Source organism: Bos taurus, chromosome 12 (genome assembly GCF_002263795.3).
Source record: "Bos taurus isolate L1 Dominette 01449 registration number 42190680 breed Hereford chromosome 12, ARS-UCD2.0, whole genome shotgun sequence".
NCBI lineage: Eukaryota > Metazoa > Chordata > Mammalia > Artiodactyla > Bovidae > Bos > Bos taurus.
Window position 1 is genome coordinate 48,172,477 of NC_037339.1, and position 144,179 is coordinate 48,316,655.

A 144,179-nucleotide genomic window follows, 5' to 3' on the forward strand; every position below is an offset into this window, starting at 1 on the left:
CCTTGGACAGCAAGGAGATCACACCAGTCAATCCTAAAGGAAATCAACCCTGAATATTCACTGGAAGGACTGATGCTGAAGCTGAAGCTCCAGAACTTTGGCTACCTGATGCCAAGAGCTGACTCTTTGGAAAAGACCCTGATGTTGGGAAAGACTGAGAGCAGAAGAAGTGGGTGACAGGGGATGAGATGGTTGGATGGCATCACTGACTCAATGGATATGAGTTTGGGGAAACTCTGGGAGACAGTGAAGGGCAGGGAAGCCTTGCATGCTGCAGTCCATGGGATCGCAGAGTCAGACATGACTTAGTAACTGAACAACTGAACAACGTTAAAAGCCAAGCATGAGGAGGAAGAACTTAAGTGTGGAGAGATGAGACTAGAGAGAAAAAAGCAAGAGTCAAATGGAAAAGTGCATTTTGTACCAACCTTGAATGTTTTAACTTTATTCTCAGGAAACTTCAGGAAGATCAGGAGAAATCATGGGAGGCTTCTAAGCCGGGAAATGAGATTTTCAGATATATATTTTAAGAAGGTCTCTTCTCTTGGAGTTATGTGGAGGTCTGATTTCCAGTGTGAAGCCTGGAGCCAATAGCAAACTCCACCCCCTCCCCCAAAAACCTGATTTAAAAATTCACAGAAGACCTAAATAGATACTTTTCCAAAGAAGACATACAAAATGGCCAACTGGGACATGAAAATATGCTCAACATTAATAATCTTTTAAATGCAAATCAAAGCCGCAATGAGATATCACCACACACCTGTTAGAATGGGTATTATCAAAAATACGAGAGATAAATGTTGGTGAGGATTATGAGAAAAGGGAACCCTTGTGCACTGTTGGTGGGAATGTAAATTGGTATAACTACTATGGAAAAGAATAGTAAGTTTCCTTAACAAATTAAAAATAGAACTATCATATGACCTAGTAGATGGGTATATATCTGAAGAAAATAAAATCATTATCTTCAAGAAATATTTGTAACCCCATGGGCCATGCAAATACTGTATAGCGTCACTTATTATGTGGAATCTAGAAAGAAACAAAAGTCTATGTCATAGAAACAGAAATTAGAATAGTTGTTGCAAATGACTGAGGCATAGGGAAAACAGGGTACAAGGGTACAATCTTTCAGATGTCAGATGAGCAAGTTCTGAGGGTCTAATTCCAGCATGGAGACTACAGTTAATAACACTATGTTGTACATATGAAATTTGCTGAGAAACTAGATCTTCAGCATTCTTTCTATTCAATAAAAGGTAACTATGTGAGGTGATGGATGTGTTGATTAACTTGATTTTACAACATGTATCTGTGTCAAATCACCATGCTGTGTACTTTAAATAAATACAAAATATCACTAAAGTTGGAAAAAAATGAAATATTTTCATGTAATTTTTATCAGGGGTGTTCACTTGGGTTGTGTGGATTCTCTAGGTCCTGGACAGAGGTGCTTTTCCATTCACCTATTGCTTTCTCATCAATCAAAATTGCTTTTGAGGAGAATTTTCTCACTGAAATACTAAATTTTATTAAAATCAACAAAAGGAAAATTAAGAGTATAAAAATATTATATATTTATTTTACTTCATCTGCTTGATTCTATGAATGTCTACTGTGATTTCTTTTAGCCATGGCAAGTTTTTAATATTTAAGATAAGCAATAGAGCTCATCTTATTGGGAAATAAAGGAGGGGATTTCAGTTGAAAGATTCAATAGCAGTAATACATTTAAAAAATCATAAAACGTATAGGATATTAAAATGGATCTAGTATGCTTGGTGTGGAATGACATATTACTTGGATGTTTTAAAACTCATATCATTTTTAGGACATACTTACCATTCCTAATTTACAATTTCTGGAGTGGAGCCAGTAAATCAAAAATGCAGTAGCCATGTCATCTATGAAGATCCTGGGGGAACTAGAAAAATGTTGGTCAAACCTCCCACAAAAGGTTCAGTTGTGGGAGATGAATAAGTTCTGAGATCTAATGTGCAGCATGGTGGCTACAGTTAATAATACTGTGCTGTAGATTCAAAATTTGCCAAGAGAGTTGATCATAAGTGTTCTCACCACACATACAGAAAAAGTACCCATTTGAGGTGTTGAATATGTTAATTAGCTCAAGTATGGTGATCATTTCACAATTTGCATCACATACTGCTGAAGCCTGGCTTGGAGAATTTTGAGCAGTACTTTACTAGGGTGTGAGATGAGTGAAATTGTGCAGTAGTTTGAGCATTCTTTGGCATTGCCATTCTTTGGGATTGGAATGAAAACTGACTTTTTCCAGTCCTGTGGCCACTGCTGAGTTTTCCAAATTTGCTGGCATATTGAGTGCAGCACTTTCACAGCATCATCTTTGAGGATTTGAAATAGCTCAACTGGAATTCCAGTTGAGCTATTTCACTAGCTTTGTTCATAGTGATGCTTCCTAAGGCCCACTTGACTTCACATTCCAGGATGTCTGGCTCTAGGTCAGTGATCACACCATCATGAACCGTGATCTTCCTGATGTTCAAGCTGGTTTTAGAAAAGGCAGAGGAACCAGAGATCAAATTGCCAACATCCACTGGATCATAGAAAAAGCAAGAGAGTTCCAGAAAAGCATCTATTTCTGCTTTATTGACTATGCCAAAGCCTTTGACTGTGTGGATCGCAATGAACTGTGGAAAATTCTGAAAGAGATGGGAATACCAGACCACCTGATCTGCCTCTTGAGAAATTTATATTCAGGTCAGGAAGCAACAGTTAGAACTGGACATGAAACAACAGACTGGTTCCAAATAGGAAAAGGAGTACGTCAAGGCTGTATATTGTCACCCTGTTTATTTAACTTATATGCAGAGTACATCATGAGAAATGCTGGACTGGAAGAAGCACAAGCTGGAATCAAGATTGCTGGGAGAAATATCAGTCACCTCAGATATGCAGATGACACCAACCTTATGGCAGAAAGTGAAGAGGAACTAAAAAACCTCCTGATGAAAGTGAAAGTGGAGAGTGAAAAAGTTGGCTTAAAACTCAACATTCAGAAAACAAAGGTCATGGCATCCAGTCCCATCACTTCATGGGAAATAGATGGGGAAACAGTGGAAACAGTGTCAGACTTTATTTTTCTGGGCTCCAAAATCACTGCAGATGGTGACTGCAGCCATGAAATTAAAAGACGCTTACTCCTTGGAAGGAAAGTTATGACCAACCTAGATAGTATATTCAAAAGCAGAGACATTACTTTGCCAACAAAGGTTCGTCTAGTCAAGGCTATGGTTTTTCCTGTGGTCATGTATGGATGTGAGAGCCGGACTGTGAAGAAAGCTGAGCACCGAAGAATTGATACTTTTGAACTGTGGTGTTGGAGAAGACTCTTGAGAGTCCCTTGGACTGCAAGGAAATCCAACCAGTCCATTCTGAAGGAGATCAGCCCTGGGATTTCTTTGGAAGGAATGATGCTAAAGCTGAAACTCCAGTACTTTGGCCACTTCATGTGAAGAGTTGACTCATTGGAAAAGACTCTGATGCTTGGAGGGATTGGGGGCAAGAGGACAAGGGGACGACAGAGGATGAGATGGCTGGATGGCATCACTGACTCAATGGACGTGAGTCTGAGTGAACTCAGGGAGGCCTGGCGTGCTGCGATTCATGGGGTCGCAAAGAGTTGGACACGACTGAGCGACTGAACTGAACTGAACTGAACTGAGGCATCATATTGTACACATTAAATATGAAAAGTGAAAGTGTTAGTCCCTCAGTCGTGTCTGACTCTTTGAGACCCCATGGACTTCAGTCCATCAAGCTCCTCTGTCCATGGGATTTCCTAGGCAAGAATACTAAAGTTGCCATTTCCTATTCCAGGGGATCTTCCTGACCTATGGATAGAACCCACATCTGCAACACAAGCAGGTTCTTTATCCACTGAGCCACTGAGGAAGCCCTCAGTGTTGTTCAGTAAATGGCAAATTAAGGAATGTGAATTATGTGTGTCCGTAGGTCACCAGGAATTTTATTTTCATTTTATTTGTTTTTAATTAGACTATAATTACTTCACAATATTATGACAGTTTCTGCCATACATCAACATAAATAGGCCATAGGTGTACATATATCTCCTCCCTCTTGAACATACCTTCCACCTCCCTCCCCATCCCACCTCTCTGGGTTGTCACAGAACAATGGCTTTGGGTTCCCTGCATCATACAGCAAATTCCCATTGGCTTGTCTATTTTACATGCATGTATGCTAAGTTGCTTCAGTTGTCTCCAACTCTTTGTGACCCTATGGTCTGCCATGTTCCTCTGTCCATGAGATTCTTGAGGCAAGAATACTGGAATGGGTTGCCATGCTCTCCTCCTGGGGATCTTCCCGACCCAGGAATCAAACCTGCATCTCTTATGTCTCCTGCATTGGCAGGTGGGTTCTTTACCACTAGTGCTGCCTGGGAAATCCTCTATCTTACATATGGTAATATACACGTTTCAATGCTATTCTCTCAAGTCATCCCACCCTCTCCTTCCCTCACTGTGTCCAAAAGTCTGTTCTGTATGTCTGTGTCATCTTTGTTGCCCTGCAAGTAGGGTCAGCGGTGCTATCTTTCTAGATTCCATATATATGTGTTAATATGCTATATTTGTTTTATATGGACAGTGACATAATGAAAAACTTCCATAAGAAAGTATGATTGGATAATAGAGTACAGATGGACTCGGGGGACTTCCCTGGTGGTTCACTGATTAAGAATCCACCTTCCAGTGCAAGGAGTGCCAGTTTGATCCCTAGTGAGGGAACTAAGATCCCACATGCTTCAAGGCCAAAAAACCAAAATATAAAGCAGAAGCAATATTGTAACAAATTCAATAAAGACTTTAAAACTGATCTATATCAACAAAATCTTTAAAAAAAAATGAACTGGGGAGAGATATGGAGTTACAGCAAGGACAATGCTTTAAAAACTATTGCATTAAATCTAACATGAGCAATTGAATGCCCAAATTATAATGACGATATTAGGGATAAAAAACAGTAACAATAGGGGGCTAGATTTAAGAGATTTTGTGGAGAAGTAAAGTCAGACTTCGTGACTGATTGAACACGGGTAAGGGAGTAAAGGTAAGAGGAAACCTACATGGGTAATTCTGAAATTTTTTTTTTATATTGTATTGGTTTTGCCATACATCAACATGAATCCACCACAGGCATACATGTGTTCCCCATCCTGAACCCTCCTCCCACCTCCCTCCTCATACCCTCCCTCTGGGTCGTCCCAGTGCACCAGCCCCAAGCATCCTGTATCCTGCACTGAACCTGGACTGGCGATTCATTTCATACATGATATTATACATGTTTCAATGCCATTCTCCCAAATCATCCCACCCTCTCCCTCTCCCACAGAGTCCAAAAGACTGTTTTATACATCTGTATCTCTTTTGCTGTCTCGCACACAGGGTTATCATTACTATCTTTCTAAATTCCATATATATACATTAGTATACTGTACTGGTGTTTTTCTTTCTGGCTTACTTCACTCTGTATAATAGGCTCCAGTTTCATCCACCTCATTAGAACTGATTCAAATGTATTCTTTTTAATGGCTGAGTAATACTCCATTGTGTATACGTACCACAGCTTTCTTATCCATTCATCTGCTGATGGACATCTAGGTTGCTTCCATGTCCTGGCTATTATAAACAGTGCTGTGATGAACATTGGGGTACACGTGTCTCTTTCCCTTCTGGTTTCCTCAGTGTGTATGCCCAGCAGTTGGATTGCTGGATCATAAGGCAGTTCTATTTCCAGCTTTTTAAGGAATCTCCACACTGTTCTCCATAGTGGCTGTACTAGTTTGCATTCCCACCAACAGTGTAAGAGGGTTCCCTTTTCTCCACATCCTCTCCAGCCTTTATTGCTTATAGACTTTTGGATAGCAGCCATTCTGACTGGCGTGAAATGGTACCTCATTGTGGTTTTGATTTGCATTTCTGAAATTTTAAGATCCCCTGACTTAGGGAATGGTGATCTTATTAAAAGAACCGTATGGGACTTCCCTGGAAGTCCAGTGGTTAGTTTTCCACATTTCTAATTCAGGATGTGTGGGTTTCATCCGTCATCAGGGAATTAAACATCCTATGCTACATTGTGTGGCCAAAGAATAAAAAAACAAAGCACACAAAATAAAATTAGATTGTTATATTTAAAAAAAAAATCTTCTTAAAAAAAAAAAAGAGAAGTGTGAAGGGGCAGCTAGTTTTCAGAGGGGTAGGGTGAGTTTTCAGAGGGGTAGGCTGTAGTCCATGGGGTCACTAGGAGTCGGACACGACTGAGCGACTTCACTTTCACTTTTCACTTTCATGCATTGGAGAAGGAAATGGCAACCCACTCCAGTGTTCTTGCCTGGAGAATCCCAGGGACGGGGGAGCCTGGTGGGCTGCCGTCTCTGGGGTCACACAGAGTCCGACACGACTGAAGTGACTTAGCAGCAGCAGCAGCAGGGTGAGTTTTAGTTGTAGATATATTGTTTTCTCATTATGATGTGACATGAAAATGCCAAGCTACAGTTAGAGAGACACAATGGGTAGAGGTGACATCTGGGAAAGTCTCATACTTAAATGATTGGGAAAGGATTGAGGAGGCTACAAAGAAGGCAGGTAAAGAACTGCAGGGGGTGAAGGAGAAACCAAAGGATAAAGTGAAAATAGACTATAGACAGGTGAGCTTCCAACCTGGGGGGTAGGGTCTAATCTATAGACAGATACTAAAAAGGTCCCTAAGACATATGCCAAGGACACTGGATTTATCAATAAGGAGGTCATAGTTAATCCTGAAAGAGAATTTCAGAAATGTGATGGTTGGAGAGAGACCAGAGTAAGAAGAGATGGAAGCAGAATGGGGAGAAGGCAGCAGGTAAGAAGTTTGACAACCAGAAGAAATGACATATAGGCAGCAGGAAGGTGGTTTTTAAGATGCCTTCTGCAAGGGAGTAGAGAAAGAACAATTTAATAGGGGCATTGAATGTGCTGGAGGGGCAGGGATTAAAAGAAATAAGTTCTTAGAGCAGGAAGATCATAGAATGGCAAGACGGCCGGAAACTGAGATGTCTCTGCTTACTAGATCAGAAGGAAGGGGAAAAAATGATGCTATAAACACAGGTATTTTAAACTGGGATTGTATTGGCTTTGGAAAAATGAAGTTTTGAAAGTAAAATTAGAAATTGCAAATGACAATGAGGAAAGTTATTCTAAGAAAAAAACTGTGGTATAATATTTTTTCCATCTTTAGGATAGTAAAAGAATGATAAATGTCATGACCAATTTTGTGGGGTGAGCAAAGCCTGGCCAACTAAAGCCTAATGCATCATAATTCATAAAGACATTGGCATCTCATCCTAGAATTTCTGAATAAATGAGGGAAGGGTGAATTCAAGGTAAAGTGGTGCTAAGGAATAAGGTTGTTGTGAGGGATGAACTGTCCTATGCTGTGAAGGCAGGAAATCTGGCACTGCCTGACCAGGTGGAACAATAAGAAATTAAGAAGAAGCAAAACCCAGCAGGATACAACAGCTTACAATGTTTTGACGTCAGTCAATAACCAATGGGATTGCCCAGAAAGAACATTGAAACAAACAGTGGAAAGGATCCAGAGAATAATAAACTTCTATTTTCAGGCCACTCAATTAGAAAGTGACATGACAGAACATAAACAGGCAATATGTCAGCATTCTATCAACAGACATCCTCAGTTGACAACCTGACCAGCTGTACAAAATGTTGCAGAGCAGGACAGGCCATTGTGAAGGGGAAACAGCTCTCAAGCCAAAATAAATACTTTTCAGAATGGTGAGGTTTCAAAAGAATAGCAGATGAAATAGCCCATACTAGTAATGAATGAGAAGAGAGAAATACCCCAGGAGGATAAAGGAAGAAAAATAAAGGAGAAGCAGAATTCAGATCAATAAAGGTTTAAAAGCGTGGACCACATGTTAAGAAATCTGTCCTCTCATGGACCTTTGTGCCTGAAGGTCCAAATTCGTAACTGGTTGTAGAATATATTTCCACTGCCTTAAATGGCAGTGGGGTCCTAGGCAACAGTTTCCCCATCACAAAGGGATAGAGCTAAAATGATGAAGGCACTGCCAGTTTTCCAGTTCTGTGATTCTGTGATACTTGATGCTTAGGTACATATGTTCATGCAAGAATTCAGACACTGTTGGCTATCAGAAAGAACCTTGCTTTAAGGAATCAGGAGAATTTAAAAAGCTTGGATTGTAGCCCTGGCTCTGTGTGACTTATGACAAGTCATTTAACTCCTCTGTTACCAAATTTCTTATGTATAATGACAAAGAAAGGCTAAGTGCCCACTAAGGTCTTTATTCTGTTTGAAAGATTGATGTTTCATTGATGTGAGCAGAAAGATGGCGGAGTAGAAGTATCCTAAGCTTACCTCCTCTCATGAGCACGCCAAAATCACAACTGTCGTTAGAACAATCACTTTTGAAAAAAGACTAGAAACTACCAGAAAGGATCTTCTACTGTTCAAGACATAAAGAAGGAACCACAGCAAGATCGATACATTGGAAGTCCTTCAGGGACTCAGAGGAAGATTCAGCCACAGATGGAGACCTGAGTCTTGGATCCTTGGCCCATATGGGACTGTGGTAATGAGTGAGATATAGACTTTTGCACTAAGGCACTGAGATGTAGAGGTTCATCTGTTATAACGATTAGGGTCATTCTTCATATCAAATAAAGCAACGACAAGGAAAAAAAGCAATGTTTCTACAAGAGTGGTGCACCACATTATTGACTACCTAAACATTCAGGCTGCTTTTTGTCAAATAACTTTAGATACAGAAATGACAACTAGGTCGTGGTTGACAGAGTCCTTCTGCAAAATGAGGGGAGGGGGGGATAACCCTATACCCAACACCATAAAACATAGATGATATTAAAGCCATAGAACTGGATAAGGCAAGTTAGGGAGGGAGGGTAGTTAGAGGCGAGGCCCCAAAATGAGATGGACTTCTCGACCTCCAAGACAGTGAGGACCCAACGAAGGAGATAGAGAATAGCCTATGAGATTGTAGGAGAACCAAGAGGAAGTGGGGTCTGGGAGGCCAAGGAAAGAAAACATAAGGAGGAGGCAATGATCAATGCTGTCAAACACTATTGATCAAAGGAAGGTGGGGCTGAGAATTGGCCATTGGATTTGGCGGTGCCAGGTCATTGGGTGCATGCTAAGTTGATTCAGTCATGTACAGCTCTTTGCAACCCCATGGACTGTAGCCTGCCAGGCTTCTCTTTTCATGGATTCTCAGGCAAGAATACTGGAGGGGGTTGCCATGCCAAACTTAAACTTAATCCAGTTGAGCCTTCATCTCCTGACTCCTTGAAACAGGTCGATGAGGGCCTAACTGGAGTAAGTTTAAGTTTGATGGAAGAGCAGAAAATACAGAAGAAAGTTCAGAACTCTTTTCAGTGAGTTTTGCAGACAGTAAAGGGAAGCAACAACTGAAGACAGATGCAGACTCAAGAAGCTTTATTTCATTGCTGGATGGGGATGAGAATAAGGCAATAGAGCAAAAGCATCTGATGATGCAGGAGCCAATGATCAACAAAGCAATAGCAAGATGATAGTAAATGCCATGAACATATCACATAGGATGTGGAATCCATAGAAACATTGGGATATTACTTTAAAGTGGCTCAAGAAGGCTTCCCTGGTGGCTCAGTGGTAAAGAATCCACCTATCACTGCAGGAGACATGGGTTCAAACCCCGATCTGGTAAGATCCCACATGCTGCACAGCAACTAAACCCATGTGCCACAACAAGAGACTGTGTTCTAGAGCCTGGGAACCACAGCTGATGAAGCCCTTGTGCCCTAGAGTCTGTGCTCTGCAACCAGAGAAGCCACCACAATGAGAAGCCCACATACTGCAATTAGAGAGTAGCCCCTGCTCGCCACAACTAGGGAAAAGCCCACAAAGCAATGAAGACCCAGCACAGCCAAAAATAAATATAGTGGCTACAGAAAGTCTTTCTGAGATTCTTGAGATATGGATTTTTTTGGTAGAGGGCAGGGAGAAGGAGCGATGAGCAAAGGAAATAGGAAGTTCAGTTGACATGGTTCGGCTTGGAAGATTTGGGGTGTAGGAAATGAGGCCAGTATGTCTGGAAAAAGTGAGTAACAGAGATAAATGAAAATCGAAGAGTAAGCAGGTCCCCAGTGCTGTCGTCGTCTGAGGTCACAACAAGTTGAGATTTTTACGGTAGGTGCCGAAAGAAGTCCCTAGGGTTTTAAGCAGGTGAATGTTTTTATATGATCATTAATGACATGTTAATATCAATTTTTATCATCTTGACTTTTTAAAGTGATTTATGGTTTCTAAGCACGGAATCTCACAAATGAAGGCTCACAGAGTTCAAATCCTTTGCTGAAGTTCTTAGCACAGACCCAGGCACCCAGCTCAATGCAGCTTATGGACTCAAACCCAGTTCTACCATCTGCAAAGGCAGTGACTTTTTCCACCATTCTCACCCCCTTGTTCATACTCCTCACACTTGACATTGTCTCAATCCCTGATGCTCCTCAACAGAATTCCTATGATCCTGAGCATGTCAGGGTTAGCCCCAAGCATTTCTCACGTGGCTTCTCCTCAGTATCCACCCAGAAGGTCAAATAACCTTCTTTCTGCTCCCAGGCTCTCCAATTCTTCTCATATGAAATTCCTATAGCTATTGTCTGTTGCCTTTCACGTTACATGATTATGACTTGTTTGAAGCCAAGGGCCTCATCTCCTACTTCAGATTGATCTTATTATGCACAGAACAGGGAATAAAATACTCTTTAGATAAATGAAACAAAGTGTCTCAAAGGCAAAAAGTTGTTTTCCTTTGGAGCTCTAGAATTTCTCCCTTATGTATTCTGACAAGTGTCAGTGAAGCAATCACAGTGGACAAGATTTCAGAATTTCTGGTCACAGTCAGTCTGGAATCACTGGAAAATATTGTATGTGTTAAAAGCAACATTGTATAAGACACTGGGAATGTTTACTTTTACCAAAAAGATAGGCTTTTAAAATTTGATAACATTCGTTTTTTGAGAAACTAGAAACTTGCTTTCTAACTACAATGGAAGAGACTTGTTTTTAATAACAAGCTTTTATTCGAAATGAAAAAATTCAATATACCAAGCAGAATAAATTAAGAATTAAGTATGTAGGATTGGATTACTAGAGACTGATACATTTGATTAAAATCACTAAGACTTGTGATTGAAACATATGAATTATATTTTATTTTATTTATTTTTTGGCTGTACCACATAGCATGCAGGATCTTAGTTCCCTGACCAGGGATTGAACCTATGCCCCCTGTATTGAAAGTGAGGAGTCTTAACCACTGGACTGCCAGGGAAGTCCCTAAATTATATTTTAAAAGCTATTAAATTTTCAGATTATTTTGCCATACATTTGGAATTAGTTTTGGGCATAATTCAATGAGCAAAATAACCCTTTTAAATCTTTGGGACAGAGTTTCAAATTAAAGACTTATTTTAATCAATTCATAGTTAATTTTTTTAGATTCTGCTTTTGAATTAATTACTTATAATTGTTTTGAAATATAAAAAGCATTTACTATAAAATGTAAAGATAAATATCAGTTTTAGACGTAGGGTTGATACTTGTGAAATTGCAATCTAAGTGGCTCAAGAACAAAATAGGATTGGCCTGTAAGGCCGAAGGCAAGAGAGTCAGTGACTGAAAATGTTCCATTGGCTCAAATGGCCCCAAGCCACTAAGATGCCCCGAAATAGGAGAGCTGAGAAAGTCTAGTTCGCTACCACCTCCACCAGAGAAATGGGCCAAAGTAAATGAAACTTCCCTAATATTTCATTTCTCTTCATCAGCTGCTGCCACCTAGAAATGACATTATTATGATGACTTTATTCGTTGTTGAAGATTTAGTGCGAAATATGACCATCTGTACCAAATCATTCAATTTATATGCAGACTACTGAAAATTTATTTTAGTATGGGCCATAAACTAAGTGCAGCACAGGATTCATTTGTAGTGTAATTTTTATCAGCTTCTGTAGGAATAAAATTGTTCCTTTTGTGTTTAAAGACTTGACATCAAAAGGCAAAACCTCACCCTGAAATTGCCTTACTTAAGATGGGAGAATAGTGCAGTTACAACCCTTAATATACACAGATTATAAACTAAAGAACTACTTTTACAGTAAGTCAAATTGTTAGATCATATTTTTATACCACTAAATCCTAGCAATATAAAAAAATAATCAGTCAGGAAATCTACAAATGATTCAACAGCAAGTTGGGGCTTGGAAACAAAAAGAGTTGCATTGTACCCACCTGTATCAGCTTAGTTATAATTATGCAGATAAAATTATGTGTATATTTTTCATTCAGGAACTGTTTATTCAATTCAATAGATAACAATGGATGCCCTGATGCATACAAAGCACTGTGTTAGGCAGAGTTATGCCGAGGCACAGATACATAAGAGATGGCCCCTGTTTTCAAAGAGCTCACAGTCTGATGAGGTAGACGGAAGGGTACACAGTTAAGTCTAAGACAGGTCTGGCTGTGAAAAGGGCTATAGGAAACAGTAGTGTAAAAGAAAGAGCTATTCATTTTGTCAGGAGGATTCAGGAAGGCTTCATGGAGGTGAATGGCGAGTAGAACTATAAGCAGAGGAGGATTTTCCAAGTAGAAGAGTAATGTGATGGAGAGGATTTAGATTTGGCTGGAAGATAGAGTCTTGATAGAGAGTGGTTAGAGAGGACTCCACGTGGGGATGGGTTGCATTCGGTACATGGCAGTACTGAGAAGCCTACTCTGAAGGCCAGAGACGCCCTGATGGAGACTCGACCAAGAGCATTGACAGTGTGACTTGTGATTCTGCCTTGATCATGTTCTTTCTTTTGTGTGTACCTGAAATTGCGTCCTGGGGACTTTCCTTCAAAACTCAGCACCAATAAACATGTCCAGGTGAAGCCTTCCTCCACCATCTCCGATGGCATATGTGCATCCATGCCTGGACCACTTTAACATTTGGATCAAGCCGTGTTTGTCGTTCTGAAAGGCTGTGTCCATGTGAGCAGCCAGCCGGGAGGAGGACTTTACTTCAGATGCCGTGTTGGCAAGGGTAGTTGTAGGTGGAGGTGGGCAGCAGACAGCTGGAACCCCTATCTGTGGTTGAGGAAGAACATAGGGTTTAAGGTAAAAATTTGGTAGGAATTTGCATAGAAGTGGCCATAGAATCAGATAAGATTTATGGAAAAAAATAATAAACTCCTTTGGTACATGTTAAGTTTCATAAGTCTATAACATGCTCATAGTTTTTTTTTTTTTTAATTCAGTACTAGCTGTAGGTTTTTATAAACTTACAATCTAGATATGTATGAGCAAAAATAAAATATGTCACTTAGTTGAAGGCTCATGGTTTTTACAGTGGAAAATTTAAACCTGAGAGTAAGTATTATTACTATAAGATAAAGAAACACGTTTCTAAAAAATTCTAGGTATAAACATTTTAATAAGACAGTTGAATGCCTGATCGGGGTATATACTACTTAGGGAGCTATAGGTCACAATTACTAGCAGAAGAATGCTGCTGATGTGAAAATCAACATTAACTTTCAAACGTAAGCCAATTCATGACTGAATAAATCCTGTTTCAAGAATAAACTTATGTGTGTATTGAAGGTAGTCATGGTTCTTACACTCAATGCCAAATCACTCAATCAGGTCAGCAAAAGGGTAGACAGATCTGTAAAATGATGCTCTGCAAGACATAACTGGTGAGTTTATGAGAAAAAAACTTGAAGCCTCAGAATTTGCTTAAAGGTATAATTTCAAGAAAAAATATAGAATTAATTTTGCTGCCAGCTACACTGGGGAAACTGTTAGCATTTTCTAAAGGATAAAAAGGAGTTATGTTGTTGCTTTATCATTTGCTATTCCAAGTGTTGATAGTTTTGGAGTTAGGATGTCTTTTTCCATACTGAATTCAACTTAAGAGGACAGAGGAAGAAAATTTGGAGGGTAAAAGGATATGCAAAGCTGATCCTACAAGTGAGGAAAGGAAGATGAGAGCATGTGAAATAAGTGACTTGGGATGAAAAATTCTTGACAAAGTTAAAGAAGGTGGGAACAGGATAAGGAACGGGGTGGGTGGTGTGGGGTATGCAGAAAGGAAGATTGTGAAGGGATGAGCATAGAGGCAGAATTTAGGAAGGAAAACTGACCACAAGCTGATGCTAGGGTGAAAGCAGACAACAATGTCAAAAGTAGATATTAGCTAGTGCCAATTCATATGTGTGGAATGCATTCCTCTTGGGATGATACTGAAGACGGCAAAAAAGAAAAAAGAAGGCACAAAGAGAGAATTGATTTTGAGATAGTTAGAGACCTCTACATAGTTTCAAAAATGATAGAACAGAAAGAAGTTTGGGGATTTTAAAGGAAAAGAAGGAATCAGCATGATCAAGAGAAGAAAGGGGTTAACCTGAAACAGAGTGATGGGGCTGACCGGTGGGTGTGTGCAGTCCTCTCTTGTTCTAGCATGGAGGCGATCAGAGACTGTCTGAAAGCCACCAGGCAGCCTCAGAGGAATCAAAGACAACTCAAAACAAAAGACCAGAAAAAGTGCTTTAAATAGGAGCACAGAATCTAAAATATAGAGCAAATTCAGTAAAAATAGACTAGCACAGCACAGCCTCAGCAGTGGCTCTCAAAAATTTTCCACTGTTGTAGGCATGATTGAGAACGTTTGTGTGTTCCACGCTCTCGTGGGAGTATATAATTTCTGGCAAATTAACTGTAATTTCACCTAATTCTCACCCAGTCAAGAAAGCCTACCAAGGTGCTGGATTGAAAGAGACATTGAATCCCCACCCATTTATTCAAATCCCTCACATGCAAGAGCCAGAAAACAAGAGAAAGGGCGGGTCCAGGGCTGAGGATTAAGAAGCTAATGTGCCATCAGAGAAATGGTCAGGGGGGCTTTTTTGTCTCAGTCATTTCACGTTAAGAGAAAAGGAGGGGCCCTGCGGACTTCCGGCTCATGAGAACCTCTGATGAAGTTGTTCGAATAATAACGAGTTTTGAGAGTACAAAATTCATTAAAGAGGAAAACTGTGGGTGAGGGGCGAAACCTGAGGAGGGCTGAGAAGGAGAGGAGATGAATGCTATGGCGGCAGAAGAGAGTCTGGGAAGGGTCCTCGGAGCGGAGATGGCACAGCTGTCCGGGTCTTGTCCGGGTTTCACAGTTGGGCAGAGCCCAAGCATCGCCGCGAGGTCTAGAGTCCACGCTGCGTGATGAGGCCACGTTGCAGGGCTGTCCTTTTGTCCTTCTGGTGATAAGGGGCTGGTATGTCTGATATATTAGTTCTTTTCCTCTCTGCCCCCATTCTTCCATTTATGAAATCCTCCCGGGCAACGTGTATTTTTCAATCTTTAAGTACCACTCAATCATAGGGGATTTTCCACAAGGACTTACAAAAATGCAGATTACACAGTAAACATGCTCTTCAGTCAATAAAAGGCCTGTTTCACTGAGCAAATTTCTTTCTGATGTTTAACTTTGGTTCGGGTCCTGATTCCGAGAAGTGAAATTTGGTGGCGTGAGAAGGAAAAAAAACGCCGTGGAAAAGAAGAAAACCCCAAGATAGCCATTTCAAACCCCACAATCAGACCTTGTTTATGTGATATGGACTCAGAGCTTTCTCCTAAAAAATGCACGCGATTAAGAAAATACTTTGAGAACCTAATAATAGGTCCCTGAAACCCGAGATCCACCTCTCATCTTTCTAACTCTTGGGAACGCAGTTAATAAGAACTTATGTTTTTAATACACGGATTCTTAGCAACAAAGTAGTTCTTTAATTAGTACAAAACTTGAATAATGCATCGTCTATTATCTCGCACGGCACATAGCATTCAGAAACTTGTACTGGCAGATTCGTTTACATATGTCACAGCAGTACCTGTAATTTAGTTTAATGCCAGGTCAGTGTGCCAAGTGTGTGTCTGTGTTTTAAAGCTTTCCCAACAGTTGTTTCATGGGGCTTCACAGTAGTAACTAAACCATGTCTATATTAGGAAATTTAGTGACTGTCCCTTGTAGGTAGCTGTAATATTCTTCCCTCTCACTAATATTCTTCCCTCATACTAGGGCATTGAATGGCTAACTTTTTAGGAAATGTTTAATACCATTGTAAAAAAAATGGAAAATACTGACTAAAGATGTAGGTAATTTGTTGTTTGTAATTTTGCCAAGAGAAGTGCCGCCTTTTAAGTGAGTTAAATCAAAATAAAAACAAAGGACTAGAAATAAACATATGAGACCCAGTCAGATGATTCAGTCACAGGAAACATCAGATGCGAACGATCTGACAAATCTTTGGATTTAATTTCTAGTTTCCCACATCATGATATGCAGTTTTCTGATCCAGGGAATCATTTCTTGGCCGAGAAACTGAGCATTGCCCACGTGACCAACTTACCCAAAAGGAGGAGGTCTAAGAAAATAATGTGTGCCAGATCCCTTTTCCATCAATCTCCATCAGAGTCATCTTGTCTCTACAGGTGCTGCAGCTAGATGCTTGGAATGAAAAAGGACTCCAAAAAAAATGAGGCAACCTCAACTCACAATTGTTTAAAATGACTCCCCTCTCTCCTGAGAAACTGTTAGGAAGGAGGGTTTAGTTCATTCCCTCACTCCACACTAGGTTTAAATGGGCAGATAGTAGCAGAGTTTTAAGTGCTTTATCCTGACTTAAGTCCCTGAGATTTGGAGCATTTTGTTGGTCCGAATGTCTAACCAGTACAAACCTTAGCCATCAATATCCAAATGGAGAATTCCTCCCTTTGGTATTCACAAGCATAACATACATAATCCTTTATCTCTGGCGAAGCCATTAGCTTTTTGGCCTTTGGCTGGTTGATGTATACAGCATCTCTCGTTATTGCATGTGAGTGTTCTCAACTGACTTGCAAACCCTTTGATCAAACCAGCTAGACCTGATTTTCCAGATGATTCGAGAGACAAGGCACACATCTATCAGCTTTACAGGTCCTGGCAAGCCATCAAGACCCTGTGTTCCCCCACTCCCTTTGTTGGAATCAAAGGTAAACAGGGAGCCAGTTCTCATTTAAATAAGTAGCATCAAGATCTTGCTCGACATTCACCATTGTAGCAGCAGAAGAAAAACAACGGTTGAAGTAAGAAAAAGGTTTCCTTGGCAAGGATGCCAAACTAAATAATGACACCCAAAGCAAAAACATGCTGCACTGAAACTCAACTTTAGTCAATTCAGCCTACTTGAAACAAAGCTTTTTTTTTTTTTTTTTGTGATTTCAAAAGTGAACATTGTACTTTGCTCTGGCAGCCATTTCTATGTTTTTTGAATGATCCTATTATGCATAAATTCTCTGCCTACAGGCCTTTCAGCTCCTCCATCCCATGAGTGATTTGAAAACAGGACTGAAAATTTCTATACACACAGTATCTGCCCTCTGCTTCCTCTTAACTTTTAAAGCATACACTTTGAGTGACATTGTTTTGACATACATTGTCAATGTGTATTTTCTCTCCGTCTCTTATATGATTTTGGAAATATTTGTAGAAGATCCAGATCTCTACATCCTGTCCCCTAGAATAGGGGTCCCCAACCTCTGGGATCTAATGTCTGATGATTTGAGGGGGAGCTGATGTAAAAATAATAAAGTGCACAGCAAGTGTAATGCTCTTGAATCATCCTGAAATCTTCCCTCACCACCCTGTCCATGGAAAAACTGTCTTCCATGAAACCAGTCCCTAGTACCGAAAAAGTTGGGGACCACTGGGAAGCTCAGAATTCATCGCCTTGTCATCCATTTTTTTGCTTCATTGATGCTGCCATCCTATTGACTGGACTTTGGCAGAATTCTTTAAAGTTGCCGTGTGTGTGTGTTGACCTTCAAAATTTGTACAATTTCTAGTAAAGGGGCAACAAACAGAAATTTGCACTTCAAAAATTTGTTTGTATTTGAATAACTGAAGCAGTGATGCCAGGTCTTCAGGTGAACAGTGGCATGTATGTGTGGTTGGTGAAAAGCTGGCTAGGCTAGTGGAGTATGAATGGTCCCCGTTGGGGAACAACATATGGTGGCCTAAAAGGGGTTAAGGAAGCACAGGAACACTTTCTCAGGCTCCATTTTTCTTTTGGGGGAATTCAGAGCTTGAGTTGCTGGCTAGGTCCTTAAAGAAAGCTCCCTTTTAGAGGCAACAGTTCTTGGTACCTCCTAAACTAGGTCCTAGAACAAATCTTGGTTGACTATTTTTTCTTCTAAAGTTATAGAGATAGCCCTATCATTTTTACTAAATTCCTAAATGTGCCATCACATTCTGTGTCTCAGGATACTTTTCTTACCTCTCTCTATAGCAGCATTGGCAGCTCTTTGTTAACTTTTTAATTAAATTATCTATTTGTTTGGTGGCACTAGGTCTCAGTTGGGCATGTGGGATCTAATTCTCCCACCAGGGGTTGACTCCCTGCCCCCTATATTGGGCACATGGAGTCTTGACCACTGGACCACCAGGGTTTTTTTGTTTAGCTCTTTGTCACTGCAGAACAAGGTGACTGAGGGTTGCCTCTCACACTGGGACCAGGCAGGGATGAGCAACACATAAGGTGAATCCAGAAATGAAACTTTCTACCAGGGCTGGGGCTCCTAAGGGGTGGCAAAAATGGATTGTTGTCCACCAGGCTCCTCTGCCCATGGGGTTTTGCAGGCAAGATTACTGGAGTGGGATGCCAGTTTCTGCTCCAGGGGATCTTCCCCACCCAGGAATCGAATCCGCATCTCTTTAGTTTCCTGTATTGGCAGGTAGATTCTTTACCACAAGTGACACCTGGGAAGCCCGTGTGTGTGTGTGTGTGTGCGCACGTGCATGTGTGTGTATAAGTGTGTGTGTGGGCATGTGTGTGTATAAGTGTGTGTGTGCATGTGTGTGTATAAGTGTGTGTGTGTGTGTATAAAATTGCATTTTCCTTTTTTTTTTTTTGTACCACTCTGACAAATTCTGTCTTCTATGCTTCCCCTCCCCCCATTCTAGATCTGCTAGCTAGATAATGTTATCTATGAGTGGAGTTTCAATTGCCTACTATATAGTGAGGATTCTCAAATCTAAATCTTAAGACAACACTACTCATTAAGGTTTCAGAGTCACATATCCAACTAATTACTAGATAGCTGCTTTTGAATGTCCCACATATACCTCAAGTGAACCTGTCCCAAACAGTTATCAGATATAGACTCCCTTTCATCCTGTGACTTGTGACTTTCATGCCAGAAAACAGCATCATCTTTAACAACACTTATTCAAGACATAAACCTGAGAGCCCTTTCCTTATTTCACCCATCTAATCAAACTAGGTGGTTCAGATGGTAAAGAAACTGCCTGCAGTGCAGGAGACATGGGTTCAGTCCCGGGTCAGGAAGATTCCCTGGAGAAAGGAATGACAGTCCACTCCAGTATTCTTGCCTGGAGAATCCCATGGGCAGAGGAGCCTGGCAGGCTACAGTTCGTGGGGTCCCAAAGAGTCAGACACGACTGAGCGACTAACACAACAGTCAAACCAGTTACCTTTGATTGCACCTCCCCAAATCTCTTGATCTACCATCTTGCTCCATCTTTGGGGGCATTTACAGCATACACTGTGCACCATCTCCCGCCTGGATTATTGGCTGGGTCCCTTGCCTTCAGCCTTGGAGACTGACCTTTCTAAACTATAACTCAGACCTGCCATGCTCCTGCCATGAAGACATCATTTGTCCCCCAAACCTAAACTGTTTAACGTCGCTTCCCAAGTCTGCATTTTTGGATTCTTTATCTCTTTACCCTTTACCTCTCGACTGGGATCCTTCAGATATTCTCTTTTACCTCTGGACCTTCCCTTGTGCTGTTTGTTGCCTTTTGCCTGGCTATGTTTGCCCTTCCCTGTACGTGGATGATACCCTCGACCTTCAGATTTCAATTAGACGTAGCTGAGTTTCAGAATCCTATTCTGGTACTTCACCTGTGGTTTACAGCATCCTCTGTTGCCTCCCTGAGCACCTGCACATCATAACAATCCCTGTGTACATGTAGGATTGTCTCTTCAGGTGTTTCTTTTTCGTTCTCCCTCCACTGTGAGGGTAGTGACTTGTCAAATGTTTTTAATAGGCTTTCCTGGTGGCTCAGATGGTAAAGAATCTGCTTGCAATGCAGGAGACCTGGATTTGATTCCTGAGTTGGGCAGATACCCTGGAAAAGGGAATGGCAAGCCACTCCAGTCTCCTTGCCTGCAGAATCCCATGGATAGAGGAGACTAGTGGGCTATAGTCCATGGAGTCTCAAAGAGTCAGACATGACTGAGGGACTAACACTTTTACTTTTTTTCTTTTCCACCGTGAGAGCAGTGAGTTGTCAAATGGCTAATACATAGTGGGTAAATTAATAAATATTTTGGGGGAAGAAAATGACAAATGAATGTATCAGAATAGGGCACATAATACTAGCAGAGTCTGACCTACAAATAATATGTTTCCTTCCTTTCTGAATTTAGTCCTGGTAGAATCATATGCAATTGAACACAGGGATAAGGTTAAGGAAATGTCAGGACTTGCAAGATTCTTAAAGATGGTCTTTCTTTTATAGATTAAATAATAAAAACCCAGAGAAAGTAAATTACTTCATTATCATCCCATAGGATGACTCCTATAAACTCCTGCTCCAGCATCCTCTTTTCTCAGGCTTTTTCATTTTTGCTGCCTTGATATATATGAAATAGTAGCCCACATTTTGGCTTTGTTCATTTGTTTTAGTGTGCATGTCCCTGTCTGGAGAAGACAATGGCACCCCACTCCAGTACTCTTGCCTGGAGAATCCCATGGGTGGAGGAGCCTGGTAGGCTGCAGTCCATGGGGTCATTAAGAGTCGGACATGACTGAGAGACTTTACTTTCACTTTTCACTTTCATGCATTGGAGAAGGCAATGGCAACCCACTCCAGTGTTCTTGCCTGGAGAATCCCAGGGACGGGGGAGCCTGGTGGGCTGCCGTCTATGGGGTCGCACAGAGTTGGACACTACTGAAGTGACTTAGCAGCAGCAGCATGTCCCTGTCTACTACTGATTTGAACATATTTTTAATATTTACTGACCAATTTGGGTTTCTCTTTATTCAGTTGCCTATTTATATCCTTCCTTCATTTTTTTTTAAATTGGGTTGTTTCTTTCTTGCACATTTTCAGGAATTTCTTATATATTCTGCATATTAATCTTAGTCATTTATATGATTTGCAAATACCTAGTAAAATCTATTATACATAATCTGATGTTATCTGTGACCTAGTAATCTTTAGGCTTGTACCCTTGAAAGAAACTCATACAGGGCCAAAAAAAATTCAAGAGCATTGTTGTTATGGTGTTATTTGTAAAGGCAGAGAATTGAAAATAGAAAATATACATTCATTAAGAGAAGGAATCATTTAATGAGGGTATATTCACATAAGGGCTTCCCAGTGGCTCAGTGGTAAAGAATCCTCCTGCCAATATAGGAGATACAAGCTGCTGCTGCTGCTAAGTCACTTCAGTAGACATGTGTTCAATCCCTAAATTGGGAAGATCCCCTGGAGAAAGAAATGGCAACCCACTCCAGTATGCTTGCCTAAGAAATCCTATGGTCAGAGGAGTCTGGCAGACTACAGTCCAAGGGGTCGCAAAATAGTCAGACACGACGGAGTGACTAAGAAACAAGAACATTTATAAAGTAAAAGTAAGACATAATGCAGAAGAGTGGTTTGTTTTTTTTTCTAGGAAAGAAACTAGGATAAGGGTATTCAACTGAGTCTCCAACTCTTTACTTCTTAAAAAAGATTTGTGGAAAATACAGCAAAATTAATACGTGTTGATTCTAGTTGTGGCTAAATGGATTCTGTTACATTGTTCTCTGTATTTCTTATGCATGCCTTAAATATTTCCCAATTAAAGGAAAAATGACAACAAGGTATGTTAAAATCTTCTAGGCAGAAGTGATGGAATATACACATTTTTGAAGCCTGGAGAAACAAGATTCATTTGAAGAACTTATAGAAGAAGTGAAGGCTTCTAGTGATGGGGAAAGATGTGGTGAAGGAGGTGGTGGGAGAAAGGCAGATCAGGAAATCCTTTGCTAGCTGATCCAGAGTTACAAGAGCTGTAGGCCTATGAGCACTGTGATTCCTAGAAGGACAAACACATCCTGAGAATAATAATATTTAATTAAACCATTAGAATCCATTTATACAAATATACTTTAGAAGCTGAAAAGGAACTCAAGGATCATCTTAACTCATTTGGACAGAGTGACTCATGCTGTCTCCTTAACAGACTCCTTCAACTCCTTCCTTTTCATTTTTTCCCATAACTCTGAATCAATATTCATTTTACTGTATTTTCCACAAATCTTAAGAAGCAAAGATTTGCAGACCCAGTTGAATACCTTTATCCTGTTTTATTCCCAGAAAAATGAGGTTCAGAAGAGTTAAAGTGTAAAGAAAAGAGAGGGCATATTGTATAAGAATATTGGGACACATCTAATTCAATAATTCAGTCTATACTGGCTGACTTTTTTTAAATCTAAAAAAGCTTTTATTTCACTTTTATTTCTTTTTTTGGTTAGGACTTTAAATTTACTCAATAATTATATATATGTATATGTATATCTACCTATATATTCTTTTTTGGAGGATATTTGTTTTGCAGTACTGAGTTGGTTTCTGCCTATTTGCAGGGCAGCATTGGCTGACTTCTTAATTGATGTGATAACTAATTGTACTGCAGAAATAGATTTTTTAAGAGAGTGGAACAGAGGTTACATTAGTTTTGATTGGGAGGTATGGATAATGTTTTGACAAATGGAACATAACAAGATAGACTTTTGAGCATCAGCCGAAACCAAATGGCCAGGTCCCTGTGATTTAGGTTTTATAGAATGAAGAGACATAGAACCTTGTAGAGAGAGGCACATTAGAGTTAAATGACCTCACAATTGTGTCTGGGTGCATCCTATTTGCTGACTAATCATTATTAAGCTGGATATATCTATTAATAGGCTTTTATGGCTCCAGTAAAGACTATCTCATTAGGTAGCCCAACGCCAAGAGATAATTGTGAAGGAGGCCTTCTGTGAAGACAGCCTACAAAAGGTGACTGAGGGGTCATCACCACTGAGATCAGTTACTGGAATTTTTCTTAGGAAATTTCTTCGGATATGAGCAGGTTGTAGCCTTCGGAAGCACCAGTGATATCCATCTCTGACCAGTGAGCCATCTACCTGAGGCTCACTGTCAGGTCCAACCCCAGAGGAAGATAAAGGAGACAGCATGAGTCACTCTGTCCAAATGAGTTCATTCATCAGCTCTCCTATCATAATTGGACTCACATTCTCCTAGCTAGAGATGCTGGTATGTGAACACCTAAGGGGCTTAATGTCTCCTTTGGAATGAACACATGGGGCTAATCAGAGAAGACGTTCTTCTGAAGATACCTCCAGGAGCTTTTCCACAGTATATCAATACTATGACCAACACTACAATGAATCACGTTAGTTAATGCATTTTAAAAGGACTAGGGAGCTTTGTCTTAAAGGGATGAGATGCAAGACTGGCAGGTTTGAACATGTTGATGACAGGCTAGACCAAATAAAATACATCACAACTTTAAAATTCTCTTGACCAAATCTTACTCAGACATCTTCAAGTTAGCTCCCTCTGTTTTATACATTCTTGGAACTCTGTATTTTCCTTCATTTAGTTCAGTTCAGTTCAGTCACTCGGTCATGTCCAACCCTTTGCGACCCCATGGACTGCAGCACACCAGGCTTCCCTGTCCATCACCAACTTCCGGAGTTTACTCAGACTCATGTCCATTGAGTTGATGATGCCATCCAACTGTCTCATCCTCTGTCATCCCCTTCTCCTGCCTTCAATCTTTCCCAGCATCAGGATCTTTTCAAATGAGTCAGTTCTTCTCATCAGGTGGCCAAACTATTGGAGTTCAGCTTCAGCATCAGTCCTTCCAATGAATATTCAGGACTGCTTTCCTTTAGGATGGACTGGTTGGATCTCCTTGCAGTCCAAGGGACTCTCAAGAGTCTTCTCCAACACCACAGTTCAAAAGCATCAATTCTTTGGCACTCAGCTTTCTTCACAGTCCAGCTCTCACATTCATACATGACCACTGGAAAAACCATAGCCTTGACTAGACGAACCTTTGTTGGCAAAGTAATGTCTCTGCTTTTGAACATTTCGATGATCCAACAGATGTTGGCAATTTGATCTCTATTCCTCTGCCTTGTCTAAATCCAGTTTGAACATCTGGAAGCTCACAGTTCACGTACTGTTGAAGTCTGGCTTGGAGTTTTTTGAGCATTACTTTACTAGTGTGTGAGATGAGTGCACTTGTGCAGTAGTTTGAGCATTCTTTGGCACTGCCTTTCTTTGGGATTAGAATGGAAACTGACCTTTTCCAGTTCTATGGCCACTGCTGAGTTTTCCAAATTTGCTGGCATATTGAGTGCAGCACTTTCACAGCATCATCTTTTAGGATTTGAATTAACTCAACTGGAATTCCATCACCTCCACTAGCTTTGTTCTTAGTGATGCTTCCTAAGGCCCTCTTGACTTCACATTCCAGGATGTCTGACTTTAGGTGAGTGATTATCTGGGTTGTGAAGATCTTTTTTGTATATTTCTGTGTATTCTTGCCACCTCTTCTTAATATCTTCTGCTTCTGTTAGGACATACCATTTATGTCCTTTATTGTGCCCATCTTTGCAGGAAATGTTCCCTTGGTATCTCTAATTTTCTTGAAGAGGTAGATCTCTAGTCTTTCTCATTCTATTGTTTTCCTCTATTTCTTTGCATTGATCACTGAGGAAGGCTTTCTTATCTCTCCTTGCTATTCTTTGAAACTGCATTCAAATGGGTATATCTTTCCTTTTCTCCTTTACTTTTTGCTTCTCTTTTCACAGCTCTTTGTAAGGCCTCTTCAGACAACCATTTGGCCTTTTTGCATTTCTTTTCCTTTGTAGCACACATAAATATTTTAATTGAATACTTATTTGAGCAATATGTGTTCACTACAGACTCCATGAGTACAAGGACCACATCTCTCTTCTTGTTTGCAAAATCCTAGAGCATTAGCCTGGTGTGTGGTTTACAGTAGGCTCTCAACTAATACTTGTTGAATGTATAAGTGATTAAATGAATGAATGAGTAAATGAGTGTAAGAATAAAAAAAGAGTGAATGAATGAAGGTGAGTTAATCAGTGGATGGTGCTGATGGAGCACCAGGAATACTGAGATGTGGCTCTATATTTTATCAATCAACTTGAGGTGGGGCAAGGAGCAGCAAATGTTTTAAGGGCAGGAAGGGAAAAATCTCTGGGTCATGGCAGTACTAAGAATCTCTTTCTGAGAATAAAGGAAATTACTTTTCTCTGGAAGTACTGCAAAGTCAAATTTGACCTATTTGTTTTATATTTTACTCTTTTCAACTTTTATTTATTTATTTGTTTATGGCTCTGTTGGGTCTTCACTGCTGCATACAGCCTTTCTCTAGCTGTGGTGATCGGGGCTGCTCTCTAGTTGCCGTGTGTGGGCTTCTCACTACAGCGGCTTCCCTTGTTGTGGAACATGGGCTCTTGGACGTGAGGTCAGTAGTTGAGGCACAAGGATGCTCAGAGGTGTGTGAAAGCTTCTCAGACCAGGGATCAAACCTATGTCTCCTGCATTGGAAGCAGATTTTTAACCACTGGACCACCAAGGAAGTTCAAATTTGACCTGGTTCTTAATTTTTCTTGGGTTAAACACAATTGAGTTGCTCTGAGGGGTTACTGAAATGCTGCCCCACAACCTCAAAAGACAATGAAATCTCCAGGAGGACCATGAAATTGTCTCTTTAAATATAGCTTTAGTCATTATGAAATTTGTACATTTGGGGCCTCAGTAATCCTCAAAAAATCTTTACACAATACTTCATTGTAACTGGCATTGTCTTTCATGACTTAACTGAACTACTTGTTCATAAGATGACTCAGGACAAGAAGACATTGCATAAATATGAAATATTATTACTATACCATAACCATTTGATTTCAGATGACTTACCCTAAAGAATAGTGTATTCATGTCACACTTTCCCATGACATTTAAATCTTGGTTTATGAGTTTCCCAGAATAGGAAATACAGAAAAATGCAGAACGACATAGAATGGAATTGCCTATGTGAGTTAGTTATCCCTCTATTTACCTTATAATTATATTGGTCAAAAATATTAAAGTCTTATATGTTGTATAATATTTTATTTTCGGTTCTGGGTTGAGGAGCAGAGGTACAGATTTCATAGTGATCATCACTATCTTTACTTTGAAAAATGATACATCAATTCATTTTCTGGTTCAGATTAAACTCAGAATGTCACGTTAATATTGCTTCTTTTGAATATGTCATGTGCACTTACAGGCTAAAGAAGTAGTTATAATCAGGTCTGATTTTGATGTATGGCTTCTGTAATAAGGGCACACCATTAATATTTTCAAAATACCACCTCCTTGGCCTCTTTTTATTGAAATTAAATGTGTATATAGCAACTTGAAAGCTTTCCCTTCTTTTTTGGAATAGACAATGATTTATTTTTTTTTAATAAGGAATAGACTTTACTTTTAAAAGAATTTTAAGTTTCCAGAAAAATTGAGCAAAAATTACAGAGAGTTTCCATTACCTCCTCTCTCTTCCACCCCCCCAGTTTCCCTATTATGAACATCTTGCATTAGTGTGGTCCACTTTTACAATTCATGAACCAGTATTGGTATATGGTTACTAACTCAAGTCCATAGTTTACATTAGGTTTCACTTTTTGTGTTGTCGTGTTCTATGGATTTTGACAAACGCATAATGTCAGTATCCAACAATCACAGTAACATAGGGAACCATTTTACTACCGTCAAACTTTTGTGCTCTACCGATTCACCCATCCTTCCTTCCCTTAAACCCCTCAATGATTTCATTTTATAAAAAGTAGCATCATACTCTTCTAATTCCAATATAAAATGATGCCAGAAACATGACCAAACCAAAGGAACACGTATAATACTTTATACTTGTTCTAGTTTGATATTATTTTTTTCATCTTCTTACTACTCCAAACTCTGCTTTTGAGCAGTCCGTTGACAAGTATAAATTTAATGAATTTCCCAGGCTTTTCAATTAATTCTTTTCATCTATTTTTCTGTCTAGCACTGGACATCTCCCAACACCCTCCAAAAAGGAAAATGTCTGAAATAAGAACAGAAATGTTCTTCCTTCCCTCCCTCTTTCACTAAAGGTGAGAGACATTGAATTATCAACTGTGGTTCATTTGTGAGTACAATTACCTCTCACTCCCAGGTTGCCTAAATTATCACATATCCCCAGCAGTAACGCCATCCTTAGCACCACCAAAACATTCTGAAGAATTTTTACTAAGCACCTACGTGGACATGATCCTGCCAGGCTTGACCTGTCATAAGGTCATTCTCTGGATCCCTGAGACTTTCCCAGTCCTCCAGACAGGGTGCTGGAATAATGGAAACCTTTCATTTGGCATTACCAATCAGACTTAGATCCCTGGAATGAATATTCTTTCTTCTGACGTTGCTGGCTTATGTTATAGAATCAAAGCACATAAAAAGATGGCAAAGGCAGCATCACTCTATTCTTGACCAAAGGAACAGGAATTTTCCAGCTCTGTAGCTCTTGAACTCCTTAAAGAATAGCTTGCCTAGTTTATACGAATATTATCTTCTTTAGCATTCATAGAATCCAACCCATCCTCTACAGCATGGTCCTTAATTGCTTTTCCTATTAGTTCGAAAATAAAACATGTTGAATACACGGCCATGGCTGCTCTTCTAATTAGTAAAAAGACTATGTTGAGTTTTAAAACAACAAACTCTTTTCATGTCCAAGTTACTTTTAGTAACCATTATAAATTATTACTTTCCTCCACATCAGAGGTGCCTTGTGACTAAAGAGCAAGACAGCACTTCCCCTGCACCCCCATACTCTTTAACAATGGCTCTTATGTTTCTTTAGTAAACTCATAATGTTAATTACACTGTGCATCAGACGAAGCACCATCCATCAAGGACCTCAATGCACCTTACAAATGCTATGAGTCATCAAAGTCCTTCTATGATGGAGGTAAGTATTCAAGGCCACAGCTTTACAGTTAGAGAAGCGCAGACAAGGTAAGTGTTTTTGTTTTCTAAAGTGGGATATGTTTTAGTCAAGAGATTTAGTCATCATTTACGAAGGCAGAGAAACTCAATAAATATTTATGGAATGAAACTCAATGAATAAAAATGAATGAAATGATCCTAGCTTTGGTGATCCTGGCCATGAACACCTGCACCATATTAATTATTTTGATAAGCTATAGATAAATAGATCAGAAATTATCTACTGTTAATCAATCTTCTCAATGCTAAGTGTAGAAAATAGCCATTTAACTATCATAATGATATAGCAAATCTAGAAAATGGAAATGGCCATTTTGTAACAAGATACAGAAACATTGAAATTTAGAGCAGGAACATGGTTCATATTTCACAGGAGAAAACTGAGATCCAGAAAGGTTAATAAATGGCTTGCATGAAATTAGTCAGCTTTTTAAAACCTAACTTTAATTTCTTTATACTTCCTCCTGTTTCAGGAAGGGTTTAATTTGGCTCAGTCTCTCAGCTGGTTAATGCCATTACTAATGACAAACCAGACTCTTGACCTTAATCAATCCATCTTCTCACTAATTCTATTTTAAAATAGAAAGTTTCATGGGTGTTTTTTCACACCCTGATTATCACAAAACCATAGGTTGTGAAAGTTCTAAGGAGGCCACTTTTGTTTATCTTCCTATTTTGATTTGTAAGAAATCTGATAGTTCAGGCAGTTTAGGGGAATCATTCAAAGTCCCATGACTAGTTACTGGCAGACAGAGGTTGAGAATCCTCATTGTCCCTCCTTCGATTCCTGGGTTGGGAAGATCTCCTGGAGAAGGGATAGTCTCCACTAATCATGGACTTCCCTGGTGGTTCAGACAGTAAAAAATCTGCCTGCAATGCGGGAGACCTGGGTTCGATCCCTGGGTTGGGAAGATCCTTGGAGGAGGGCATGGCAACTCACTCCAGTATTCTTGCCTATACGTATAAGTATGAAAGTTGTTCAGTTGTGTCTAACTCTACAACACCATGGACAGGCCAGAATACTGAAGTGAGTACACAAAAATATCACTGATTTGGAGTTTTAATCTATTAATCAGGATGCCCTTAACCAAAAACACCAATATAATTTTGTGTTGATTTTTCTCAAAAAAAGGGAAAAATAAGCATGCTAATGGTAAAGGATTTCAAAATGAAAATTAAAAAACATGCGGGGCACATCATTAGGTCAGTAGTATTATTAAGATTCCACTCATTCAATATACACACTCAGGTTTCTGTAAAAAAAAAAATCACATCCATTCATTTAATATCTTCTAAAGAGAATCCCATGGACAGAGGAGCCTGGTGGGCTATAGTCCATGGGGTAGCAAAGAATCAGACACAACTGAGTGACTAACACTCTCACTTTCTTTCAAAGAGTTATTCGGGGCTTCCCTGATGGCCCAGTGGTAAAGAATCCCCCTGCAATTCAGGAGACATAACAGACATGGGTTAATGGATGTGAATTCGAGCAAACTCTGGGAGACAGTGGGGGACAGAGGAACCTGGTGTGCTGCAGGCCATGAGGTCACAGAACCAGGCATGACTTAGCGACTGAACAACAACAACAACAGCAAAAAGAGCTATTTAATCATCATCGTGATATAACAAACGTAGAAAATGGAAATGGCCGTGTAAATCCAGACAATTTGATAAATTACAAATACAATTTACATGAGGACTCTGAGACATTGAAGATGTTAAAGTGCTGAATTTTCAGAAATTGAACTATTTTTATAAAGGTTTCACCTTTGTGTATTTTATTTAAAATTGTATATTTGTATTTAAATTGACAACCACACATAAAAATGTCTGATAACCCTCAGTGAACATCTAACTAAAAGAACATATTGATTCCTAACCATCACTAACTAAGATTTTCTAGTATTTTCAAGGGTTTTAAGTTTGTATCCTCTCCTTCCACAACCACAATTCTTTAATTAAACAGGGATTATCAAATAAAACAAGAATGCTTGAGTGACTTTGGAGGATTTTTTTCCCCTCTTATTTTATAGCCTTCTTTCCTGTAGAAATTGGCACAAAACTATACACTCTGGATCATCTAGTATATATTTTTTTAAAAAGAAGAGTCTAAAATGAAAGCTTCCATAGTAAATCAATCTTGCAATATAATAACACTTTCTACTTGCAGGGGGTTTTTAACTGAAGCTGGTAATGAACATGGGCAACTCTGAGATCATTGTGAACTGGTGAAATAGATCGCTCCTGTTATTGAGAGGGAAAGGTGAGGATTAGGGTGTGGGGGAAGGATGGTAAGGGAAGCCATTAAAGACTTTCCTTTTGTCTTACAATAATCAAGTGTTCCTGCTGTGTTCAGTTCAGTTCAGTTCAGTCGCTCAGTCATGTCTGACTCTTTGTGACCCCATGAACCGCAGCACGCCAAGCCTCCCTGTCGATCACCAACTACTGGAGTCCACCCAAACCCATGTCCAATGAGTCGGTGATGCCATCCAACCATCTTATCCTCTGTCATCCCCTTCTCTTCCTGCCCCCAATCCCTCCCAGAATCAGGGTCTTTTCAAATGAGTCAGCTCTTCACATCAAGTGGCCAAACTATTGGAGTTTCAGCTTCAATATCAGTCCTTCCAATGAACACCCAGGACTGATCTCGTCTAGGATGGCTCTCCTTGCAGTCCAAGGGACTCTCAAGAGTCTTCTCCAACACCACAGTTCAAAAGCATCAATTCTTTGGCACTCAGCTTTCTTCACAGTCCAGCTCTCACATTCATACATGACCACTGGAAAAACCATAGCCTTGACTAGACGGACTTTTGTTGGCAAAGTAACGTCTCTGCTTTTCAATATGCTATCTAGGTTGGTCATAACTTTCCTTCAAAGAAGTAAGCATTTTTTAATTTCATGGCTGCAATCACCATCCGCAGTGATTTTGGAGCCCAGAAAAATAAAGTCTGACACTGTTTCCACTGTTTCCCCATCTATTTCCCATGAAGTGATAGGACCAGATGCCATGATCTTCGTTTTCTGAATGTTGAGCTTTAAGCCAACTTTTTCACTCTCCTCTTTCACTTTCATCAAGAGGCTCTTTAGTTCTTCTTCACTTTCTGCCATAAGGGTGGTGTCATCTGCATATCTGAGGTTATTGATATTTCTCCCGGCAATCTTGATTCCAGCTTGTGTTTCTTCCAGTCCAGCGTTTCTCATGATGTACTCTGCATAGAAGTTAAATAAGCAGGATGACAATATAAAGCCTTGATATACTCCTTTTCCTATTTGGAACCAGTCTGGTATTCCATGTCCAGTTCTAACTGTTGCTTCTTGACCTGCATACCAGTTTCTCAAGAGGCAGGTCAGGTGGTCTGATATTCCCATCTCTTTCAGAATTTTCCACAGTTTGATGTGATCCACACAGTCAAAGGCTTTGGCATAGTCAATAAAGCAGAAATAGATGTTTTTCTGGAACTCTCTTGCTTTTTCCATGATCCAGCAGATGTTGGCAATTTGATCTCTGGTTCCTCTGCCTTTTCTAAAACCAGCTTGAACATCTGGAAGTTCATGGTTCATGTATTGCTGAAGCCTGGCTTGGAGAATTTTAAGCATCACTTTATTAGTGTGTGAGATGAGTGCAATTGTGCGGTAGTTTGAGCATTCTTTGCCATTGCCTTTCTTTGGGATTGGAATGAAAACTGACCTTTTCCAGTCCTGTGGCCACTGCTGAGTTTTCCAAATTTGCTGGCATATTTAGTGCAGCACTTTCAAAGCATCATTGTTTAGGATTTGAAATAGCTCAACTGGAATTCCATCACCTCCACTAGCTTTGTTCATAGTGATGCTTCCTAAAGCCCACTTGACTTCACATTCCAGTATATCTGGCTCCAAGTGAGTGATCACACCAGCGTGATTATCTGGGTCATGAAGATCTTTTTTGTACAGTTCTTCTTTGTATTCTTGCCACCTCTTCTTAATATCTTCTGCTTCTGTTAGGTCCCTACCATTTCTGTCCTTTATTGAGCCCATCTTTGTGTGAAATGTTCCCTTGGTATCTCTAATTTTCTTGAAGAACAGTATGAAAAGGCTCCTGCTGTGTACTCGACTTTAATGGTAGATATTGCAGACCTAGGGAGGCTGTACTGGGCTTGGACCCTCATTCCGAAAATACTTCTAGATTTACTTGCTGTAACTGATATTTATCAGCTTCCTCAGTGGCTCAGTGGTAAAGAATCCACAGGAGACGTGGGTTTCATCCCTGGGTCGGGAAGATCCCCTGGAGAAGGAACAGCAACCCACTCCAGTATTCTCATCTGGAGAATCCCATGAACAGAGGAGCCTGGCGGGCTACATTCCATAGGGTGACAAAGAGTCAGACATGGCTGAAGCCGTTGAGCACGCATGTACTGATATTTACTCTGCTGCATTTACATCTTGTTTCCTTGACAAATGTAAGTTCATGTATGAAAATGACTCCCTGCTATTATTTGTATAGGAAATTAACCACAGAGCTCTCCATTACTCTGTTTATCTCTCTGTGGTACTAGAGTCTTAGAAAGATTGTGAGTGGAATTTGTACTATGAGTTGAATATTAACAAGATAAGGAGAAGAAACAAATTTCTTCTTTCCTTTAGAGCCCCAGACTGGCCCTAATAAGAAGGAACGTCAACTCAAGCTGGATAGGCTTATACTTCCCACCCCTACCCCCAGTTCCCTATTAATACCACACAACAATTTAAAGGGATCACTTCAAGACAGTTTAGGTTTTCCAAGTAAAATCAGCATCCTCTGCTTTGTAAAATGCTCTGTTCTACTAGGAAAATCCTGAAATTTTAACATGCTGCTTGTCTTTTTGAAGTACAGTCCCCCCTAGGTATCCTAGAGAGAGACTGGTTTTAGGACCACCATGGATACCAAAATCCACAGATGCTCAAGACCCTTGTATTATATAAAATGGCCTAATAAAGTCAACCCTCCATATCCACCTATTCTGCACCTGTGGTTATCGAGGTAGACTGTACAGGAGAGTTAGCAATGACATTTAGCACATGTAGCAAAGCATTTCAAACTCCTTAAAGGAATATATTAATATTCTATTTTATTCCTGTACTGTCTAGGAACAAATGCCTATTTCTATAGATTTTTCCCTCTAGCAGGGTCTTACCTTCCTTTCCTTGTCTAGTCTCTTAACCTCAATGTGAAATGCGTGAGGAATCTATACAAAATATTCTAGGTTTGTATGTAAATGGGGATTAGAAAGAGAACACTGACATAGGAAAGTTGAGACTGTGAAAAATTTTCTTAATTCTTCCCTAGAACTAATTGATAAGGAAACCCAGAGGTAGAGTTTTAATCAGTGGTTATCATACTTATGCTTTCCAGGTGGCACAGTGGTAAGGAATCCTCCTGCCAATGCTGGACACACAGGAGGTGAGGGTTTGATCCCTGGATCAGGAAGATACTCTGGAGTAAGAAATGGCAAACCAACTCCAGTATTCTTTGCCTGAAAAATTCCGTGGTCAGAGGAACCTGGTGGGCCACCATCCATGGGGCCACAAAGAGTCAGTCACGACTGAGCACGTATGCACATCATACTTTGTGGTCTTAAATCTTCCACCATCTGTTAATACAAAACTGTTTAACAGCAGCTGAAATGGAATCCTCATAACATCTCTTCCAGTTAAATAGATGATTTGAATTATTAGATTCATTTGTCAGAGAAAGAAATAGGAATGTTATTGTGTATTATCTGAATCCCCAAAACATTGATAGTGAACAACAGGGAAGTCTGACATGCTGCAGTCCATGGGGTCTCGAAGAGTCAGGCATGAATGAGAAACTGAACAACACAAAGCATTGGTAACCTAAGTGGTTACTAAAAGTATAACTTCAAGTTCTTGCCCTAAGAACTTAAATTCACGGTAGTTTAACAAGGTACGTGTGTGAGTGCTAAGTCACTTCAGTCATGTCTGACTCTCTGCGACACTATGGACTGTAGCCTGCCAGGCTCCTCTGTCCTTGGGATTCTCCAGGCAAGAGTACTGGAGTGGGTTCCCATGTCTTCCTTCAGGGCATCTTCCTGACATAGGGATCAAATCCGTGTCTTTTGTGTCTCCTTCAGGCAGGCAGTTTCTTCACCACTAGCACCACTGGGAAGCCCAACAAAGGAAGGAGCTCTCAATTATGTTTCATGCACTAAGCTGGTTAAAAATTGTAGTATACTTGAGAGAAGAGAATAAAAGTTAAATAAGTTAGCTTTCAGGCCATCACTTTTGGCTTTTAAAATTGTGACTGTTTAGTATTACATACTGTTTAATGTACTATGTTCTGTAGTTGGAAAAGAAAAGTGTAGAGACCAATGTGATACCTAATAAATACTCAGATATAGGAATGGAGTGAAGAACCAGTTATTTCAAACTAGGATAAATTTTAAATATATTTTTATATATAAAATAGAAATATAAAAACGTATTTGCCAAAGCTCCTAAAAATTACTAAAATTTCTGAGCCATTCTATCAATGATAATAACTAAATTTTTATTGTATGCAAAATATGGTTCCAGGTGCTGAAAGGATAAGAAATAAGAACTCAAGGGGCTTGTTCTGAGTAGTATTCAAGACTAGATGTATGGAGTATTACTCAGCCATTAAAAAGAATACATTCGAATCAGTTCTAATGAGGTGGATGAAACTGGAGCCTATTATACAGAGTGAAGTAAGCCAGAAGGAAAAACATAAATACAGTATTCTAATGCATATATATGGAATTTAGAAAGATGGTAACAATAACCCGGTGTACGAGACAGCAAAAGAGACACTGATGTATAGAACAGTCTTATGAACTCTGTGGGAGAGGGAGAGGGTGGGAAGATTTGGGAGAATGGCAATGAAACATGTAAAATATCATGTAGGAAACGAGTTGCCAGTCCAGGTTCGATGCATGATGCTGGATGCTTGGGGCTGGTGCACTGGGACGGCCCAGAGGGATGGTATGGGGAGGGAGGAGGGAGGAGGGTTCGGGATGGGGAACACATGTATACCTGTGGCGGATTCATTTTGATATTTGGCAAAACTAATACAATTATGTAAAGTTTAAAAATAAAATAAAATTGGAAGAATAAAAAAAAAAAAAAAAAAAAAGACTAGATGTACTTCCACAGAGTCATGATCTCTGCTTTACCAATAACAAAAGTCTTACATCATTTTTCTGCATTATCCCCTCAATAACTTTGGTTTATATAGACTCCCACTTTGAGTAGAATATATAGAGCTTTCCCATGGACTATCTTCATTGTATCTTTTTAGCTTCCTGTGATTAAAGCAACATGATTTTTACTAAGCAAATTATTATAATGTTCTTTCTGCAGACAACAAACTGAAGTTGTTAAGAAGTTAAGTGAATTATTCAAGGTTATGGGAACTCTCCTAACTGACCCATTCATTTTCTTTCCACTAACCTTCCTCTCCTGAAGGACAATTTGAGTTTTCTAGCAAAAAGTTCAAGGCACTTGATCATTTTTTTCAGTGGAACTTTCTCTAATTAAAATATTGTAGTCTCTAATTAAAATATTTTCTTTACAATAATACCATTACGAAGAAAAGAAGGGGGAAAAAATCTCATCCCATTCACCCAGCTTCTCTTTCTAGGTAATTTTTATGTTTGTATAAAGTTTTAAAAATGAGATTGTATCACACAAAGTGCTTTGTGTTCAATAAATATTGAATGACTGTTGTACTAACTGCTTGAATGAACTTCTGCCTAAAAGAATTTTGGCTGTCATGGCATGTATTCTCTGCCCTCCATCATCTACTTGTTTTCTTGTTTTCTTATTTTCTGAATTAAGTTTTGCTGTCTGGGGTTGAAATCCATGTCTGATTCTCCTTTGTTTTTATTATCCATGGCGCTAAACACTATGCACTGAACATTGTATGTGCTCGATAAACCTTGGTTGAATGAAGGGATGGCTACTTGCACTGGGGAAGATAAAACACATCAGTTACAGTGGATTTCTCCTTTCTGAGCTCCCCGGTGGCTGTGCTGGATTTCTTCTATGGCTAGCAGCAACTACTAGCAACTGAATGCCTTCCTAACAATTCAGGCTCTCACATTTCTGGTGTCTTCCTCAGTAGCTCCCTGGTTCCACACAGGTAATCCATAAGTGTTTGTCAGATGAAGACAGAAAGTAAAGGAGGAAGGGGAGAGAAAGTAGCTTATATGGATACTTAATGAATGTTGCTGCTGCTGCTGCTGCTGAGTCACTTCAGTCGTGTCTGACTCTGTGCGACCCCATAGACGGCAGCCCACCAGGCTCCCCCGTCCCTGGGATTCTCCAGGCAAGAACACTGGAGTGGGTTGCCATTTCCTTCTCCAATGCATGGAAATGAAAAGTGATATTGAAGTCGCTCAGTCATATTCAACTCCCAGCGACCCCATGGACTGCAGTCCACCAGGCTCACCCGTCCATGGGATTCTCCAGGCAAGAGCGCTGGAGTGGGGTGCTATCTGCGTGCTCTCTAAGGGCCGAGAACTGCTTTAAATGCTTTTCCTGGATCATGTTATTTACTGCCCTGAACAATTCAATAAGGTGGATCCAAGCAGCGTCTGCATTTAATAAACCCAAAGCACAGAGAGAGTAAGCGATTTGTCCAAACTCACATAGCTGGTGAGTGGTAGAAACTGGACTCAAATCTAGTGTTCTTTATCACTGAGTGATATTGTCTCTTATCTTAGCTACACAAAGCTTCAATATAGCACGAGAGGAAAGAGGGAAAGAAGGGCAGGATGGTTTCTAGTAAAACATCAGTGACAGTCAACACATCACAGTGGAGAAAGTGCTAGAGAAATGTCCCCAAATCCTATGTCCCAAAAATAACTTTTCCTGATTCATTTAACTTCATCTTATGTCTCTGGACTCATTATTCTAATCTGCTAAATAGGTCTAATTATTCTAAAATCGCCTTACTCGGAGTTGTTGTAAATCTTTATGAACACAGTTTGAACTGAATGAAGTATAAAGTATTAAGACTATGTAAGCTGAATATTTTGATAGCTCTTATATTCACAGCACATATTTTATCTGTATTCTCAAAAAATCTTCTTCACTTACTCTTTCTGCTCCCTTCTGATGTCTGTGTCAAAAGCTTTCTCTATCTCTTTTATACTTTAATAAAACTTTATTACACAAAAGCTCTGAGCAATCAAGCCTTGTCACTGGCCCCGGATTGAATTCTCCAGAAGCCAAGAATCCTGGCATCTTTTGTGGTTCAGCAGCAACCTTTTATCTTGGGGGCTCATTCAGGATCCTTCAGGACAAGGTGGGGATTCTTGGAGCTCTAGTTCTTTGTTCTTTTAGTGAACATGTTTTCTGCTGTACTTTACTAACTCTACAGTGTGCTTGTGTGAATGAATGACATGCCCTGTGCGAAGCAAGTGAGGCTCCCTGCTCTGTGGTTCTGCAGTGACCTCATATGGCATATGGCAGAAACCCTGTCAGGGGTTTATACCGACCTGCCAATGGACTTCCCTGGTGGCTCAGATGGTAAAGCGTCTGCCTACAATGCAGGAGACCTGGGTTCAATCCCTGGGTTGGGAAGATCTCCTGGAGAAGGAAATGGCAACCCTTTCCAGTATTCTCACCTGGAAAATCCCATGGACGGAGGAGTCTGGTAGTCTTCAGTCAATGGGGTCACAAAGACTCAGACACAACTGAGCAATTTCACTTTCACTTTAATAAGTTAACTTTATTCTACTGAGTAGAGGCACGAAAATGAACATTAATAGACTGTATAGATTCTTTGCAAATGCAGGTTGATAAAATACAGAAACGTTTAATATTATAGATTTTGAGGAAAATTTTTATGATGAAGCATAGATGAAGACTCAGTTTAATATCTGACACATCAGGTCTTACAACATAATGGTGGGGAAAGTGATTGGGGAGGGGGTAAAATTATAGTCAGAGGAAAGAGCTCCACCTACTGATCTGAGAAGCCACTTCCCATCACACCCTTGGAAGTCAAGCTAATACACAACTTTCAGTGCACAATTATCACTACCACCACTCTGCACACACCCACACACACAAACCTTATCATTTATTGCATACTTATTATTTGCCAGGCAACTGAAAGTCATTTTCATTAATTTGTTGACAACCCTAGCAGTAGTAGTTAACTGCAGACCTGCATCCAGGTCACCTGGGCTCGGAGCCTGAATCTGCCATTTTCCAGATGTGTGACTTTGGGCAACTTCCTTAATCTCCCCGGGTCTGCATTTCCCCATCTGCAAAACAGGGTTTGGAATACCTTCTGCCTCATTGGGTGGTTATGGGGATTAAACAAATCAATGTTTGTACAGAATTTACAGATGCTTCGTATTGAATAGATATTTGTGAGATAGATCTTATAAAGGAAAAAGACGAGGAAGCTGAAGTTGACACGCGTTTGTAGCAGACTTGCACAGTCAGGCATCTGACTCCTGATACACATGCTCTGGAGCAGTAAGCTGTAGAACTCCTCAATATGGGACTATATGATGGAAAGACAGCCTCAAAGACTAAGGACATGTATTTGGGTTCTTCCATACTGATGATGATTTGTTGTTTGAATTAAATTAAATTAAATTAAACAGCTTAGCCTCTTCCATCATATCTTTTCCATCTTTATCTTAGATTCTTAATCATTCTTCAGTTTCTTAGCCTCTAGCTTTTGCCATAAGAATTTTCATGAAAAACAGCAATAATTACCCCAAATGATGATCATCATAGAGCATTTTTCTTTTTTCTCCCTTGTAATCTTGAGGGCCATTCTTAAGTATCTCCTTGATGTTGCTTACAAATTTCTCATTTCAAGGTTCTATATGAAGCTGATTGGGTTTTTTAGTTTTTATGTTTAAAATTTATTTATTTTTATCAAAGTATACTTGATTTACAATGTTGTGTTTGTTTCAGGTGAACAGCAAAATGATTCAGTTATATATATATATATATATATACATATTCATGTTTCAGATTCTTTTCCATTATATATTATTATAAGATATTGAATACAGTTCCCTGTGCTATACAGTAGGCCGCTGTTTCTTTTCTTATTTTATATACAGTAGTGTGTGTGTGTCAGAGAAGGTGATGGCACCCCACTCCAGTACTCTTGCCTGGAAAATCTCATGGACCGAGGAGCCTGGTGGGCTGCAGTCCATGGGGTCGCACAGAGTCAGACACGACTGAGCGACTTCACTTTCACTTTTCACTTTTCACTTTCATGCATTGGAGAAGGAAACGGCAACCCACTCCAGTGTTCTTGCCTGGAGAATCCCAGGGATGGGGAGCCTGGTGGGCTGCTGTCCATGCGGTCACACAGAGTCGGACACGACTGAAGTGACTTAGCAGCAGCAGTGTGTATCTGTTAATCCTAAATTCCTAATTTATCCCTCCACCCCACTTTTCCCTCTTGATAACTATGTTTGTTTTCTAAATCTGTGAGTCCATTTCTGTTTTGTAAATAAATTCATTTGCATCATATTTTTAGATTCCTTATGTAAGTGATATCATATGAAATTTGTTTTCTTCTGTATGACTTACTTTACTTAGTATGATAATATCTAGGTCCATCTGTGTTGATGCAGATGGCACTATTTCATTCATTTTAATGGCTGAGTAGTATTCCATTGACTGTGTGTGTGTGTGTGTGTGTGTGTGTGTACATAGCATCTTATTTATCCACTCATCTGTCATTCTTCTTTATCTATTCATAGTTTGCTTCCATGTCTTGGTTATTTAAAAATAGTGCTGCTATGAACATTGGTTTGAATGTATCTTTTTGAATTAGAATTTTCATCTTTTCAGGATATATGCCCATGAGTGTGATTGTCAGATCATATGATAAGTCTGCTTTTAGTTTTTTAAGTAATCTCTATACTGTTCTCCATGATAGCTGCACCAGTTTACATTCCCACCAACAGAGTAGGAGGTAAACCCAATTGTTAAAATCACTACTCAACTCCTGATATGAAGCTGATATTAGTAAAATAATCTGTTCACCATGCTGAAACTGCTCATGGCAATCCTCAGCAGTAACTGTTGAGGCAACAACACAGTACCCTGGGTTGACTAATGATTCCTAACTGAGAAACATAAATGGGCTGAAGTTAAAGAGAACTGTTAGAGAAAAATTCTGAGCAGCAATAACCCTTAAAATGAAGATGAACAATAGGGTGGTAAGAAGGGCAGGAGCATATGCTTTCTTTTCCTCCCTAAATCAACATATTAGAAGTCATGGTCACAATTTAATAATATGTGAGATGGGCTAAAATATTTATTTGGGGAAATTATTGGAAATCTATTACAGCATTTAAGTATTAAAAAACAGAGACATCATTTTGCCAACAAAGTTCTGTATAGTCAAGTTTATGGTTTTTCCAGTAGTCATGTACAGATGTGAGAGTTGAATCATAAAAAAGTCTGAGCACCAAAGAATTGATGCTCTCGAACTGTGGTGTCTCAGAGCCCCTTTGACAGTGAGGAGATCAAACCAGTCAATCTTAAAGGAAATCAACCCTGAATACTCACTGGAAGGACTGATGCTGAAGCTGAAGCTGAATCTCCAATACTTTGGCCACCTAATGCAAAGAAATGAGTCACTGGAAATGACCCTGACGCTGGGTAAGATTGAGAGCGGGAGGAGAAGGGGATGACAGAGGATGAGCTGGGTGAATGGCATCACCAACTCAATGGACATGAATTTGAGCAAACTCCAGCAGATAGTGAAGGACAGGGAAGCCTGGTGTGTGCAGTTCATGAGGTTGAAAAGAATCAGACACAAGTTAGTGACTGAACAACAGCAAAATATGATTGGGTCTCTATATATTACATGGGATTTACAAAATTTGTTAAGTACCAAGGAAAAACAAATATAGTTAAAATCTTTGGAAATAGAAGAGATAAAGAAAAATTAAAGGACTGCAGGGAATTTAATCTGGGGGAGGGGCAAAGCAATTAGGGATGACTTAAGTGTTTTCAAATCTATGGAATGTTATTTATTAAAGAACCAAGTATTTGTTCTCTATTTCAATAGAGATCAGAAATAGAAATGGGTTTAAGTTGCTGCAAGAAGTTTGTGTTTACACACAAGAAAGAACTTCTTGATTAAACTCTAGAACTTACTAGGGAAGGAAATTGTGGGTCTTTGCTTCAGAAAATCTTTAAGAATTGAAGAGATAAGCCCTGGGTAATCTGATGTGGTGTTGGGTTGAAGCAAAGGCTTAACTGGAATTTCTTTAGGTCTCGTCAAGTTCTTAAATGCCATGATTGCAAAAAGAAGATTCATCCACAAAGCAGGAAGAGAAGCAGACACAATCAGACATGGCCCATTTAGCAATGCAGTTTCTATTACTGAGTGAAAATTTTGAAAATCTGCTTTGAAGCAGAGTTACAATGTCATAGCCAAAATCTTGTGAACACCTTGGAGGGTCCTGGTCAGACACTCATTTTTTTTTTTTTTTAGACTTAACGACTAGCCAATTTGAGTAGCAAAGGACATAATCATCATTTTCCATGTGTGGTAGTTTGTGACCCTTGTGTATGTATATGTATGTAAACAATAATTCATGTTTTAATAAATACAATATTTTGTGTAAATTTGTCAGAGATAGACAATGCAGTCAGTTATTCTGGGGCAGTTTTCTGATGGTATTTCAGATTGAAAATAAAAGCTAATGTTAATGATGGGTGATACTGAGAAAGTCCTCAAAATTTTATAAATAAAATTTATTTTATTTTATTTATTTTATTTTTAAAGTTAACTTTTCTTAACATTAAAACTGGAAAATTCTCATCCCATAGATATGATTATACACCTGTATATGGTGAACAGAGAGTTTGGGAGTAGGTGAGGTTTCGATCAAGGTAAAACTGAGAAATACCAGAAAATGCCGACTGGAGTGGGGTTGTAACTTTGTAACTCAGATTGTGGAAATGTGAAACACTGGCTTTCTTTCCCTTCTTGGAGAAAGCCTCTGTGAATAGAAGCTATAGAAGTTTCAACTTCTATTGAAAGTTTCAACTTTCAATAGAAGCTATAGAAGTTCATCAGCTATAGAAGTTTCAACAAGGCCAAGTCACAGAAGCCAAAATGATCAGGGGACACTTGGCAACACTCTCCTCTCTTGGCTGAGCCTTTCCTGCTGCTGGACTCAGTCCTCATCATCTGACTCCATCCATGACCACTAGCACCTTCAGAGGACTCACCTTCCCACCAGGGATTAACTATGGAAGAAAGTGTATTGATCAGTCCAATTTTCCCAACAGTTACATTTTTCATTGTAAATGATCTATGAAACAGTTAATTCATGTAAATCTACTTAAGAGAGACAGCTGACCTGTTGGCATGCTGATATTAGTGATTTAAATCTATAGATCTCGTGATATATTCACTAAGGTAAGTGTCAACATGTAGCGGTTTTAGCAGTTTCTCCCCCTTCTTTCTGGAGAAGGCAATGGCACCCCACTCCAGTACTTTTGCCTGGAAAATCCCATGGATGGAGGAGCCTGGTAGGCTGCAGTCTATGGGGTTGCTCAGAGTTGGACACGACTGAGCGACTTCACTTTCACTTTTCACTTTCATGCACTGGAGAAGGAAATGGCAACCCACTCCAGTGTTCTTGCCTGGAGAATCCCAGGGATGGCGGAGCCTGGTGGGCTGCCATCTATGGGGTCGCACAGAGTTGGACACGACTGAAGCGACTTAGCAGCAGCAGCAGAAGCAGCCCCCTTCTCTCATTAATTGCCTTCCTCAAACTGAAACAAAAATATGATTTAAAAATATTATCATTCATGTAAGTCAGACACCGAAAGACAAGTATCATATGATATCATTTATATGTCGATCTTAAGTGATACAAATGAACTTATTTACGAAACTGAATAGACCTACAGATATAGAAGACAAACTTTATGGTTACCAAAGGGGAAAGTGAGGGAAGGGATAAATTAGGAGATTAGGATGAACAGATACACACTACTATATATAAAATAGATAAGCAACAAAGACCAACAGTATAGCACAGGGAACTATATTCAATATCTTGTAATAACCTACTATGTATATATACATAGATATGTATATACAACTATGGGCTTCCTAGGTGGTGACAGTGGTAAAGAACCCGGCTGCCAATGCAGAAGACGCAGGAGCTGTGGATTTGATCCCTGGGTCAAGAAGATCCCCTGGAGGAGAACATGGCTGGCTACCTACTGCAATAGTCTTGTCTGGAGAATCCCATGGACAGAGGAGCCTGGTTGGCTACGGTCCATGGGGTTGCAAGAGTCAGACACAACTGAAGCAATGTAGCATGCATGCAGCATATATAATATATACATATATAATACATATAACTGAATCACTTTGCAGTATACCTGAAACATTTAAATCAACTATACGTTAGTAAAAAATAAATTAAAAAGTGAAAATAGATACCATAAAAATTTCATTCAACTGACTATTCTTTTTATTCCGGCCATGCCAGGTCTTGGTTGCAACACACAGGATCTTTGATCTTTGTTACTGTGGTATGTGGGCTCTAGTTCCCCAGTCAGGGTTCGAATCTTGGGCCCCTTGCATTGGGAGCACAGAGTCTTAGCCACTGGACCACCAGAGAAGTCCTTCAAGTGACTATTCTTCTCAAGCTCTTACAGATGAGTGCTCCTTCTCTAGTCATATGGAGTGGCTGTGAGGAGACTGGGTCAAGACCTGGGAAAAGGAGGCTCTGAGAGGCTCTCTGTCTGTCTAGCCAGTAGAGGATCCTTTTTTTGCCAGAACAGTGGTGTGATAGATGACTCACAAGATTAGGGGCACATCTATCAAACACTTTTTACCTCAATCATTTTGAAATAGAACAGCCCCAGTATTTACTTAGACATATATTAGCAATTTCCTGCATGCTTTACGGTGATTCAATAGAATGGTCCTGTCTAGATGACCGGAAACGTCTGTTGCCATACATCATAAAACTATAGACATTCATGTGTTGGTTTCAGATAATAGTGGATTTCCTAGACTGGTGCTGTACTGAATCTCACAACCACACTACCTCTGGACGTGTCCTTATCAGGGTTCATAAGCAAAACAGACCTTGGCTGAGGAGGTTTGTGAATGGCAGTGGTCCAAGGAAAACCAGGTGCTGCGGGAAATAAAATTGGTGATTCAGTCAGGTGAATTCTTTCTTGTGATTCAGGCTGACCCGCTAACTAATCATGGTGAGTGAGCACTCTGCTCTCGGGGGTGGATGTGAATAGATGTATAGTAAAGGTCTTAATCACTTTTCCTGACCGAAGCGCTTTCATAGAGATTGCTCTATTTAATGCCTTCGGAATTTCGAAATGGAGGAATCAATTCTATTGTGGTAATACCATTTATTGGTAATACAATTTTAGGTATGTTATATGTCTTACTTCCTATCTTTGCTCAATACTGAAACATGGAATATATTATTACGTACTCAAGGCATTTTGCTGCTGAGCTAGTTTTATACTTGACAATGAATGTATTTGTTCTTGTTTTATTAGTTTTTTCTTAGTTTGTTAAATCTTTAAACTTTAAAGGCCTCATATATATGCATACATCTATGTGTGTTGTTTGTTTCCTTTATTTGTTTGTGCTCTCTCTTTAGGATTTTAAAAAACTATTGAATAAAAGCAATTAGATTAATACATAAGAAAACTGAGGCCAAGAGAAAATAGGACTAAGAAAATAAAGCAGGACAGGAGTGAGGAAACATATATATCAAAGTATCTATAGCATACACTGTAGTTTACCTATAAAATGTTATTATAGCAAAACTATTCTTGCCTAATTCAGAGGAGAAAGTCAGTGTAGTGATGAAGCACTTGCTTTTTTGCCAGCAGACAGATCTGGGTTTGCACCTCAACTCTACCATTTACTAGTCTGTCATTTGGGGCACATTCTGAAGTCTATCCTGTGAAATGCAGATAAGAATAGTATTTACCTCAAAGCCCTATGAATGAGTATTAAAGAAGATAACCCATGTGAAACATTTAGCATGATGCCTGGTACATAGTGAGGTTTATCAAGTGGTAACTATTTTTATACTAGTGATTATTATTTAATTTTTCCATACATTTATGATTGAATAAGGGAGTTCTTGGTTGCCTTTTCACCACCCTTAATAGCTTTACTGAGATCCAGCTGCCTCTTAAACATGTATATTCTTTTGAAAATTGGAGGAGGCACAAGCCCAGTAGGCTTTGATTCATGACACCATCCGTGTACATTTTCTTCCCAAGCAGAGTGGGATCTCTGAGTGACACTCCTGACATGACTTCAGGGCTATAATCAAATGTCTGATTTACTTGAGGCCTGCTTTATCCATATTACTTCCAACTTTTAAGGCCTATATCCATGTCTCCTAAAGGTCTTTGATGATCTGTTAATAATATATTAGTTAATTTTATAAGCCGGGTGAGTTTGCAGAGTTGTAGTTTTCTGGTTTGGCTTCTCTCTGGGATCGACTTGTCTTGGCTCCCTCTCATTGCCCATGGCCTGGAGACAATGGAATCTCCCCAGGGCTTTGGCAAAGACTTGTACAACCTGCAGGGATCCTCACCTAATCCTTTGGTCTATTCTTCTTTATTGAGGAGCTGTCCCTGATTCACTGCCACGGGCACAACCACTTACTTAGAGTGAAACTTTGATCCTGAAATGCAAGAGTCAGCCTAATGAAGCCGAAGCTGCCCTGGGCAAGACCATGGTTCACTATGCATTTTGGGGGAATACAAACCTGCCTTGGATGGTACAGCCAAAGAGGATAAAGGCTGATTGTGCAAAAAGAGAGAGGAGACCTCCTTGTCCTTTCTAAAAATATTTCATGACATTTAGAAAAATATTAAGTTTAGTTCTCAGTACTATTTCTTTCTTGAAGACATCTACTATAAGGAAAATAAATTATTCTCCAGAAACATCTTTTCAAGCCCCAAGTATTTTCCTTTCAATGTTTCTTCTTGAAATGTGGAAATTAAAGTTTAAATATAAATCAGGTAAATTCAAAACCAGAAGTTTTCATCTGAAAATGGGTCAGCCCTATTTGAGGTGACAGGCTTAGTGTTCCCATTCTTGATATGAGCTTGTCAAGCACTCCTTCACATTTCCCCAGCCTCTTCTGGGAACCTTTGCCCCTAACAGATATTCAATTAAGTAGAGTAGTTGAATTGCTAAAATAACATTTCCACACTGTGTTTATTTCCCCTAGTAAACTCTTACTGGAGTAAATTCTGATCTTGCCCTTCACATTTGTCTATGGACTCTGAGCTTGTTCTCTCCTCAAATTACTGAATACGATTACTTTTGGTGGGCTCTGGAATCAGTAGGGATGTGGTTGTAATTTCGTCTCAAGCACTGACTAGTTCTGTAACTTCAAGCTTAAATCCTAAACATAAATTCTAAATCTTCTCATCTGTAAACAGAGTATTAATGATATGGGGGTAAAGATTAATGCACATCCGTTGCTCAGCCCACTACCTGGCTCACACAATTTGTGCTAGCCACTATTATCATTAGTTACCATTATCTCAATGTAAAACGTTAACTTTAAAAATGATCAATTCAAAGAATATGAATGTATAATTTACAAAAGAAAAATTCAAAAGGCCAAAAACTTATGAAGAAATGTTCATATTTACTAAGCATCAGATAAATGTAAGCTAAACACTAAGAGATGATTTTTACTATAGGATAGAAAAACTTGAAAATAATACTCTCCTATGTGGTCAAACAGGGGCTTCCCAGGTGGCAGTAGTGGTAAAGAACTCACCTGCCAATGCAGGAGATATAAGAGACCCAGGTTTGATCCCTGGGTCAAGGAGATCCCCTGGAGGAAAGCATGGCACTCCAGTATTCTTGCCTGGAGAATCCCATGGACAGAGGAGCCAGTGGGCTCTGGTCCATAGGGTCACAAAGAGTCACACGCAACTGAAGCGATTTAGCACACACACACTGTCAAATAGGCAAGCTTAGACTTAAGTGTGAGACTGAAAATCGGCATAACTTTTGGGGAATGTAATACTATAAGTGTCAAGGGTTAAAAAATTTTCACACTCTTTGACCCTATAATTGGGTATGTCTTTTATAGAGATAATCAATGAGATTGACAGAGACTTTTTTTAAAGCATTACATATAATTGTGAAATTGTATGTGTGAAACTGATGTGTGAAAATAGATGAATGAAAATTCCTTCCTCCTAATGAAGTTTAAAAATAATATTGTCAAAGAGCACGGAAGGTTAGGAAAAGTACTCCTGTGATATTATAAAACTGAATAGTGTGTATGATCTCATCTCATTAACATATATATCATTACACACAGGGCTTCCCAGGTGGCATTAGTGGTAAAGAATCTGTCTGCCAATGCAGGAGACACAAGAGACGTGGGTTGGATTCCTGGGTGGGGAAGATCCCCTGGAGGAGGTCATGGCAACTCACTCCAATATTCTTGCCTGGAGAATCCCATGGACAGAGGAGCCTGGTGGTCTAAGTACACAGGGGCTCAAAGAGTCAGACACAAGTGAAGCGACTTAGCATGCACACAGATTACAGCTATCAGTGATATCTTTCAGACATCTCAAATTTGACCTATCTCCAAATGTTTTTATTCTCAGACATGAATCCCTGAATCTGCTCCTCTTCTAGTCTCCCTCGCCTCAATGAAAGGAAATTCCATCCTGCAATTATTCAGGTCAAATACCTGGGATCTTTCTTCAGCTTCTCTTTTTCTTTTATAATCAATCCAAAGGTAAATCCACTCACCCCTCCTTTCAAGGTATCTGCAATCTGGCCACTTTCCACCATCACCAGCTTCTTCTGGCTCAGGCTCTCTGATGGGATCACTGCAGAGATCTCTTCACTGTGGTCCTTGTACCAGCCCTTCTGCACTCCATGCTCTTTTCGTCATACAACAGCCAGAGTGAGCCTTTAAAATATGTCCAACCTTGTCACTCTGCCCAAAGCCTCCAGATAAAAACCAGATCTATGCACTGGTCTGTAAAGGCCTTCCTGATTGGCATTTCTGCTCTCTCTGAATTCATTCTCTACTACTCTTCTCAAACTTTCAGTTTCAGTCACACTAACTCCTTGTGTTCTCAATCCTCACCAAACACCCTCCCTTTCCACTGGGTCTTTCCACCTCCTCTGACCTCCAGTGAGAATGCTGCATGTGGCTGCTACCATCACTTCCTTAGGGCTTTGCCTACCTGTCATTTCCCCTTGTGACCACTATGTTAAAAGATTCCCCAGCCTTACCCCAATATCTCCTCTCCCTACCTCCTTAGACAATTTTTTAGATTATTGCTAACCTCTCAATGCTTTATTTATATTTTGCTTGTCCACCCTCTCTTTCTCCAATAGAATAGAAGCCCTCTGAGAAATGCAGCTTTTTGTTTTTGCTCACTGTTGGAACTCCATTACCTAGAATGCTCTCTGGCTTATTTGTTGAGTAAATAAATAAATGGACCAATGAAGCCTATATCTCTAGATGCATTTGATGTTTTTTATTTTCTTGTTTATACTCTTCTATATTTAAATTTTCAAAGGTGAGGTTTTTTTCCTACTTATTATCAGAAAAAAAATCCACTCTAAATGTTATTAAAGATTTTTTAACTAGGTGCTTTGCTGGTATTAAAGGGCTGACTGAATACATGAATCTTCCAGTTTTCTGTAGTTTGTTCTGGATCACTCACTATGAAATCTAAATCGGTTTATTAAAGTACGAAGTTCTTTGCCTTTCCTCAAGTCTCATTTCCTCTTTCTTCATGGCATTAGTGAAAATATCATATTTCCTACACTTTCTAAATCTGAATCAGTATTAGGCTGGTGACTTAACTCCTTGCCCAGTCTTTCAATTTATTACTACTACTACTGGTACTTTAATTATTTTGCTATTTGTAATCTTTGTTTTTTAATATATATATATATTTTTTTTTTGGAAATATACATTGAACTATATTTCATTAGAAAAGTTAATTTAAGCCACATGGCCAAAATGCTCATGTTCTGAGCAGGCTCTATTGTCTCATTGCCCTCCTCAGACCAATACACACAGACACACACGCACAGACACAGACACACACACACACACACACACACACACACACACACAGAGGCTATGTTGAAGGAAGCACTTAAAAATGTAAAACAAGAGAACAGGACCCAGAATACTCTCCCTTCCCTCTTTCTACAGCCAACCTACACACCTCCTCAACTCTTACCCACACACAGAGGAGCTCTCATGGAAAAGAAGCTGAACCCCAAATAAACTGACCATAAGACACCCAAGTCCAAAGGAATTCTTGGCAGATGCTCAGAAAGCAGGTTGAAAATAACACCATCTCCCAAGAGCTGAAGTTGCAGCACAAGGCTTCGTCTAAGAGAAGATGGAGCCAGGCTGCCAAGCACAGCAAAGTATACGGCAGACTGGGGAGAAGAGTGAGGTCATTCCATTCCACAGCCACAGGCAACCTCCTCACATCTGAATATTAAACAGGCTTTTCCAGAGCAAGAAGTATCCAGATGGAGAGGCCCTTCAAGCGCCTAGTAACAGGTAGTTCTCTGATCTGATAACACTGATGCTGAGCCTGCCTATACCAGGAACTGGTACAGCTGGAAGTATTTAGGACAGTGTTCCAAGGTTATAGCCAGTGGAGGAAGGTTTTATCACACCCTTCTGGATGGATGGTCTGCAAGGCCCAAGGGGGCTCTGTGTTGGCTCTAGTTGACCGCTGGTGGTTCAGGGGCTCCAGGGTATGGGCTTTCAAGTAAGTCCCCCAGGTTGATGGAGAGCAGGGTGAACACAACACCTAAGAGATAGAGGTTCAACACAAAGCTTCATGACCTGGAGGTTCCCACTCCTTGTACAACAATAAAGCTGCCTTCTGCTTCTGGAAGTTCTCTGCATCCTCCAGGAGGATGGGCCAGGAATGGCCCGCTTGCTGTAATAATGGGAGTTAGAAGGAAAGTCAGTCAACAAGCAGCACTAGCCTGCAACCCAGATGTCTCTCCAGAGACAAAAGCTCAGCCTGCAGCAAAGCTGTTTGTAACCTTTAAATTTCTATCTTCCCCTTGAAAGTGAAAGTCTCAGTCATGTCAGACTCTCTGCAACTCCATGGACTGTAGCCTGCCAGGGTTATCTGTCCATTGAATCCTCCAGGAAAGAAACCTGAAGGGGGTTGCCATTCCCTTCTCCAGGGGATCTTCCTGATCCAGGGACTGAACCTGATTCTATTGCATTGGCAGGCAGGTTCTTTACTGATCAGATTCTTTACTGATTCCCTGATCCATCAGGGAAGCTCCAGTCTTCCCCTTGTACTTTTTCAAATATGACAAAAATTTAAATTGAAACATAGTTGATTTACAAAGTTGTATTAGTTTCAGGTGTACAGCAAGTAATTCAGATATATGTGCATATATGTGTATGTATATATATATATATGTATCTTCTTTTCAAATTCTTTTTGATTATAGGTTATTACAAGATATTGTACATAGTTCCCTGTGCTGTCCCGTAGATCCTTGTTGGTTATCTACTATATTTACAGTACTGTGTATCTGTTAATCCCAGACTCTCTCCCTCCCTTCCCTCTTTGGTAACCAGGATTTGTTTTCTCTGTCTGTGAGTCTGCTTCAGCTTTGTAAAAAAGTCCATTTGTATCATTTTTTTAAGATTCTACATATAATGATACCTTATGATATTTGTTTGTCTTTCTCAGTCTGACTTACTTGTCTGAGGAAACTGAATAAATCCTCCTTTGAGGTCAGTGTATCTCTTCACATTGGAGGAAACTGATACTCCAGGTTCTGGAAACCTTGTTGTCAAGTTGTTTTTATATACACTGTATTTTTCATCCTCAGAAGAACCATCAGATATTATTGCTCCCCATGACTGTGAGGAAACTGAGGCTCTGGGAGCTTTAAAATCTCACTGGAGAGCACAGAGCTAAGAAGTGGTGGAAAGCATGGTGGTGGTTTAGTTGCTAAGTCATGTCCAACTCTTGTGATCCCATGGACTGTAGCCCATAAGGCTCCTCTGTCCATGGGATTCTCCAGAAAAGAATACTGGAGTGGGTTGCCATTTCCTTCTGCAGGGGATCTTTCCGACCCAAGGATTGAACCTGGGTCTCCTGCATTGCAGGCAGATTCTTTACTGACTGAGCTACGAGGGAAGTCCCGGTGGAGAGCATATCTGACTTTAAAACCCAGTCTTTTCACTTTCCCTAGTATCTGTGGATGCTTCCCAGCTCTTCAGTTTGTTTATTTGTTTATACTCTCTCTCTTTTCAGGAAGCATTTGAAGAACATAAAACTGTTCTCACTGCTGCTAAGCCCCATGCTTTGCCTCCATCCTGCCTAAGCCTAAGAGGCTGGGAAGGATGCCATTGCTAGAGGTGACTGTCAGAGAAAGCTCATCCTGTCACCATCACTTGTCCCTTTAGCCTCAACTGCCAGAAGCAGTGAACTTGCAACAAAATCCAGATTGTGTCCAAGAGAGGCACTGTTGGGGGTATTTGCTACAGAATGAATTCCAAGCTTAGCTAGAAGAATTTAGTTTGGTAACCACCATATCATCACTTCATGGCAAATAGATGGGGAAACAATGGAAACACTAACAGATTTATTTTCTTGGGCTCCAAAATAACTGAAGATGGTGATTGCAGCCATGAAATTAAAAGACGCTTACTCCTTGGAAGAAAAGCTATGACCACCCTAACAGCATATTAAAAAGCAGAAACATTACTTTGCCAACAAAGGTCCTTCTAGTTAAAGCTATGGTTTTTCCAGTGGTCATGTATGGATGTGAGAGTTGGACTATAAAGAAAACTGAGCACCAAAGAATTGATGCTTTTGAACTGTGGTGTTGGAGAAGACTCTTGAGAGTCCCTTGGATTGCAAGGAGATCAAACCAGTGAATCCTAAAGGAAATTAGTCCTGAATATTCATTGGAAGGACTGATGATGAAGCTGAAACTCCAATACTTGGCCACCTGATGCAAAGAACTGACTCCTTGGAAAAGACCCTAATGCTGGGAAAGATTGAAGGCAGGAGAAGGGGAGGACAGAGGATGAGATGGTTGGATGGCATTACTGACTTGATGGACATGAGTTTGAGCAGGCTTCAGAAGTTGCTGATGGACAGGGTAGCCTGGTGTGCTGCAGTCAATGATGGGGTCACAAAGAGTCAGACTGAAATGAACTGAACTGATACTAACAGGTGATCTTTGATCTAGAGTCTTCCATTAGTACTTAGCTGATTATTTTCTTTGGAAAATTATCTTTTCCTTTTGATTTTCAGGGAAAACTGCTTTTTTATCCTAACTTTAAAAATAATTGTAGTATAGCTGATTTACAATGCTGTGTTAGTTTCAGGTGTACAGAAAAGTGATTCAGTTCAGTTCAGTTCAGTCACTCAGCCATGTCCGACTCTTTGCTACCCCATGAACCACAGCACACCAGGCCTCCCTGTCCATCACCAAGTCCCAGAGTCCACCCAAACCCATGTCCATTGAGTCGGTGATGCCATCCAACCATCTCATCCTCTGTCATCCCCTTCTCCTCCTGCCCTCAATCTTTCCTAGCATCAGGGTCTTTTCCAATGAGTCAGCCCTTTGCATGAGGTGGCCAAAGTATTGGAGTTTCAGCTTCAACATCAGTCCTTCCAATGAACACCCAGGACTTATCTCCTTTAGGATGGACTGGTTGGATCTCCTTGCAGTCCAAGGAACTCTCAAGAGTCTTCTCCAACACCACAGTTCAAAAGCATCAATTCTTTGGCACTCAGCTTTCTTCACAGTCCAACTTTCACATCCATATATGACCACTGGAAAAACCATAGCCTTGACTAGACAGACCTTTGTTAGCAAAGTAATGTCTCTGCTTTTTAATATGCTGTCTAGGCTGGTCATAACTTTCCTTCCAAGGAGTAAGCATCTTTTAATTTCATGGCTGCAATCAACATCTGCAGTGATTTTGGAGCCCAGAAAAATAAAGTCAGCCACTGTTTCCACTGTTCCCCATCTATTTGCCATGAAGTGATAGGACCAGATGCCATGATCTTAGTTTTCTGAATGGTGAGCTTTAAGCCCACTTTTTTCACTCTCCTCTTTCACTTTCATCAAGAGGTTCTTTAGTTCTTCTTCACTTTCTGCTATAAGGGTGGTGTCATCTGCATATCTGAGGTTATTGATATTTCTCCCAGCAATCTTGATTCCAGCTTGTGCTTCTTCCAGCCCAGCGTTTCTCATGATGTACTCTGCATACGTTAAATAAGCAGGGTGACAATATACAGCCTTGACATACTCCTTTTCCTATTTGGAACCAGTCTGTTATTCCATGTCCAGTTCTAACTGTTGCTTCCTGACCTGCATATAGGGTTCTCAAGAGGCAGGTCAGGTGGTCTGGTATTCCCATCTCTTTCAGAATTTTCCACAGTTTATTGTGATCGACACTTCTAAAGGCTTTGGCATAGTCACTAAAGCAAAAACAGATGTTTTTCTGGAACTGTCTTGCTTTTTCGATGATCCTGCGGATGTTGGCAATTTGATCTCTGGTTCCTCTGCCTTTTCTAAAACCAGCTTGAACATCTGGAAGTTCACAGTTCATGTATTGCTGAAGCCTGGCTTGGAGAATTTTGAGCATCACTTTACTAGCGTGTGAGATGAGTGCAATTGTGAGGTAGTTTGAGCATTCTTCAGTTATAAATATATATGTGTGTGCATTCTTTTTCAGATTATTTTCCCATATAGTTTATTACATATATTGAGCATACTTTCCTGTGCTATAAAGTTGGTCCTTGTCAGCTATCTATTTTATATATAGTAGTGTGTGTATACGTTAATCCCAATTTCTGGGGAAATTGTTAAATATATTCTTATTCAATTTTCTTTGAGGAAGAAAACACCATTTGTTTTTAAGAAGGGAAGAGGATGGTAACTAACACTTGTGGAATAACATGTTAAGTGTATTATCTTGTTTAATCTTCTTAAATCCCTGTGAAATAGACTTCATTATCTTTTTTTTTTAACCAGATGAAGAAATTTGGGTGGAGGAAAGTTAGGACATCGACATAGACAATAGAAGTCCTGATGCGATTCTGTTGGCCTGCAAAGTCTATTTTCTTCCTATCACCTTATGTACTCATTCTACTTATACATACGCAAATATCGAGATATGTTGGACTATGTTTGGACATCTAGGGCCTCTTTAAAGTAGAAGAACATATAGGATGGTTTAGAATTTGAGAGTGCTGAAGAAAGTGGCTTCAGTCAAGTACAGAAATGCAGCCAGGCTTCCTGAGCTCTATAGGAGGTTTGAGCATTGGTATGCCATTGGGATATCTATCTGTGACTTCCTTTGTGATTTGAAACCAGTTGGTCTCTACACATGTACTTGTAACATCAAGATGTTGATGCTCTTCACCAAAATGAACAGTACAAAGCTGCTTTCATGTATAAACATCTGCAGAAGAAAGTGTAAATATTGACTTGTCTGGGGACAACATTCAGTTCAGTTCAGTCACTCAGTCGTGTCCGACTCTTTGCAACCCCATGAACTGCAGCACACCAGGCCTCCCGGTCCATCACCAACTCCCAGAGTTCACTCAAACTCACGTCCATCGAGTCGGTGATACCATCCAGCCATCTCATCCTCTGTCGTCCCTTTTTCCTTCTGCCCCCAATCCCTCCCAGCATCAGAGTCTTTTCCAATGAGTCGGGGTTAGCAAAATGGCCTTCTCAGCTCTTTTTCTGATTTTGACTGATACAATTCTATTGCTAAACTTATACTGAGATTATGTGTTATTAATGATGCATCACTTATCTAGAATGTGATCTTCCAAAAGTTGCTTGCACTTGGGAAGGATCGAGTTCATATCTGATGGAATTTAAGGGGTCTGTAGAAGTAAACTAGTTCTACCAGTGTCAGGAAATCATGAGTCATCTTGACTCTCATGCTCTCTGACTCTGAATGAAGAAGGGCAATGTTCACATAGAAACCGTATAATTTGTCACGTTAGGAACAGACTGATCTTGTTCTAATGCTCTTGTAGAACTCCAGATACTCTTACATAAAGAGAAGTCTTCTGAAATTAATAAAATGAGTTTCAGCCTTAAGGAATGTGACTAATACATCTGAGATGAGTGACTCAAAACAGAATAAGGGGGAGACGTGTAGTTTTAGCATTTAAACAGCTTTGAGTTATTTGAGACTTTTTTTTTTAAATCATAAGAACTCACTGTTTGTATGTTTCAAACATGAAAATTTCTTTCTTTCATAGAGTTAAAGGTAAATCAACCACTGGACAGAAAAAGATAAATAATTTAGTCCCTAAAAGACAGTATTTTATTATTGTTATAAAAGGGGCAAATGCTAGATGCAGTTATCTGCATATTGACTTCAGTGCATAGTCTTAATCCCATGATAATTTCCCAAGATAATGTTCTTATGTCCACATCTCCCTGAGTGCTTTGTGCCACTCCCAGGCATGAGTGTGTGTGGTTAGGTCTGCAGGCTTGTGGGGACAAGTGTACATACGAGTGCATGCCTAGGTAATAGCCAGCCCTTCAGGGATATCAGATGTGCTGAATGTTGGAAATAGGCAGTGTTCTGTGTTTGATGACCTTTGCCAAATTGTAAAGTGCAAATTGGCAAAGTGTATTTTATCACTCAGAAACATAGTTTTGGAGATGGAAGAGGCACATAATTATCTAGTCAAATCCCTTATTATATGGAGGTGCGAACTGAGGGTTTTCTTATAGCATATATCTTTGCTTTTATAATTATACACTCCAGAGATTGTTTACCCCACCACACTGTGGGGTCCACAGTGCATTCCATCATGTTCTCAGCACTCATTGCCTACCACATAGTTCCTACTAAAAACCTGTTAAATGATCAAATAGATTAATGGTAAAAGAGAAAAAGAATGAGATTGTGTAAGCACACATCAGGAAGAGAAACTCAAACGTTTCTTATTTTCTATTTTATTGTCCCTGTGAGTTGTCTTTTTGCATGAGTTAATCAACTCCTCATTCTCTTTTAATCCTTATTCCTGGAAACACCACCTATTGTTAGCTAAACTCGGCCCCTTTCTCCCCCTATTTTCACCTCTTTCCCAAAGCCTTGCTGAGTAACTAGACAAAAAAGCAATTTCTTTCTCAACTCCACTTTGCCTGAACATGCAGCAATGAGTCACTCTTCACCTATAAGACACAATAGAGCTTTCCATGGCTTGTATTTGCTATAAATATTTACTGCCCTGATATCTGATTTACTTAATATTAACACAATTGTCTCAGACTTTTGATATATCTATACTAGTCTCAGTATTTGTTCAAGATCTCAAATGACTTTAGGTTCTAAATTCAGTAAATATGGGATCCATTCCAATTAAGTTTCTCAACAAAGGTGAAAGCACTATGTCATTTTTGCCAGGGAGGAATGCTAGGTGTTGTATTAGAGAACATCTGTCTGTTTATCCATCTTTCTGGATGATGGTTGGTTGATTGTTTAGTTGCTAAGCCATGTCTGACTCTTGTGACCCCATGGACTATAGCCTGCTAGTCTCCTCTGCTCATGGGATTTCCCAGGCAAGAACACTGGAGTGGGTTGCCATTTCCTTCTCCAGTGCATGAAAGTGAAAAGTGAAAGTGAAATCGCTCAGTCGTATCCAACTCCTAGGGACCCCATGGACTGCAGCCTACCAGGCTCCTCCGTCCATGGGATTTTCCAGGCAAGAGTACTGGAGTGGGTTGCCAGTGTCAGCCATCATCAAAGCATTCCTGACTAGCAAGTATGAAAAAAGGAGAGGAGAGTAGAATGCTGTATCTCTTTAAGGACACTGCTTTGAAAGTTTCACTGGGTACTTCTGGCATAGCCTATCTGTAGCAGAGTCTGAAATAGAAGCCACGTTTCTATCTTCCTAACCAAGCTTTTCTCAACAATCTGTCTACTACTTTTGGTATTTTTCATCAGGGTTATTGTTTTTTTTTTTTTTTTTTTTAAGGAAAACACTTAATTTAAACACTTAACACTAGATTTCTGTTGACAGCCGTTCTTATGCCACATCTCTCAGACCAGTTTATAGTGTCACTAAATGGGGGGTAAAGAGATATGACCTCTACCTCTTCTAAGAATCAAGACTCATTAATCTCCCCTTCATATCTATAGGGATGCTTTATTTTTTCTTAGCTGAGTTTAGAATACCAAGTTAAGTGAGAAGATAAGGGCAATTCGTCAGATCTTAAAACGCATTTCTGTATTCTTTAACATTGCTGCTGTAGTAACAATATTTTCACCTTTCAGCTTTTTCATAGCAGTTACTCTCTTGTTCTCTGTCAGAATGTTATCTTTATTTTGAATTAGTAGACATGCAGTGAGTGTCTATTTTGTGATACTTACACCAAAAGGTGCCAGGAGGGCATAAACATGCATACCAACACCTCTGTTCCCATTCCAGTGGCGGGGAAAGACATGTAACTCTTACAAGCTAAACTGAGACCAACACTATAAGTTTTATTATTCATCACTTTGATCAACAAACATGTATGAAGTTCTACTATGTGGAAGACAAAAGTATTAGAATAAAAGATTGATCAATAACCTAAGTATGTGCAATAAGGAAGTTTAGAAGAGAAATTACAGAGAGGAGAACAAAGTTTCCTTGGAGGCTGTGGTATGTACACTGAGCCTGATGACTTGGGAAGAGAAAGCCCCTTCAGTAGAAGAGTTCATACAAATATAAGGGGATAGGAACAAATTATAGAAGGGGAGCACATCCCCAGTGGCTCAGCGATAAATAATCCATCTGCAATGCAGGAGATGCAGGACACTCAGGTTTGATCACTGGGTTAGGAAGATCCCCTGGAGAAGGGAATGGCAATTCACTCTGGTATTCTTGACTGGAAAACCCCATGGACAGAGCAGCCTGGCTGGCTACAGTCCAAAGGATCACAAAGAGTCGGACATGACTGAAGTGACTTAGCACGCACACACACACCATAGAAAGGGAATGGATAGTAAGCCAGTTTGAATGGAAGAAATCTGAAGAAAAGTAGTGGGAAATATGGAGAAGGCAATGGCACCCCACTCCAGTACTCTTGCCTGGAAAATCCCATGGATGGAGGAGCCTGGTAGGCTGCAGTCCATGGGATCGCTAGGAGTCGGACACGAGTGCTCGACTTCACTTTCACTTTTCACTTTCATGCATTGGAGAAAGAAATGGCGACCCACTCCAGTGTTCTTGCCTGGAGAATCCCAGGGACAGGGGAGACTGGTGGGCTGCCCTCTATGGGGTCGCACAGAGTTGGACACAACTGAAGTGACTTAGCAGCAGCAGCAGTGGGAAATAAGGCTAAAGAGAGTTAAACTTCTTCTGGAAGACAAGGACCATGTCTGAAAAGATTGATTTATTGAGGGCTCAGTGTATACTTGGAATAATTCTAAAGTCTCACAAATCATGAAAGTATTGCCAGAGAATATATTTGTGCAGGACTTGGTGGTGATGTGGCCAAAAGGATAGGCTATGATGATGGTTATCTCAGGTCAGGGGTGATAGAAGAGGAAGAAGATAATTGGTATAAAAAGCAAATTTTTTTTTATCAAAAAAGACCCAATTAAAGACAAATAAAACTGGTAACAAAGAAACAACCTAAGATACATAATTAACCTGTAGAATTTAGTGCCATAGCATAGAATTTATGGATAGTCTTAATTTAAGTAGAACAAAAGACTTAAAAAGTATTTGGCATTTACATGAATAAGCAGTGTTATTAGTACCTAATATCCCCAGAGAGAAGTATCACTATCATTTGTTAAATTCATTTAAGATGCTGAAATATGTATTCTATTCCTTGCTCTTATGAAGTTCAATGAATATGAGATTCTTACATAGCTTTGAGTTAATTAGGAGTGACATTTATTCTCTACCATAACACCATTGAAATCAGAAGTAGAATTGACATAAAAATTAATCTATGTTTTTGTTGCCAGGATAGCTGTTTCTTTTAAATTTCTATTAATATCATTTTCTGTTGGCTTGCAACATTCCCACAATGGCTTCCATTACTGCCCTAGGGTCCTTATTTTTTTAAGCAATACTTGTTCCTCTCTAGCAACTTTTTTTTTTTCTGCTTATAAAGTTGACTTATTTTTTTAATTGGAGGATGATTGCTTTACAATGTTGTATTGGTTTCTGCCATATAACAATGTGAATCAGTCATAACTATATATATATATATATATATATATATATATCCCTTCCCTCTTGAACCTCCCTCCCATCCCCCATATCCTACCCATCTAGGTCATCACAGAGCACTGAGCTGAGCTCCCTGTGTTATAAGGCAGCTTCCCACTAGTACCTATTTTACACATGATAGTGTATATACGCGGAGAAGGCAATGGCAACCCACTCCAGTGCTCTTGCCTGGAAAACCCCATGGATGGAGGAGCCTGGTAGGCTGCAGTCCATGGAGTCGCTGAGGGTCGGACACGACTGAGCGACTTCACTTCCACTTTTCACTTTCATGCATTGGAGAAGGAAATGGCGACCCACTCCAGTGTTCTTGCCTGGAGAATCCCAGGGACGGGGGAGCCTGGTGGGCTGCCGTCTATGGGGTCACACAGAGTTGGACACGACTGAAGCAACTTAGCAGCAACTGCAGCAGTGTATATATGTCAGTTTTACTCTCTCAGTTCATCCCACCTTCTTCTCCTGCTGTGTCTGCAAGTCAGATCTCTATTCCTGCCCTGCAAATAGGTTCATTAGTACCTTTTTTTCTAGATTACATGCATATGCGTTAATATATGATGTTTTTCTCTTTCTGGATTACTTCATTCTGTATGACAGATTCTAGGTTCATCCACCTCAGCTCAATTGATTCACATTCTTTCCTTTTTATGGCCAAGTAATATCCCATTGGATATATGTACCACAGTTTCTTCATCCATTCATCTGTTGATAGACTTCTAGGTTGCTTCCATGCTCTGGAGATTGTAAATAGTGCTGCAATGAACAGTGGATGTACATGTGTCTTTTTTGAATTGTGGTTTTCTCGGGGTATATGCCCAGTAGTAGAATTGCTGGGTCATGTGGTAGTTTTATTTCTAGTTTTTAAAGGAATCTCCGTACTGTTCTCCATAATGGTTATCCATTTACATTCCCACCAACAGAGCAAGAGGGTTCCCTTTTCTCCACATCCTCTGTAGCATTTATTGTTTGTAGATTTTTTCACGATGGCCATTCTGACTGGTGTGAGGTAGTACCTCATTCTAGTTTTGGTTTGCATTTCCCTAATAATGAGCAATTTTTTTCACATCTTTGTTAGCCATCAACATGTCTTCTTTGGAGAAATGTCTGTTTAGGTCTTCCACTCAGCTTTTGATTGGGTTGTTTTTTCTTTTAAACATTTATTTGGCTACATTAGGTCTTAGTTGGAGCACATGAGATCTTCATTGCATCATGTGGCTTTCACATCTTTATTATGGCTTGCAGACTATATAGCTGTGCCACACAGGCCGAGTTGCTCCACTGCATGTGGGACCTTTGTTCCCCAACCAGGGATCAAACCTGTGTCCCCTGAATTGCAAGGTGGATTCTCAACCACTGGGCCACCAGAGAAAAGCAAGTTTTCTTTACTCACAGACCTCCTCTTTCTTTTTCTAGCCATCAACAAAATCTCACTTCCCAGATGTACATTCTTCAAAAAACACAAAAATCTTACTCAAGTCTTATGCATATTTATATCTTCTGAATAGTTGTACTTTCATAGTTTTTAGTCTTTTTTTCCTGAACCCACTTCTTGCATTTATTCATTAGTCTGACAAACTTTTTTGGAACATCTATTTAACACACTGACAGGCAGTTTGGAATGGCAAAGAGAGGGACAGCTTTGGAATCTATCTATATGATGGGTCAAGGTTAGGACCCAGCTATGATAGGTGATGTTACTGAAAGGAGTGTGTGGGTCTGGCTGATCCCTGCTCAAAAGCTAATAAATAGGCCAGGTTGGTGGAAAGGAAGGTTTGCTTTATTCCAGATGCTTGCAACTGGGGGTGGTGGTGGTAGAGGGTGGTGGGTGTCTGTCCAAAGGCTGACTCCTCCCCTTGTCTGCCGACAAGCAGGGGGTGAGGGCATTTATAGATAGAGTGGTGGTGGGGGGAGCTACATGCAGAAACAACACAGTCATCTCTAACAGTTATCTTCAAATTGGTCATCAGTGGTCTGACCAGGATCATCTTGATAGTTTTAGGTACAGTTTATCTTCAGTTCCAGGTCCGTTTGTTCATATCCCTTTGTGGCCTGTTCTTGGAGTTGTGGCAGCTCAAGTCCTAGGTATAGTCTGGTCATCATGTAGTTAACCTTTCCACTTGGGGTTTTAGTATCTGTAAGACAGCTCACAGGATATGGCTCAGAATATTATCTATAGTCCTTGAGAATGAACTAAAGGTCCTGGACTATGCTTAATGACTACATTATTATTATTTAGTCTCCTTTGACTATTATCCTTTGTTTCAGCATTTCTCACTTCTCTGATTAAACTTATTCTTTGACTAAATTTTTCCACAGACAAAAGCTAGGCAGAGGATGTGGTGGAGGAGGCAATGTCCATAGGGTCCTGCTTCATTTCAGTAACAACTCAGTGACCTTGGACAAATTGTTTAACCAGCTTGAGCCTTAGTCTTCACTGGTGAAAGGGGGTCAAAATGTTTGTCCCGCAAGGTTCTTGTGAGGGTTCGAGGCAATATCTCCTAGGATCTGGCATACACGGGCACTCAAGAAAGGTAGCCATTTGGGCTCTTTTCCTTATTCTGTTGCAAATGCACTGGGCTGCTTTAATTTTGCACTACTGTGTCCAAGGAAATGGAGAAGGCGATGGCACCCCACTCCAGTACTCTTGCCTGGAAAATCCAATGGATGGAGGAGCCTGGTAGGCTACAGTCCATGGGGTCGCTGAGGGTTGTACACGAATGAGCGACTTCACTTTCACTTTTCACTTTCATGCACTGGAGAAGGAAATGGCAACCCACTCCAGTGATCTTGCCTGGAGAATCCCAGGGATGGGGGAGCCTGGTGGGCTGCCATGTATGGGGTCGCAGAGTCGGACATGACTGAAGCGACTTAGCAGCAGCAGTAGCAGCAGTCCAAGAAAAAAATTCAAAGCAAAGTATCTTTGAGTTCTTTTTTACTTTCGCTGCTTATTCTTGCTTTCTATATATTTTAATTTCAGAATCTCATTTCATGCCTAACTAGACTCTGACTCTCCCCAGTTCCTCCCAGAGTGCCTGCCTGTTCTCCAGATTGTGGTGAATTTGCATCAGCTGACAAGGATACATGGAGGGCTATCCCTGCTTCCTCGGAGAGTTCACCTTGATGCAGACAATATTCCTTAGTCCTTTCTTCCAGATTTATAGGTGGTCATAATGATAAGGAAGCAGAAGCTTTATTTTATGAAATAACTTTGTCTCTGATTTTAGAGAAAGAAATGATTTCTTAAGAAGGCTCTTTCTTCCAGTGTAAAGATTTTAAAAGGCATAAAAGATATTTCTGGATTAGCAGAGAAATTTTTTATCTTTTGCTCTGTTGTTGGCTACAAAATAGTTCAATACTACTTAGTTGCAACATAATATAAAATCCAGCTGCTTGCTTTCTTCTTGCTATCTTATATTTTTAATGTTTGGCTGTTGTTTTAGTTTTGGGTTGTCTTTAGAAGTCTGTTAAATGGATGTTGCATCTTGATTTCAAAATGGAAGAAGAAGCTTCTATATAACACAGGGAACTCAGCTCAGTGCTCTGCGATGATTTAGAGGAGTGGGAAGAGGGTAGTGGGAGGGAGGTTCTAGGAGGAGGAGATACGTGTATACTTACAGCTGATTCATGTTGTTGTCCAGCAGAAACTAACACAACATTGTAAAACAATTTTCCTCCAAACAAAAAGAAAAAATAATCTGTCAAATAAATATTGCACCCTGATTTGAAAATGGAAGAAGAGAGAATCATTTCCAGAACAAAGATGAGAAACAAAGAGAGAGAGAAGAGAAAAAGATGTGAGTTGTCAGGGGGCTAGGAATCACTGATTTTTACTACATCAGAGTTTTCAAAGCACCAGAACTGTAAAGAGCTTGGCATCCAATGCCTGGGGTAGTGTAATAATCGGTATCTGTTGAGTGACTGATGGGAGTTACTGGCCCTCTCTAGTTCTCTATCTAAGAGATACCTTTTCCCCTTTTCTCTTTATTATAACCTCTTAAGCCTAGAGCTTCTAGTCTCCCTGGAGGGTGGACACATACTATCCTACACCTGTCCTTCTTATGAAAGACACACCTGGCTCAGGGCCCAGCGCCCACTACCTTAGGGCAGGTTAGCAGCCCACCTGGTGGGAGCACCTTGTCTGCAGACTTAAACATACCGCTCCGCAGTTCTCCCCATAGGGGATTTTAAATCTAGATTTCTGGAAAACTTGAAAGAAGTCTCTTCTCTACTAAAAAGGCAAATCTTATTTTCTAGTCCAGGCTTACAACTACATACAAGCTAAGTCAATTCTCATCTGATCTTTGAGAGTATGTTTCAGTGGGTGCCAGTCTCAGAGGGAAATAGTGGATGAGATGTGTTTAATGATCTTCTTTACAAAATGTGAATCTTCAGACCTGTTTATCCCATGGTGAGTTCATTGAGATAAGTAGGCCCAAGGGTTAATTTGTATCAACCAGAACTACAGCAATCCAGGATTTGGACTCAGCAGATGGGTGGGAGGTATGGGTTCCTGTCAAATATACTGTTCATTGATCTTTTTTTTTTTTAATGCAAAATTTCAATTTCATTAGGTTATTTGTGGAACACAACTTAAACACACACACAGTTTAAAGTATGGTGTAGTTATAGGAGGCTTGTTGAGATACACAACAGCTCAATGCCCTTGTATTCCATTTCCTTAATGGAAACCATTTTTTAGCTCACATACCTGTTTATTTTGGTATTTACTTCCAAAGGGCTAAAGGACACAATTATCTCACTACTTCTTAATTTTGAAGTTGCAGACATTACTTACCTACTTACGCTTTACTTTTTGACTTTCCACTTTGGAAAATAAGGACTTGGGTCTCTTTCACCTTCCGTCATTCACCTCTTGTTCCCCATTGTCCTACTATAGTTATAACACTACTTAGTTCATTCTTTAGGGTTGTATTAGTGTGATTGTGAAAACACTGGCAGCTGAATTCTATAGTAAAGTGTCTCTGCACTACTTTTTGGTTTTCCATGGAATTAGTTATTGTTATTCACTCAAGCCCAAATTTATGCCTTTAGCACAACTGTTATTTTGTCAGTTCCACTTTCAAAAGATGTCTCCTCTGGAGATGACCAATCTCTCTAGTATGGACCAGCCTCCCCACTTTTGATGCTCCGTTGTCATCTTGAGAATCTGTCTTCACTATAATTCTGAGGATTTCCTTCTGTCCCTCTTGTGTTGGATTCTTTCCTTCCTGGACTCTAGGTCTTCTTTGTTCTTTTCATGGAGGACATCTTCTGGTCACTTCCTGCCTAGAGCACTGAGTCTGGAGAAATCAGACTTTATTTTCCCCAGAGATGAGTCTCTAGTTATAAAGTTCTCCTCAAAGTTTTTTTTTTTTTTTTTTCTAATGTTTTAATTCTTATTTCTAATTGGAGGAAAATTGCTTTACAATGTTGTGTTAGTTTGTGCTGAAAAGAATTCTAACTGCAATGTACAGCACAGAATTAAAATGATCACACACATACACATATACACACATGCACGACCACATACCTTCCTATTGGTAAAGTCTAGAAGTCAGAGTCAAATGGAAAGATTGTTGTAAAAATATTAACACACTAATCATCATAGATTATTGCTCTAAGAGATATGCTGAAAAATTAAAATAGTAAACATTTTCCAAGAAAATGAAGGTACAATATTCTGAAGGGCAGCATCTTTCATTAGTCCTTCTAATAGTCTTATGGTTTCATTTCTTTTGCTCAAGTCAATAATGCAAATGTTAAGCTCCCTTTCTCTATTACTGCCCCTTAAAAGTAAGTTGATACTTTGAAGCTTTTAAATGAGCATAAATGGTTTTCAGGCATATTCATTTCTGTTTTTTACTAGCCAGGGAAACCCTAAGGGTGGGGAGTCATGCCTTCTTTGTAACTCCTTGCAGCTCCTGTACAGTCCATTACGGGCTGAGAAAGATTTTTGCTTTTCACTTGGGAATCCAAGAGTTGGTCAGTAGTTGTCTACAGAAATGAACAGGAAATAAGCATTGTTTATAAGCATTGCTTACATGAGAAAACTGGTACAGCTTCTACACTATGTACTTAAAGTACATTTTCAAAGCCCATATTGATGCTGAGACTCAGTATTATAAACTAAGGATTCTATGAGATGTCTTTGTACAGGGCTATTTTACTTAAAATTAGTAACATTTTCCCTTTGACTTCAATGGTCAAAGAATCAACTAAAATGAGAGTTGAGTTTGAGACCATTCATTCTCTCCCACTCCATGAATTTCAAATTGCTTGGGATGCCCGATTTACAGATATCCAATAAAATATGGTTTTCTAAGCTATAAATTGGTAGGCAACTCAGAAAACGCATGTAGGTCATCTTTCATCCCAAACTTGGTGGAGCAAATTGCAATGGATGACTCACTTCTCGTGGATCCAGCATGTTAAATCAATGAGCGTGTTTGCTCGAACCTTGTCTCCTAATGAGCTGATACAGATAGAACGTTTCTTATGCATCCAGATGGGATTATTTTGGAAAGTAAACTGATGCACATGCCCACACAAAATTCCTCTGCTATCTCTGGCCAGATTCTGTTAGCTGCTCACTGAGATGATTTACCAGCAATTCTTAATATTACTGGCTCCATACAAGTTCCTCCAAAAGACAAATCATTCTATTTTGCTTTGCTCAATTTAATAATACCATGTATAATATTTTCTAGATATTGTGAATTTATGTCTGTACCCATGAATGTGGGAGAGGTTTAAGTTTTATTACTGTAGGTGGAATTCATTTAATATGGTTATTTGACTTGGGACTATTTATGTCAATAATTGCTAGCAAAATTATGTCACTAAGTTTATTGCCTTTAGTATGTAAAACTCACAAGGCACCAAGAAAAAGCATACAAAAAACCAAAAGAAAAAAGTAATTTGCTTTGACTATGTAAATTGGAATACCTTCCGGAGGGCAATTTTTCAAGTATATTTTCAAAAGCCCTAAAAAATATACTTTCTGTGCCACCCACAGTTACATCTCCAAGATCATATCCTACAGAATTAATTAATAATGGTTATCAGATCTTATAAGATATTTTGTTGCAATGCTATTTATTAAAAACAGATGCAAAAAACTTGACATAAACTCATGTTCACAAAGAGGGAATTGATTCATGCTAGCTCAGATTTTCTAAAAGCCAGAAGCCAAGATAAAATAAGTGATACTATAGATTTATTAGGATAAATGCCAGTGAGGGAAGATGAAGAGGGACAGCCAGTGGACCACAATGCATGTCTTATACTTTTGAAAGAGAAAGGAGAGGAAGAAGGGACTTTCCTGACAGCTCAGTTGGTAAAGAATCTGTCTGCAATATGGTAGACACAAGAGATGCAGGTTTAATCCTTGAGTTGGGAAGATTCCCTGGAGAAGGAAATGGCAACCCATTCCAGTATCCTTGCCTAAAAAAATCCCATGGTCAGAGGAGCCTGTTGGGCTACAGTCCGAAGTGTCACAAAGAGTCAGACACAACGGAGCAGGAGCATGAGACAAGACAAGGGAAGACAGGGGTCTTAGAAGCTCAGCTGAACAGTTTTGGCAAGGTTGATAGACAGTCCTCAAGCCAAAGTTGCCTATCAAAGAAGTTCTGTGTCTCTCAGAAATGCTCCTGGGAAATACAACGTTTGCTCAAACCCAGCAGTAGATTCAGAGAGCAGCAGCTGAAGCCATCAGTCAATTACATTCCATGCAACAGGAGATTTGAGAGGAGCATTTTCATGGCCTCCATGCGTTAAATAAGTTTTGACACCACCACAAATGAATTTAATCCTTAAAGTGAGATTGATGAATAATTGTTGCCAGGGAAACATGCTTGTCACTTATTTTTATAACTTTACATTTCAATTTAGAATTAAAATATTAATCTACTTACAATTCTAATTAATCTAATATTCTTTATCATACACATAAAGTAGTCACAGATCACTATTACATCTTTTACAATTTGGGACAAGAAGACAACTGAGATACAAAATCACACTAACAGAATTGTCACTGGAAAAACAATTCAGTTACTCACGTTTGCTATCATTTTTGCTTTCCTAACCTGTATTGGAGAAGGCAATGGCACCCCACTCCAGTACTCTTGCCTGGAAAATCCCATGGACGGAGGAGCCTGGAAGGCTGCAGTCCATGGGGTCGCTGAGGGTCGGACACGACTGAGCGACTTCACTTTCACTTTTCACTTTCATGCATTAGAGAAGGAAATGGCAACCCACTCCAGTACTCTTGCCTGGAGAATCCCAGGGACTGGGGAGCCTGGTGGGCTGCCGTCTATGGGGTCTCACATAGTTAGCAGCAGCAGCAACCTGTATTGCTAAGCCATAATCACAACAAAGACAAAGAAACTTTTAAAATTCAAAGTAGAGCAAGGGTCAGTCATACGTGAATATTAGATTGAGGAAACTATTCTAGTTAAAGTATAAGACTGTAACTGAGGCTATTGCTTTACAGTATTTACAAATAAAATGTGTTTTATATTCTGGAAAAGAAATGATGTAGGTATGGTGGGTACAATGTTGAGTAGAGGAAAACAGTTTGTTGATTGCTTGGCCTGTAGGGAAGGTAAGAATTACAGAGTGCCATGGGCTTCCCTGATAGCTCAGTTGGTAAAGAATCCACCTGTAATGCAAGAGACCCCAGTTCGATTCCTGGGTCAGGAAGATTCGCTGGAGAAGGGATAGGCTATCCACTCCGTATTCTTGTGTGTCCCCTGTGGTCCAGCTGGTAAAGAATCCGCCTGCAATGCGGGAGACCTGGGCTTGATCCCTGGGTTGGGAAGATCCCCTGGAGAAGGGAAAGACTACCCACTCCAGTATTCTGGCCTAGAGAATTCCATGGACTGTATAGTCCATGGGGTTACAAAGAGTCGGACACAACTGAGCCACTTTCAAAAAAAAAAAAAGAGAGAGAGAAATAGCAGTTTACATTATGATGTCAGAGCTTTATCACCCTGACCAAGGCCATATGTTCAGGAGAGATCAGCCCCCCAAGAATGAGGAGATGAAGTGGGGAACAGGAAAGCCATCCCACTGAGGTAGGACTTTATATCTGCCCAGTCTGTTCCACATTCCCACACATCCATCTGTGAAGCACATCATTCCCTGATGAGTAATCATGGCTGTGATGATGACCTCTGTAAACATGCCAATTTGCAATTAGCTACTTCAGATTGAAAAACGGAATTTTAGGGCTGGAAGCAGCCTTAGACTATTCCTATAATTCTCTCTGAACAAGAGTCCTGCAGTCAACTAAGTTTAGATATTTCATATTACCACCTCCCCTCCAATTCATGATCGTAATTAGTGTATTAAGAGATGTTCCCAATCCTGTCATAAAACTCCATTTAACTTTGTTTAATACAGTACTTCTTAAAGATAAATAAAAGTAAAAATCTATCTTCACATAATACCTAATAACTCAGTGTGTTCATGAACACACTGTAGGAAACCAGAATCTTTATTCTATCTTTTCATTCTTACGGGAGAACTTTGAGGCTAAAGGGGTCAACTTACCTGTCCAAGGTCACACAAATGGGGACTGGAAGACTGGGTCCTGAGACCAAGGCTGGCTGGCTCAGCAGAGATCCTTATCCTATCCATAGCCCACCCTTCCTACTATTAAAGTTGATATGACCATTTTTACCATCTTTTTCAGATAAGGTAGTTAAACTTAAGCAGACCTTTGGGAACTTGAATAAAGACATTCAAAACAGCTACTTCAGAAAGTATTCGAATTATTTTGAAGTATACCAAAGAGCAAGTGGGAAATAAGATTTATTGTCTTTTTCCTTCCTCCTCAGCTACTGTTCTCGGGATGGTTTTACATTATTGGTCAGAAGAGCAAGCTTCCTTGAGGAGCTGCTACTGAGCAGCAATTTATTCATTGCTTCTGAAATGATTTTGAGTTATGTTTCTTTTATTGGATCCCATATTGGAATGCTCCGGAGTGTGCTGCTTTTCGTTTGATGCTTTTAGAGTTATTATGGAGGCAACCATTTGGCCAAGTGGAAAGCAGATGAAAAAGCAACCATCTAAATGTGTGCTTTGGGATGATTGCAGATTCTTTATCTCCTATGGGAAACTGAACAGCTGTACCCTCAGGTTGCCCCTTCTCCTGCCTCGAAGTCTGAACTATGTTCCCAGAAGATTTGAGATAGATTGATGTGAGGGTGTGCAGGCTGGGGGTCAAACCATAGGCTAACTGGCTCTTCTAGTTGTTGATGTTTTTGTTAAAGTTTCCAGTGATCTTGATGCCTCATGTTGAGTAAGAGATTCAAGAATGTAGCCAGGTCGCTGGACTGGATCCAACTATACAGATTCTGAAGCTCCGCTGGGCTTGCACCAAGAAACACAGGTGGTCTCACCGAGCCACTTCCATCTCAGTCCAGCCCAAGAAGAGCAGCAAATACCTGGGTGTGTTTATTATTCTGTAACAAATATTTTCCCATTTATTTCACTTTTAAAACAACCAAAGACAAAGCTTATTCAGCTGTAAAAATGAATTTATGTCTTGATTCAGTTGACTTTGGTATCTTTCTCAGTAAAAGGGAAAAGAGAAAGTGCTGGGAAATAACAGTTATTGACACAAGGGCATCAGTTAACGAGTCCTGAAAAGAAAGCGTAGCCTGACATTTTTTTTGTGGAGGGAGGTAGGGGGTCTCCTGGCTTCTTCGATTATTTCTGGACTGTTCCACAAAGACCCTCCACATGTTTGTTTCCACAGAAATATCGACAAACACTAGAGACTCCTCAAGCAGAGTGAATTCCCTCAGTGAAATATATGTCCTCTGCCAAGAATCAAAGGTCATCCCAGTGGAGTGCCGTCTTCGTGCTCAGCCACTACGGAGTGTCTGGAACAGAGTGAGAACAAAAATTACCCTATTTCGGTGCCCCCTGAACTCTTTCGGGAAGTATCCCAACAAAACAGTCACTGGGAATTCAGATAGCACATTTGGAGACTGGGAAAGGGCCAGGCCAAACAGAGGAGAATGTGACTTAGAGACAATAAGGTAAAGGAAATAAATGACTCAAAGAAGAGTTTTAAGCCAATATTTACACCCGTATTGCCATATTTACAGCTTAAACACTATGCCCTGACCAGGCAGGAAGTACACTTTTATGAGTCCCTTAATGAATGTTAAATCAATAATATCCCAAACAATGGGCCCCAGTGAATTTTCTTATGAAGGCCATAGAGGGAGTTATTCAAATGGAGTCAGAGTCATTTGCACTCTGTAATGCACATTTTTTTAGGAGACAGATTTTCAAATTAGCAACTTTTAATACGATCGAAAGCCTTTTCTACATGTTTATTGTTAAAGGGAATCATGTCATAGAAGACAGGTATAATGCCCAACTAAAAACGTCTATACAGCAGATTTTATTGTCAGCAGAGGCAATGGTCAAAGAACATTTGCCTTCATCATGACCACAATAAGAGAATAATTACACATGCAGAAAAAACTAATTAAATGGCTAATGAGCAAACCAATATGTTCGACTGTAACATCCACGGCAGCCAGGCAACTGAGCATATGGAATAGATTTTATCAGTTGGTTGGTGCCATGTAATCAGTAACTGCTTTTTTTGGACCTTGGTGACACCCGACCCATATTGGTTGATTGGCAGGTCCAGATAAATGATCAATAAGACAAAAGTACTCTGATTTCATAAAACACAAGCCCAGCAAAAATGCCACTGACCTCTTTGATGTTACTGAGATGCTCAGGAAGCACTTTTGAAATTTTATTTATTTTTTGGGTGGCCCATTGTTCAATGTTCTCTGGTTGCATTTACAAGTGTAATAGGAAATGACAGTCCTGCCAGTCTTTCTTAAAATGTCAAAGACAGATCATGTAAAACAAAACTCAAAGACATCCCCCATTTGTGCATATCATGCCAAATAAGCTGCATCACAGAAGAGAGCTCATATTTTTGAGAACACTCAGTCTTGAAGATCCTGACTTTCAAAAAAAAATCCTTCTGATCAAAAGAAGATAGTATTCTAATTGATGGTTCACATGAGAATTAGTGGAAAATTATCACATCTACAGACAGTCATATACAGCATCATGTTCAATTATCTATCCGGAAAGATGCAAATCTCATTATCACACAATCTACAGAGAAAGTTGTTTGTGTAAGTGCTAGCCCTTTCTCTCTTCTTTTTTTACTTTTCAACTTTTATTGGAACACAGCCCTGCCTACTTTTTGTAATTAATTTATTTTTTGGCTGTGCTGGGTGGGCTTTTCTCTAGTTGTGGCAAGTTGGAGCTGCTCACTAGTTATAGTGCCGGGGCTTCCTTGTTGCAGAGCACGGGCTCTAGGGCATGCAGGCTTCAGCAGTTGTGGCACATGGGCTCAGCAGTTGCAGCTCTCGGGTTTTAGAGCACAGAGTCAGTAATTGTGGTGCACGGGCTCAGTTGCCTCTCCGTGGCTTGTGGGATCTTCCTGGATCAGGAATTGAACCCACGTCTCCTGCACTGGCAGGTAGATTTTTTACCAATGAGCCACCAAGGAAGCCCCTAGCTGTTTCTTAAAAGGAGAATAATAGAATTATTCAGGCAAAATGTTAGAGTTGCAGAGGTCCATCCACTGGAGATAAATCTAGATTCAAATTCTGGCTGTGGGGAGTATAGGGCTGTGCAGGCTGTAGATGTGCAAATTCACCTCTCTGAAACTCAATGTACTCATTGGCAGAGCTGATACAGTATCTCACTCCTAGGATTGCAGTAACAATTAAATATTTGTATGTATGAAATTATGTAGCACTTTGCCTGGCAACTTCCATTAATTGAACCTGGATAACTGGTTCTTACTATCAGAGGTTTCTACTGATATAAATGTGTGCACTTATAAAAGCACACATGTAAGAGAAAAATCATCTTAATATGATGGAAATAATTTTGACCTCATGGACTCCCCAAAAGAATCTCAACTCCTGTCTCCCAGGGTTTCCCAGGCCTACTTTGAATGCCAGAAGAGTAGGCAAAGCATACGAACACTTTGGCCAGGGAGAAGCTCTAATAGAAGTAGTAAGAAAGAGAATTAAGAAAGGGGAAATTGAGTTGAGTCCTCCTCTGTTGGATAATTTTACCAAAATCTCCAGGCAAAATGTGTCATGGTGGGAAGATGCCAAATAAGAGACGGTTGCTATGGAAAGACAAATTAAAATATACATTTATGATACATCAGTCGTTCTCAGGAAGATTAAAGGAGTTGACAGATAAGACTAGATATCCTCCCCCTGCCTTAGGCTGTAGCCCCTCCTATTTTTGTTTTATCCATCACCTTTAAAAAGTCAGTGCTTCTTTAAAATTGACTTGTTGGTATTACTAATTTACTGCTGTACTTGTTATTCTAGACACTGTAGGTACAAGAGGTTGAATGAGACAGAAGCTCTGGCTGGAGGAGAATGAGCTGTGAGAGGACTCATATGAACAGTGCTGACAGTGGATGTCTGAGCCCAGGGTTGGGTCCCTGAAGGATAGAGAGGATCAAGGGTATAGACCCTTAGTTCCTCCTGATAAAAGCTACAAATGGACTACTTAGACATGTTTATTTGAAGTCAGCAGTCCCGAACATTTTTGGCTCCAGGGACCAGTTTTGTGGGAGAGATTTTTTTCCATGGACTGAGGCAGTGGGCATAGTTTTAGGATGATTCTCATAAGGAGCTTGAAACCTAGATCCCTCACACGTGCAGCTCAAAGTAGGATTTGAGCTCCCATGAGAATCTAATGCTGCCATTGGTCTGACAGGAGGTGGAGCCCAGGCAGTAATGCAAGTTTTGGGGAGCAGCTGGAAACACAGATAAAGCTTCTCTCACTCACCACTCACCTCCTGCTGGGCAGTCTGTTTCCTAACAGGCCATGGACCTCTATCCGTATGCGGCCTGTGGACTGGGGACTCCTTTTCTAAATGAAGTAAAGGTGATTCCATGGCAGAGAGTCTGTGAAAATTTCAAAGTCCAAAAGATTATAGGCATATATGCTTGTGAAACACCTACATTTCAGTCTTGAGAAGAAAGTGAATTTTTTTTTTTTCCCAATCTCAGCTATTTTTAAAAGGTCACAGAATGAAAATCAATGGGAAAAATCTTGGCCTGAAATGGAATTCATGGCTTCACAAACTAAATTCAGCACTGTAATTTCTGAAGTTTTGAATAGTTTGTACTCATTATGGTAAATACAAATGATATTTAAAAAAGAAAACTATTGTTATCATATTATCATTCTAAGAAAAGAGTAAATGGGCAGCCTATTAAGTACATGAAGATACACTTGTATATTCCATTTTAATTTAAAACTATAACATAGTACGATTCACAAATTCACTCTTTTAGGGACTTCTCTGGGGGCTCAGTGGTAAAGAATTAGCCTGCAATGCAGGAGATGCAGGTTTAATCCCAGGATTAGGAAGTGACTTGTAAAAATTTTTTCACCACAAAATACTAGCATATTATTAAAACATTCTGTTTTTGTATGGATTTTGTTCCTTTACATCCATATAATAGTTACTTCACTCCTGTTGTTTTTTAAACAGTAGTACTTTCTAAACATGTGTTTTGTTTACTTTTGTTCTACAAGATGCTTGTAAGTGTTTCCCAAAAACAGTTTTATTCTCAAAGAAGTTTGGAAAACCATGGGTTCAACAAAGAAGAAATTTCTTTATAACAGTACTTTCATGAGCCTTTGTTATGAGTTCATCAAGAAATTTCAAGAGGGTCATCCAGAAGGAAATGCTTCATAATTTACTTGGTTTGAAATACTTGACTTCATGGTGGATCTGTTAACATCTTTTAGAACTAGTACTCTGCATGAAAGGATTTGAGAAATGCTGTTTTGCACCAAGAGACAGAATGATTGGATTTGTACTTGATATCATTTCACTTATTGGGTTTAAATTACTGAAGGAACCTCCTTTGGGATTAAGGAAAATCAACATGCAACATAAATATGTCAGACGTGTCTTTGGCATTCTGTCGCTTTTCAGGTGAATGTCAGCAAGAGACCTTAAGTTAGAATAACTAACGTGGGAGAAAGTCATGGCAGAAGCTATAGTACCTTCCTTCTACAGGGCTTCTCAGGTGGCTCACTGGTAAAGAATATGCCTGCCAATGCAGGAGATGCAGGAGACAGGATTTGATTCCTGGGTCAGGAAATCCCTTGGAGAAGGGAATGACAACCCACTCCAGTATTCTCGCCCGGAGAATTTCATGGACAGAGAAGCCTGGCAGGCTACAGTCCGTGGGGTCGCAAAGAGTCAGACACAGCAGAGCAGGTGCCACCACGTGATGTCCCACTACCAGCATGAAAGAGACAAAATAAGAGTGGGACTTTGCCTCTGAAGAGAATGTTCTTGTAATTCTTTTTATACATATCAATGGCAGCGATCAAGTTGTAATTGTCTGCAAGTCATTTGTCCACAGCTATGTTCATATTTGCTTTTTGTACATGCCACACCTATGGCCAGCTTCTTGTAGGGCGCGAGGGGCAGGAAGGAGGTGTGCGGTCCCTGGAATGGGAAGATGGCTGGCCCACCACCTTTGTCAGAACTGGAGCTTTCTCATTTTGTTTGAATTATTTCAAATGCCCAGAATTCAGACATAACAGGGCTTCCCCGGTAGCTCAGCTGGTAAAGAATCCGCCTGCCATGCAGGAGACCTGGGTTTGATCCCTGGATTGGGAATATCCCCTGGAGGAGGGCATGGCAACCCACTCCAGTATTCTTCCCTGGAGAATCCCCATGGACAGAGCAACCTGGTGGACTACAGTCCGTGAGGTCGCGAAGAGTTTGGACATGACTGAGCGACTAAGCACACAGTTAAACATGAACACAGAAACACTTTTCAAGGAGGTATATACAGGAGCCTTGGAATGCATTCATTTTCTGTCATTACGCTATCATTGTCCTTTATTGACACAGACGCTCCACAACTGACTGTACTCGGTTTATACACATGTCCAAACATTAAATCAGCAATCTATTCAAAATCGAACTGTTTCTATTTTAAATGGGCTTAACTAGAAACAAACATAGGTTAAATACAAAAGGCACTACAGATGGAAGTTGGGGGAGAGGTAATTGGATGGAAGTAGTCAAAAGGTGCAAGCTTCCAGGTATAAGCAAGAACTAGGCGTGGCACTAGTGGTAAAGAACCTGCCTGCCAATGCAGGAGCCAGACGCTGGTTTCAGCTCTGGGTCGTGGCAACCCACTCCAGTATTCTTGCCTGGAGAATTCCAAGGACAGAGGAATCTGGTAGGCTACAGCCCATAGGGTCGCAAAGAGTCAGACACAACTAGAGCAACTTAGCGTGCACACAGGAATGTAATGTAAAACAGGATAAATATAACTAACATTGCAGTACATTATATACATGCGTCTATGTGTGTGTGTATATATATATATATAGTGTTGAAAGAGTAAATCTCAAGAGTTCTCATTACAAAGAAAATTTTTTTTCTGTTTTTTAAAAAGTTTGCTTCTATATGAAATGAGGGATGTTCATTAAACTTCTTGTGTTCATCGTTTCATGATACAAGTCAAATTATTATGCTGTACGTTCTCATGTCCCCACTCACCTCCGACTCTTACGACCCCTTGGACTATAGCCTGCCAGGCTTCTCTGTCCATGGAATTTCCTAGGCAAGAATACTGGAATCGGTTGCCATTTTCTCCTTCAGGGGATTATGCTTTACACATTTTTTTTTTTTTAGCCAAACTGTACCTTGAACACCTTAAATTTAAACAGTGTGTGTGTGTGTGTGTGTGTGTGTTCAGTAGTGTCCAGCTCTTTGGGACCCAGTGGATTGTAGCATGCCAGATTCCTCTGTCCATGGGATTCTGCAGGCAAGAATACTGGAGTGGGTTGCCATGCTCTCCTTCAGGGGATCTATTCCATTCCTGACCCAGGGATAGAACCCGTGTCCCCTGCATCTCCTGCATTGCACGTGGATTCTTCATCACTGAGACACCAGAGAAGCCCCCAATTTAAACAGTATTGTGTGTCAATTATATCTCAATAAAACTAGAAGAAAAATCAAACCCAAACCAACAACAACCACAAATGTACTACAGAAAGTTTACGATTTAATGGCACTGTACATCTTTATAGAATTCCCAGCTGTCACACAACCCCCGAGCTCTCTGGATTTCCTCCCTGAACATACTTCAACAGCTGTATGAGCCTTTTAGGTCCAAAATATAGGAAATCACTGATTCCAGGCAAAATCAGGGTGTGGGAGAGGGGAGAGACTAAAGTTTGAATCTAATTAACCAGTTCTGAAACTTGTTTGCACAAACGAGTTAATTTCTTCTTTCAACAATGAGAGCACTTGGTTTTCCGTATTTATATGTCTATGTCCTTGTGTGTACAATGCATGCTTTGTTAAGGCTGTGTCTGGCCAGTGCTTTGCATCCCTTTATGAAGGCAGTAATTGTAGCCAGTACGTAATGTACCTGGGGATGAAGAGTTGCTGGAGTCTCCTTTTGGACAGCCTTCTAGTTGGCACAGCCGTGGTATTTTCTCCCTCCTCATCCTTCTAACTCTCCTTGGTTTAATGACAGTCTTATGTTTTACTCATTTTCCTCTGATCCAACATGTTTATCTGAGGGCAGTTCTAGAATACATGAAAGTCAGAGGCAGGGTGGTAATTACCGACACTGTTGTACATATCACCTCTCATGGTAAAAAGATAAATGTGTAATCACACAGTAATATGAAAAACTGACTGAAGGACCAAAGAACTGTGTCATTTTACTCCACCCTCTGTGAGTCAGTGAAATGGATTGGATTATAAACCAGAAACCAGCACTTGAATTTGATGAAACTCATCCTCAGGAGGAAAGTGTCACTACACGTTGGCAGTTTGTAAAATGTGATGAGCTGCCCTAATCCATTGGAACCAACATGTCCTTAATCATAGCAACATTCTTGGTAAATTAAATAGCTATTAATTTTTTTTTTTTCCAAAAAAAAGCCTGTCAGGATATGCTTCTATAAATGAGGCACATACAATCACAGGCATTTCCACTGTGTCAAATGTGTAGAAAAATAGAACCCCTTTGGGAATTTGTAAAATGGTGTCAGGCATCAGGGCATTTAAAGGAGTGGACTGAACTTGAGCAAAAACTCGGGAGTGACTTTCCACGTCTGAAGGTCCAGAGTGCTTGTATGGTGATATACGTCATAGATCACTGTGTAATAATCGTCTCCCCCTCCCCCCACGTCAAGTATCCAGGGAAGACCTATGCTGCCCCAGGTACAGTGCTGAGGGGCAGCGCAGAGGTGGCAGGGGTCTTACGTATCTATTTTCACTTCTCTGCTGCTTGTTTAACCCTCTCAAGTCAGGAGCAAGACATTTGTGCTCTTTTTATTCTCGCGTGAGGAGGTCCCCTGCCTCAAGGAGATGAACTCTGGGTCTTGTGCCTTCAAGGTAGGCCCTACAAAGGACTCTTCTCTCATAGATAAAAGGGAGTGTATCCACTACTCTATTTAAAAGAAATAACCAACAAAGACCTACTGTATAGCACAGGGAATGGTTCTCAGTATCTGTAATAACCTAAATGGTAAAAGAATTTGAAAAAGAATAGATACTTTTATAACTGAATCACCTTGCAGTAACCTGAAACTTACACACTGTTAATCTCTAATACTCTAATATAATTGAGTATATAATCTCTAATATAATTAGAGATTAGTTAATGTCTAATACTCTAACAATAGAGCCTTGTTAATGCTCTAAAATAAAATAGTTTTTTAAAGAGGCAGGGGTTTATGTTAGTGGCTTTGCTGAAAAGGAATGTATTCCTAGCATGGTGTTAACTTTTTTCTTCTTATAACCACCAGGGACCTCAAGGGAAATTCTCTAGAATTATGTTGGAGTACATTAAAAATTCTTTTGCAAGGTTATTCAATGACCTGATGATTAGAACAGATAGAGATTGCAATATGAAGTCATCTAAGACAGACAAAATAATTCAGTAATGCGGGGAAATTTAATGGCATGTCTTATAGACAAACCACGGCAAGATTCATCTTACAGTAAGGCTTTATCTTTGATACATCTGCTTATAACCTTGGTAATGACATGTCTGAATCAGACAGGATATGGCAAAGTGGGAAGCCAGTGCTGTATCAGGGGGCTTATTATCAGCAGGTCTCACCTAATGGCATGTCATCAAGATGCTGCTGAATATTGTAAATTTTAAGCTTGAAATACCTGATGGTTGATGTTCTGTTCATAACATTTGAAGTGACAACAGCAAAAGAATAGTGAAAGGCAGAGCTATTGTATATGTAGACTGTGCTCTGCATAGGGCACCCATCGGGAGGGTAGTGTGGGGTGATGGGAACCTATCTAGCACCATGGTCATGGGTCCTGTACCTTGACTTGAGGCTACGTCTGCCCAGAAAGGTGTCTTTTTATAGCTGCATAAAGGGGTTATGTAGGGGTGACTCTGACATTAGAATAACTGTCTTCCCAAGGCAGATCTGAAAGTTCTTTTAGGTCAGTGGTAAAGGAGGCAGGCCTGAAATGGCTAAGATTCGGAAACGGCTGTCCTACTACTGTTTGGAGGGACTCATGTCAGGGTTGATATTTTTTCCCCAAGCAAGCTAGGCACACTTCAGCAATTCCAAAAGTGAAAAGTGAAAGTGAAGTTGCTTAGTCGTGTCTGACTCTTTGCGACCCCATGGACTGTATCCCACTAGGCTCCTCCGTCCATGGGATTTTCCAGGCAAGAGAACTGGAGTGGGTTGCCATTCCCTTCTCCAAGTCACTACGTAACTCTGGGGGCTGTAGAGGTTGGTTGCTCCACCCACTGCCCTTTCTTGGAAAAATGTCAAGAACCTAGATTTCCCCTGAGCAAGGATAATTACTGAGCAGAGTCCAGCCCTGCTGAGAAACTGCAGAGTAAATTTCCCCTGAAGGCCACGTCTCCTGCATCCTGCTACCTGTATCGAGGTTGTAGTTCGAGAGTCTAGTCCAATAGGATTGCAAAAATATAGAGCCCAGACTTAGAACCACTCACATGGTGTGAACATAGCAGCTTGGAAGAAATTCTAGGCTTCCAATGTTCATACACCACTTCCATGCAATTACACTGACTCTCACTGACTTTGTGGAATGTTCATTATCTTAATGCAATGCTTGTGTGTGTGTGTAATATGAGACTGTAACAGTTCAAGAATTACAACATTGCTCTCTGTTCTACATTTCCTAGCATGCACGCGTGCACACACACACACACACACACACCCCACAATTGGTACCAGTAAAATTAAATGAGAGAAGCTATCAGGAAGTAGATAAAGAGACATAAAATAGAGACGTTTTTTTCTGGAGTGAGTGAGGCCAGGCAAATGGATTTTAAAATTCTGTTTCTATGACTGCACTACATTTATAAGCTGAAGGCATCAATAGTTGACATTGCTCATGGAATACCAAGGGAAAATTCTGAAAAGGAAGTATCTGTTCACTTATTACCCAAATGTAAATTATATGTGCTCTTGAAGTATGCCCTTTATTTAATTTTAATGCATTTTAAATTTTAATATGGATTTCTCTATGTGAATCACCCTCTTTGTTTTCAACACCATTAGCACACAAAAATTGAGGAAGGGTTTCTATTTTCTGGCAATTCAAAGTATTTTATGAGGTGTAACACATAATATTGCATCTTCCATAGAAGAGGAGCTCAATGTTTGTTGAAGCAATTTCAGTGTGATGTGTTAGCTATGATCTGCCATGAGTAGGTAATAGCTTTCTCTATTTCCAGTTTAAAAGGATTCTTCTATTGCCATTGACATTAAAAAAACAAAACCTTTGGTTCTCAGTAAAGCCAAGGCATAGCTGTAGAAAATGTTGGCATCTCTCTCAAAGACTTATGCAATCAGAGTGATTCAAAGTCAATTCTTCTGCTCCAAATTATTTTCTTATCCTATAAAGATATTCTATAAGATATGAATTTTTTTCCATTTGAATGAATTCAGTAGTTGAAGAAACTGTATTTGATTTAAGTTAGAGGGCTAGATAGAGCAGAAGCAACACTAGCTTTAAAAAAAAGACAAAAAAGATTTGGCTCTTTTTTTTAAATTAATTATTTTGGGCTGCACTGGGTCTTCCTTGCTGTACACAGAGCTTCTCTAGTTGGGGCGAGTAGGGGCTACTCTTGTTTGCAGTGCCCAGGCTTCTCATTGCACTGGCTTCTCTCGTGGAACACAGGCTCTAGAGCATGGGCTCAATAGTTGGGGCGCACGGGCATAGCTGCCCTGAGGTGTATGGGATCTTTCCAGATCAAGGGTCAAATCCATGTCCCCCACTTTGGCAAGTGGATCCTTACTCACTGGACCACCAGGAAAAGTCCTTGACTCATGTTTTGATATATACTTCTACATTTGTAAAGGAGAAAAGATAACTATACAAATAATGACGATGTCAGCTAGAATGTGAAAAATGTCAGACAAGAGGTCCCCCAAATTGGGCCAGAAGTTCAGAAGGCAAGGCTGAGGCAGGATGGGAGCCTTCATGGAGGAGGCATGGGGAATACAGCATGAACTAAGGCAGAGGGATAGGATGGCTCATGGCCATTAAGAGGACACAGTGTGGTCTTATTTGATTAGAGTTAAAGACACATACAAAGGAGAAGGTGGAAGATCAGGTGGCAGGACAGGTTGGAATCAGGGTGAAAAAGGTTTGAATACTTGGTATAGGCAGTGGGGTCCTATTAAGCATTGAAGAATCAGATATAGGATGGGGAGAGGGGTTGCTGATTTTCTATCCCTACATGAGGCCATTGCATGTGCAACTGGGAAACGATGCTAACATTCAGGTCTGAGCTGCGTAAGTTGGCTCCAACACACCAGCAGTTAAACATTAGTTGAATCTATGAAAAAACAGGAAATTGAACAGGGAAGGTATAGAAAAAGAAAACAGACAAAAAGGCCAGGACAGAACCTATGGATTACCTGCATTTAATCTCAATGAAGGTGATGTGGAGCCAGATGAAGCAAGAGGAGCTAAAAACTGGGAATACAGGAGATCCAGGTAAGCAAGTGTCCTAGAAGTCAAAGGAGGAGAAAGAATAACAAGACTGCGAAATTACTGCTGAGCTTGACAATTAGGAAAAATCTGGGGGTTTTAAGAAAACAGCTTTAGGGAACTGGTAGTTTGCCTGGAAAATCCAATGGAAGGAGGAGCCTGGTGGGCCGCAGTCCATGGGGTCGCTAAGAGTCGGATAAGACTCAGCGACTTCACTTTCACTTTGCACTTTCGTGCATTGGAGAAGGAAATGACAACCCACTTCAGTGTTCTTGCCTGGAGAATCCCAGGGACGGGAGAGCCTGGTGGACTGCCATCTGTGGGGTCGCAGAGAGTCGGACACGACTGAAGTGACTTAGCAGCAGCAGCAGCAGTCAGTATATCAGGGATTAAGAACTGAGTCAGGGGTCTATAGATTTATATTTATTAGCAAACGTCATTGTGTCACGTTTAAGTGATTCCACTATTTAAAGGAAAAACTGTATAGGAAATTATAATCAACATACCAATTAGTCCAAAAAAGCAAGGTTAAAAATTTCACAACCAAGATTTTGGCAAACTCTCCAAGACTCAGCTGGTTTGAGACACTTCAATTACTTTTACATTCTCCTCCATTTCTCAAATTTGTCCCATTCAAAGAAAGCCTCCTGAAGATTTATTCATGAGCAATTAGGCATGATATGTGAGGATTTTTTTTTTTTTTTTTTTGGTCTAATCCTACATTGAAAAGAATTTTCAAGATGACTAAATCTGGTAAGTCTGTTTAACTCTTACAAGACCCTTAGGCACTGCCCATCTTTAACCTCCTTGCTTTTCTGTTACCGTCCTGAGTCTTTACCTGCTTATCTGTCTCTTTAAAAGCTAAGAGCACAGGAACCTCAACCTTCAACAAGAGTTTTCCAAATGCTTTGGTCTACAGAGTTGTTCAAATACATCAAGACCTTCTCAGGCCCTTTACCTAGACAGACCACAGGCTGATTTTTACAAGCTAAGACACTTTGGAGGCTTCCCTGGTGGTTCAGTGGTAAAGAATCTGCCTGCAATGCAGAAGACATGATTTCGATCCCTGGGTCAGGAAGATCCCCTGAAGAAGGAAATGGCAACCCACTCCAATATTCTTCCCTGGAAAATCTCATGGAGAGAGGAGCCTGGCAGACTATAGTCCATGGGGTCACAAAAGAGTCGCTCACGACTTAGCTACTAAACACACACGAGACACTTTAGAGAGTGAAAGAATGGGTCTTCCCTGGTAGCTCAGCTGGTGAAGAATCTGCCTGCAATGCAGGAGACCCTGGTTCAAGTCATGGGTCACCAAAATCCCCTGGAGAAGGGATAGGCTAACCACTCCAGTATTCTTGGGCTTCCCTGGTGACTCAGCTTTCAAAGAATTCGCCGGCAAAGCCCGAGACCTAGGTTTGATCCCTGGGTTGGGAAGGTACCCTGGAGAAGGGAAAGGCTACCCACTCCAGTATTCTGGCCTGGAGAATTTCCAGGGACTGTATAGTCCATTGGGTTGCAAAGACTAGGGCACAACTGAGCGACTTTCACCATTAGTAATTACACTAGGAAAGTACGCTTATTTCATCTTTACCCCATGAGAAGGTTTCCCAGATAAAATACAGGACATCTAGCTGAAATTGAATTTTTTATAGGTAATTTTCATTAAACAACATCTTCAAGAATATGTTCTGGGCTTATGTGCTTAATCTCTCAGTCATTTGTGACTCTTTGTCATCCCATGGACTCTCCAGGCAAGAAGACTGGAATGGGTTGCCATGCCCTCCTCCAGGGGATCTTCCCAACCCAGGGATTGAACCCTTTCTCCCGCATTGCAGGAAGATTCTTTACGGTCTGAGCCACCAGGGAAGACCTTTCAAGAATACATTCTATTTAAAATAAGCAAAATAAAGCATGAAATATATGTAATAGATTGAATGTATGTTTTTAAATGAAAAGCACAGAGTTGAACATAAATATTCTGTACCCAAAGGATGAATGGGCAATTTATTTACTAAATAGGCTGGAAAGTGATGGCCTCTGCACAGGGACTTTTGTTCTGTCTTTCCAAAAGTAAATAACATGCTAAAATGACTGGTTAGTTTCTAATCATAGATGGAAAAACTCTTCTGCTCAAGGTTATCTGTCAAGTATAATGGATACTTGGAGTCTAGACAACAGTTTTTAGTTACATAAATTTGAATTTTATATTGAGTAGGGATAATTTTTTTAGCATAAGTATGCAACATGGGATGGAATTCCATGGAATAATGGGGTCATATGGGCTTCCCTGGGGCTTACTGTATAGCTCAGTCAGTAAAGCATCTGCCTGCAATACGGGAGACACCTGGGTTCAGTTCCTGGGTTGGGAAGTTCCCCTGGAGATGGAAATGGCAACCACTCCAGTATTCTTGCCTGGAGAATCCCATGGACAGAGGAGCATGGCAGGCTACAGTTCATGGGATTTCAAGAGTCAGACATGACTTAGCACTACCTTTCTTTCTTTCTACCGGCTTCCCTGGTGGCTCAGTGGTAAAGAACCTGCCTGCCAGTGCAGGAGACATAGGTGTGATACCTGGGTCGGGAAGATCCCCTGGAGTGGGAAATGGTAATCCACTCCAGTATTCTTGCCTGCAAGATCCCATGGAGGAGGAGGAGCCTGGTGGGGTACAGTTAATGGGGTCACAGAGTCAGTCACAAATAGGCAACTAAGCATACCCGATACGAAAATTGGGTGTCTGTATGTTGACTGGCAACCTGCACACTGAAGCGACTTGGCAGCAGCAGTAGCACTCGTGAATTCTTTACCCATTTACACAGGCAGCACACCATCTCTGCACAGAGCAGAACAACTTTTCTGACCCCAAACTGGCTGCCTAATTTGCAGGGCTTGGTGTAACATGTAAAGGTGGGGTATCTTTGCTCAAAAAATTATTACACGTTTTAAGATGGTGAGAGCAGAGGTCTCCTAAATCAGTCACAGGGTTCTGCTAGGCATGGATTCTGGACACAGATCACAAGCCCAGGAAGCTGGCCCTATTCTTACCATTTGGTGTGGTGTGTTTTGCTGTAATGAAATCTGGAAGTATTTTCTCTTAAAAATTTTTTCATTGAATAGAAGATTCTTTAAATTCTATAGTACTTTATAATCCTCAAAAGTTTCACACACATGATTTCATACAGTCCCATAATAAACCTTTCTTTTTCCCTATATGCCTCTATTGCCCCTTCCTCCTTCCCTCTTCTCTGGTAACCACTAGTCTGTTCCCTATATCTGTGAGTCTGCTTCTTTCCTGCTGTATTCACTTGTTGGATGTACATATAAATGATATCCACATATAAACAATATCATATAGCATTTGTTCTATCTGACTTATTTCACATAACACAATGCCCTCCAAGTCCACCTACATTGCTAAAAATGGCAGAACTTCATTCTTCATGACTGCAACACCTTTATCCGTTCAACTGTTGATAGGTCGGTTGAAGAATTAATCCCCTTTTTGTTGTTGTTCAGTTGCTCAGTCATTTCTGACCACTTGTAACCACGTGGACTGCAGCACACTAAGCTTTTCCATCCTTCACCATCTTCCAGAGCTTGCTCAGACTCATGACCTTTGAGTCGGTGATGCCATCCAACCATCTCGTCCTCTGTCATCCCCTTCTCCTGCCTTCAGTTTTTCCCAGCATCAAGGTCTTTTCCAATGAGTCGACTCTTCATATCAGTGGCCAAAGTATTGGAGCTTCTGCTTCAGTATCAGTCCTTCCAGTGAATATTCAGGACTGATTTCCTTTAGGATTGACTAGTTGGACCTTCTTGCAGTCCAAGGGACTCTAAATAGTCTTTTCCAACACCACAGTTCAAAAGCATCAATTCTTCAGCATTCAGCCTACTTAATGGTCCAACTCACATCCATACATGACTACAGGAAAACCGTAGATTTGACTATATGGACCTTTACCAGCAAAGCAATGTCTCTGCTTTTTAACGTGCTGTCTAGGCTGGTCACAGCTTTTCTTCCAAGGAGCAAGGGTCTCTTAATTTCGTGGCTGCAGTCACCATCTACAGTGATTTTAGATCCCAAGAAAATAAAGTCTATCACTGTTTCCATTGTTTCTCCATCTAGCTGCCATGAAGTGATGGGACCAGATGCCATGATCTTGGTTTTTTGAATGTTGAGTTTTAAGCCAGCTTTTTCACTCTCCTCTTTCACTTTCATCAAGAGGCTCTTTAGTTCTTCTTTGCTTTCTGCCATATGAGTGGTGTCATCTGCATATCTGAGGTTATTGATATTTCTCCTGGCAATCTTGATTTAGCCTGTACTTCATCCAGCCCAGCATTTCATGTGATGTACTTTGCATGTAAGTTAAATAAGCAGAGTGACTATGTATGGCCTTGACATATTCCTTTCCCAATTTGGAACCAGTCTGTTGTTCCATGTCCATTCTAACTGTTGCTTCTTGACAAGAATATGGGTTTCTCAAGAAGCAGGTAAGGTGTTCTGGTATTCCCATCTCTTTAAGAATTTTCCATAATTTGGTGTGGTCCACACAGTCAAAGGCTTTAGCATAGTCAATAAAGCAGAAGTAGATACTTTTCTGGAATTCTCTTGCTTTTTCTATGATCCAATGGATGCTGACAATTTGATCTCTCGTTCCTCTGCCTTTTCTAAATTCAGCTTGAACATCTGGAAGTTCTCAGTTCATGTGCTGTTGAAGCCTGGCTTGTAGGATTTTGAGCGTTACTTTGCTAGTATGTGAAAGGAGTGCAGTTGTGCTGTAGTTTGAACATTCTTTGGCGTTGTTTTTCTTTGGGATTGGAATGAAAACTGACCTTTTCCAGTCCTGTGGCCACTACTGAGTTTTCCAAATTTGCTAACATATTAAGTGCAGAACTTTCACAGCATCATCTTCTAGGATTTTAAATAGCTCAGCTGGAATTCCATCACCTCCACTAGCTATGTTCATTGTGATGCTTCCTAATGCCCATTTGACTTTGCACACCAAGATGTCTGGCTCTAGGTGAGTGATCACACCATCGTGGTTATCTGGGTCATTGAGGTCTTTTTTGTATAGTTCTTCCATGTATTCTTGCCATCTCTTCTTCATATCTTCTGCTTCTGTTAGGTTCATGCTGTTCCTGTCCTTTTTTGTGCCCATCTTTGCATGAAATGTTCCCTTGGTATCTCTAATTTTCTTGAAGAGATCTCTAGTCATTTTCATTTATTGTTTTCCTTTATTTCTTTGCATTGATCACTGAGGAAGGCTTTCTTATCTCTCCTTGCTATTCTTTAGAACTTTGCATTCAGATAGATATATCTTTCCTTTTCTCATTTGCCTTTCATTTCTCTTCTTTTCTCAGCAATTTGTACAGTCTCTTCTGACAACCATTTTGCCTTTTTGCATTTGTTTTCCTTGGGGATGGTTTTGATCACCACCTCCTGTACAATGTTATGAACCTCCATCCATAGTTCTTCAGGCACTCTATCAGATCTAATCCCTTGAATCTATTTGTCACTTTCACTGTATAATTGTAAGGGATTTGATTTAGGTCATACCTGAACGGTCTAGTGGCTCTCCCTAATTTCTTCAATTTAAGCCTGAATTTTGCAATGAGTTCATGATCTGAACCACAGTCAGCTCTTGATCTTGTTTTTGCTGATGGTATAGAGCTCCTGCATTTTCGACCATGAAGAATATACTCAAACTTATTTTGGTATTGACCATCTAGTAACGTACATGCATAGGGTCGTCTCTTGTATTGTTGGAAGAGAGTGCTTGCTATAACCAGTGTGTTTTCTTGTCAACACTCTGTTAGCCTTTGCCCTGCTTCATTTTGTGCTCCAAGACCAAGCTTACCTGTTACTCCAGGTATCTCTTGACTTCCTACTTTTGCATTCTAATCCCCTATGATGAAAAGGACGTTTTTTTTTGGTGGTAGTTCTAGAAGGTCTTGTAGGTCTTCATAGAACTATTCAACTTCTCTTTCTCTTTCTTTGGCATTAGTGGTTGGGGCATAGACTTGGATTACTGTAATAATGAATGGTTTGCCTTGGAAACAAACAAAGATCATTCTGTCATTTTTGAGATTGCCCCCAAGTACTGCATTTTGGACTCTTGTTGACTATGATGGCTACTCCTTTTCTTCTAAGGGACTCTTGCCCACAGTAGTAGGTATAGTGGTCATCTGAATTAAATTCACCCATTCTAGTCCATTTTAGTTCACTGATTCCTAAAATGTTGATATTCACTCTTGCCATCTCCTGTGTGTGACCACTTCCAATTCACCTTGATGCATGGACCTAACATTCCAGGTTCCATTTGAGTACTGAGATCAAATGTCAAAGACATAGCATAACACTATGAATTTTATACAGTATGCATGTATGTATATTGTGTAATATATGTTATATGCATATATATGTGTTATATGTGCTCCTGGCTTTTGCAGTTGGTGCATATATGATCCTGTTTGAAGTAAATGCCTGCACGTGATACTCTGTGCTGTCCTACTGATAATAGATAGAGCCTGACTTCTCCTGCCTCCCTTAATTCTCTCTCAGAAGTTCTTAGAAGTTCTGTGTGTAAGTCAGGTGTCCTCTGCATCACCTTGTTGGTGTTATACAAGTTTTTGCCCTCAAAGTCCATGAGATAGGTGTGGGACCCTCCAATGCCAGAGGTTGTCACTCTACATCCTTCTCACTGTCCCCTTGGTCTTTAGTACATGATGTCACTGCTGCCTGTCTCCTCTGGAACTGGTGATTCTCACTCTCAGCATGATGGTGTCTTTCCTGGCAGTCTCCCACTGCAGAGTGACTTGGGTCCCAGAGACACAGTCCTTTCATTCCCGTTACTCAGGAGCTCCAGGGATGTGGGTGCTGGGTCACTGGTGGCTGCACACAAACCTAGACTGTCTAGCATCAGGTATGGGAGTCAACAATGTTCCGTTTACTTCCAAGGTCTATGGTTTTTCTCCCTGGAGAGGAAAGGGACAGTTTCACATACCTCAGTCTAAGACTGAACCCAAATATGATCAGAATTCAAGATCTTTCCCAGGGGATCTGGGACACCAGGCAAGTTCAAGTACATTGGGTTTCTGCTTCTGTGATCCTGAATAATCTGTGACAGTTTTGAGGCCTATCTGCCCAGTGCATGCAAGGGCCATCTAAGAGAAATGATGTTTATTTTTCTAATTCTGCAGAGGCAGTGAAAGGAATGACTTGGTATTGGAGGAGGACAAGTGAATATCTGTGTCAAATGTTAAACTTCTGGAAACTTATTTTTTGAATCATCTGGGTGGAACGAAGTAGATAAGGGTCTCATTCTGCAATCCAACCACATCACAGATTTTCTCAAGAATCAACTCCAACAAAGGCATTTTGTTCTCTGAAAAATGGTTTATAAGTTCTTTCAGTTCAGTTCAGTCGCTCAGTCACGTCCAACTCTTTGCAACCCCATGAACTGCAGCAGGCCAGGCTTCCCTGTCTATCACCAACTCCCAGAGTTCACCCGAACCCATGTCCATCAAGTCAGTGATGCCATCCCACCATCTCATCCTATGTCGTCCCCTTCTCCTCCTGCCCTCAATCTTTCCCAGCATCAGGGTCTTTTCAAGTGAGTCAGCTCTTTGCATCAGGTGGCCAAAGTACTGGAGTTTCAGCTTCAGCATCAGTCCTTCCAATGAATATTCAGGACTGATTTCCTTTAGGACGGACTGATTGGATCTCCTTGCAGTCCAAGGGACTCTCAAGAGTCTTCTCCAATATCACAGTTCAAAAGCATCAATTCTTTGGCTCTCAGCTTTCTTTATAGTCCAACTCTCACATCCATACATGACCACTGGAAAAATGATAGCCTTGACTAGACGGACCTTTGTTGACAAAGTAATGTCTCTGCTTTTCAATATGCTGTCCAGGTTTGTCATAACTTTCCTTCCAAGGAGTGAGCATCGTTTAATTTCATGCCTGCAATCACCATCTCCAGTGATTTTGGAGCCCAGAAAAATAAAGTCAGCCGCTGTTTCCACTGTTTCCCCATCTATTTCCCATGAAGTGATGGGACCGGATACCATGCTCTTAGTTTTTTGAATGTTGAGCTTTAAGCCAACTTTTTCACTCTCCTCTTTCACTTTCATCAAGAGGATCTTTAGTTCTTTTTCACCTTCTGCCATAAGGGTGGTGTCATCTGCATATCTGAGGTTATTGATATTTCTCCCGGCAATCTTGATTCCAGCTTGTGCTTCTTCCAGTCCAGCATTTCTCATGATGTACTCTGCATAGAAGTTAAATAAGCAGGGTGACAATATACAACCTTGATATACTCCTTTTCCTATCTGGAACCAGTCTGTTGTTCCATGTCCAGTTCTAACTGTTGCTTCCTGACCTGCATACAGGTTTCTCAAGAGACAGGTCAGGTGGTCTGGTATTTCTATCTCTTTCAGAATTGTCCACAGTTTATTGTGATCCACACAGTCAAAGGCTTTGGCATAGTCAATAAAGCAGAAATAGATGTTTTTCTGGAACTCTCTTGCTTTTTTGATGATCCAGCAGATGTTGGCAATTTGATCTCTGGTTCCTCTGCCTTTTCTAAAACCAGCTTGAACATCAGGAAGTTCACGGTTCACATATTGCTGAAGCCTGGCTTGGAGAATTTTAAGCATTACTTTACTAGCGTGTGAGATGAGTGTAGTTGCATGGTAGTTTGAGCATTCTTTGGCATTGCCTTTCTTTGGGATTGGAATGAAAACTGACCTTTTCCAGTCCTGTGGCCACTGCTGAGTTTTCCAAATTTGCTGGCATACTGAGTGCAGCACTTTCACAGCATCATCTTTCAGGATTTGAAATAGCTCAACTGGAATTCCATCACCTCCACTAGCTTTGTTCGTAGTGATGCTTCCTAAGGCCCATTTAACTTCACATTCTAGGATGTCTGGCTCTAGGTGAGTGATCACACCATTGTGATTATCTTGGTCGTGAAGATCTTTTTGTACAGTTCTTCTGTGTATTCTTGCCACCTCTTCTTAATATCTTCTGCTTCTGTTAGGTCCCTACCATTTCTGTCCTTTATTGAGCCCATCTCTGCATGAAATGTTCCCTTCGTATTTCTAATTTCTTAAAGAGATCTCTAGTCTTTCCCATTCTGTTGTTTTCCTCTATTTCTTTGCATTGATCACTGAGGAAGGCTTTCTTATCTCTCCTTGCTATTCTTTGGAACTCTGCATTCAAATGGGTATATCTTTCCTTTTCTCCTTTGCTTTTCGCTTCCCTTCTTTTCTCAGCTATTTGTAAGTCCTCCTCAGACAACCATTTTACTTTTTTGCATTTCTTTTTCTTGGAAATGGTCTTGATTCCTGTCTCCTGTACAATGTCATGAACCTCAGTCCATAGTTCATCAGGCACTCTGTGTATCAGATCTAGTCCCTTAAATCTATATTTCACTTTCACTGTATACTCATAAGGGATTTGATTTAGGTCATACCTGAATGGTCTAGTGGTTTTCTCCACTTTCTTCAATTTCAGTCTGAATTTGGCAATAAAGAGTTCATGATCTGAGCCACAGTCAGCTCCCAGTCTTGTTTTTGCTGACTGTATAGAGCTTCTCCATCTTTGGTTGCAAAGAATATAATCAATCTGATTTCGGTGTCGACCATCTATCTGGTGATGTTCATGTGCAGAGTCTTCTCTTGTGTTGTTGGAAGAGGGTGTTTGCTATGATCAGTGCGTTCTCTTGGCAGAACTCTATAAACTCTTTAAAAACTATAAACCGATTTTCAGTAGATGGCTTTTTATTGATATAACATATTTTAAAATTAATATTAACATTTTATGGCTAATTGACATTGACTCAGGATGGCACCAAAATGATCCTTTTCTGGTATATATACATAGTACTAAGTTTTTGTTGTTTTTTGTTTTGTTTTTGGCCTTGCTACATGACATGTGGGATCTTAGTTCCCAGACCAGGGATTAAACCCATGTCCCCTGCAATGGAAGCACAGAATTTTACACTGCGCCACCAGGGAAGTTCCAATACTAAGTTTTATGGTGTATATTTTTAGGTTTTCTTAGGTCTATATATTAATGTCACATATATATGTGTGTGCATATATATTATATATATATATATACACATGTATATAATGCATTTAGTCTAGGTAATATGCACATATGTAATATATATGTTTTCCTTTTTTCTAAATATGGACTAAACTGAATGATTATAATAATAAATTATTAAATGTTGATCTATAACACCTATATTAAGCAGTGATTTTCATGATATACTAACGTGTAAGTTTTTGGTGAGAGAATAGTATCTAGGAAGTGTTGGAACATGGTTGCTTATTTCTAACTGGATAGACCTCAGTAGATGATGCCTAAAGACAGAGGTTCGATGCACGATACTGGATGCTTGGGGCTGGTGCACTGTGACGACCCAGAGGGAGGGTGTGGGGAGGGGGGAGGGAGGAGGGAGGAGGGTTCAGGATGGGGAACACAGGTATACCTGTGGCGGATTCATTTCGATATTTGGCAAAACTAATACAATATTGTAAAGTTTAAAAATAAAATAAAATTTAAAAAAACATAAAACAAAAACAAACAAACAAAAAAAAAGACAGCACAACAGATTATTTTCCAAGACTTCATCATGAATTCCAAATGTACCATAAATTGAACACTATATACATTTGTCTCAGTGGGATGTTTCATTTTGTAAAAGAAAAAAAGGCTTGGCGTTCTCCAGTTTTGAGGCAGCAAGGTATGGTAGAGATAACATTTGTTTGGGAGTTGGGAGTCGGGGTCAATAATCGCCAGCAACTACAAAGTGTGTGAACTTGGGCACAGGGCTGATCTCTCTGCATCTCAGTTCAGATATGTGTAAACTCTAAGGTTATAAAGATTACAGGACCTAAGGCAGGACCCATGGCCCTAGGAATGAGAACTTGTGCTGTTGCCTGAATAACCAGGCTTTACTCATGTTTATTTAAAACTGTGTATCTCCCAGAGGTGTTGCTCCTCCCTTCCTCATTGGCTCTCAATTGTCCTGTCCTCTTGTCATTCCTTCTCAGACCATCCCATACACTGTGTGGGGCAGCTCAAGAATACATATGGAGGTCCATATGCCATATGTCTAAATATTTACAAGCTGTAAATCAAGCTAACACACTGCTAAATTAAATACCTGCTGTCTTCCAGTCTGATAAATCTACATTCCCAATGGCCTGGAAGGCTAGTTTGACTTTGGAATTTTCAGACCCTTTGGGGCAGGTGGTGGGGTGAGGAGATCTGGCCCTAGTCTTTTGTTCCTGTCAGCTTTCCCCTCCAACCCCTTGCTCCACCCGCACTGTGAGGGTTCGCATTTCTATTTGTGTGGACACATCAGCTCACCCCTCAAAGTTTCTTCCGCACTCCCCAGTCACTTCTGGACCACCAGAGGGTGGATACACTCTGCCATCAGGAGAATAGACTAGGTAAAGGGACCACATGGGACCCGGTTGCAGATTTAGGGCCACCAGGGAAGCAAATTCTGGGATTTCCAGATACCTAGAGTGTGGTGTAGTTATGGGGGTAGGGGTAGACCAGCCTCCTGGTGGGTATACACTCCAAGTCTCATGGATTTTTCATTCTATAGGAAAGGGAACAGTTAGGCAAGAGCCATGACAGGGTCCTCAAAAGCACAGAGCCCAGGGCTGAGGTCATCTTCTCCAGATCTAAAAGCAGGACTTTCCAGTATTTAGCTAAATATCCAATATCTTAGACACTGTATTTTCCAAAAACTAGCTCTAAGGGTGTTGCTGCTGCTGCTAAGTCACTTCAGTCGTGTCCGACTCCGTGTGACCCCATAGGAGGCAGCCCACCAGGCTCCCCCATCCCTGGGATTCTCCAGGCAAGAACACTGGAGTGGGTTGCCACTTCCTTCTCCAATGCATGAACGTGAAAAGTGAAAGTGAAGTCGCTCAGTCATGTCCGACTCTTCACAACCCCATGGACTGCAGCCTACCAGGCTCCTCCGCCCATGGGATTTTCCAGGCAAGAGTACTGGAGTGGGGTGCCATTGCCTTCTCCATCTAAGAATGTTACTAGCTTTTAATATGGTACTGTATACTGTGAATCTCCAAAATTTCTGACCATGAAACACTCTGTGTTTGTGTGCACATATCTGTATGGGACAAGATTTGTCAAAAATAACTTTAATATCTAATGTTATGTATTGCATATTTCTCTTCCTCCAACTACCATAGGGGATGCTATCTTCACCTGCTTTTATCTTCTTTCTTTATATTCATGCTAGATGACTTTATCCATATTGAAGATTTTAATCAACGGTATTCTGATGATTCTAAACTCTCCGTATTTCACCCCTCTCCTGAACTTCATTGTTGTTGTTTAGTCACTAAGTCATATCTGACTCTTTGTGATCCCATGGACTCTAGTCCACCAAGCTCCACTTTCCATGGGATTTCCCAGGCAAGAATACTGGAGTGGGTTGCCATTTCCTTCTCCAGGGGATCTTCCTGACTCAGGGATCGAACCCACATTTCCTGGTTGGCAGGCATATTCTTTACCGCTGAACCACCTGAGAAACCTCCTGAGCTTCAAGTGTGTGCCTAGTTCAATCATGTTCAACTTTTTGCGATCCCATGGACTGTAGCCCTCAAGGATCCCGTGTTCATGGAATTTCCCAGGCAAGAATACTGGAGTGGGTTGCCATTCCCTTCAGTAGATCTTCCCAACTCCGGAATTGAACCCAGGTCTCCTGCATTGCAGGTAGATTTTTAAAATCTGAGCTACCTGAGCTTAATACTTACTACCTAACATCTCCACCTGGTGATACAAACTCCACATGTGGAAAACGCAACTCATCCTCTGTCTCCAGTCTGCCTACCCCAGCCTGCTCCTCTAATGACTTCCTTCTCTCTGTAAGTGTTTCAGCATCTGACAGTGTTTCACCCACTGCCCTGGCCAGAATCCCAGAGTAATCTTTGATTTTTTTCCCCTTGATCTCACCCCCCTCCCCAGCTTATCTCCCACATTTACTGATTCTGTCTCCCTGATATTTCTCCAGTCTCTCAGATATATCAATTTTCAAGGCTCTTATCATTTCTTGCCTAAATTCCTATAATTTCCCATTTCCTCAATTTTTATTTTACACTTCAGTGAGAGTACTCCTTTTTAAATGCTAGGCAGTTGAATAAAAGACCAAGGAAGCTTTTTGTATGCTGATATGGAAAAATCTGCAAAGTATATTAGTAAGAAAAAAGTTAGCTGCAGATCTGAGCATAGATATTAAGTTTAATGTAAGAAAGGAAGAAAATAAGAATATATATTTAATATTTATTTGTGTTTGCAAGCAGCTAATTAAAGCTATTTGATAAGGGTATTTGGGATGCACATTTCCAGATAGGATGGATATGAGATAATTCATTGTGTACCTTATTGATTGTTTTGATTTTTGAAAATATGAATATACCAAATTAAAATTCCAAAACTATTTAAAATATATTCAAAACTATATTATGCATTATGGTGTAATTATTATGTGCTAAAATGCATAATAAATAAAAGTGAAAAAATTAAAGAATGGAAAGCTAAAATATGTTTGTCTGATCATGCCATGGCTTTGCTTAAAATGGCTCTTGGGTACACTATTACGTTTAGAACCAAGTGAAAACCATTTAGAATGCCATAGAATTCCCTTTAGGATATGGATTTTGTCCACTTCCACAGCCACATCTCTCTCCATAGCGTAATTCAGCGCACTCTCTGGTCATATTGAATGATATGATCATTCTCCATGCCCTAATTCAGCCCACTCTCTGGTCATATTGAATGATATGATCATTCCTGTCATGTCTCAGTCTCTCGTGTCTGTGTGTTTCCACTGTTTGGAATCCCATCCAACCAGACTCAACCTGCCTGTTCATCCCAAGGCAATCTTTAGGACTTGGCTCAAATACCTCTCTCCAAATAACTCCACTGGTAAAGAACCTGCCTGCAATGCAGGAGACCCTGGTTCGATTCCTGGGTCAGGAAGTCCCCCTGGAGGAGGGCATGGCAACCCATTCCAGTATTCTTGCCTGGAGAATCCCCATGGACAGAGGAGCCTGGCAGGCTGCAGTCCTTGGAGTCACAAAGAATCAGACATGACTGAGTAACTAAGTACAAACTGAATCAAGTAACCCATTTTCCACCTGTTTTATCACTCTATACCTTTCTTATTGTACTCACCTTTTTGGACTGTATTGACTTATATGACTTTTAACCTAGTTGTGCATGCATTAAAGGTGAAGACTATTTTGTATTCATCTCTGTATCTAAATGTAGGGCCTGGCTTAGCACTTATGAAATTAATCTATATGTGGAAAATTAATGAGAAGTAAATGAGTGAGTAAATGAATGGGGAAGCATATTTACAATGCATTTCTCTCTCCTGTAAGACTGTGTTGTGGACCAAATCAAGCACTGGTGAGAAAGCTATTGTTCTGCACCTGATTATTCAGTGCACCTGGCTGATGGAGTCTTGATTTTGGTGCAGTTTCTATGTTTGATTCATGTCAGTGCCAATCCCTCATACCTAAATCAGGATTATCCTTTGAAAAGTAGTCTAAAGTGTTTTCTGCCCTGACCTGAAAATTTTGCTTTATATTTTCACTTTATTTCAGCTTTCTGAGAAAGGATCAATTTTCATAATGATCTTTCCAAATTTTCCCTGAAGGAATTTTTGTTGAGGGAGATTACAAAATTCCCATCTCAGTGTTAGGGTTCAGCCCTGGAATAAAAAGACAGAATAAAGAAAAAAAAAAGTAATGTGAGGTTTTTTTCCTTCATGAATTTTTTTTCATGAGGTTTTTTCCCTTCATAATACTTACGTGTAATGATCAAACACAGTATTTCATTCTCTACATACAGCTGCCAAAAAGAAGAAGAGGGCAGTTCATCTTTCCGGGAATTGAGATTTAAGTATTTCCATAGGTCATAGAACAAGTATCCTTCTAAAATTAGAAATTTCTTTTTTAAGTCTTGAGAATGTATTTTAATCACTTTTGGAATGAACTTCCTTGGAAAGACCTTATTTCTCTAAATAATGCCAAAAAAGCCCTAATTTGGATTGGCAAAATCTAAAGCAAAAAAGATTGATAACTAATCTTTCAGGTTGCCTTCAAAAAAACCTGAATTTACAGGAGTGGCAGGTTATCCTGGAACTCTTAGCAGAGTTGAGCCTCCTCACCTGCTTCCCAGGCACCAAATCTTGGTGTGGGGCTGTCTCAAGGGCTTTGTGAAGGTGATTGTTGCTTGGGTCTTGTGAACAAGCCAAACGGACAAAGCCCCCCGTCACTGGCCTCCTTTTATAAGGATCTGCTTTCACTGGATATAATTTTAACTTTGATATATTCCATTTATTTGGGCTCTGGGCCCATCAATATCAAAAGTTCATAAAGATTTTAATATTCAAAAGGATTCTGTTCATGGATTACATTGAGAAAATTATTCTCTTGGACCCAACTGCCTGAATCCCACTGCTTGCTTATTGCATTTTGTCTTATGCTTTGCCTACCATTGTTCTTCTGAGATGTGAAGAAATTTGATTGAATCATAGTTTCAGGAATGTTTAAAATTAGAGAGCATTCACTCTGAAAGATATGTTAGTAATTAGGATTTCCAACTTGTGACTGAAGCAACAAATTACTAAATAACTGCATAAGCCACTAAATGAATCTTTGTTACTGTTACGCCTGAGAACGCTGAACTTCCCTGTGTCCGTTAATGTTGTGTATAAGCTCAGACACATTTCTCTCTCTCCCCAAACACATGCACATACACCTCTATCGCATATTATATGCAGGAATAGAGCATTTTGTTACTTATTATAAGCCAAGCTGAAAAAAAGCTAACTTTTTAGATGTCAGAGTTCTCAGGAACATGAAACTCATAGTTTTAGCATTTAAAATTCTATTTTTCTCAACACTAAAGGGTTATTTTAACATAGATGTTAGTGCTTATGCAGAACATCAGAAATATAGGTACATTTAGGAGATTGGGATTGACATATATACACTATTGATACTGTATATAAAACAGAAAACTAATGGGAACATAATGTATAGCACAGGGAATTTTATCAATGCTCTGTGGTGACCTAAATGGGAAAGAAATACAAAAAAGAGGGGATATATGTAATATACACAGCTGTTTCACTTTGCCATAGAGTAGAAAACCAATACAACATTGTAAAGCAACCATACTTAAAAATTTTTTTTATTTTTTTAACACCAAAAACATTTTGTATCAGGGATTAGCCAATTAACAATGTTGTGATCATTTCAGGTGAACAGAAAAATAGGTACAGTGTCCCATTTCTTCCTATTATGTACAGAATATGCACCTACTGCCACATATTTTCTGGTAAAATCAAGAGAACTTGAGGCATTTTGGTAGCCTCTATTTGGGGAGTTATTTGTGTTTTAATAAAGGTGTATCTTTGCGGGGTGGAATTTGGAAAAGCGCATTTTCAGTAGGATTTCAAACTAGATCCTCCCTGGGCACAGAAGCTGTGATGATTGCTGCAGTATCCGTATGTACAACAAGCCTATTTGCTACATAACTTTTACCCTTTGCCAAGAAGCAACACAACCTCATCTCTCTCATCTCAAATCCCTGGGCTGGCTCTGGGGGATACCTGTCTGTTTGATTTGGCTGTGTACACCTTCTCTCTATTTCAGCAAAGTAGGATTTCCATCAGTGATTTATTAAGAAGTCTTCCAGTAGCTCCTTATAAACCTGCTCTGAAATACTATTGTGGGCCATTGCTTGAGTGGATCGATCTTGTAAGAAAACATTTGCTAGGTACTCTCTGGCAACATCTGTCAAGCTCGGGCTCCCTGTCCTTGGGTGTGATATTGCTGCTCCAGGCCAAGATAACATGGATTGGAAGAGGTGTAAATCTGACAGCCAGAAGTCAAGGAAAGAAGGGAAATGAACATACATAAGAGGTTGTTTTGAGGGAAGACAGGAATAGTCATAATGAGCCCAAAAAGGACATTTACTTAGAAACATATTTGAAACCTGGCATGTGAGGAGAGTTCTAGAGTTAAATATAACTTCACTGCATTATCCAAGTGTTGACTTATGAGGCAGTTTTGAGAGCCAAATGAAAAGCTTTTCATAAAACAGTTATTAGAATATGGGATCATTAGTTTTCTCTATGCATTCCACTGAATTATTTAGTTCTCCTGCTGTGGTTCAGATACATACATACATAAATACAGAATGTACATCCTTTTAAGCACATTAAAAAGCATTATTGATGCTTTAGCCTAGAAATTTGCTAGCTTTGTTAATATCCAAAACCTTTCTTTTCAAACTTGTACTCTGGGGTGAGATTGCACTCAAGTGAAAATGACATCTATGAGGTTCAAGATATTTAAACATACGTGATAATACTTCATATGGTGTGAAAAGTTTTGACTTACAACTGAGGACAAGAAGCAATATGAGTTTTTTGTGGGGTTTTTTTGGTGGCAAAAAATCAAGCAACGAAGAAATCTGAGATAACCTTCTCTCATGGTTGCACCGTGAGCCTTGGTGAACCCAAGTCCCAAGTGTTCCCCCAGAATGAAGAGCAGGGTTGACGGTGCTCTTTATAAATGGAAACCTTGCTAAGAAGGGTCAACTTGGAATTATGAACACCAACCAGCTTGTTGGTGGGCAGCCAAAAATCTTGTTGGAAAAATGCCCCATCTTTCCCAAACCATTTGGCTCACCTCCTGATGGAACTCCATCTGCAAGAGAAATATCTCAATGGGCTGGAGTGAGGGTAATGGAAGGATTTCAATTACCAAGGTGCATACTGGATTACTTTAAGTGGTATGGATGGACCTTAAGGCTAACTCAAGGGATCAGACCCACTATAGCTTTCCAATGCGATATGCATCTACCCTCTCTGAAGGTAACACTGTGTGCTCTTAGGTAATATAAAACAAAGGTTAGGAGTCAAAATGCAATTGGAGAGAAATCTATCAGGAAATACAAATCATAATTTCAAATGTGGAATAAGGCCAAATGATTGAGCCTGCTGAAATAATGGTCAAGGGTATTTAGAGAAGTTTGAAATGATAGAAATGATTTTAAAAATTCATGTGAATATGCACTGAGAAATATTTAGAGGCACCAATAAATAGTGGTTCCAAAGTTTTAGAGCAAAACATAATATCTAGAATATCCAGTCAATTAAAAAAAGTCAGTGACTCTGCATTAAAACACTTAAGCAAAATAGAGCTTAGCGCTAAATGAAGAGATTCACGTTTTACTGTCTTGCTCTCATGTCGTTGGCTGTGTGTGAGCAAAGCCTACCTATTGAGTGCTAGAGGATGTACTGTCTTCATTTCCAGGCAAAGAGATAACGGGAGCTGTGCAGATTGGGCTGTGCGTCACTTACTGTTCCATTCTTTGCTTTTCTTGCCTCTTTGTTTTCTTCTCACATAGATTCTCTCCTATGACACCTCCTATAACTCACCTGTCTTCCTCCTTTTCTCCCATCTAAAACACTACCACTGTCCCAAGGGTCTTTCCTCTGTCAAAGTGTCACATTCATCTTGTCCTCTTGCCAAGGCCCACGTGACTGGCCAGGCATCTTATTTTCTCTTTCAAGTCACCTTAGTAGGTGTTCTACCTACTAAGCTCCTTTGCTTCTTGTTCAAGTCAGTCAGGTACTACATGTATACTTTATATGATTTTCTGAAAAAAGGAGCTAATAGAGGAGACCAGCCTGAAACAGTATATATCTGGAAATAGCAATAATTAAAATAATGTAATGGTACAAAAATAGACATGTACTAATGGCACAGTAAGAGGCCAGAGAGGAAATCTAATGAATTTTAAAATGTCACATAGCTAAGATTTACTCATCACTTACTATGTGCTTTAACCTTCTGAGCCAAGTGTCTGCCTGTAATGCGGGAGACCTGGGTTCGTTCCCTGGATCAGGAAGATCCCCTGGAGAAGGAAATGGCAACCCACTCCAGTATTCTTGCTTGGAGAATCCCATGGACGGAGGAGCCTGGGGGGCTACAGTCCATGGGGTCGCAAAGAGTTGGACACGACTGAGCGACTTCACTTTCACTTTCACTTTTGCTATGTGCTGAGTGACTTCACTTTCACTTTAGAAGCCCTCCGTGGCTCAGATGGTAAAGAGTCTGCCTGCAATGCAGGAGACCAGGGTTCGATCCCTGGGTTGGAAGGATCCCCTGGAGAAGGAAATGGCAACCCAGTGCAGTAATCTTGCCTGGAAAATTCCATGGATGGAGGAGCCTGGCAGGTACAGTCCATGGGGTCACAAAGAGTCGGACACGACTGAGCGACTTCACTTTCACTTCACTATGTACTGGATGCTGAACGTACTGGTATCTTTGTCCCAGTGAGCTGATGACGGCTTCATTAGGGACAAATGAGCTGAATGTTAAAGGGATTATTTCCAAGATCAGCTAACGCTGCAGCTAATATTAAATCCAGGCCACTGGGCTCTGACGCCATATTTTAACCTTTACACTCTACTGCCTTCAAAAACTGAAGTTAATAAAGCAGTTTGGAAAGTCATCATTAACTTATAAGAATTTGGGGGGATAATTAGCTTTATGCCAGTTCTCCTGCATTGCAGGCAGATTCTTTACCGTCTGAGCCACAAGGGAAGCCCATGGTTTTTTATACCATAAGTCAAATGAACCAAGGACAGTGCTACATGTTCTTTTAAGCCATGGAAAAACACTAGAATCTACAACATAAAATTTATTTCAATTCTATAGCAATGATAATTTTCTACTTATTGAACAATACAAAATATTACAGAAAGTCACATCTGTCTACAAGCTATTACATATTATAGAATTGACTTTTAAGCTTCATTATAATTAAAAACAATGAAACTTTAGACACTGACAGAACAAGAAAATATTTATGTTCAAATATTAACTGGTGAACAAAATTCATTCCTCCAGTGTACAAAGAGCTTTACTATTTATAAAAATACAAAGATCCAAATACCTAAATTGGCTAAGCTGAGTCACACAAGAGAAGATATCAATAATAGTGAATAAATTTGTACTGGCCAGGCCACATACACAGTGTCACAATTATTTATTTAAACTAATTTTGTTATTAAAAAGGATATGGAAAAGTTTAATATGCTGTAAAGGCCAATTAGAATGGTGGAGAGAGTTGAAACAATTTTAGATAAGGAATGGTAAGCAGTGAGGCTGTTGTGCAAAGAAGAGTTGGGATCTGGGAACATAGCCAGAGATAATGCCCAGGTAGCCGTGTTTGGCTTATAGACACTGCCAGAACTTGAACTTCAAAGAAGGCTCCGAAATTAAGATATAGCTTATGGCAGTGGTTTTCAATTTTTGACATACATCAAAATCACTTTAGGGCTCATTAATACATAGCTGGGTTCCACTCTCAGAATTTCTTATCAAGTAGGTTTGAGGTGAGACCCACTGCCTGCATCTCTAGGCTGTTCTCAGATGATGCTGATGCTACTGATCTGGGGCCCACCCTTTGAGAACTACTGACTTACAGAATCATCTGCAGATATACAGTGAAGATAGGAAGTGCAACGAAATCAACAGTGGAGAAAAAGAAAGGAGAGGAGACAGGCAGAAGGAGACACAGGAAAGGATGGAGAAAGACACAGAGACAGAAGCAATAAGCATTAAAAGGCTGCAATGAAAAAGGAAAACTTTCTTCCCCCAGAAAATATCCAGCCAGCAGAGATGAGTGAGACCAGAGAGGATAGAACAAGGCAGACTGACATGACTCTAAATAATGGCCACAGTTCTCTCATCCGGCCTTACCCTGTTCCCTCTCCTTCCCTGCTAATGATTTTGAACGACTAATAATCTACTGTAACTGAGTCCCCTGTACCCACAGCCTCACTCCAATCTTCACCTTAACTCCATGAAATCTGTCTCTTATCTTCAGCTCACCACTGAAATTATTTTCTTAAAGGTCACTGAACCTGTAGCTCTGTTCTTAGTCCTATATTCTAGACACATTAGTGTTTCATAGTTTTGCTCATTTACTTCTCCCTTGGTTTACATAACACACCCTAACCTGGTTCGTCTTCCAAATACTGGGCCCTTGACCTGCATCTCTAATATTCTCCTTGGTTATAATAACAAAGTTTAGAGCACAGCTTCTAGAATAAATTCTAAGGTTTTCCGAAATTCTTTTCTTGTATCAGAAGAGATAAATGTATATTGCCCAGTTTGGCACTTAAAGACAGAAACGTTCTATCATTTATAATTTAGTAAATATTTATTATCTTTGGAGAAGGCAATGGCACCCCAGTCCAGTACTCTTGACTGGAAAATCCCAGGGACGGAGGAGCCTGGCTGCAGTCCCTGGGGTTGCTGCGAGTTGGACACGACTGAGCGGCTTCGCTTTCACTTTTCACTTTCATCATTGGAGAAGGAAATGGCAACCCACTCCAGTGTTCTTGCCTGGAGAATCCCAGGGACTGGGGAGCCTGGTGGGCTGCCGTCTATGGGGTCGCACAGAGTCGGACACGACTAAAGTGACTTAGCAGGGTCGGGTGAAGATCCCCTGGAGGAGGGCATGGCAATCTACTCCAGTATTCTTGCCTGGAGAATCCCATGGACAGAGGAGCCTCGTGGGCTACAGCCATGGGGTCACAAAGAGTCGGACATGACTGAAGTGACTTAACACACTTATAGGATGTCATGCAAAACAGACACTGCAGGGAGCAAGCTTGATGAACCCTTTGCACTTATGAAGCTGACATTCTGGTGGGGAGGATACAGACTATAAACCGGCAAATATGAATATATGAGATTATTACAGACATTATCTAAAAAAATTAACAAATTGATATTGTAGAATATCCTGATGCAGCAGTACTTTTGAAAGTCAGGAAGGCTTCTCGGAAGTGATATGGAGCTGAGATCTGAATAAGAAAGAAACAAGCCATGTAAGAATTAGAGGACAAAGACTTTAAACAACTGGAAGGAGGTAAATGTTAGAGTAGAGTAAGTGAAAGGGGGAAAGATAGTGATGGGATAGAAAGACATACAGCCTCAGATACATAAGGCCTTGAAGGTCATGAAAATATATTTGAATTTATTTTTATTTTTTTGAAGGTTATGTTTTATTCAATGGGATTTTTTAGGATTTCAAGCTTGGGAGACACCATCTCAACTAACCCTGAAAGAACTGCTCTGAGGAGGTTGGGGGAGGAGTCAGGCTATATAGACTGTTGCAGCAAAGGTCAGGTAGTCTGAATATCAAAATATTTTTGTGAATTAAAGAAAATCAGATATCTTACCTTAAGGAATTTAGCGAAATGAAGAGGGACTAAAGAGCCTCTTGATGAGAGTGAAAAAGGGCAATGAAGAAGCTGGCTTAAAACTCAGCATTCAAAAAACGAAGATCATGGCATCCAGTCCGATAACTTTATGACACATAGATGGGGAAAAAGTGGAAACAGTGACAGATTTTATTTTGGGGATTCCAAAATCACTGTAGATGGTGACTATGGCCAAGAAATTAAGACGCTTGCTCCTTGGAAGGAAGGCCATGACAAACCTAGATAGTATATTCAAAAGCAGAGGCATTACTTTGCCAAAAAAGGTCCATACAGTCAAAGCTGTGGTTTTTCCCGTAGTCATATATGGATGTGAGAGTTGGACCTTAAAGAAGGCTGAGTGCCAAAGAATTGATGCTTTCAAACTGTGGTGCCATAGAAAACTCTTGAGAGTCCCTTGGACTGCAAGGAGATCAAATCTATCAATCCTAAAGGAAATCAGTCCTGAATATTCATTGGAAGGGCTGATGATGAAGCTCAAGCTCCAATACTTTGGCTACTTTATGCTAAGAGCCAATTCATTGGAAAAGACCTTGATACTGGGAAAGATTAGGGGCATGAGGAGAAGAGGGCAACAGAAGATAAGTTAGTCAAATGGCATCATCAACTCAGTGGACATGAGTCTGAGCAAACTCCAGGAGATAGTGAAGGACAGGGAAGCCTGGCATGCTGCATCTCATGGAGTCGCAAAGAGTCAGATATGACTTAGTAACTGAACAGCAACAACAAATGTATGGGAAGATACAAGAGTTTAGATTCGCTGAATCCTTCCTTTCATATGCATCTCAGCTATTTGGGGCCAGTATCATGCGTTTTTCCTCAGTGCTCACTGAGGGGAACAACTGCAGTCTGATGGCTGCTGGATTCCTTGTTTTTCCTGGGTGGTCTTGGGGCTCAGAAATTCACATCTGGAGGACAAAATCAGCTGATGACTGTGACATCCTTAATGTGATACAAATCCACTGGAGAATTTTAAACAGAAAGTTATTATTTTGATTAATGATGTTAAGGTTAATGATTCGCCACATGTAGTTTTCTCCTTATCCAAAGACTTTGCTGAAATAATAGTAAAGGAAGAAGAAAGGCATAAAACTTTAAGAACAATGATGAAAGGGGAGAAGACAGCAGGAGCTAAAGCATTACTGCATATTTTTGGAAAATGGAAGCAGATGGACAGAGGAATGGTAACTGACTCAGATAGATGCAGGTAATTATAACCCAAAGTATGTGCAGAGAATACCAATGAGGGATGAGTCAATTTTTATTGCCCAGGACTTGAAATCACACAAAGCAGGGTGAAGCAAAGTATGGAAATAGATGGGTTGGATGAAAGTTTGCACAAAAAGCTATTATATTAGTCTTCAGATGCCTATTCTGAGCCCTGTATCAAGGTGATATCCTTTATGGCAGGAGTTTCCAACCTCTGGGATCTAATGCCTGATGATCTAAGATGGGCTTCCAGGTGGCTCTAGCGGTAAAGAACCTACCTATCAATGCAGGTAGACTTAAGAGATGCAGGTTTGACCCCTGGGTTGGGAAGATTCCCTGGAGGAGGGCACGGCATGGCAACCCACTCCAGTATTCCTGCCTGGAGAATCTCATGGACAGGGGAGCCTGGCAGGTTGCAGTCCATAGGGTCACACAGAGTTGGACACAACGAAAGCAACTTAACACTCAGGCAAGCACTGAAGTGAAGCTGATGTTATAAGAAATAAGTGCACAATAAATGTAATGCTCTTGAATCATCCCCAAATCATCCCCAACCCCACCTGGTCCATGGAAAATTTGTCTTCCATGAAAACAGTACTTGGTGCCAAAAAGACTGAGGACAGCTGCTCCATGGCAAGAAAAAGCATATATTCTACAGAGAATTTGAACTTGAGTAGCAAAGGCACCAAGGTACATGGCAGAGTGAAGGACATACACACGAAGCTTGAGGAATAAAATAGAAAATTAATCTAAAGCTTGAAAACTGAATTTCCTGTTGTAAGAATGTTGGTCTATATTCCACAGGCAAGAAGCTCAAATGATTTTTTTCTCAGAAGACACTGAAAATTCCTAGAGAACATACTTTCATATAATTCCCTACTAAACTCAGAATGAAGTCCACAACTTGACCAGTCCTGATCATGGACTAGATCTTGTTTCCAAGCACCATTAAATATTAACTAGAAGATAATAAAATATTTGTGAAAACCCCCGATTTATCTCTCCAATAGAAAAGAGATAAACACAAACAGAAAGGAAAATCTGGAGGAAACAGAGGTAAATCAAACAGCAACATAACTATTTTTTGCTTTCAGAAGATAATTATTTTTGTCTGTATTAAGATGCTGTATCGCATTGTTTAGTCACTAAGTCGTGTCCAACTCTTGCAACCCCATGGACTGTAGCCTGCCAGGCTCCTCTGCCCATGGGATTCTCTAGGCAAGAATACTGGAGTGCAATGCCATTTTCTTCTCCAGGGGATATTTGCAATCCAGGAATTAAACCTGGGTCTTCTGAATTGCAGGCAGATTCTTTACCGACATTGCATACCTAATATGAGATTAGGAAACTAAAAAAGGAACCAACAAAGAAAAAAAGTTCAGATGAAATGAAAAATACAAGAAAACAGAGTTCAAAAAAAGTAGAACCAAAGCAAAATGACAGGAGAAAAAGAAAGACAAGACTTGGAGGATCAGGGTATCTAACACTTAACTCAGAGTGTTTCAGAGAGTAAGAAAAGACAATAAAGAACATAATGAAAGAAATATATGATGATTTCATCCAATTTGAGGACATGAATCCTTAGATTGAAAAAGTTTACAAAATTCCCAGGAGAATGAATAATAAAGACCTATTTCAAGCATATCATTAGGACACATAAGAGTGTCCTGTTAGACAAACTTCAAGAAGCTTTTGTAGAGAAAATAAACAGATTACAAAGTAACAACATTAAACACACCATTCAACTTTTCAGTAGTAACAATGCTACAGACAAAAGGCAATGGAAGAATGCTTACAAAGTACCAAGGAGAATCATTTTCAACCTAAAAATTTGTACCAAATCAAATTATCATCAAGTTTGAGGATAAAATAAAATCATTTTCATATCTGTAACTCATGCAAAGTCTCAAGAAAATTACCTCCACAAGCAAAGCACAAAATATGTATAAAAAGGAAACTACCTAGCTTTAGAATTAAAATACATCTAAACAAACAAATAAAGAAACCTCTGCTAAGTTGCCTAACACAAAAAAATGCTAAATAAAAATATTAATAGTAGTATTACTATGGGAAACAGAGAATGAGAAGTGGAGAATGGTGGCACAGAAAAACTAAGTCTTCACCAACCATAAAAGTAAGCCAATAGAGAGGATTTAAATTCACAAATCAAGAAATAGAAATCATATTATTTAGAGTGGAAGCAAACACCAGATGAAACAAGGAAATAAAGATTAAGAAAGGGATGATCTAAAGAACTACCAATTTTCACTGAAGTTTTAAAATATTATCATATATTTTTCAATTATGTGTATATATTACTTTGACCAAAACCATCAAACTTCAGGCAAAAGTTTCTTGTGGCAGAGTGGAGACTACATTGTAGTGAGGCCAGAATGGAAAGAAGTGGCTATTTCCACGCTCCAGATGAGAGATGATGGTGGCTTAGATCAAAGCGGTAGTGGTAGAGAGAGAAGTGAACAGCTTCAGTATGCAATTTAATGAAACTGGCTTAATTTACTGATACATTGGCAGTGAGGCATGAGGAAAAGAGACTCCTCAAGAATGACACCTAAGATGGTACATGGTGACACCCCTTGTTAAAGTAAATAAGCCTAAAGAAAAACTCAGTTTGGGAAAGCAACTGAGAAATCAATCAAGATTTCTATTTTGTGCTTGTTGGGTTTGACATTCTCATCCAAGAAGAGTGTCAGGGAAGAAGCTAGATGGTTTTTTGAGTTCAGTTGTGGCCCCTTAAAAGAGGCTGAAGTCCTAACCTCCAGTACTTATGAATGTGACCTCATTTGGAAATAAGGTCTTTGCAGATAATCACATTAAATGAGGTTATTAGTGTGGGCCCTAATTCAGCATGAATGTGTCCTTATAACAAGGGAAAATTAGGACACATGGACAGACATTCATAGAGGGAAAATGATATGAAGACACAGGAAGAATACCATCTGCAAGCCAAAGAATGTCTGAAGTGACCAGAAGATAAGAGAGAGAGATGGAACAGATTCTTCCACACAACCCTCAGAAGGAACCAACCTTACCGACATCCTGCTTTTGGGTTTCTAGCTTCCAGAACTTGAGACGATACATTTCTCTTGCCTAGCCACCCAGTTCCTAGTGCAATAGTTTGTTAGAACAATCCTAGGAAACTAATATGCATCAGGAGATTTAGGAAGAGGGAATAGCGGAGATACACACTTTTGGAATCACATGCATGGAAGTAGAATTTAGAGCTATGTAACTGGAGGAAATCACTTCAGTGACGAGTGCAGATGGAGAAGAGGACAAGTTCAGTAGTCAGTATTGAGACTCCCATATTTAGAGATTGATCATTGGGGGAGGAGGCTCTGAAGGAAAATGAGAGAATTAATGACCCAGGAGGTCTGAGAAAACCAGAAGAGTGTGATGTCAAGAAAAAAATAATAATAATAAAGCTTTTTCTTAAAAAAGAGGGAGTGAACAACTGTTTAGATGACAAATAAGATGAAGACAATGATCACTGCTTTTGGAAACATGAAATTCATCATTGACTTGGGAGGGTCACTTTCTTCATTTGAAGAGGATTGAGGATGGAATTGGGAGTGAGGAAAGTGAGGATAGTAACTGCAGAGAGCTGTTGTAAGATGATTTACTGCGAAGGAGACCAGAAAAAGCAGTGTTGGCCAGAGGGAGACATGGCATCAGAGGAGCAGTCTTAAAAGATGAAGGACGATGGTGTTGGACAGGTCATCTTTGTGGATATTAAGGGACACAGAGTGGATGAAGAACTTTCCTAAGTGAGGAAATCTACTCAGTAGAAGATTATGACCCAGCAATCCCATTACTGGGCGTATACCCAGAGAAAACCATAATTCAAAAAGATGCATGCACCCAAATGTTCATAGCAGCATTATTTACAATAACCAGGAAATGGAAGCCACATAAATGCCCATCAACAGAAGAATGGATAAAGAAAATGTGGTATACATGTACAAAGGAATAACATGCAGCCATAAAAAAGGAATAAAATTGGGTCATTTTTAGAAATGTGGATGGACCTAGAGATTGCCATACAAAGTGGGGTAAGTCAGAACGAGAAAAATACTGTATATTAATGTATATATGTGGAATTCAGAAAAATGGTATAGATAACCTTATTTGCAAAGCAGAAATAGAAACAAGAGATAGAGAACAAATGTGTGGATACCAAGGTGGAAAGGAGTGGGTGGGTGGAATTAGGAGGTTGAGATTGACACATATATATACACAATTGATATTAGGTATAAAATAGGTAACTAATGAGAACATACTGTATAACAGAGAGGACTCTACTTAATGTACTGTGGTGACCTGAATTAGAAGTCCGAAAGGGAGGGGATATATATATGTATGTATGTATATATATATATATATATATATATACACACACACACATGTCTGCATATACATGTATGGCTGATTCATTTTGCTATACAACAGAAACTAACACAACATTGTAAATCAACCATACTCCAATAAAAATTAATTTAAAAAAAGAATGTAAGTGGATAAAGGGACGTTAGTAATAAAAACAGGGAGAGAAAGTGTCTGAAAAATAAATGTCAGAGGAATGAGAGCTTGTAATAAAATAAGAGAAATGACTTAAAAATAACAATGTACCCCAATTTAAGGATCTTGTTCACAGAGATGTATGAATGCAAAGTAACCTCATCCTGAGAATCCTGCAGAGGGAGTTTTGACCTGTGGACAGACCCCTCACTTGCACCGGCCCCTCCCAGGACAGCTGTAGGTATTTTCTATTCGTTTACATGATGCCCCAGGATTGTGTTACTTTCTTTTCTTTAAAAGTGTTCCCCAAACTGTATACATTCCAGGACTTGAAAAAAAATCTAGATTCACTCTTGCTTGGAGCAATGAATGGGACACAGACAGTTTTGGTTAGCTGAAGATTCAGGAGAGGTTAGAGAAAACATTGATGAAATGGAAATTTGCCAATGATGCATCATGAAATTTAGAGTCTACCAGAAACACAGAGAGAATCAATGTCCAGAGGACTTATTGAGACACTGTGGAACAAAGATTGTCAAGTCTTCTCCTCAACTTCCTTCAAGGAAGTTCCATTTTACAGCAAGGCGTACCTGCTTATCAAAGTTCCTTGGGGTATAGCACTTCCATTAGTCCACAGGTGGAACAACTGGAGGAAAAAAGATGAAGATAACCCACTGATGGCTTCACATCATGATATAGGTAAAGATTTGTTAAGTGGGACAGAGAAAATGCTCATTTAAAGAGGAAAAATACTAGATGAGTTTGCATTAAAATTAACAGCTGTTCATCAATGACATGACACCATTAGAAGAGTAAAAAATTGAATCACAGATTGGGAGAAGTCACTATTTGGAATATTACAGTACTGACCAAGCACTTGGATGAAGAGTTAGAAAAAGCTACAATTTGTATGATTTTGCTTAAAGTTCACTCCAGCCTTTGTCTTAAATTTTTGTGTTATTGTGTTTCTTCATCACAAATAGATGGGGGAAAAGTGGAAACAGTAACAGATTTTATTTTCTTAGGCTCCAAAATCTCTGCAGACAGTGATTGTAGCCATGAAATTAAAAAACAATAGCTCTTTGAAAGAAAGCTATGGTAAACCTAGACAGCATATTAAAAAGCAGAGACATCACTTTGCCAATAATGTCTGTACTGTCAAAGCTATAATTTTTCCAGTAGTCACATACAGATGTGAGAGCTGGACCATAAAGTAGGCTGAGCTTCAAAGAATTGATGCTTTTGAACTGTGGTGCTAAAGGAAATTCTTGGGAGTCCCTTGGACTGCAAGGAGATCAAACCAGGTCAATCCTAAAGGGAACCAACCTTGAAATACTCATTAGAAGGACTGATGGTGAAGCTCCAATACTTTGGCCACCTGATGCAAAAAGCCAACTCATTGGAAAAGACCCTGATGCTGGGAAAGACTGAAAGCAGGAGGAGAAGGGGGATGAGCTGTTTGGATGGTATCACCAACTCAATGGACCTGAGTTTGAGCAAACTCCAAAGATGGTGAAAGACAGGGAAGCTTGGTGTGCTGCAGTTCATGGGGTCACAAAGAGTCAGACACAACTTAGCAACTGAACAGCAGCAACAACTATGTTTCTACTTTATTTTACAAAAATGGAATTATGTTGTACATTTTGGCTTGTACCTTTCTCCTCCTAGTAATCTATTACAATAATCAGATTTTAGAACTACAAGGCATATATAAAGCTGTTTAGTCTACCCATTTTTTGGGGCCAATGTTATTTTAAAAACTTGAGACATAGTTGGCATGGTCTTACATGTTAATTTCAGGTGTACAACATGATATACAGTGGTTGGTGCTTTAGTTGCTAAATTGTCTCTGACTCTTTGCTACCCCATGAACTGTAGTCCACCAGGCTCCCCTGTCCAAAGGATTTCGCAAGCAAGAATACTGGAGTGGGTTGCCATTTCCTTCTCCAGGGGCTCTTCCCAACTCAGGGATCGAACCCAGGTCTACTGTGTTGCAGGTGGATTGTTTACCAACTGAGCATCACTACAGTAAGTCTAGTTCACATCTGTCACCACATAATTGCAAATGATTGCAATTGTGTTTTCTTGTAATTAGAACTTTTAAGATCTTCTCTCTTAACAACTTTCAAATATATCATACCACAGTGTTAACTATAGTCACCATGAAACACACTACATCACAGGACGTATTTATCTTGGAATAGTCAGTTTGTATCTTTTGACCACATTCACTCATTTCACCCATCCCTATCTCTGGCAACCATTACAGTGGTCTTCACTTCTTACAGAGTCTGGGTAGTGAAGGAACTTCCTCAGGACAACAGTACTGGTGGAGTGCTACGTCCTCATCCCAGCCCACTGCTTCTCTTCATGGTAGAAAAAGCCTTCCAGAAGGCCTTGCCTTAATTCTTTTCTTTCGCCCCAGGTTGCATCCAAATGAGTGACTGCCTCTTGTTTAAAAAAATATTTGTGAAAGACAGTTTCATAATTTGTTTCACTAGTTCATATCATATTTTGGGGGTGTCCAGATTCCTGTAGGGATGAAATTTTGATGAATTATAATATCTCTTTATCCCCAGGATAAAAAAGAAAAACTCTTCAGGAGTAGAAGGAAGAGAAACATTCACTGGTAAGAAAGGTTCAGGTTGCAAACTTCTCTTGCTTATTTATTGAGGTTAAAAGTTAAACTGGATTAGTACAATCATATTTTTCTGACACATTGACTTGCTTCTTAAGAAAACATATTTAGCTTTTTTTTTTTCATGAATCATTTCAGCAGAAGATCTAGGAGTTATTTCTTAGGCTGAGTAGAAATACCGGAGGCTCCTTTGTGAGGGATTTAGCTAGGTACATGTATGTATTTGGTTCATTTTTTCCCCTCTGGGTTAAATTTTGACTTAAAATTTGTGCATGGATTGGGAGAGGAGGCATTTGGGCTCATTTTTGCGTTTTTCTGGAGATAAAAATAGCACCAAATTTACGAGCTTGATAGCATTGCTCTCTGAGCTGTGGCCAAGAAGGTTTTCTCATTGTTGTCATCATTTCCTTCTCTCCCAATTCCCTCCAATTACTCTTTCTCCAGATTCCCAAGACCTGGCTCATGTAGTGTTGGTAAGTAAGAAGAAACAGGGTGGAGAGTAAAATCAAGAGATGCCAACCTTCAGAATCACAACTATGAGGTATTAAAAAATCTCCCTTCCAAATGGAGTGCCCTGCCCACAGAGTTGCTTTTCACCATAACACACGTGACCTTTCATTTTATGTGACCTTTCTTTTTCCAAATGTCACAGCCTCCATCATTATCATTGAAAATTTCAGATATGAAGTATACTTTCCATTTAGATTTTCAGTAGACTATAAACAGGACTGTTTTCTGGACAGAGAATTAAATTTCACACCCAACCAATTGAAAAATGGCCAGATATTACTTACCATGACGATTCCCCCTTCATAATAGGGAAATGGGGGGGACATACCTTTATTGTTTGTATGATGATCACAAATAATTTAGGAAATACAATTCCATATAAAGGTATAACCCTATCACTGAAAGATGACTGTTAACATAATTTTGATAATAATTCTTCTTTTAAAATATGAGGTCCTACTGTAAGTATTCTTTTTGTAACTAACTTTTTAAAAATTAATTTATATTTTTTATTGAAGGATAATTGCTTTACAGAATTTTGTTGCTTTCTGTCAAACCTCAACATGAATCAGCCATAGGTAAGAGGAACTAAAAAGCCTCCTGAAGAAAGTGAAAGAGGAGAGTGAAAAAGTTGGCTTAAAGCTCAACATTCAAAAAACTAAGACCATAGCACCTGGTCCATTACTTCATAGGAAATAGATGGGGAAACAGTGGAAACAGTGTCAGATTTTATTTTTTTGGGCTCCAAAATCACTGCAGATGGTGACTGCAGCCATGAAATTAAAAGACGCTTACTCCTTGGAAGGAAAGTTATGACCAACCTAGATAGCATATTCCAAAGCAGAGACATTACTTTGCCAACAAAGGTCTGTCTAGTCAAGGCTATGGTTTTTCCCGTGGTCATGTATGGATGTGAAATTTGGACTGTGAAGAAAGCTGAGCACTGAAGAATTGATGCTTTTGAACTGTGGTGTTGGGGAAGACTCTTGAGAGTCCCTAGGACTGCAAGGAGATCCAACCAATCCATTCTGAAGATCAGCCCTGGGATTTCTTTGGAAGGAATAATGCTAAAGCTGAAACTCCAGTACTTTGGCCACCTCAGGCGAAGAGTTGACTCATTGGAAAAGACTCTGATGGTGGGAGGGATTGGGGGCAGGATGAGAAGGGGATGACAGAGGATGAGATGGCTGGATGGCATCACCGAGTCGATGGACATGAGTTTGGGTGACCTCCAGGAGTTGGTGATGGACAGGGAGGCCTGGCGTGCTGCAATTCATGGGGTCACAGAGTCAGACATGACTGAGTGACTGAACTGACTGAACTGAACTGATTCATATATCCCCTCCCTTTTGAAACTCCCTCCCATCTCCCTTCCCATCCCATCCCTCTAGGTTGATACACAGCCCCTGTTTGAGTTTCCTGAGCCATACGGCAATTTCCCGTTGGCTATCTATTTTACATATGGTAATGTAAGCTTCCATTTTACTGTTTCCATACATGTCACCCTCTCCTCCCCTCTCCCCACGTCCGTAAGTCTATTCTCTATGTCTGTTTATCCATTGCTGCCCTGTAAATAAATTCTTCAGTACCATTTTTCTAGATTCCATATATATGCGTTAGAATATAATATTTATCTTTCTCTTTCTGACTTACTTCACTCTGTATAATAGATTCTAAGTTCATCCGCCTCATTAGGACTGACTCAACTGTGTTCCTTTTTATGGATGAGTAATATTCCATTGTGTCTATGCACCACAACTTCTTTATCCTTTCATCTGTTGATGAACATCTAGGCTGCTTTAATGTTCTAGCTATAACTAACATTTTAAAAATTAAATGTATATTGGCCTTTTTGTAAGGAACCCTCTTACACAGTTGATAGGAATGTAAATTAGTGCAGCCATTTTGGAAAACAGCAGGAGGTTCCTTTAAAAATTGAAAACAGAGTTACCATATGATCCAGCAATCCCATACTGGAAGGAAACTCTAATTCGAAAAGATACATGCATCCCAATGTTCATAGCAACATTAGTTACCACAGACAAGACATAAAAGCCATCTAAATGTCCCATTGTCAGATGAATGGAAAGAGAAAATGTGGTGCATAGACACAATGGAAAGTAACTCAGCCATAAAAAAAAAAAAAAAAAAGAATGAAATAATGCCATCTGCAGCAACATGAATGGACCTATCAGTTCAGTTCAGTTCAGTCGCTCAGTCGTGTCCGACTCTTTGTGACCCCATGAATCGCAGCATACCAGGCCTCCCTGTCCATCACCAGGTCCCGGAGTTCACTCAAACACGTCCATCAAGTTAGTGATGCCATCCAGCCATATCATCCTCTGTTGTCCCCTTCTTCTCCTGCCCCCAATCCCTCCCACCATCAGAGTCTTTTCCAATGAGTCAACTCTTCGCCTGAGGTGGCCAAAGTACTGGAGTTTCAGCTTTAGCATCATTCCTTCCAAAGAAATCCCAGGGCTGATCTCCTTCAGAATGGACTGGTTGGATCTCCTTGCAGTCCTAGGGACTCTCAAGAGTCTTCTCCAACACCACAGTTCAAAAGCATCAATTCTTTGGCACTCAGCCTTCTTCACAGTCCAACTCTCACATCCATACATGACCACAGGAAAAACCATAGCCTTGACTAGACGAACCTTTGTTGGCAAAGTAATGTCTCTGCTTTGGAATATGCTATCTAGGTTGGTCATAACTTTTCTTCCAAGGAGTAAGCGTCTTTTAATTTCATGGCTTCAATCACCATCTGCAGTGATTTTGGAGCCCCCCCAAAATAAAGTCTGACACTGTTTCCCCATCTATTTCCCATGAAGTGATGGGACCAGATGCCATGATCTTCGTTTTCTGAATGTTGAGCTTTAAGCCAACTTTTTCACTCTCCACTTTCACTTTCATCAAGAGGCTTTTGAGTTCCTCTTCACTTTCTGCCATAAGGGTGGTGTCATCTGCATACATATAGATTACCATATTAAGTGAAAGCAAGTCAGACAGAAAAAGACAAATACCATATGATATCACTTACATGTATGTGTGAGTGTGTTAGTAGCTAAGTCATGTCCAACTCTTTGGGACCCCAAGGACTGTCCCTCCAGGCTCCTCTGTCCATGGATTTGTCCAGGCAAGAATACTGGAGTGGATAGCCATTCTCTTCTCCAGGGGATCTTCCTGACCTAGAGATTGAACCCTGGTCTCCTGCATTGCAGGAAGATTCTTTAACATCTGAGCAACCAGGGAAACCCTTATCACTTACATGTGGAATCTAAAAAAATGAATCAAATTAACTTGTTTACAAAACAGATGTAGACTCACAGACATAGAAAACACACTTAATGGTTACCAAAAGGTATAGTGGGGATGGAGGTGGAAGATAAATTAAGTTTGGGATTAACATATACACAGTACTATAAAAAAAAAAAAAAAAAAAAAGGTAAACAAGGACCTAGAGCATAGTACAGGGAATTACATTCAATTTCATATAATAACCTACAATGGAAAAGATTCTGAAGCTGTACACCTGAAACTAACACAATATTGTAAATCAAATATAGTTCAATTTTTTAAAAAAGAAAGAAGTATGCACTAGCCTCTTCATACACAGCAATGGAAAAATATTAATTAATTAATGACAGAAGGGTTTTGGGGTTATTAGAGGAATTTAGAATGAATATCTTCTAAGCATAAAATCAACAGAATTTTTTTTCTCATGGGGATTTGTTTATGGAAAGTTGATAAAGATTAAAATATCTATAATTCACAATTACCTTTTGCTTATAATTTCCTAGTACTCATTAGACTTGAAATAACTTACATCTGGTAGTTAGTATTGACAACTACCTGTTCTATCTGTCTTTGTTTCATGCCAAGATATCCATTTTGTTTTACTCGTTGAGTAATAAGCTCAGTAGAGGTAAGGCTGAGTAAATAGATAATATTGAAAAGCACAATATTTAAAATTCTAAAGTGATACACTGATATCTAACAAAAATTAGTGTATTCATACTTCATAGACTGTTTAAATACATGTAGTTACTGTTTCCAAAATTTAAGTTACAAAATGTAATAGATTTGGATTTCCACACAAAATTTTTTCTAGAGTTAATCCAGAAATCTCAGTTTTTATCAGTTAAAGCCTAATCCCAGTTTCCCTCACCTTCTTGGAAATATTATAAATTTTGTAGATTATATGTACAAAGAGCTATGGAAAGAGCTATGATGGGAGGGAAAGGAAAGAGCAGTCTAGACACTGGATGTTTTCCATGTCACATTATTCTTTAATACTATGCAATGAATTCATCTCCAGAGTATAAGATTTGAGGATTCAAAATGAATCAAGTTTTGAACGCTGCCAGTGTTTTGAAAAAAATATTTCCCAGTGTTTATATTTTTAAACATCAGTTTGTAGTGATTTAAAATAAATACTTTTCTTTCTTATCAGTTTTGGAAGGAAATTTCAAAATGTCCAGTGCATGACAAAAACACTTGATGTCCAAGTTCTCCTTATTGCCCTGGTCACCGGTGATCTGGTATAGGTTTCAATTTGCTTTGGTCCTCTCGATCCTGTAAATCTTTGTTTTTTGCTTTCTCTCTTTTGCTATAATATGACTCAGTAATAAAATGAAGAATTGATGCTTTTGAACTGTGGTGTTGGAGAAGACTCTTGGGAGTCCCTTGGACTGCAAGGAGATCCAACCAGTCCATTCTGAAGGAGATCAGCCCTGGGATTTCTTTGGAAGGAAGGATGCTAAAGCTGAAACTCCAGTACTTTGGCCACCTCATGGGAAGAGTTGACTCATTGGAAAAGACTCTGATGGTGGGAGGGATTGGGGGCAGGAGGAGAAGGGGACAACAGAGGCTGAGATGGCTGGATGGCATCACCGACTCGATGGACATGAGTTTGAGTGAACTCCGGGAGCTGGTGATGGACAGGGAGGCCTGGCCTGCTGCTATAGGGTCGCAAAGAGTCGGACACAACTGAGCAACTGAACTGAACTGAATAAAATGTTACCTTGAAGATATCCTGTGAAAACATTTCACAGTCTATGTGCCAATTTGTATAATTTACACAAGTTCTGGGTAAAATAGTTAATACCTTCTGTTGTATGGCATCTAACCTGAGTTCCTGGAAAAATCCAAGTCTAAACTGTTTTGCATAGCATTATCATACTTATTGTCCAAGTTAGGATACCTTTAAGAGTGAAAGGATGGTAGAAACTGTTAATCATTAAACCATAATAACAGAAATAAACTAGAAGTGTCCCAGGCAAACCAGGACAAAGGACCATCCCATTTAGAGAAAGGTTATAAAATATCACATGATAATATTGTCATAATTGAATATGAACTTTTCTTGAGCTTGCTTATTTTGATGTATGCTCTGATATCATAAAAAGGGAAGTGATATATCCCATAACAAACTCTTTAATCTGACTCTCTTTGAATCTCAAGAGTCCTAGTCTTCATACCCTATTAGAATTTTTTTCTTTCTTGAGGTTAAGGAATGGCAGTCTAAAAAAAAAATGAAAAAAAAGGAAGATTTATAGAAAGATACTTTCACCTGAAAAGACATTTAAACCTAGTGTTTATTTATCTCTTTTTGTCTCTGCTTGTTTTTGATGATTGTGTATGTTTGTTAGCCTTGAAACTGACTGGATTAGAATGTAGTTCATATACAGTAAATATAAAAAGCAGTAATAGCTAATGAATACTAACTAGTATAACTCAGTATGAGTCAACAGATAATAATTATAGTTAGTCATTCTATATATATTATTTTTAATCCTTATAAAAACCCTGTAACATACCATTAGCCCCATTTTTGAGATGAAGAAAATGAGGTTTACTAGCTTGCTTAAGGCCACAAAGTTGGAATGAAACAGAACCACTTTCTGAATCTAAACCCCATGATCTTCACACTACATGTTGACTCACTCCCTCTTTAAGAAGACCTGAGGATTGCCCTTGTCTAGTCTCCATCAGCATCTCAAAGTTTTTCTGGGATGATTAAAGATCTATAATTATAATATTATGTATCCCTTCCAGCAAAAATAAATGCTATTTATTGTATGGAGTGAGTCTCTTCCTCTATCTGTTATGCCTGTTTTGCCAACATGTTTAACCAAACAGAATTACAATAGCCTTCCACAACTGACTGCAGTGTGATATTACTTACTTCCTTAGCAATGATAGTTTTGCAGCTTATAAGGGACTAAAAAAATAATAATTTTTTTTCCTAAAAAAAGGTTACTGCTGCTGCTGCTAAGTTGCTTCAGTCATGTCCGACTCTGTGTGACCCCATAGACAGCAGCCCACCAGGCTCCTCGTCCCTGGGATTCTTCAGGCAAGAACACTGGAGTGGGTTGCCATTTCCTCCTCCAATGCATGAAAGTGAAAAGTGAAAGTGAAGTCGCTCAGTCGTGTCTGACTCTTAGCGACCCCATGGACTGCAGCCCACTAGGCTCCTCCGTCGATGGGATTTTCCAGGCACGAGTACTGGAGTAGGGTGCCATTGCCTTCTCCCCCTCCAAAAAAAAATTACAGTCCTATTCATTTAGTCTCCCCCAATAGCCATTAGCTATGGGATGTAGAGAACAAACTTATGGACACCAAGAGAAAAGGGGGGAGTGGGATGAACTAGGAGATTGGGATGGACGTACATGCACTACTGTTTATAAGACAGATAACTAGTGAGAACATGCCATACAGCACAGGGAACTCTACTCAGTGTTCTCTGTTGACCTAAAGGGGAAGGAAATCTTCAAAAGAGGGGATACATGTACATGTATAACCGACTCACTTTGCTATACAGTAGAAACTAACACAACATTGTAAAGCAACCATACTCCAAAAAAATTATAAATAAAAATAAAATGGAAAAAAGCGATAAAGCTAGTAAACACACAAACAAAATTAAACTAGAAGATTTGAACTTACATATGTACTTTAATCACAAAACACCTAAAGTTGTGTACTGTTTTATAATTATATGCTTTGCATTAAAGATCAATGAAATGAATCTTGCTTTTGTAATAATTACAAATAGTTTTGAACACTTTTAAAGATGGAACCAAATGTATAATGGCTTAGCTTTAACAACAGCAACAAAATAGTCATCTGCTATGGTAGCCAGTTAAAGCCACTTCTTCTGTAGGTATGCCTCTTGTGCCCCATAGTTATAGCACCCCTGTTTCCCAGAGCCCTTTTGAGATAAGTAGAAACAGGCCCCAATTACTGTGAAACTGTTCATAGGAACACAGTCTGATGAATGGTCATGGCACACTGATGAGTATAACCACCGTGACATTGATTAAACACAGCATCAAAATCCTCACTAAGGAATCTGCCTCCATGTGCTTGTAACCAGGAAGAATGTATATATGCATGTCCAACTATTTGCAACCCAGTGGACTGCAGTCCACCAGACTCCTCTGTCCCGGGATTCTCCAGGCAAGAATCCTGGAGTGGGTTGTCATTTCCTCCTCCAGGGGGTCTTCCCGACCTAGGGATCAAGCCCAAATCTCCGATGTCTCCTGCATTGGCAAGAGTGGTTCTTTACCACTAGTGCCACCTGGGAAGCCTAACCTTTGGCATTTTTGTGTTTGTGTGTGTGTGTTAAGTCGCTTCAGTCATGTCCAACTCTTTGCAATGCTATGGACTGTAGCCTGCCAGGCTCCCCTGACTATGGAATTTTCCAGGCAAGAACACTGGAGTGGGTTGCCATCCCCTTCTCCAGGGGATCTTCCCAACTCAGGAAGAGGGCCAAACCAAAGCCTTCTGTAGGAGCTGAGGTCCAGGAATGTTGAGGACATTGGCACTGAAAATTCTACCAACAGTTATGTCCATTCCCATCAAGACTGACCTGCAGTCCACCTGCTAATATATTTTAGAGTTGTCTCTGGGCTTCCCTGGTGGTTCAGCTGGTAAAGAATCTGTCTGCAATGCTGGAGACCTGATTTCAATCCCTGGGTTGAGAAGATCCTCTGTAGAAGGTAAAGGCTACCCACTCTAGTATTCCGGCCTGGAGAATTCCTTGGGGTTGCAAAGAGTTGGACATGACTGAGTGACTTTCACTTCACTTCTGAGATGAAAGAGTAGGTATTCCTGTTTTGAGGCATTTGCAATACATCTTCCTGAAGGCAAAAGTGAAGACTCTTGGTCTCTTTGATAACTGCTTTCTTTCTGCCATCTCACAAAATTTAGTATACTGGATTGAAGCATTGATTAGAACAGGCTTTGGTTGTATTTCTCTTCGAATTTGATCCTTCTTCTTTGCCTATTGACATTATCAATATTCTCCTGATTCTGAAAAAGCAAAGCCACCCCTGCTCATGTAACAATGCCTCCCATTCAAGTTCTTGATCTATCTCTAGATCGTTTATTGATTTGCCATACTTTTTAAAACTTCCTTTATTTACTTAGAGAATAAATCATTAAAGAATTTTTAATAATTTATTTTTTTAATTTGAAGCAATAGGCAAGTATAGCATAAAGGACTTTTTCTCCATAAACCACTTGAGAGTAAGTTGCCAAAATGATACCCCATCACCTCTAAATCTTTATGATTTGGTAAAGAAACCTCAATAAGTTTCCTTCTCTGTATTTCCCATAGTGAGAGGTCACACTGCCTTCTCCATAGTCCTGCCACTGCAATTGCTGAGCCCTGGAATATGTATAACTCAGTTTCAGTAGTCAATGCTGAAATCTTCTCCAAAGGGGATGTCAGACTTTCTGGAATCATCTTGAGTTTGTCATTGTCTTCATTAAACCATCTTTCTTAGTCTGGTCTCTGTTCCTGCCCTTGACAGGAAAGACTGCTAGGAAGATCACTTCAGACCCTTACTATGCACAATTTGATGTTCTCATTTTCCGTTTTCATCCTCCTTGGAAGCTTTGTATCATTTGACCACATTTTTTAATCTCCCTATACTTTTGAAATTCTGTCTTCATAATTGCCTTCATTCATTCATTCGAAAGATATTTATTAATTGAGCACTTGTCATGGTCCAGGTCCTATGTTAGGCTTTTCATATCCGACGTGAAGGTGACAGAAAAATCCTTTGCCCTTATGGAGCTAACATCAAACCACTATAGGCTCAAACACTTTTAACACTTTCTTTTAAATTAAAGAAAACTTCATAGCCTTTGATTCAATATCCTCCTATATTAATATCTGTACTATTTTTCCAGCCTTCTATTACTGCCATACCTGACACCAGCGATTTCTAATCAGAGGGCTGAAGACTCTAGGGAACCAAACTATTATGCTAATGGATCTATGAACCCATATATTCCTCAATATTAGCCTGAATATACATCTATACTCTGCCTATACATTTCATTTCTATAATGTTCAAATATACAAAGATGCTGTGAAAATGTATTCTAACATGAATTTAGAGTAACTTGTCATCATGTATAATTTTCTATAAAAGATTACTAAAAGTACAATAATTATCACATTGGACAGGGAGTGGAAAACTTTTTTTTCTATATACAAGTATACCTAAGTTTCCAAAAGTCTTAATTCCGGCAAAGTTGGGCAATTTTATCCCTCACTACCCAGCTTTCAAGGTTTTGTCAGTATTCAGTGGCTGTGGCTTACTTTTTTCCTTTAGAAATCTCATCCAAGGTTCCATTTTTGTTTCAAAAATCTCCTGCTGTAAGGTGTCTTTTCTTACCATAATTTTTCCTAGCTATCATTTCTTATGGTTGTCCTAGTCCAGAGTGAAATACACTATATTTTACTTGTCTCTGTACACCTGAAATGCCTAACACTGTACTGGCACATCATCTGAGCAGAAAAACTTGCCATATTGACATAAAGATCATTTCATAAAGAATCAGCATCAATAAATGTGTAACATGAGACTATTGCACCAGAGTCAGTAGAAATAAGGTGATACGTTTCAAGTATTGTTTAGTTTGTTGAAAACAATTTCCACGAATCCATCATTGTGCTACTTTACAGCTTTTGGAACTCTGGAATTCATCCTGCTTTTAAACTATTTTTAGTCCTTAAACCAAGTGCACAAGAGGCTGAATAAGTTCATGTTTATTTTACCTGCACAAAAATTTTTCTCTTAAAGAGGATTAATATAATGATCTACCTCTAAACAGTATTGCCTGATTAATGTATTTCTATGAAGGACTAGCTTATGAGAGTTGAAGCAGGGCTCAGACTTGGTACTTATTATCATTACTTACCCTACAACTTCAATAGATTCTTAAGTTATTATTGAGCACAAAGACTCTCTTTTATCTCTGTATTCCCTTCACCTTCACATATAATGTGTGTTCAAAGAATCTAGTAAGTGAATATATTCATGGATCTGTCACAAGAGAGGCTCTATGCTAATCAAGGAGCAAAACAGGCCCCTGCATGATAATGACTCACTATCAAAGATAAGATAGACTTGCACTTACATAAGACAAATATATTTAATCTCTTTGCTCCACTTCTTTCTTCCATTTTATCAGAATTCTATGATGCATTTTTTTTTCTCACTCTATTCACAAAAGTGTAACAAGTTTTGATCAAAAAAAAAAAAAAAAGATATGTGTCTTCCTTGGGTAACCAGCTTTCAAATTACTGAGTACTTTTAGATTTGATAGTTACAAAGGTGTACACCTGAGGATAGGAAGCTGCAAAGCAATCCTTGGAGAACTTTCAGAATATGATTTTGGTCAATATATACATACACACACACACATGCACACACACACACACACACACACACACATAGGCTTCCTTGGTGGCTCAAACGGTAAAGTATCTGCCTGCAGTGCAGGAGTGACATGAAAGTCATCTTGGACTCTTTGCAACCCTACGGACTATACAGTCCATGGAATTCTCCAAGCCAGAATATTAGAGTGGGTAACTTTGCCTTCTCCAGGGGATCTTCCCAACCCAGTGATTGAAACCAGGTACCCTGCACTGCAGGTGGATTCTTTACCAGCTGAGCCACAAGGAAAGCCCAAGAATATTGAAGTGGGTAACCTATCCCTTCTCCAGCTGATCTTCCAAACCCGGGAATTGAACCTGGGTCCCCAACATTGCAGGCAGATTCTTTACCAACTGAGCTATCAGAAGACCCAGGTTCAACCCCTGGGTCAGGAAGATCCCCTAGAGAAGGAATTGGCAACCCACTCCAGTATTGTTGCCTGGAAAATTCCAAGGACAGAGGAGCCTGGCAGGCTACAGTTCATGGGATCGCAAAGAGTAAGACGTGACCGAGCAACTAACTTTCACTTTCTTTTCTATATATATATTTATATAATTGATATATATGTGTATATATATCAATTAAAGGAAACCAGTAATGGAAAGTTCTGGCATCATTTTTTCCTTGACCTATATCTGTGATTTATGTATGCTAGAGGATGGGTTATTATCAGTTGAGAGTCAAGATATCATTTCTCTGCCAGTTTAGAAACTAATAATTGTGACTTTAACAGGGAAATTATCTCAAAAATATGTGATGTTTCAGCAAAAAGAAAAAATTCTCTCCTGTCATAATGCTAATAGAATACTGAAGAAAAAAATCATGAGTCCCAAATAAGAGAGACTTTTTAAGGGAAGGGTGTAGAAAGGCAAGAACTGGTATTTTTTACCCCAGATGTGACCCTGACTCAAAGCAGCCTGGTGGGACTCATTGTAACCATCTCCCTGCCGACGACAGAGCCAGGCACAGGATTTGGGAAGTCCCAGAAGTGAGAAATGGGGCCACTTTCAGAATAATAGTCACAGAAATTTGGAAACTAACACCTCATGGCAGTAGGATTAGGAAATATTCCTTAAGTTCAATTGATTCCATCATCAGACAAGCTATTTTTAAAAATGTTTTTTAAAGCCATATAGTCTTACTGGGGTGCGGTCCTTATTTCCTCCTTCCTTTATCTTGGCAGAACATCCCTGTAATTGGTTTCCCACAAGGAAATGCCAAATCCTAACATCAGACAGTTAGACTAAGAACAAATAAAAATTCTTCCACGTTTTCCTTCACAGATTAATCATTATTGCCATTCCCCATTAGATTTGTAAAAATGTACCAATTATTTGGGCTTCCCAGGTAGCTCAGTGGTAAAGAATCTGTCTGCCAATGCAGGAGACACAGAAGATGAGGGTTCGATCCCTGGGTCCAGAAGATCCCCTGGAGAAGAAAATGGCAACTCTCTCCAGTCTTCTTGCCTGGAAAATTCCATGGACAGAGGAGACTGGTGGGCTACAGTCCATGGGGTTGCAAAGAGTCAGACACAACTGAGTGAATGAGTGAGTGATGCACGAACCCAATTACTTAGCACACTTCTAACCATTTGAACATATATATTTAAAGATCTCAGCTTTTGTCAAAATCCAATGAAAGGGAGATTAAAGAATGATAGCAAATGAGACTATTAATTAGATATACTTCAAAGGTCATCTGCTGCTGCTGCTGCTAAGTCACATCAGTCGTGTCTGACTCTGTGTGACCCCATAGATGGAAGCCCACCAGGCTCCTCCATTCCTGGGATTCTCCAGGCAAGAACACTGGGGTGGGTTGCTATTTCCTTCTCCAATGCATGAAAGTGAAAAGTGAAAGTGAAGTCACTCAGTTGTGCCCGACTCTTAGCGGCACCATGGACTGTGGCCTACAAGGCTCCTCCATCCATGGGATTTCCCAGGCAAGAGTACTGGAGTGGGGGGCCATTGCCTTCTCCATCAAAGGTCATCAGGCCTAATCAAAAGTGAAGATTTTTTCAAGACAGAGCTCTCTTCTGGCAGCTCCTCAAATAGACTTGTGGGCTGGGAGGCACAGAAAGGAGAGGTGGTCCTGGAGTCTAGAGGGTCCACTTCAGGGTGAATCATAATAGGTGAGAAAGATGCCCAGGGAGAAAGGCAATCTTTCAAGACATCAGGATTTACAAACAAAGCTCTGCTCACACTGAGAATCAAACAAGGAGCAAGGACAGTCCTTAGCCACAGGTGTGAGTCATAAGCAGGCTCAACTTACCATTGACTGTCTTCCAGGTCATCACATCTTTGTTAAATTGTTACGTATCATTTAACTCTAGTCCTAGGACATTGCATGATTTCTCCCTATGACTTAAAAAAAAGCAAAAGAAGACTCATTCTTTTTTTAAGTTTAATCCTGACACTCACTCCACATTGGATAAGCCACAGTTTAAAAACACTGCCTTGAGTTTTCTGCTTCTGTTCAAAGCAAGATGAACTAGGAAGAATATTCAGACTCACATTTGCAGCAATATTAGTGCTTTCCACCCTCAAGAGAAGGGACAGAAAGACTTTCTAGCAAAATGCTGCTTTCTCTCTCTTTCTCATTCTTCTTTTAAAAGTACACTCTGAATATCCATGCCGTTTATTAATATTACTACTATTATTATGTGAGAAATGAATTACACTCAGTCACTAAAAAGACCCAATGATGTGCTTAGGTGGTAAGGTAAATTTCATTACATTTTATGGTACATTATCAAAGCCCCTAAACTCCAAAGCATAAAGTTTGACATCGTTAGTGATTTCAAAGGGTTAGCAGGTTTAAACAGATTCGGGGATATGTTTTAATGACAAACCATGATTTATGTACATCCAAATAAACATTAGAGAAAGAAATGGCAATCCACTCCAGTATTGTTGCCTGGAGAATCCCATGGACAGAGGAGCCTGGTGGGCTAGAGTCCACGGGATTGCAAAGACTCAGACATGACTGAGTGCACAGCCACAGGTAAATATCCTCCACTAACCTGTGTCAAAACAAGCTGTCATACTTTACTTGATTCTTTAAGCAAATCGCATTAAACTTAAAGACTGCCTCCCACGGAATAAGCTGAAACACCTGTTTTCTTAAGCAGCATGTCCTCGGTGAGACATTACAAGTAAGGAAATAGGACATGAGAACATTTTATAATTTGTGCCAAGGTAAAACCAGAAACTACCTCCTAAATTAAGACAAATGAAAACAAATGTGACATGTTTGTCTACTAATAAATGTATGTTGTTAATTTAAATGATTTCTATTTGTCCAAAACAGCTTGATTTAATCTGGTCTTTTAAAATATATGTTTACTGAATTGATGCCAAACCCTTTTTCCTGATGCACTCTAATTTTTAATGCTGGAAAAATTCAGACAGAAAATATACTGTATGGCAAAACCAATACAATATAGTAAAGTTAAAAAATAAAATAAAATATATTAAAAAAAGAAAAAAAAGAAAATACACTATAATATACTATTGTTTTTATTTTTGGCTTTTTTTTATAGAATGTTATAGCAAAATAATATGGACCCAGAAAAAGCTAAATTTTAAGATTGGCACGTTTAATATCTAATGTAGTATTGCATTACTTTTCTTTTTTGCATTTTTAATTTATTTTATTTTTAAAGAACACTGCTGAGATGTGATGGACATACAAAACACTTTAATAATAGATAACAAGGTCCAACTGTATAGCACAAGGAACTATACTCAATGTCTCCAAATGATCTATGGTGGAAAAGAATCTGAAAAGGTATATATATATATATATATGAAGGAAAAGTCAAAGTGCTAGTCGCTCAGTCGTGTCCAACTCTTTGTGACCCCATGGACTGTAGCCTGCTAGGCTCCTTTGTCCATGGAATTCTCCAGGCACGACTACTGGAGTGCGTATCATTCTCTTCTACAGGGATCTTCACAACCCAGGGATCAAACACAGGTCTCCTGTATAACAGGTGGTTCTCTCCATCTGAGCTACCAGGGCAGCCTATTTCAATGTGTGTGTGTGTGTGTGTGTGTATACATATATATATGAATCACTTTGCTGTACACTTGAAGCTAACACAACACTGTAAATTAACTCTAATTAAAAATGGTTTTTAAAAGCTAAACATATATAATATATACAACTTAATGAATTTGGCAATAAGAATATACTGTGAAACCATTACCATGATCAAAGTTATAAATTTATGAATCACCTCTAAAAATTCCCCCTTCCCTCTTTATTTACTTATTTATAATATTCTTTTTCTTTAAAAATTTCTTAGCAAATTTTTAAGTATGCAATTGGGTGTTGCCAACTATAGTCTCAATGTTGTACAATAGATCTCTAGAACTTTTTCATCTCATGTAACTTAAACTTTGTACCCTTTGACCAACACCTCTCCATCGCCCCTTCCCAAGCCCCTGGTAATCAAAATTCTACTCTCTGGTTCTATGAGTTTGACTGTTTTAGAATATTTATAAAAATGAGATCATGCAGTATTTGTCTTTCTGTGACTGGTTTACTTTATTTAGCATAATGTCCTCCATTAGTGGTGGTTTAGTCGCTAAGTTGTGTCCAGCTCTTTGTGACCCCATGGACTGTAGCCCACCAAGCTTCTCTGTCTATGGGATTTTCCAGGCAGGAATACTGGAATGGGTAGTCATTTCCTTCTCCAGGAGTTATTCCTAACCCAGGGATCAAACCCAAGTCTCCTGCATTGCAGGCAGTCTCCTACACTGTAAGAGGAGTCTTTACCAACTGAGCCACCAGGGAAGCTCGTTGTCCTCCAGGTCCATCCATGATGTCAATCCTTCTTTTTTTAAAGCTGAATAATATTCCTTTGTACATACATATCACATTTTAAAAATTGAGGTATAATTGACATATAATGTGTTAGTTTCAGATGTATGACATGATTCAATGTTTGTATATATTGTGAAATGATCACCACAATAAGTCTAGTTAACATTCATCAACCATGCATGTGGGCATGCAAAGTCACTTCAGCCATGTCTGACTCTATTTAACCCTTTGGACTGTAGCTCACCAGTCTCTGTCTGCAGAATTTTCCAGGCAAGAATACTGGAGCGGGTTGCCATGCCCTCCTCCAAGGAATCTTTCCAACCCAAGGATCAAACCTTCGTCTCTTACCGTCTTCTGCATTGGCAGGCAGGTTCTTTACCACTCGTGCCACCTGGGAAGCCCCTTCATCAACCGTGTGCTGTGTGTCTGTGTGTGTGTGTCTATGTGTGTGTGTGTGTCTGTGTGTGTGTCTATGTGTGTGTGTCTATGTGTGTGTGTGTGTGTCTGTGTCTATGTGTGTGTGTGTCTGTGTGTGTGTGTCTGTGTGTGTGTATTAGTTGTTCAGCCAGGTCCAACTCTTTGTGATGGCATGGACTGTAGCTCACCAGGCTCCTCTGTCCATGGACTTCTTCAAGCAAGGATACTGGAGTGGGTTGCCATTTTCTTCTCCAGGTTTTTACAAATATTTTTCTTGTGATGCTAACTTCTAAGATTTACTCTCTTCGCAACTTTCAAATATATGATACCGTATTATTAACTATAGTTGCCATGCTATACATTACCTCCCCATGACTTAATACCTTATAACTAGAAGTTTGCTTCTTTTGACCACCTTCACTCATTTCACAACCACCAATCTGTTATCTGTATCGATGAGCTTTATCATGGTTGCTGTTGTTATTCTTTGTTTTAGATTCCACACATAAGTGAGAACTTAATCTGGAATGCTTGCGCAATGCACTGTGAAGTCTAATCTAGAATGCTTCCCTAACCTACTTTCTTTTGTCCTAATCCTACTGTCACAGAAGTTGTCACACTAAATGACATCTTTACTTGCAAACTCTTCTGACTCCTCTCCTAGGCTCTCATTTCTGGATGAATCTTACTTTGTCATGTTTGTCTCTCTTTGCCAGACTTAGAGACAGTTAGCACAATACTTTCAAGGTCCATCCACATTGTCCCAAATGGCAAGATTTCTGTCTCTATGGCTGAATAATATCCCATTGTAAATATGTGTGTGTGTGTGTATGTGTGTGTACATATAAACACACAGCATGACTATCCACTCCAGTATTCTGGACTGGAGAATCCATGGATGGAGGAACCTGACAGGCTACAGTCCATGGAGTCTCAAAGAGTCAGACACGACTGAGCGACTAAGTATAGTTCAGTTCAGTTCAGTTCAGTCGCTCAGTCGTGTCTGACTCTTTGTGACCCCATGAATCGCAGCACGCCAGGCCTCCCTGTCCATCACCAACTCCCAGAGTTCACTCAGACTCACGTCCGTCGAGTCAGTGATGCCATCCAGCCATCTCATCCTCTGTCATCCCCTTCTCCTCCTGCCCCCAATCCCTCCCAGCAGCAGAGTCTTTTCCAATAAGTCAACTCTTTGCATGAGGTGGCCAAAGTACTGGAGTTTCCGCTTCAGCATCATTCCTTCCAAAGAACACCCAGGGCTGATCTCCTTCAGAATGGACTGGTTGGATCTCCTTGCAGTCCAAGGGACTCTCAAGAGTCTTCTCCAACAGACTAAGCACAACACATATATAAAATATAAACACATTTTAAAAATCCATTTATCCATTGATGTACACTTCGATTTCTTCCATGTCTTGGCCATTGTAAATAATGTTTCAGTAAATATGGGGTTGTATATATCTTTTCAAGTTAGTGTTTGCATTTTCTTTAAATACCTCAAAGTGAAATTACGGGATCGTATGGTAGTTCTATTAATATTTTTTTCCAGTTTTGCTGAGATATCACTAACATACAGCATTGCATGAGTTTTGGATGTGCAGCATAATGATTTGACTCACATATATGGAGAATCGATGACCACTGTAAGTTTAGTTAACATCAATTGAATGTTTGCCTCCCCAGTATGGCTTGTTATCTTCTGTTGTTATTGTCATTTCTAATAACTATTCTCCAAGGTGTGAGGTGACACCTTATTGTGGGTTTAAGATGCATTTCCCTAATGATAAGCGATGTTGACCAACCTTCATATACTTGTTAGAGATTTGTACATTTTCTTTGGTGAAACATGTATTCAGATCATTTGCTCATTTTTGTTTTCTTTTTAATTTATTTATTTTAATTGGAGGCTAATTACTTTACAATACTGTGGTGGTTTTTGCCATACATCGACATGAATCCATTTGCTCATTTTTATATTAGATTATTTGCTTTTTTGCTATTGCATATGGGAGTTTCTTACACATTTTGGCCAGTAAACCCTTATCAGATACATGGTTTGCAAATGTTTTCTTCCATTCTGTAGACTGCTTTCACTTTGCTGACTTGGTTCGGTTTTTTGTTTTGTTTCTGTGTAGAAGCTTTTCAGTTCGATATGATCCCACTTGTCTCTTTTTGTTTTTGTTGTTGATGCTTTTGGTATCACCTCTAAGAAATCATTGTTAAGTTCAATATCTAGAAGCTTTTAATGTTGCTTTAGTTTTAAAACATCCCAATGTGCTCCTTACTGATTTTAGTGCATTTAGATTGTGTATTTCCTAACTATTTTTTGTAAAAGTCTAATTAACTTTACATCTTTTAACACTCTGGTCACCGTGAGGTTAATCTAGAATGCTTTTCTTTTGTTCAAATCCTTGCATCACAGAATTTGTCACACTAAATTACATCTTTACTTGCAAATTCTTCTGAGTCCTCTCCCAGATGGCCATTTCTGCATATCTCTTATTTTGAGTATGTCCCATAACATTGACACTCACTAAAATTTTTCGGTAAACAAATGAATGAACTAATTAATGCTTTAATTAATTAAGGGCCTGGAATTGAGCCATTTTAAGATCCCATGAATAACAAAATGGATATTTTTAGTAGCACTTTATAGGAGTGTGCATGTGCTTTATAGGAAAGACAGGAAGCTCTCTTGGTACTTTACGATGCTTTCAAAAGGCCAAAAACAAGACAAACAATAACCCATATATCAAAACAGTATTTTTTTTTGATCATCAGATTGATTAATCTGGTTTAAATATATACTGTTCTTAATTTTTTAAAGTTAAAAGTTCTTTTTTATATTTAAATGTGTCTCCCCTTATACTGGTCTTGATGAATAAATGATTCAATCAATTAACCAAACTAGAATTCCTTTTATGTTCACTAGTCTTTGCTTTCTTTTTCTTAACTTTTATTTTATATTTCAGTATAGTTGATTAGGGCTTCCCTCATAGCTCAGTCAGTAAAGAATCTGCCTGCAACGCAGGAGACCTGGGTTTGATCCCTGGGTTGGGAAGATCCCCTGGAGAAGGAAATGGCAATCCACTCCAGTCTTCTTGCCTGGAAAATCTCATGGACAGAGGAGCCTGGTGGGCTACAGTCCACTGGGTTGCAAGAGTCGGACACGACTTTGCAACTAAACCACCAAACCATAGTTGATTAACAATCAAGCTGTTTCAGATTCAGGTGCAAAGTGATTCAGTTATACATGTACCTGTATCTACTCTTTTTCAAATTCTCTCCCCATTTAGGTTGTTATGGAATACTGAGTAAAGCTCCCTTTGCTATATAATAGGTCCTTGTTGGCTATTTATTTTAAATATAGTTGTGTGTATGTCAATCCCAAACTCCATATATGTGTGTGTATGTGTATTTTAGAAAGCATAACTAGCCAGAACAAGAAAAGTGTTTTTACCCAAAACACTCCCAAGTGCTTGATATCAACGTTCATGATCTGAGATTCACATCTTCAGTGATGGTTTGATTTTGTTGGTACAGAGAGTGTGCTCCTGTGACAAAACCATAAATGACCTGTTGAGATGGAATCTTGACTATCTAAAGGTATTTAAATATTTCCACCTTCGAGTTTAGCAACTTTCAAAGCAGATGTCTTCTATCAGGTAAAAGTAGCAGATTTTTTTTCTTTAACTTGGCAGGCACATTTGTATTTTCTATACTGTCAGTTCCCTAACAAGGAAGAGTTTTTGTTTTGTTTTTCACAGTTTAGAGTTGTCTTCTAAAAGACAGAGGTAGCAGGGTACACTGGTTAAGGACATGAACTTCCTCAGCAGGCAGTACCGAATTCCAAGGTCAGATCACATAATAACAATGGCTACCATTTGTGAAGGGGACTTTCCAGGTGGTAAAGAACCCACCTGCCAATGCAGGAGACATAAGAGATGCGAATTAATCCCTGGGCCGAGAGGATCCACGGTATGAGGGCATGGCAACCCACTCCAGTATTCTTGCCTGAAGAATCCTATGGACAGAGGAGCCTGGCAGGCTACAGTCCATGGGGTCGCAAAAGCATCAGATATAACTGAAGTGCTTAGCAGGCACACACCATTTGCAGAGAGCTTACTAGCTGCCTAGCTTTTGGGATGATATTCTTTACATGAATTATTTCACTCAGATCCCACAACTTGGAAAATATTATTGAGCATATTCTTTTTTGCATGAAGAAACTAATGTTTAAAGCATCAAGTAGAATTTCTGAGTACACTCAGCTGGTAAATTGAAAGATGGCATTTGAATCCATGTCTATTTAATTCCAGAACCCGTATTTTAACCATTGCAATCTTAAATGCCTACTAAGTGTGACCTTGGTCAAGTTCTTGCACATGACTGCATCTTGTTAGATTATTGTGGAGATTCTATAAATCAGCAAGTGTAAAATACTCAGGATGGTGCTTGGTACAAAGTAAGCTCTCAAATTGTAACCTAGAAATAGTTGTTATTCTTGTTTTTAACAGTCAGTTGTTTACTAGACAATTAGAAAAGAAGGAAAAATAATCTCTTTTATTGACCCACAAATTTGCTCATTACTTCGTATAATTTTAAATTTCCATCTGGTATTTCTCTTTAGTCCAAAGAACTCCTTTAACTTTTCCTGTGGGATGGATTTGCTGGCAACAAATTATCTCCACTTTTGCCTTTCCGAAATTTTATTTTTCATCTTTACTGAGGTATTGTTAACAAAATTTTAACTTATTTAAGTTGTGTATATTGTAGTAATTTGGTCTATGTATACATTGTGAAAGGAGTCCTTCCATCTAGTTAATACATCCAAAACCTGACATGTTTTTCTTTACTGTGTGTGAGAACATTTAATTTCTACCTCCTTAGCAAATTTCAATTATATAATATAGTGTAATTAACTATAGTTACCATGACTTATGATACAACCTCAGAACTTATTCATCTTATAGCTGAATGTTTGTCCCTCTCTTATTTCTACTACCTCCAGGCCTTGGCAACTACCTTTCTACTCCGTTTCTAATAGTTTGATATTTTTTAGATTCCATGTATAATTGATACCATGAAAGTAAGTGTTCATCTTCTGTCTGGTTTATTCCACTTAGCAGAATACCCTCAATATCCATCCCTGTTGTTAAAATTGGCACAATTTCTCTTTTTCATGTCTGAAAATATTCCATTATATATATATATATCACACATCTTCTTTATCCATTCGTCTATTGATGAACACGTAAGTTGTTTCCATATCTTGGCTATTGTGAATAATGCTGCAATTAGCATGGGAGTACAATATCTCTTTGATATCTTGTTTTCATTTCCTTTGGATATATACCCAGAAGTGAGATTGTTGGATCATATGGTAGTTCTATTTTTAATTTTTTTGAGAAACCTCCATACTGTTTTCCATAGGGGCTGCACAGATTTACATTTCCATAAAATTTTCTTTATTTTGCCTTCATTTTTGAAGAATACTTTATAGAATACAGACTTGTAAATTTGCAGGTTTTAAAAATTTTTTTTGGTACTTTAAAAATGTCATTCCATTATTTCCAGCTTCCTTTGTTTCACATAACTGACTATTCAAACATTTGACTAAATGTATTCCTTTTATTGTTTCTCTGAATGTAATGTGTCTTTCCTTCTGGCCATATCTTTGGTTTTCAAAAAACATACCTAGGTGTATTGTTTGTTCTGTTTGGGCTTTGGTGAATTTTTAAAATCTTTGTGTTAGTGTTTTTCATCAAATTTCAAAAAATTTTGCCCAATATTCCGTTAGGTAATTTTTTCTCTCTCATCCCTGTCTTCTTTCCTTCTTAGATTCTAAGCACATGTATTTATGTTTGACCACTTGAATCTGTCATATAAGATTAAAGTTTTGTACAGTTTTTTCAAGCATTTGCTCTTTGTCCTTCAGTGTTACTTGTTTATTTTACAAACCTTTTGCAAATTACTTAACACGTATTGATAAGTTCATTGGTACATTTTAGCACATTATTAATCCTAATTAATTCTAATTATAGAAAATAATCAGGTCATGTATATTAGCATTTTCTTTTTGATTTGGTGTTTGTTTCCCAGGGCTAAAGATATTTTTCTTATTAATCAAGGAATCTGTGCTTCAGTTTTAATAATTTCTATTATGTTGGAGAAGACTCTTGAGAGTCCCTTGGACTGCAAGGAGATCCAACCAGTCCATTCTAAAGTAGATCAGCCCTGGGTGTTCCTTGGAAGGAATGATGCTAAAGCTGAAACTCCAGTACTTTGGCCACCTCATGCAGAGTTGACTAATTGGAAAAGACTCTGATGCTGGGAGAGATTAGGGGCAGGAGGAAAAGGGGACGACAGAGAATGAGATGGCTGGATGGCATCACTGACTCGATGGACGTGAGTTTGAGTGAACTCCGGGAGTTGGTGTTGGACAGGGAGGCCCGGCATGCTGCAATTCATGTGGTAACAAAGAGTCGGACACGACTGAGCAACTGAACTGAACTGACTGATTCACCTCTCTTCAAGTGTGCTGATCCTTTATTTTGCACTGTTCAATTGCTGTTAATCCCAACAATGTACTTTAAATTCCAGGTGTGGGAATGGCTACCTACTCCAGTATTCTTGCCTGGAGAATTCTGTGGACAGAGCAGTCTGGTGGGCTACAATCCATGGGGTCACAGAGAGTCAGACATGACTGAGTGACTAACACTACTACTGCTATTACATTTTAAAATTCTAGGTATAGTATTTGTTTCTTTTCCAGAGTTTCCACATCTCTCCTAAATTACCCATTTCTTCATCCATTTCCTGGGTCTAAATATATTAAAGACCCTTTAATATATTTATCATTATTTTAAAGTCATGACTACCAGTGTCAGCATCAGAGTGATCTATAGGCCTGTTTCTATTGATACTTTTCTTGATATGAGTCACATTTTCCTGTGTTTAATAATTTTTAATAATTAATAATTAATTTTAATGCATGTTTAACAATTTAAAAGTTTAGATTGAGCCTTGTGTATGATGACACGTTGTAGAGATTCTGTATTCTGCAGCTTCATCTGAAGAATATTAAGGGTCTCTTTTTATCAGGATGCTAAATTATCAGTAGATCACTGTGATTCTGTCAATATTTGGTTTTAATTTTGAGCTTTCTTGGAGTGGGTCTGTTTCAGTTAGTTCTGAGATGTGATTCTTACTCCTAATGTGTGACCCTGCTGGCGTTTTAATAGAAAGTTCAAGCTGTTTGCCAATCCCTGCTAACTTGGTAGGACTTTAATGTCAAGTTGCACCCCCTCAGAATTAAGCAAATGCTGAAACCTCTATTCCAGTCTTTCAGCCTTCCTACATTGATTTCCACTGGAAATGTCGTACTCTTGCTTCCCATTTGTGCAATTCAGATATTAGTGAAGAATCTGAAAGGAGTTTATGTACAGATTTGAGATGATTGCTTCATTTGAGAAATGTTTTCTTCCATTTCCAGCTGCTATGGCAACTCTGATTCTGATATTTGACTTCTCAGTACAGAAAGGATTTCTACTCTCTGACTGAGTTCTAGACCTTTATACTAAAGGGACTGGAGATTGGCCTAGAAAAAAAAGCCAGGAAAATATATATCTGACCCAATTTGTTACCTTTATTTCAAGATGTGGCATGTCACCTACTTATGACATTCTATATAGTGTTTTAGGCTATCATTACTTTTAAATATAGCTGTGGAAATTAATACTCATAAAACCAGAGTCAGAAAAAAAATCAGCCAGTATTTACCAAATGCTATGAAAAAACTATTGTTGTTGTTGTTTAGTAACTAAGTCATGTCCAGTGTTTTGCAATTCCATAGACTGTAGCCCACCAGGCTCCTTTGTCCATGGGATTCTCCAGGCAAGAATACTGGAGTGGATTGCCATTTCCTCCTCCAGGGAAATCTTCCCAACGCAGGGATTGAACCCAGGTCTCCGGCATTGGCAGGCAGGTTCTTTACTGCTGAGCCATAAGAAAACCCTGAAAAAACTATGCAGAGTACCTAAAACACTGACTTTGTTCTAAAAATTATAAATGCAATCAAAACCTTGTGAAAAATGACTAAACAGACAGAAATGTGAGGAGCATTACCATGTGAATAAGAACTTGAAAAATGAGGGGAGCAACTCATAACAAAGGAAGACAGTACCCATATATGGGAATAAACATAACCAAAATCTGGAAAGCAAAATGGCGTGAAACAAGAGAGATCAGCTTAATTGGGGTAATGGAAAAGACAGGAGATTAAGTTCATTAAGCAGAGTCAGATAAGGGTTAAGAGTGTCAAATATTAGGCCAAGGAGTTTGACCTGGCCAATAGCATATTTTTCCAGTATAGAAAATAGTAAATGGAAAATATTATCCTTAAAATACATTTAATGAGAAGTTCAGTTACTCAATTGTATCCGACTATTTGCAACCCCATGGACTGCAACACACCAGGCTTTCCTGTCCATCACCAACTCCCTGAGCTTGCTTAAACTCATATCCATTGAGTCGGTGATGCCATCCAACCATCTCATCCTCTGTCATTCCCTTCTCCTCCTGCCCTCAATCTTTCCCAGCATCAGAGTCTTTTCAGGTGAGTCAGCTCTTTGTATCAGGTGGCCAAAGTATTGGAGTTTCAGCTTCAGCGTCAGTCCTTCCAGTGACCATTCAGGACTGATCTCCTTTAGGATGGACTGGTTGGATCTCCTTGCAGTCCAAGGGACTCTCAAGAGTCTTCTCCAATACCACAGTTCAAAAGCATCAATTATTTGGCACTCAGCTTTCTTTATAGTCCAACTCTTACATCTATACAAGACTACTGAAAAGACCCTAGATTTGACTATATGGACCTTTGTTGGCAAAGCAATGTCTCTGCTTTTTAATATGCTGTCTAGGTTTGTCATAGCTTTTCTTCGAGGGAACAAGCATCTTTTAATTTCATGGCTGCAGTCACCATCTGCAGTGATTTTGGAGCTCAAGAAAATAAAGTCTCTCACTGTTTCCATTGGTTCCCCATCTATTTGCCATAAGTGACAGGACCAGATGCCATGATCTTAGTTTTCTGAATGTTGAGCTTTAAGCCAACTTTTTCACTCTCCTCTTTTACTTTCATCAAGAGGCTCTTTCTGCCATAAGGGTGGTGTCATCTGTGTATCTGAGGTTATTGATATTTCTCCTGGCAATCTTGATTTCAGTTTGTGCTTCATCCAGCCCAGCGTTTCTCATGATGTACTCTTCATGTAAGTTAAATAAGCAGGCATACTTCTTTCCTGATTTGGAAACAGTCTGTTGTCCCATGTTCAGTTCTAACTGTTGTTTCTTGACCTGCATACAGATTTCTCAAGAGGCAGGTCAGGTGGCCTGGTATTCCCATCTCTTTCAGAATTTTCCACAGTTTGTTGTGATCCACATAGTCAAAGGGAAGACATTGTTTGTTATTATCATAATGCCTGTATGCATGTCTGCTAAGTCTCTTCAGTCATGTACAATTCTTTATGACCCTAAGGACTGTAGCCCTCCAGGCTCCTCTGTCCATGGGATCCTCAAGGGAAGATTACTGGAGTGGGTGGCCATGCCCTCCTCCAAGGGATCTTCGGACCCAGGGATTGAACCTGGTCTCTTATGTCTTCTGCATTGGCAGGCAGGTTCTTTACCACTAGCGCCACCTGGAAAGCCCCTATTATCATAATAGTACACATTCAATTTTACTTGGTACTATTTCTGAAGTTTTTCTTAATAAAAAAGAAAAAAGCATGGTATACTTAAGCAGCAGGGGGAAAGATTCTATAGTTAATGGGACCTTAATTATTATGATAATAGTGGAGATAATTATTCTGCTAAAATATGAAAGGTAAGACCTTTAGCACAGCATAACTTCTTGCATTTACTCCTTTTAGGAGCATATTTCTACTCTGGGAGAGTCACGTACTTTTCTTAAAAAACTTGTTATTTTGCCTGGAGAATCCTGTGGACAGAGGAGCCTGGGAGGCTACAGCCCATAGGGTCACATAGATTGAGACACGACTGAAGTGACTTAGCATGCACGCATAGCCAATTAATAAACAATGTTGTGATAGCTTCAGGTGAACAGTGAAGGGACTCAGCCATACATATACATGTATCCAATCTCCCCCAAACTCCCCTCCCAGATAAAAAGTCATTTTAAGCAGTACCCACTGAAGGAGACATGAAAGGGACATGTATTTTGTGTACTGGATTGTACAAATTCACCCTTTGTGAATTCCTTTATTTAGACAACCATTTATTATTTAGTCAATATGAATTCAGCATCTACCACACCCAGGCATTATTCCAGGAACACGGCAAAGTAGATGGTGAGTTTCGTCCTTCTTAGAGCCTTCGTTTTAGTGCTTCCTTCTTACTCTGCTCTCTGCCTCCTGGAGGACACTGGCTTGCTGCCCATTCTTGTTCCTTCAGACTGGCACACAATCCAGCCTGTTTCAGTTTGAAACCTCAGCTTCTCTGTCTTCTCTTCTCTTTCTTTTTCACTTTTGTGTAACATTGGAGAACTTCCAGAGTAAGACCTACACTTTCAGAGGTGCTCCTGTTACGTCTTAGCCTTCCTGAGCAACAGTTTCAAGTTGGTCTCAGCCTCCTAGTGAAAATCACTCAGTCGTGTCTGACTCTTTGTGGCCCTGTGAACTGTAGCCCACCAGGCTCCTTTGTCCTTGGGATTCTCCAGGCAAGAATACTGGAGTGCCATTCCCTTCACCAGGGCATCTTCCTGACCCAGGGGTTGAACCCGGATCTCCTGTACTACAGGCGGATTCTTTCCCTTTTGAGCCACTGGGCCTCCTAAGTTGGACCCAAGCCCAAGACCTTGTTGAGGATTGGGGGAAAAAATCACTGGGAATTAACCTACTTTATTTTAAACAAACCAGTGATTATGTTGATGAACAGATTCTATTTTAAGACATAGTAAGGATTTTCTATGACATAAGTAGTATAATCCCCACAAAGTTTTCCCTCAGTCCATTAACTTAGTGCCTCCTCTTCGATGTTATCTCCTTTTTTGAAATTAAGCAATAACCAGAGAGCCATCATGCAATTTTATTATTTTATTGCTCTTTCATAGGAGGAACAAACAGTGATGAAATGGATCCTAATGTTCTCAGAATTAAATTATTTATTGAAGCTGAAATTTTTAATATAATACTGTACAACTCCAAGTCAAGATAGATCCCAAAGTGATAGAATGTCTTACTGCACTTTTATCTTCTTGTATTCTGGTATATCAGTGACCTACATGTACATTTCAAGAGAAGCTCCGAACCAGAGTGCAGTGCTGAGAGCAGAGCAGGTAGCTCAAGGCTTATGAGTCCTATTCTTTGCTGGCTTGATTCTTAGAAATCAGTTTTACTGTGGGCTGACTGCACTGGTATCTACAATGTCAGATATTTCAGTACTTTGCCTGTAGACTTACCTTGCCTACAGACTTCAAGGCATGATGAGATAATGAATTCACATAGTGTTCATTGACAGGATTCAGCCCATTCCGTGGATTTTCTACTACTAGTGGCAAAGAAGCTCTCATTGCAAAAGGAAACTTGAATACAACCGTGTTAATTTAGCTGAAATATCTTAACAAGTTACATAAAAATATTCCAAGTAATAGTGGACATACCAGGAAAAATATTTATGAGAACAAGAAATTATATTTCACTTTCTTTTTTAAAAAGGAGATAGTTTCTTCTATAAATCAAGAACACTTTCCAGAGTAAAATATCTGAGTGGAACAATTAGCATCTTCCGAATCTTAGCTAACAAAGAAAGGTGGCACGGTGGTAAAGAATCTGTCTACCAACACAGGAAGTGAAAGAAAGGGATATTCAGTCACTGGGTTGGGCAGATCCCCTGGAGGAGGAAATGGCAACCCACTCTGGTATTCTTGCCTGGAAAATTCCATGGACAGAGAAGCCTGGCAGGCTACAGTCCATGGGGTTGCAAAGAGTAATACTATGCCTTTTCAGTTTCTTTTTCACAGTGGGCCTTATTTTCTTCTTTATATCCAAGATCTATAGTTAACAATAATATTTTGTGTATGTTATTTTTATTGGAATATAGTTGATGTACAATATTATGTTAGTTTCAGGTGTGCTACCTAATGATTTGACATTTGCATATATTATGAAATGACCACAATAAGTCTAGCAACCACTGTCTTAGCACAAAGTAGCTACAATATTATTGCTTATATTCCTTATTCTGTATATTATATGCCCCTGAATTATTTATTACAAAACTGGAGCTCTGTCCTTCTTAATTCCCTTTGTCTATTTCCCTACCTCTAACCTCCTTCCTTTGGTAACTACCCTGTTGTTTTCGGTATTTATGTTTCTTTTTCATTTTGTTCTGTTTGTTTGGTTTTTTGGATTCCATACGTGAGAGCATGTGGTATTTGCTTTTCTCTGATTTATTTCACTTAGCACCATATCCACTAGATCCACCCACATTATCATAAAAGCAAGAGTTCATTTTTAATGGCTAAGTAATGGTCTAGTGTGTGTGTATGTGTGTGTGTATAACACATCTTTATCCATTCATCTATTTATAGACACTAAGATTTCTTCCATATATTAGCTATTATAAATAATTCTGCAATGAATACTGGAGTGCATGTATGCTCAGCTAGTCATGTCTGACTATTTGAGACCCCACAGACTGTACCCCGCCAGGCTTCTCTGTCCATGGGATTTTCCCAGCAAGAATATTGAAGTAGGTTGTCACTTCCTACTAGGGGAACTTCCTGACCCAGGAATCAAACCTGCATCTCCAGAGTCTCCTGTATTGCAGGCAGAGTCTTTACTGCTGAGCCACCTTTTCAAATTAGTGTTTTTTGTTTTCTTTTGGTAAATACCCAGACAAGAAATTGCTGGATCATATGGTAGTTCTACTTTAAAATTTTCGAGGAACTTCGATATTCTTTTTCATAAAGGCTGCACCAAGTTATAACTGTACTAACAGTACAGGAGGGTTTTCTTTTTTAATATCCTTACCAACAGTTATTTGCTATCCTTTTTAAAATAGCCAATCTGACAGGTGCGAGGTGACCTCTTATTGTGGTTTTCAGTACCCTGATGATTAGTGATATTGAGCATCTTTTCAAGAGTCTGCTGATGATATATATGTCTTCTTTGGCAAAACATCTATTTAGGCCCCTCTGTCCATTTTGTAATCAAGTTGTTTGTTTGATGTTGAGTTATAAGTGTTCATTGTATATTTTGGATATTAATTCCTTATCAAGTAAATTGTTTTCAAATATCTTCTCCAACTCAGTAGGCTGCCTTTTCATTTTGTTGAGTTTCCTTCATTATGCAAAAACATTTTAGTTCGATGTAGTCCCACTTGTTTATTTTTGCTTTTGTTTCCTTTACTGAGAGGACATATAAAAAAAAAAATTCTAGACCGATGTCAGAGAGCTTGTGTGCATGCGTCTCTGTTAAGTCACTTCAGTCTTGTCTGACTCTTTGAGTCGCTGTGGACTATAGCCCATCAGGCTCGTCTGTCCTTGGGATTCTCCAGGCAGTTAAATACTGGAGTGGGTTGTCATGCCCTCCTTGAGGGGATATTTTGGACCCATGGATCAAAATCACATCTACCTGCGGTTCCTTCATTGCACATAGATTCTTTACTGCTGAGCCACTGGGGAAGATCACGTATACATTCAGTTCAGTTCAGTTCAGTAGCTTAGTCATGTCTGACTCTTTGCGACCCCATGAATCACAGCATGCCAGGCCTCCCTGTGAACTCCCAGAGTTCACTCAAACTCATGTACACCGACTCGGTGATGCCATCCAGCCATCTCATCCTCTGGCGTCCCCTTCTCCTCCTGCCCCCAATCCCTCCCACCATCAGAGTCTTTTCCAATGAGTCAACTCTTCGCATGAGGTGGCCAAAGTACTGGAGTTTCAGCTTTAGCATCATTCCTTCCAAAGAAATCCCAGGGCTGATCTTCAGAATGGACTGGTTGGATCTCCTTGCAGTACAAGGGACTCTCAAGAGTCTTCTCCAACACCACAGTTCAAAAGCATCAATTCTTCAGCACTCAGCTTTCTTCACAGTCCAACTCTCACATCCATACATGACCACAGGAAAAACCATAGCCTTGACTAGACGAACCTTTGTTGGCAAAGTAATGTCTCTGCTTTGGAATATGCTATCTAGGTTGGTCATAACTTTCCTTCCAAGGAGTAAGCATCTTTTGATTTCACGGCTGCAATCACCATCTACAGTGATTTTGGAGCCCCAAAAAATAAAGTCTGACACTGTTTCCACTGTTTCCCCATCTATTTGCCATGAAATGATGGAACCAGATGCCATGATCTTAGTTTTCTGAATGTTGAACTTTAACCCAACTTTTTCACTCTCCACTTTCACTTTCATCAAGAGGCTTTTTAGTTCTTCTTCACTTTCTGCCATAAGGGTAGTGTCATCTGCATATCTGAGGTTATTGATATTTCTCCTGGCAATCTTGATCCCAGCTTGTGCTTCTTCCAGCCCAGCATTTCTCATGATGTACTCTCCATAGAAGTTAAATAAGCAGGGTGACAATATACAGCCTTGGTGTACTCCTTTTCCTATTTGCAACCAGTCTGTTGTTCCATGTCCAGTTCTAACTGTTGCTTCCTGACCTGCATACAGATTTCTCAAGAGGCAGGTCAGGTGGTCTGGTATTCCCATCTCTCTCAGAATTTTCCACAGTTTATTGTGATCCACACAGTCAAAGGTTTTGGCATAGTCAATAAAGCAGAAATAGATGTTTTTCTGGAACTCTCTTGCTTTTTTGATGATCCATTGGATGTTGGCAATTTGATCTCTGGTTCCTCCGCCTTTTCTAAAACCAGCTTGAACATCTGGAAGTTCATGGTTCATGTATTGCTGAAGCCTGGCTTGGAGAATTTTGAGCATTACTTTACTAGCCTGTGAGATGAGTGCAATTGTGTGTTAGTTTGAGCATTCTTTGGCATTGCCTTTCTTTGGGATTGGAATGAAAACTGACCTTTTCCAGTCGTGTGGCCACTGCTGAGTTTTCCAAATTTGCTGGCATATTGAGTGCAGCACTTTCACAGCATTATCTTCCAGGATTTAAAATAGCTCCACTGGAATTCCATCACCTCCATTAGCTTTGTTCATAGTGATGCTTTCTAAGGCCCACTTGACTTCATGTTCCAGTATGTCTGGCTCTATGTGAGTGATCACACCATCATGATTATCTGG

At 39.6% G+C, this 144,179-nt stretch overlaps 2 long non-coding RNA genes across 2 annotated transcripts; one reads left to right on the forward strand and one right to left on the reverse strand.

The window, feature by feature from the left end:
* Nucleotides 1–12,406: 12,406 nt before the first annotated feature.
* Nucleotides 12,407–15,505, reverse strand: LOC132346716 (uncharacterized). Its single transcript, XR_009496629.1, has 2 exons — nucleotides 15,180–15,505; nucleotides 12,407–13,212 (listed from the first exon to the last, which is right to left on the reverse strand). It is a non-coding gene; the product is annotated as an uncharacterized lncRNA (long non-coding RNA).
* A 28,819-nt stretch (nucleotides 15,506–44,324) lies between these two features.
* On the forward strand, nucleotides 44,325–119,971 carry LOC132346777 (uncharacterized). The gene is made up of 5 exons (XR_009496726.1): nucleotides 44,325–44,548; nucleotides 70,362–70,498; nucleotides 112,376–112,425; nucleotides 112,879–112,907; nucleotides 117,567–119,971. It is a non-coding gene; the product is annotated as an uncharacterized lncRNA (long non-coding RNA).
* Nucleotides 119,972–144,179: the final 24,208 nt, after the last annotated feature.